Here is a 144,179-nt window from a genome sequence, read left to right as displayed (position 1 = left end):
TTCTATTGGATGTAAAGAAGAGCTCCCAGGCTGCCAGAGTGAAAATATCAGAATGGATTATTGAAACAGAATGTCTGATCTTTTGTTAGGCATATCATTAAGAAAGACTAACTTTTCTAAAGGCATAAGACTTGGTCAGATACTCTCTTACAGTCCTTTGCAGTTCTGTAATTGTATAATTGTGTATCACATCCAAATTTTCTCAGCTTCTCTTGTTTTCATTTATATCATTCAGTGTCTCTGGTTATTAACTGGTGGGGCCAGGGGTCTAAGCCCCTTCTCGGGCCAAGTGAACACATGCAAACACACTAGGGTCAAACAGTTCTTAAGAATTCTGAGACAAATTCCAATCTCTATAAATCTGATAGTGGAAAGAAGTTCGCCATTGCCCTCCTTATTGAACTGCTTCATCTCTGAGCATGATCTGTGAGCATAGGCCTCACTGATCAGACCTTGATGAGATTCCTCCATGAATGTTTCCTTGGCAATGGAAAGTGTTCTTCCAGACCCCTTGTCTCTCATCACACCACCCTCTTCTCCCCTGCCCTCAGTGCTTTCCCTTCTTCTCCCTTCCCCTATGTTATCCTACCCTCCCTTTTCAGAAGTGGCCCTTCCCCAGTATTAGCAAGTCTTTGGCCTCCTCCTGTGATCTGGAAATCCTGTCAGTCCCTAGGCGAGGAATCACAACCATTCTTCCACCTGTTCTGCTGCTGGATGGGAGGAGAGGGAAGGTTTATATCCTGAAGATAGAGATGTGGTCAGAAAAACACTACCTGGATAAATTTGTTTTCTTTTTTCTTCTCCCTCTCTTCTTTGTCCAGCCCATTAAAAAAAGTCATGCATCTTGCACTGGAGAGTTAATCTCCTGCCAACAGCTTTCAACAGGTCCATGTATGGGAGTCATATTCCCCTTGCTGCTGTAACTCATCAATCAAAAGAGCACCACTTCCCTCCCAACCTTGTATAACATTGCAAGGCCTCCTTTTATTAACTAGTCTTTGGACTAGCCATTGCCTTCTAGTAAGGGTTGAGGGAAAGGCAACCTCATCACTCATATAAGGTATTGTTATGAAGGTTATTAGCAAACTGGTTATGGCCTGTAAGCCAAATCCAGCCCACTGACTGTTTTATGAGAAAAGTTTCATTGGAATACAGTTATGCCCATATATTACCCTGTTGTCTATGACTGCTTTTGCACTAAAATAACAAAGTACATTAGTTGTAACAGTGACCACATTCCACAAAGCCTAAGATATTTACTATCTGGTTCCTTACAGAAAAAGTTTACCAATCCCTGATATAGTGTATCATGTCTATTAATAAAATCAAGGCCACCACAACCAAAAGATCCACTTTAGCTGCTGCTTTCAAAAGTTTTGAATAGTTGTGGGACTTTTGTTTTTGTTTTGTTTTGTTTTGTTTTTGTTTTGTTTTGTTTTGTTTTTGTTTTGTTTTGTTTTTGTTTTTTTTTTTTTTGAACAAAAGACTTAGGCTCTAGAGAAGTTTATCCTTCCATATTCCTTTCTCTATACCCTGCATGTTTTTATTGTGGCTGAAAGAGTTGTCATATTCAAAATGGCAGTATCTATCAAATGAACAGCTTTATGTAACTACTTAATGTTTAAGTTAGGTGAGAAAGTGCATAAACTTGAAACCTTGGATTCTCTCTCAACTCCCTCTTCACATCCCTCTATCCATATCCAACAGGTCACCAAGTTCCATTAATTCTACCTCCTAAATGTCTCCAACCTTAAATCCCCTTTCTCTATTTCTAGTACCCTACTTAAAGCCCTTATCTCTTATGTGGAACTAAATCAATGGCCTCCGGCTCATTCTCCCTGCCCCCAAGCCATCTCATCCTTACTAAGCCATTGTCCCTGTATTTATACCCTCCTCCCCAAAAATCACTCACCACATATATACCCTCCCCTGACACAAGCATATAATTCTCACCACATGTACACCTCTCACCTCAGAATTAGGGCCTTTATATCATTAAATAGAACCACTATTTACTTAGTGACTTAAGCCAAAAACCTCAAAATCATCTTCGATTTGTCATTTTTCTTCACAACCCACACTGAATTAGCTGTTATTAATTTTAATTAACTAGCTCAAATTAATTCTAACTTGGCAAGCCCTATCAGGTCTATCTCAAAAAATTTATGGTAATCCTAATAGAGTTAAAGAGGGCCTAAAAATTAACACTTATATTCCCATCTCCAGTTAAGAACCAACTGAAAATAGACACAAAAGTCAGACAAATGGAGACAAATGGAGGTCAAAATATTACCTTTATCAGTATTACAGCTAATATTGACAGCTCATTCTTCTGTCTGCAGGTAAGAAGGCATCCTAATAGTGAACTCACAGCTAGACAGGCTTCCTACCTAGCCCCAGGTGGCATGAGACCACCACAGACTTCACTGTGCAGGGCAGAGAGTGCCTGCTCCTGTAGTACTTGCAGCAGAGGTATAGGGAAGACTACACATTTTGGATGGACGCAGACAGATCTTGAGGAGGCAGGTTGTAGGAGGAGCATGCTGGCATTGTCCAGTACTGCCGGTATGGGCTGAAAGTCTGACAAGTTCTGCGAGGAGTGAGTGATGAAGAGTAAAGAGGCAGGGAAGTTATAAGCAAGTTATAGGAAAGAAGTTTTCCCTCCTCTAAAATTCCCCCAATTTTTGCTCTCTTACCCTATTTGGCTTAACCATTAACTGGTGGAGTGGCTTCCCTCCATGGGGTACAAGATTAAAAATTTACTCGGGCCGTCTTCATCCCATCTTCAAAAAATTATTCCTCCAACACCAACCATGGCTGTTCTGGGATGCTGGTGGCAGTGTTTTGTGTTTAACCCCATGGACTCTAAAATGGGCCAGAATAGCACATTGATTAAATTAATTCTAAAACCTGCACCCAAAACTGAAAATTCTTTCTTTATTTTATTTCCTTTCCCAAACTATGTCCCGTCACATTGTCTAATATAAGGTTTGGCAATGATTAAAATAACAATATAAAAATACTCCAATAATAAAACTGCCAACAACAAAGTCCCAGATTTGAATATTAATTGCCTTCTTAGATGGATTTTCCTGGGAGGAAATTAAAGTTAAAAATTAAATCTCCATGTAAATTAGTCCAAGGATTTTAGAGGTCAAAAGAATTAACGTCCAAAATCACATTCTCATGCACTTGGGAGTTAAAAACCCAAAGAAACGGAAGTTTAAACTTTATCCTCCTCAATTTCTTATTAATAATTTGCCTAGTCTCAGCTAGGAGGGTCTGGGGTAAGGGGTGGGGAGTAGGCAGCTGCAACCTGGCTATCTTCTATGGAATGGATGTAGGTCCTTTAGGACTTTAGAAGTTGAATGCATCTCTACTATGTCCTGTGTTTAAAGGCTCCAAGCCTTAATCGAATACAGAAGACTATCCCAGCATGGGCCCCTGACCCACCAAATCCAGAAAACAAGCCAATCTTGCTATCATAGAATATAAAATTCCATAGCCCAGAGTTAGTATTGTCAAAGGCCCGAGCAGAGATTCATTGGTATTGGATGGAAGCAGGTCAGACCAAAAACAAATAACTTGGTTTAACCTCTCAGTGATGCGAGTCAGTCTGGGATAGTTATCTGAAGTTCACAGTCTCTGAATTTACAGTGAATCTCAGGATCAACCTCCCATTTAGTAGTTAATTCTGACACCCTTTATCTACATATCTGAGGGTGAGGCTGGAGGAAGGTGGTGGTGATCTGCAAATAGCCTTGTTTCCAAGATAGTAGCATTTGAGACATCACAATCTTCTTGCGAAGTTAGAAACTTGAACCGGTGTCAGCCCAAATCACCCAGCTTTATTTGAGGCGTGTATTAGTTAGGGTTCTCTAGGGGCACAGAACTAATAGGATAGATATACATATCAAGGGGAGTTTATTAAGGAGTGTTAAACACACACGATCAAAAGGTCCTACAGTAGGCCATCTGCAAGCTGAGGAGCAAAGAAGCCAGTCGGAGTCCTAAAGTTGAAGAACTCGAAGTCCAATGTTCGAGGGCAGGAAGCATCCAGCATGGGAGAACGATGTAGGCTAGGGGGCTAAGCCAGTCTAGCCTTTTCATGTTTTTCTCCCTGCTTTATATTCTAGCCACGCTGGCAGCTGATTAGATGGTGCCCATTCAGATTAAGGGTGGGTCTGCCTTTCCCAGTCCACAGACTCAAATGTTAATCTCCTTCAGCAACACCCTCACAGACACACCCAGGATCAATACTTTGCATACTTCATTCCAATCAAGTTGACACTCAGTATTAATCAACACAGGCACCCCCACCTTTCTACTTATTCATAATCTAATTTTCCATTTTCTCTTTGTTTCTGGCACCCCAGAGCAAAACTGAATGTGAGTCTCATTAACAACCTGTGAGCAGACATTTTCAGGCCTGAGCCACAAAGGGTGCTTCCTTTTCCACTTGCCATGAAATTTCATAGGCCTACAAAATCTGTTTCGGGAAGGGATTTTTGCCTAGTCATCACATTTGATTCAGTTGAAGAATCAACCTTAGCAGATTTCCAAACTGAGTGACTCTTGATGCTTCAGAGTTTCTTTCTAGTGGTTTATGAGAATCAATTCCTCTCCAATGGGCTCCTGGATTTACCATCTTTCCTCCATTTTTTAATATTCCAAGCCTTAAGTAGCATGCCGCCTGGTGTATCTTTAAGTGAAGTACTAGCATATGCCTCTGGTGCTTCCTTCCCTCTGCTGTTACCCTTTCCTTTCCAGAAAGACCCAGTTGAATTTCTAAAAATTTAAACTACTTCTTAATTGGGTTGATTCCTTTTCTAACACATGTAGGGCTGGGATTAAGGCCCTTCCTTCCTTCCTGTCTATTTTCTCTTTGCCTTCTGGCTCAGAAAATGGTTTTCCTAACATATTCCTCTAAGTTTAATGTGTAGGGCTCCACCTTAGTGGGAGATATGAAATCAATAAAGTCTAGGGCTACCAAAAGCTACACTGTTCAAACAAATCTTAGCAACTTTCTCCCACCTTTGTTAGAAGGACTCACCTGGGAGATATGATCCCATCAAACCACCACCCAATCTAGGCCTAGACTTGGCTGATTATTGTTCTGTCTCGCTCTCCATTTATATTTTTCATATCTACTGCGCCTTCCCTTAAAATGCCAACTTCATAAATTTCTCTGACGGGTGCCCTCATAGAACAGGCACCATCTGCATTGACTGTCTGTCTCTGAATCTAACCATTTGGCAACTATTTGAATATTTTATGCTTATCTACCTGGTCTTCCCCACTCAAATCCCCCTAAATTATTTGTTACCACTTGGTACAACCACACCAGTAGTCAAAAAGTTGTTCCAATTGCTCTTATTTTGGATTCTTCATCTGCGCTTTTCAGGAGAGCCTCTCAGTTTGTTTCTGGATCTGACTTCTTGCAAGCAAAGGGATTCACCCAAAGATCTTATCTCTTTCCATTTGTTTTCACTGGGCACAGTCACTACTCCTGCGCTAATAATGGTTAACACATCTTCACCTTTTCTAAATTCCTTTTTAAGAACAATTAGATGTTTACACTTCCTACTGCTTTTGGGTGGGATATCCATTCTGACCTCCAAGAGCTCATATTGACCTTCCTAGATGATTCATCTCCAACTAAGCACTCACTCTGTTTCCTAAGAAAAGTATATTCTCCCTCCAGTTAATCATCTTGTCTTCTTTTATTTTGTTTTTATTTTCCCATTTCCTCTGCTCTTATAGTCAGACTGAAGTATAAGTTTCAAATCAACCCAATTCCTCCTCGATTTCCTGAAGAAACTTCATTACTTGGGATCAATGGTCCAGACCCAGGCCTTTGAGTTGTTTTTCTACCTCAACCCAAGAAAGTGGCGTATTCTCTTTACCTTAAGAGTTTCCATTTCTGCCCATTCCATTCCATTCATTTATTAATAAAATTTCTCATCTTTTGTGGGTGGGATTTGCTATTTGGTTCTCTAATCTAAAGCCATGGTCAGAATTTATACAACAAGTCCAGAGCCACTTGAGACCACATGATAGGACTGACCCCTGATTCTATATAAGCCTCACAAATAGTTGTGCCACAATTTTCTCTCTTGGACTCAAAACAATAAAAAGTGGAATAAAGTTTCAGATAGCTGATTTAACACTGCCTACCTAGAGCGGGTAATAATAATTTAAAGCCAGAACCTTGTCTGCCATCCAAGCCATTATCTTCTTGTCTGGATTACCACGATAGCTTCTAATTTGTCTCCCTGTTCCTCTTCTTGTCTCAACAGTCCATCTTCTACATAGCTGCTACATAGTAATCTTTTAAAAACTTACCTAAGGTGAAAGGATGCTAACAAGAAAGTGAAAAGGCAACTCACAGAATGGGAGAAAATTTTTATAAATCATATATCTCATAAGGGCCAAGTATGCTGAATATAAAAGAATTCTTACAACTTAACAATAAAAAGAAATTCCATTTTAAAGTGGGGAAAGGACTTGGATAGAAATATCTCCAAAGAAGACATACATAAAACTACAAGCACATGAAATAATTCTCAACACCATTAGTCATTAGGGAAATGCAAATAAAAACTACAATGAGATAACACTTCACACCTACCAGGATGGCTATAAACACAAAAACAGAAAATAACAAATGTTGCCCATGATGTGCAGAAACTGGAACCATCATGCATTGCTAGTGGGAATATAAAATGGTACAGCCACTTTGGAAAAGAGTTTGGCAGTTTCTCAAAAAGTTAAACATAAAGTTACCATATAACAGAGCAATTCCAGAGCTAGTTATATACCCAAGAGAAATGAAAGCATATGTTTATGTAAAAACATAGATATGAATATTTATTCAAGTATTATTCATAATAGCCAAAAAGTGGAACAGCCCAAATCCTCATTAACTGATGAATGGATAAACAAAATGTGGTATATACACACAATGAAATATTATTCTGCCGTAGAAAAGGAACAAAGTACTGTTACATGCTGCAACATGAATAAACCTTGAAAACATTATGACAAATGAAAGAAAACAGACACAATAGGCTGTATGAGTCTATTCATGAAATGTTCAGAATAGGCAAATCCATAGAGACCAAGAGTAAATTAGTGGTTGCCAGGGGTTGAGGGGAAGGTAGAATGGAGAGTAATGGTTAAGAGGTACAGGGTTTTTGTGGGGGAATGATGAAAATGTTCTGGAATTTGTGATGATGGATACATGAATTGTGAAATGCTAAGTACCAATGAAATGTACACTTTAAAACAATAAAATGTGTGTTATGTGAATTATACCTCACTTTTTTAAAAGACTTAAATCAGATCATGGCTTCTTGTAGTACTCAAATAAAATCCAACCTCCTTACCTTACAAGGCCCTAGGTAATATGACCTTTACCTCTCTTACCCCACCTCTCATCATTCCCCTCACTCCCCACCCCCCATTTACATTACATTCCAGGCTCACTGGTGCTCCTGCTTCCAACTCTTCCAAGGCTCACTGTCACTCTTTCTTCCAACTCTTCCAAGGTCTTTACACTTAATCTTTCTCCTGCTTGGAGTATTCTCTGCCTAGGACATCTCCTGATTGCCTCTCTCTTATCATGGAGGTCTCCGGTAAAACCTCTTCAAGGAGGTCTCCTTCACCATCCTTATCACTGTCTATCATATTAGCTTGCATTATTTTCTTCACAGTACTTATTACTCTCTGAAATTATTTGTTAACTCTGTCTCTTCTGTGAAAACATATATTTTCTGAGAGCAGAGATTTTTGTCTGTCCTGTTTACTGCTATAATCCAAGTGCTGAGAACAATGCCTAGCACAGAGAAGATGCTAAAAATAAAATTTTGAATGAATGAATGAATGAGAGCTAATGTTTGTACATTGGACATTTGGATATTTTGATAGTATTCAGGTGCTGACAGAGCTGGTGGTTTTGATTCCTGGACACGTTGAGACCGTAAGGATTGCATCTAGGGAGGGTATAAGAAATAGGAAGGTTGGGGAAATGTTTTCAAATTTCTCAAAGATAGGGTTAGATAGTAGAAACTATCTAAAAATGTCCAAAGCTTATGGAATAACTATCTGAATCACTCAAAGTAATTCATGATTCCGTTTGTTCCCTGAGATGAGAGTTAAGGTGCACATGCTTAATCTGGGTGCATTGGAAGGAGGTATCCAAAGTATACATTCCTCTGGGCCGTGAGGCAGCGTGGTGAGGCAGCACAGTGAAGTGTCCCTATGACTGCTGCTCAGCCCAGCCTTGGGACTCCTGCTTTCTTCCTGGAAAAGGGCAATAAAGAACAGAGGCCCTGTAAACCAGAGCACAAGGAACATGTGCTTTAGGGCTCAGGAAGAGGGCAAGCTGGGAGAGAAGGGTGGCAAGAAAGTCATTGAGAATGCAATTAAGAAGCAACCATGCATGTGCCATGAGGATGCAGGGGGATGTCAGGGCAGGGGGAATCACACGACTGACATCAGGAGAGATAATCAGGAGGCCAGGAGCTAGGAAGACACCCTCCGAAGCAGATACCCTAAGGGTTCTGTGAAGGGTCTGAGGTCTGGGGTCCCCATATTTTACCAATAAAGACTGAGCCTGGGGTCCCCATATTTTACTAATAAAGACTGAGTCACACATTGCTGTTTTGTCATGATGGCCCAGGGAAATGTGAGTTAGTCATATAACATAAAGAACAATGCTTGTATTCTCTTATTTGAATAAAGAAAATATCCTGTTTTAATTCAGAGATGATCTATGAATCATAGATGACATAAATTAAGTGGAAACAACATTGGGAAGAAAAAAAATCATCTGGCGCTGTATACTTTAGTGAGTTTGATGATCAGGCAATAGAAATGCTTACCTCTAAACTAAGCCAGGTAGAAAAAGAACGTAAAGATAGTATATGTTTAGACTAAAACTAAAAGTTATTGAGGCAGGAAAAAAAAAAAAAGCTTAGAGAGATGAGAAAGTAAGGTGGTATACAGAAATTAAAGGCTAATTCAGAAGTAATAACCAATTTTTGTGAAATGGAAAGTAAAATTTTGAGCTTGAAAGGATAAGATACATATATGTATTTGAGATACTTACATGTGTACCAGTTTGAACAACGAATGACATGCAATACTGCAGGTGAAAGTGATGTTTAGAAAGTTTAAGAAAATGAACAGAACACAATGTGGCCCAGCTTACCCAGACACACTGAGGAAATCATATCTAGGGATGTCATGGATCAGACACATTTCAGGTGGTTGAGAAGGAGACCAGTGCTGGCTCGTACAGGTTGAATTTCCAGAACAGCCTGCTAGGTAGCTTCCACTGTCAAGCCACCCTGTCACTCCATTGCCTAACTAATCTGCTTGAAACAGGCCTTTAATCACCATAAAACCTTCCACGCCTTTCCATGTCTTACTAAGTCAACTCTGAACACTGCCTGGCTCTCCAGCCCCATCCTTCCTATTCAAACTTCCGTCTTAGTACTCCCCAGTACCTCTCTTTTCAGGCCTGCCTCTCCACTGTCCCGCCCAAGATGCTGTCTTCTATCTGATTAGTAAAATGACATGTATGCTGTCTTCTATCTGATTAGTAAAATGTCATCCTTCTATCAAGGAGCTTATAGTTTAATTCCACCATGAGTCTTTCCTAATTGTTTCTTTCTGTGAACTCCTAAAACCTAATTGCTCGATTCGATTGTCATGTATTATTCACAATTGCTTTACGTGTATTAGTGCCAGGAAATGAAAGAAAGAGAAGAGTGAAAGTCAAGAGGTAACTCCCACTTTAGATTCCAATTTGGAGGTAGGTGCTGCTGGAAGGATGGAGGAAGCACAGCAGAGTGGTCCTGGGAGCCTTGGGTGCAGGAAAGGAAGTAGGGTCGGTTGTAATGAGCACCCTGCTTCCCGTGTCACTTAGCGATACATCTTTCCTTTTTAACAGATTTTTTTTTAATGCCAGTTTTAGGTTCATAGCAAAATTGAGTGGAAAGTACAGGGAGCTCTCACATACCTATTTCCCTGACACATGCACAACCTCCTCCACTATCCCGTACCAGCTGCACTGTGTCTACACTTCTGATCTACAGAAAACTGTGAGATAATAAATAGGTGTTTCTTTCATGCTACATTGTGGATGAACCCGGAGGACATTAGACTAAGTGAAATAAGCCAATCACAAAAAAAGGCAAATACTGTACTATCTCACTTACATGAAGTAGCTACAGTAGTCAAATTTATAAAGACAGGAAGTAGAAGGGTGGTTACCCCAGACTCTGGTAACTACCACTTTGTCACTTCTATAAGTTCAGTTGTTTTAGATGCCACGTAAAGTAAGAACATGAGATAGTTATCTTTCTGTGCCTGGCTTATCTCACTTAGCATAATGTTCTCTAATTCCAGACAAATGAATAATGCTACAATAAACATGAGAGTGCAGATATTTCTTTGACAAACCGACTTTAAATTTTGGGGGTAAATACTTGGAAGTGAGGTTACTGGATCATACGGTAATTCTGTTTTGAGTGTTTCAAGTAGCCTCCATTCAGTTTTTTACAGTGGCTGTACTAATTTATGTTCTCACCGACAGTGTACAGGGGTTCCCTTTTCTCCACATCCTTGCCAACACTTGTTATCTTTCATCTTTTTGACAGTAGCCATTGTTACAGGTGTGAGGTGATATTTCATTGTGGTTTCTCTAATGATTAGTGATTTTGAGTATATTTTTCATACATCTGTATGTCTTCTTATAGAAATGTCTATTCAGGTCATTTTTAAAAATTTTTATTGCTTTATTTTTTCTTTAATTTAAAGTTCCAGGATATGCGTGCAGGGCAGGGGGAACCACATGGTGAGGAAAAATGAGGATGCCTAGAACTATGAAGACACCCTCTGAAGCAGACACCCTAAGGGGTTCTGTGAAGGGTCTGAAGCCTGGGGTCCCCATATGCAGGTTTCTTACATAGGTAAACATATGCCATGGTGGTTTGCTGCACCTGTCAACCCATCACCTAGGTATTAAGCCCCATCACCTAGGTATTAGCTATTTATTCTGATGCTCTCCCTACCCCTGTGCCCCCACAACAGTTCCCAGTGTGTGTTGTTCCCCTCCCTGTGTCCATGTGTTTTCACTGTTCAGCTCCCACTTATAAGTGAGAACATGTGGTGTTTGGTTTTCTGTTCCTGTGTTAGTTTGCTGAGGATGATAGCTTTGAGCTCCATCCATGTCTCTGCAAGGGACGTGATCTCGTTCCTTTTTATGGCTGCATAGTATTCTATGCTGTATATGAACCACATTTTCTTTATCCAGCCTATCATTGATGGGCATTTGGGTTGATTCCATGTCTTTGCTATTGCGAATAGTGCTGCAATGAATATATATGTGCATGTATCTTTATAATAGAATGATTTATTTATATTCCTTTGGGTTTATACCCAATAATGGGATTGCTGGATCTAATGGTATTTCTGAAAGCACCTTTGCAAAATTATAATTGAGGAAATTATGCCAGTGAAGGAAATCAGACCTAACCAACTCCATTTTGCTTCTAACCTTTTAGCTGTCCTTGTTTATTCCTGGGCATAGGCCAAACTAACTTTGGGAAGGAATTCAGTTCATGATTTGACTCTGAAACAAAATGGATGACAGTCCTTTCCCAAAAAGACCCCCTTCTTGCCTGGGGACCAGTCTGCCTTTGCAGGACTAACAAATTAGCTACAGGATTAGAAATTACAGTTCAGGGGTTATGCAAACTCTGGCTCCAAGAGTCTGAACCTCCCCAAATTGTTCCTGGGGAGAACATCACTATTGTAAAACCTAAGGTCAGTGCTTGAGATATTTTGCAGACCCTGTACTTGATGGATCAGCTGAGACGACCCAGACCGGTAATCTAGGTCAACTAGTTCTGCCGTCCCACCCAGAAACAGAAGACAGCAAGAAAAACTCATTATGATTCCATCTCCAACCTGACCAATCAGCACTCCCCACTTCCAAAGCCCCTACCTGCCAAATTATCTTTAAAAACTCTGTCCCCAAATCCTCGGGGAGACTGATTTGAGTAATAATAAAACTCTGGTCTCCTGCACAGCGGCTCTGCGTGAATTACTCTTTCTCCACTGCAATTCCCCTGTCTTTATAAATCGGCTCTGTCTAGGCAGCGGGCAAGGTGAACCCATTGGGTGGTTACCTTTCTGGTTCTAGGTCTTTGAGGAATCGTCACACTGTCTTCCACAATGGTTGAACTAATTTACATTCCCACCAACAGTATAAAAGCGTTCCTATTTCTCCACAGCCTCACCAGCATCTGTCGTTTCTTTACTTTTTCGTAATTGCCATTCTGACTGGTGTGAGATGGTATCTCATTGTGGTTTTGATTTGTATTTCTTTAATAATCAGTGACATTGAGCTTTTTTTTCATGTGTTTGTTGGCCACATAAATGTCTTCTTTTGAGAAGTGCCTGTTTATGTCTTTTGCTCACTTTTTAATGGGGTTGTTTTTTTCTTGTAAATTTGTTTAAGTTCCTGTCAATGGTAGTTTGATGGGCATAGGACTGAATCTGTAGATTACTTGGGGCAATATGGCTTTTTCACGATATTGATTCTTCCTATCCATATGCATGGAATGTTTTTCCATTTGTTTTGTCCTCTCCAATTTCCTTGAGCTGTGGTTTATAGTTCTCCTTAAAGAGGTCCTTCACTTCCATTGTTAACTGTATTCCTAGGTATTTCATTCTCTTTGTAGCAACTGTGAATGGGAGTTCATTCATGATTTGGCTCTCTAATTGTCTGTTGTTGGTGCACAGGAATGCTTGTGATTTTTCCACATTGATTTTGTATCCTGAGACTATGCTGAAGTTTCTTTATCAGTTTAAGGAGCTTTTGGGCTGAGATGAGGGGGTTTTCTAGATATAGGATCATGTCGTCTGCAAACAGAGACAGTTCGACTTCTCTTCCTATTTGAATACCCTTTATTTATTTCTCTTCCCTGATTGCCCTGGCCAGAGCTTCCAATACTATGTTGAATAGGAGTGGTGAGAGAGGATGTCCTTGTCTTGTGCTGGTTTTCAAGGGGAATGCTTCCAGTCTTTTAGCAATATATCTTAAGTGTTCAGAATCATGAAAAATAAGACACCACGTGATGTTCCAGACAATGGAAGCATGCAACTTCTCAGGTCCCCACGCCAGACCTACTGAATCAGAAAGTCTGGATGGAACCCAGCAATCTGTTTTAACAGCACTCCAAGTGATTAAGATTACAGTAATGTTAGAGAGCTACTGCTTTACAGCACTGGAACTTTTCTTAAAAAGTACTCATTATATGACACTATTTCTATAATAAATTACATAATTCCTTCCCTTCTGGAACAGAATGTACTAAACATAAAGTGATATTTTCTCATGGGGCCAGTCACCATGATGGACATCATTTCTTGCCCAGTGCCGTTTTAACAACCAGCACCCCAGACAGAACACACAGGCGCCATGCTGCCAGGGCCACAGTCCACCTGGGCAACCGACTGCAACTGTCAATGTGGGCCCACTCAGCGCTGATTGTTATCTATAACAATGTTGGAGGAGTTCTTCAGTTGGAGCTTTATAAAAACAATTCAAGGACCAATTGAAACTGGCCAAACCACAGTATAAAAGAAGATTCCCCTTGAAAACCAGCACAAGACAAGGATGCCCTCTCTCACCACTCCTATTCAATGTAGTATTGGAAGTTCTGGCCAGGGCAATCAGGGCAAGCAGTTCACAAATTATACACACACCTAATACTGCAACAAACACTGCGCAGAGGCATTCTGGTGTCACATTCCATTGTCTCTTCAGAAAAGAAGTGGTGGAAATTCTCAGTAATTTTTAGGAAATGTTTCTGTTCTTAACTGGATTTCACTTCCTAGATTATCCAGGCTTTACCGACCCTCCTCAAAGTAACACACTCTTGTTCTTGTCACATATCAGTTTGCCCAAGAATGACTGCTTTCTTACAGCCCATTTAAAAGAATTCTCAAAATCAGCAGCTACAGCTGCTCAAAAGTTCAGATTTTTAGCAAGACATCTCCATGGTTCATAGGTTTAGCTTTTCTTGAATACATTGTGCTGAACCTGCAACCAGCTTCCTAGGCCTTGAGATCAGCGCTGTTTTCCACATTCACAGCTCTTTGTCTATCAGGGCTTTTGTGTTCTCCTGTACTGAGGCTTTCAGTGAGATTTATATTCAGTTTCTTTTAGGAAGAAATAGCTTCCAGATTGAGTCCAACCTGAACAGGATTTCCATAGATCCATAGATCTGAGGGTAGATGCATACGAAAATTTCACAGATATTGCCAAAATGCCTCTCAGAGGAGTTGCACTGATGTTTCCCAGAAATGTAGAGGGTGCCTGTTTTCCTGTAGCCTCACTGACAGAGACGGAAATTTCTTTGTACTGTAGCTATCTTAGGGTCTGATGACACCCTCACATGACAGTCGCCGTTAGAACAATTTCAAGTCTCTCTCTTTAGATGTTGACCCTTTCTCTCTGGCACAGTTTCTTTTTCAATTTAATTCAAAGAATTGAATTGAGAACTTACTTTGAAACTAGTTCTCAAAAGTGTAAAATCAAAGAACTTGCAACCTTGCTATGATATTTGTATTCTTTTTTTTACTTTGAAGAAAAGAGTTTTAAAACTGAGATTTTCAGAAGGAAAATCTCACCCATATCTGACTTACATGACATTGAAATAACACTTTTGAATTTGAGTTTAAACATTATTGTTCATGCTGGAATTAGTTAAGACTTTTGAGGTTTGGGGGATGGGATGAATATATTTTACATGTGAGGACATGGGTTTGGGGGGGCCAGAGGTGGAATGTTTTGGCTGAGTGTATGCCCCCCCAAATTCATATGTTGAAACCCTACCACTTAATATGATGGTATTTGGAGGCCATATCTCTGGTGATTGTTAGGATTAGATGACATCATGAAGATGGAGGACTCGTAATTGGGGCTTGTTTCCTAATACGAGTCCCTAGAGAGCTAGCCTTGCTCTCCACCATGAGAGGACACAGTGAGAAGAAAGGCTTCTTTGAATTAGGAAGCAGACCCTCACCAGACACAGACTCTACCAGTTCTTTGATATTGGACTTCCCAGCCTCCCAAACCATAAGAAATAAATGTTTGTTGATTAAGCAAAATAAAGCAAACAAAAATCAGAAGGAAAAGAAAATTCTAAGTGATCCCACTTCTATTTGTTTTACAGAATTTGGAGTCCTGTGGTATCTATCTCCATATTCCAGGACAACTCTTTGTTTCCATTCACAGAAAAACACTGTTATTTATTGGGAGTCAAGAGGCTCCCTACCATGCAGCACAATCTTATTGTTCATTTCTAAGACAGCTGATGTTCAAAAGTCAACTATCTAACCTCTATATGACCTGGAAATTTATTTGATTTAAAAATTACCTGTCATTCAAATATTTCTTTGAAAGTCCACATCAACTGGACTCCCTTAATTATCAGGTTGAGTTCAGTTTCAAGGCTCTTAGAGTAGTATATCGATTGAAAGTCCTTCTCTTTATATTGATTAATAAAGTAAATTTGGGGTTTTTGTTTTCCATCATTTTACTTCTTAGACAAGAAGGGACTATTTAACTTATCTTAATTTCTGCAAACATTTATTAATTCAGATTATTACTGGTTAACTTGTATTTACTTTTTAGAAATAAAAAAAATTACCCTATTATTGCAGTGGCCTCTTATATCAGAATTTAAAATACAATAAATTGGTCCTGGCACAGTGGCTCACACCTGTAATCCCAGCATTTTGAGATGCCAAAGCAGGTGGATCACTTGAGCCTAAGATTTCCAGACCTGCCAGGGCAACATGACAAAAACCTTGTCTCTACGAAAATACAAAAATTAGCCAGGCACAGTGGGGCACACCTGTAGTCCCAGCTACTCGGGAGGATGAGGTGAGAGGATCGCTTGAGCCCATGAGGCAGAGGTTGCAATGAGCCAAGAGTGTGCCACTGGACTCCAGCCTGGGTGACAGAGTAAGACCTTGTCTCAAAAAACAAAATAAAGTATAATAAATCAATGATTATTTGAGAAATACAAATTTAAGTAACAGTGGGATCTTTTACAACTATTAGACTGGCAAAAATCAGAAAGCTAGATAATGCAGGAGTGCAGAATGGTGCAGCCATGCTGGTGAGCACACTGCCACTTCTTGGTTTGATTAAGTATGCTCCATAACTCAGTAATTCCAATCCTGAGCGTGAATCTAAAGAATTTTCATATAGATCCATAAGGGGACATGTATGAAGATATTTGCTTTAGCATTATTTGTGGTGACAAGAAGTTGCAGGCAAACTAGCGGTCTGTCACAGGGAAGTGGACAGATGAACTTGCAGATGCACACCATGGAGGTCTATACAACAATTAAACCACAGATTAAATGTATACATAGGAAAATAGGTAGATCCTAAAAACACAATACCTTACTACTTCATAAAAACCTTAAGGAATATAATAGATCATAGATCTAAATGTAAAACACAAGCTATAAAAACTGGGTGAGAGGAAGTGGGGATGGTTAATAGGTACAAAAATATAGTTAGATAAAATAAATAAGATCTGGCATTTGATAGCACAAGAGGATGAATACAGCCAACAATAATTTATTGTACATTTAAAAATAACTAAAAGTATAATTGAATTGTTTGTAACACAAAGAAAGGATAAATGCTTAAGGTGATGGAGATGTAAGCTTAAGATAAATGCTTACTTACCCTAATGTGATTATTATGCATTGCATGCCTATATGAAAATATCTCACGTATCTCATAAATATATACATCTACTGTGTACCCACGAAAATTGAAAATTAAAATAAATACATAATTAGAAGCTCTTTTTTGTTTTTTTTTTGTTTGTTTGTTTTTTAGAGATGGATTCTCGCTGTGTTGCCCAGGCTGCTCTTGAATTCCTGGGCTCAAGCAATTCTCCCACCTCAACCTCCCAAAGTGCTGGGATTACAGGCATGAGCCACCCTGCCCAGCCAACTTTTTTTGTTTTTTAACTGCTAAAAGATAACATAGGCAAGGACTGGACACGGTGGCTGAGTGTGGCTGACACCTATAATCCCATATAATCCCATTTCAGGAGGACAAGGCAGGAGCATTGCATGAAGCCTGGAGTTTAAGACCAGCCCAGGCAACATATTGAGACCCCATATCTACAAAAAAAAAAAAAAAAAATTAATTAGCCACGTGTGGTGGCACAAGCCTCTAGTCCCAGCTACTTGAGAGACTGAGGTGAGAGGATTGCTTGTGCCCAGAAGTTGGAGGCACCTCTACACTGCAACCTTGGCAACAGACTGAGACCCTATATCTATAAAAAATAAAATAAAAATTACGATAACAGGCGAAAATCTACTCAATCTTCAGTTTGCAATGACTTTTAGATATAACAACAAAAGTAGAATCCATTTAAAAAATTGATAGGTAAGACTTGGTTAAAATACAAAATTCTCTTCTCTGTGAAAATACTGTTAAAACAATGAAAAAACAAGCCACAGACTGCGAGAAAATATTTGCAAAACACATATCTGATACAGGACTTGTGCTCAAAATGTACAAAGGACTCTTAAATTCAACAATAAAAAACAAGCGATTCAATTGAAAAATGGACACACGATCTGAACAGATATCTCACCAAAGAATATATACAGATAGCAAATAAGCATATGAAAAGATTCTCAGCAGTCTATGTTATTAGGGAAATACAGATTAAAACAACAATGAGATACCACTACATACCTATTAGAATGGCTAAAATCCAAAACACTAACAACACCAAATGGTAGCAAGAGTGTAGAGCAACAGAAACTCTCTTTCATTGCTAGTGCAAATGCAAAATGGTGCAGCAATTTTGGAAAACAGTTTAGAATTTCTTACAAAGGTACATATACTCTTACCATACAATCCAGCAATAGCACTCCTTGGTATTTACCCAACTTAGTGGAAAACTTGTGTTCCTACAAAAAAACCTGCACACAAATGTTTGTAGTAACTTTATTTATAATTGCCAAAACTTGGAAGCAATGGAAATATCCTTGAATAGCTGAATGGATAAACAAATTGTGGTACATCCACACAATAATATATTATTCAGTAATAAAAAGAAATGAGCTAACAAGCTATGCAAATATATGGAAGAATCTTAAATGTACACTGCTAAGTGAAAGAAGCCAATCTAAAAGAATGACGTACGATATGATTCCAATTACAGCAGGTCCTCTAATAATGTCATTTCAATCAAAGACATTTGGTTACAATGTTGATGAGAAAAAAAAATTGATTCCTGGCCTAGGCCACTGTCCATGTGGAGTTTGCAAGGCCTCCCCATGTCTGAGTGGCTTTTCTCCATGTACTCTGGTCTCCTCTCATATTCCAAAGACATGTACATTAGGTAATATGGTGTGTCTAAATGGTCCCAATCTGAGTGAGTGTGGATATGAGTGTGAGTGTGCCCTGTGATGGGATAGAGTCCTGTCCAGCATGGGCTCCTGCCTTGTGCCCTGAGCTGCTGGGATAGGTCCTGGCTACCTGCAACCCTGAACTGGAATGAGTGGGCTGGAAAGTAAATGAATGAATGAATGAATGAATGAATGCAAATTATTGCCAAACAAAAATTTGTAAAGTATACAATAATTTCACAAATGCACAACAATAAATGTTTCAAGACAAAAGCTCTCAGCGAGCCATCATATTTGCTGTTGTTTGTTTTTGAACTGTGTGATGGCAGGAGCTGCTCCTTACAATTTTTGCTCTGCAAAATTATTTGATTTAGCCCATGACCACTGTGACTGTCATCACTCACTGATTCACCAAAAACTGGATAAATAATTATCTTATGTGTTTTTATTACTCTTTCTTCAGTGTGTGTGTAGCTCACATTTATTTCTATATTTAATATTAGAAGTGTTTGGAGTCTTTATTTAGAAGTTTAGTGATTTTTTTGTGTGACCAGAAATATGCCTTAGGAACTTAACTCTTGTAAATATCCACTACCCTATGTAAAATTGGTTTTGGTATAGGTCATTTTGCTTAAAGTCACAGTTTCGAAGAGCCTCTTGACAACATTAAGTGAGGACTTACTGTATACAACGTTCTGGAAAAGGCAAAACTATGGAAACAATAAAAAGGTTGGTGATGGTCAGGGCTTTAGACAGCGGGGAAAGAGATGACTAAGTGGAACAACAGGGGAATTTTAGGGCTGTAAAACTACTCTGTATAATATTGTGATGGTAAATACAAGATATTACATTTATCAAAACCCATAGAACTAAATAACACAGTGAGTCCTAATGTAAACTATGGACTTTAGTTAATAATAATTTATCAATATAGGTTCATCAACTATAACAAATTCACCATACTAAAGCAAGATGTTAACAATAAGGCAAATTGCCAGAGAGCCAGGGTGGTGTATTATTGGATCCTTCTGTGCTTTCTGCTCAATTTTTCTGTAAACTTAAAACTGCACTTAAATATAAATATTAATTTTTTAAAGTAAAAAACAGAATGAGCTATACTGCTGTTTTTATAACTGAGAAAGACATGCACAGAAAACAACAAAACACATTTTACAAAAACACACAAAAAAGAAGTTATTCATTAAATATACTAGAATTGTGGTCTTTAGGGAAGTGGAGTATGGCAATAAAATGTAGTTAGCAAAATAAGAGAGGAATGTTGACATTGCGTGAACCAATAATGATAACATACCATAAACTGAATATGACCAAATTTGTCCTGTGAATTTGAAATCCAAAAAGGAAAAAAAAAAAAAAAAAAAAACAAAAAAACAGGCAATGGTTCTCATTTTGAGCTGGGATATAGAGCTTAGAGAAGCTTAAAAAGAATGCACATGCTTCAGCTACATTTCATTTCATACCTATCACATCAGAAACTCCAGACTTGGACCCCAAGCTTGTGCATTTTGCAAAAGTTCCTGTATTAGCCAGGACACTTTTAGCTACAGAAACCCAACTTGAATAAGTATAAGCAGTGAAAGTCCAGGACTATATTGGTTTTTTCAACTTGGAAGTCTGGGGCGTAGTCCAGCTTCAGGGGCAGATGAATCCAGGAGCTCAGGCCATCTCAAGCTCTCTCTCTCACAGCTGCCTGTCTCAGTCTGTTCTACTGAAGGCAGGTTTTCTTCCATGTAGAGAAGAAAATGTTTACTAACATTTCCGGTCATGTGGTCATCTCTGTTCTCTGAGGGGAAAGAGAGGAGTGAAATGGAGTGTTGTAACTGACAACCCTCAAGGGCCAAGGGAATGCAGTAGGAGTTCCCCAAAAGAAAAGATAGATTAAGCACACCAAACTAGACATAATCATCATATCTTCCCAATTTCATTCAGAATGACTCAAACATTCACTTGTAGGACACACTGGATCTTCATGATGATAAAAAAAAAAGAAAGAAAGAAAGAGAAAGAAGAAAGAAAGAAAGAAAGAAAGAAAGAAAGAAAGAAAGAAAGAAAGAAAGAAAGAAAGAAAGAAAGAAAGAAAGAAAGAAGGAAAGAAGGAAAGAAGGAAAGAAGGAAAGAAGGAAAGAAGGAAAGAAGGAAAGAAAGAAAGAAAGAAAGAAAGAAAGAAAGAAAGAAAGAAAGAAAGAAAGAAAGAAAGAAAGAAAGAAAGAAGGAAGGAAGGAAGGAAGGAAGGAAAGAGAAAGAAAGAAAGAAAAAGAAAGAAAGAAAGAAAGAAAGAAAGAAAGAAAGAAAGAAAGAAAGAAAGAAAGAAAGAAAGAAAGAAAGAAAGAAAGAAAGAAAGAAAGAAAGAGAAAGAAAGAAGGAAGGAAAAACTGCTGGAAACATTTTTGTTTCCCACATTCCTCTCTTGCTCAACCTAGGCTCTGCTGTCATATTCTGTCTGGGAACTCACACCGTCCCCTGTTCTAGGAATGTAAAACAAACATCTGTTTAAACTTGCTCTGTGTCTGGCTTACAGTTTCCTTTAGTAGGCTTGGAATTTTAAAAATGAAGGTATTTAGGACACCTGGGTGTGCTGTGCTTTTCCATATATATTATCTCATTTAATTATCACAACAATACAGATAATGGTCTAAGAAAAAGACAAGGTAAGTTAATTATCCAAGGTCAGAGAATATAAAAGTGAGAAATGGAATTTGAACCAAAGCTTTAAATCTCCAAATCTCAAGTTTTGTCCAATGTGCAACAGCTTCACAGATAGCATTAATAATAAAAATAATTATTATAATAAAAGTTGCTAATAGTTTTTAAGTCCTTTATATGTACCAGGCAATGTGTTACAAATATTATCTCACAAATCCTCGCAATAGGCTATGAAGAAGATATTATTTCCCCCATTTTATAGATGGAAAGACCGAAGCTCAGATATTATCCTAATCGCATAGCTACTAGTGGTGAAGCAAGGATGTAAAACTAAGTGCATCTTAGAAAAAGGCCAATTTCAAAAGGTCACATGTTGTATGAGTTCATTTATATGGTATTCTTGAAATAACAAAATTATTGAGATAGAGAACAAGATAGCAGTTGCCAGGAGTTAGGGATGGTAGAGGTGGAGGAGGAAGAGTGACTATACGGGGATGGCACAAGGGAGATCTTTGTGGTGATGGAATAGTCCCATGTTTTGACTGTGGTAGTGGTTATAGAAGTCTACATGTAATGAAATGATATAGAATCCTGCACCTGCATGGCACCAATGTCAGTTCCCTGGCTTCGATATTGTATTACAAATACAAAAGATGTAATCAATGGCAATGAGGAAAACAAGATGGGATCGCCCAACACCAGACCTCTCTATACTAACTTTGCAGCTTCCTGTGAATCTATACTTATTTCATTATTTGAAGCTGAGACCAATAGTTGAGCCAGATATAATCCCTTGGAAACTGACATGCCTATACAAAAGTAAGGAATTATTATTATTGGTAGTACTAATAGGGAAGTGTCAGTTCTCTAAGAAGATAATTCCAAATATATTTTGCTTCCAGCTATTTATTTATTTGTTTGTTTGTTTATTTATTTATTTAGAGAGACATGGTCTCACTCTGTCACCCAGGCTGGAGTGAGTGCAGTGGCACAATTATACATCACTGTAACCTCTAACTCCCAGGCTCAAGCAATCCTCAGACTCAGTCTCCCAAATAGGACTACAGGCGTGTTCCACCACACCCAGCTAATTATTTATTTATTTATTTTTTATTTCTATAGAGGGAAAATCTTGCTATATTTCTCTGGCTGGTCTTGAACTCCTGAGCTTAAGCAATCCTCCCACCTTGGCCTCCCAGGGTGCTGAGATTGTAGGCATAAGCCATCACGTCTGGCTGCTTCCAGTTTTTTAATGCATAATAAATGTAGGCAACTTGCTTTGCTCCATGTATGTATACTAGACTCACCTATGCACCTCCATAAATTTGTATATCCCCACCTTCTACCCCCTGCTTCTGCTACTTGAACTACCATCACCTATCTCCTAACACCACTTACTCAGCCTTCCTTAGGAATGAGGATTGAACTGCAGCACAGTCTCCATTAGAAGGAGCCAACAGATAAATTTCTTCTCCTGCCATGGTTTATCCTGGCCCCAAGGATTTTGTATGTCTTCTCCAGAGAAGTTCCATGTAACTGAGCAAGTTGTGTTCTTTGAGAGTTTGTGGCCAGCTTGATAACACACCACATTGTATTTTCTTTCCCTCCTTCTTTGACTCATTTCCATTTTCTTTCACCTTTCCTACCCTGGGATTTTATTTTCCATAAACTTTTAGCAGGTAAAGTTTGCCTCAGGTTTTGTTTTCTAGGGAGGCTCGGCTAAAACAGTGTGTGTTACTGGAAAGGTATGCTCAGATTAAATTTTGTTAAATTGAATTATATTTTAAGTGCACATAAAGAGATTTTCTGCTCAAAATTTATTAATGGAACGAGAAGATTTTTGTTCATATAAATTATCCTGTCATATTTACTTTGCAAGGCTATATTTTTTTAAATCTAAACTTGCTATGTTATCTACCTCAGTTAGTTTTTCTTTTAAATGGGAAATTCATTTAACAGATAAATACTACACAGATTAACAGTGTAATCTATACAGATTTTAACCCATAGAGTAAAATATATGGGATTCCATCAAGTTTATAGGTGACAGGCAAATGGCTGGTACTGAAACAAACACAATTTCTATATATATTTTAAATGCTCTTCCCAGTAACAACGAGCACACTCAATGCTCAAATTTTGAATCCTAATACCATTCTCTAGTAAATGGAATCTGGGCTCCTTAGAGAAATGGCTGATTCTAGGGCTGGGGCAGGGACAATGCAAAGTAGAGCATCCTATAACTCTCAAAAAACAAATGTATGAGGGCATTCAAAGAGATATGGGAGCAAATGTGAAAGTGCTCCCAAAACAAACCTGAAAAGATTTGAGGGCAAGACCAGCCTGACCAACATGATGAAACCCCGTCTCTACTAAAAATACAAAAATTAGCTGGGCGTGGTGGCACGCACCTGTAATCCCAGCTACTCAGGAGGTTGAGGCAGGAAACTCACTTGAACCCAGGAGGCAGAGGTTGTAGTGAGCCAGATCGTGCCACTGCACTCCAGCATAGGTAACAGAGCGAGATTCCATCTCAAAAACAAACAAACAAACAAACGAAAAACATAGTGTTGAATTATAACCCAAAGTATAGAATAAATGTTCAGGAGTTCATGCCGATTTAGAACCTGATTAAATAAATGAATAAACAAGGGAGAAGAGATAAATCTTCCTTCTATTGCAATCCCAAACAATTTTTGTAGATGCTTTTCTTCTAGGAGGCGAAGTTGAATCCCCTTTTCCCACCTTGAGTATGGGCTGAATTTAGTAACTTGCTTCTAAAGAATGGAGTATGGACAAGGAAAGAGAGTTACTTTACAGTGGAGAAATTGGACAGACACTACCTTAACCAAGTGATCAAAGTTAACACAACCAGTATTGAGTCAAATTGGTAATATTTATTCACGCTATGATATGGTAAGGATGGTACTTCACCTCTGTGGTCATCCTCCCCAAAACCTATCTCCCTGGTCTAACCAGGAAAAAAAATCAAATTGAGGGACATTCTACAAAATATCTCACTATTACTCCTCAAAACTGTCAAGGTCATGAAAAATAAGAAAAACTCAGATAAAAGCAGGCTAAGGAGGCATGACTACCAAATGTAATGCGATATCCTAGACAGGGTCCAGAACAGAAACAACACACTTGTAGAAAAACTAGTGAAATCCAAATAAAGTTTGTGGTTAATAACAACGTACAAATGTTGGTTTCTTAGTTGTGACAAATGTACTTTGGTAATGTAAGATGCTAACATTACCCAAGAGGGAAAACTGGGTTAAAGTTATATAGGAACTCTTGGTATTTTCTTGCAACTTTCTTGTAAATCTAAAACTACTATAAAATAAAAAGTTAAAAAAACAAAAAGGCTCAAACTTACCAGGTTCTTGTATCATTAAAAAAACAGAAACTAGGAAGGAGAAATGTTTCAACAGGTTCAGTAGGAGAGAAGGAAATATATATTGCTTCTTTTTCACTTTAATTATTGTAAACTTCCTTTTTAAGAATAGTTCTATGATGGCGTTACTTAAATATTGTAAATGAATAAAGAAGATAGAGAGGTAAAAGAGGATAAAAGGCACAGCCAGAGATTAAGGTGAAGGCTGAAGACGCCAGCATGAAGTGAATCAGGGCTGCCGAGCAGGCATAGCAAGCTCAGGGAGCCCACAGTGGGGCTGAGCAAGCAACCTGCTCAGCCTCCTTCTCTGTCAACACCAACCTTGCCCAACACTGTAACCCAGTTGGCATGAGCTTAGCGATCCAGAAAGAGACATTTTTATGTAGCAGGGAAGTCATTAAAATCTGGAAATGTGGTGTCTGCTTCCTCTCCATATCCCAGATCACCCAAAGCTGCCCAGGTGAAAATCTAGCCATTGGTGAGTGGGGAGAAGCTAAGCCACTCAGGGAAAAGTTCTGGCAAGATTCTATTTGCCCTTTCCTCCTTCAGGGGCTCACCGTGGTGCTGTCCAATTTTCTCAGATGAAAGATAATTAGAAATATACAAATTGCAGCATAATTTTCCCTTCATGGATGGTGGTACTGATTCATATCCAAAACCTACCTGGGAAAAATAATGATTCCCACTGTTAACACTGATTTTAATAGATCCCTGTGGCTTGAGTGACTACAAATTCTGCTCTAAAGGCAAACATTAAATAAAAATTAAAAACATCGCTCACATTTACTTCCACATTAGAAACCAGTAATTATATAAAGCCTTAATTTAAAAATATGTTAGCTGATTTAATTATATCAAGCCAGTGAGACAGATAGAATAGATATTATTTCCATTTTACAAATGAGAAGAAGTGAAGAACTGAGTAATTCAGTAAAAGGTTAAAGAGCATAGAACTAGATAACCCAGGTTATCTAGCCTCAGTTCTTGACACTACCTGCCACTCCACCTGGCTTTCATGCTGGTCACTTCATACTTTCAGCCTGCCCTGCATGGTCAGGTCCCTTTATAAGCTCAAAGTCCAGCTTGAATGGGATGAAGGTAGATTGTGGGAATAAGTTGTGCCTTTCCCTCCAGCAGACGAACTTAACCTTACAGCTCTCACTGTCCTCATCATGTGTTGTCAAGCAATGGGAATTGGCCTTTTTTGCAACTTTACAAAAAACACTTTATTTACAAAAAGCACTGAGTTCCAGGTGCTGGAATTCCTCCAGGTGGAGGAGGTTTCTTACATGACATTTAAAACTTTCCCCTCAAAATGATATGATGTTTGAGATTGTGAGATTTGCTCTGAAATAATCCATGAGGGAACAGAGGAGCACAGGGATGGCTGTATATATGTAGATATGGCATATATACATAGGATATGGGAACGACCTTACAACATAAATGCCAAAGCCAAGCGATAGGTACATCAGACTTCCTCTACTATGATATCCTCTACTTTTGTATCACTGAAAATTTACAGAATAAAAAGTTAATAAATTAACAAACAAATAAATAAATAAATAACACCAAGACTAGACTCTGAAGAGAAAAAAATCAAGTATCTAAACTTTGAAGAGCATAACTGCAATCAGTTAAGGCAGGCTAACCCATTTTAATAAACAGACCTTTAAAAATGATCACTCAAATGGAATAGAGGCTTATTTCTCTCTAACGAAATGGTACGGAGTAGGTGTTCCAAACAAGAGGTGGAAAGACTGTGCTCCCTGAAGTCGTTCAGGGACACAATCAGACAGGGGTTATGCCATCTCAATATGTGGCTTCCGAGGTCACTTTGTTACCATCCTGGACCGTGAGGAGGAAAGGAGCACAATGCCCAGTCTCCTGAAAGCACGGTTTAGAAGGGCATGTATTATTTCTGTTCACATTCCATTAGCAAGAGCTGAGTCACATGAAACATTTAGCTGCAAAGCAAGCTAGCCAATGTGGCTCATGGCTTGACAGACTAGTTACAGCTGCAGTGGAAAAAAGCACAAATTTTGGTGGAGAACTAACTGTCTCTGCTACAACAATCTAATAAATTTGGCTATTAACATAGGCATAAATCAATTTATTATAAAGCTTATGAAACTTAAATTTTAGGGCCTTTCACTTATATGGGTCTCTTCCAAGGCCTGTGAGGGATCTGTATTAGTTACCAATTTTTGTATAACAAATTACTCTAAACATACCAGCTTCAAATAATAAATTATCTCACACTGTTTCTGAGAGTCAGTAATCTGGGAGCAACTTATCTGATTGGCTCTGGCTGAGGATATCTCAACAAGTTACAGTCAGGTTGTCAGCCAGGGCTGCAGTTATCTGAAGGCTTGACCAGGACTCGAGGATCTGCTTCCAAAATGGTCCACTGACTTGGTTGTAAGCTGGAAGCCTCAGTTTCTCACCACACAGGCTTCTCCCCAGGGCTGTCTGAGGTTTCATACAACATGTTAACGATGTTCTCCCAGAGTGAATGATCCAAGAAATGTAGAAGTCATCACGTCTTTTATAACCTAGCCTCAGAAGTGACATATCATCACTTCTATATTCCACTGGTCTCACAGACCAGCTGCAATACAATATGGAAGAAGAACCATACAAGGGCATGAATATCAGAAGAGGGATAATTGGGGAAACTCTTTATAATTGGAGGCTGGAGCACATGGTCATACGTTTTTGTAACATTTGCAAAAGTTAAGATATTTCTATAATATTTTTCTTAACAACTGTCTTGCCCAAATTGTTTAAGCTTTTGGTCCTACAAAACATGAATGCTATTCTTCTGTTATCTTGCTTGACACTTTTCAAATGGCTTTAGAACTCAGTGAAACTATTCCACAAACCAAAGTTATAATAACTAAATTCTGAATGGAATAAGGCACTTTTTAAAAACGTTTGTTTGGGTTACTGTTAATATTATCTAGGTTTTGCACTGTTGATTTATTAACAATGCCAGATGAGAACTTGGGAGATCTGGATTCTAATCCAGATTCTATCTCGAATAAGCTAAGTAGTCTTCCTTTCATAAGAGGCAGGCTGCTTTCCAGGTTGACTTTTTTGTCAGTAATGAGAGTTTGCATTCACTCATCTATATAGATCAGCTCTTTAAAACTCTATAAATTAATAATATGTCTCTCTATGCCTGAAATTCCTCATCCACAAAATGAGGATAACAGTACCTACTTTATAGAGCTATAGTGATGATTAAATAAGGTAATCTACATAAAGTGTCTAGAATATGCCGAGCAAGCAACAAATGCTCAATGTTAGCCATTCTTACTATTTTACCCCTGGAAACTCGCCAATCTCAGGAAGCCTATTTTGAATGCTTTTATAGTACCATAGTAATTTGTAGTCTCAGTTTTTATCTTGGATGATTGTGTACTTTTTTGTAAGTTGGCAAAAGACAATAGGAAGCAATGTCAAGGATATAGAACATTTAGAACTCTCATACATTCATCAATAGGAGTATAAATTGTAATGACTTTGGTAAAATATTTGGCAGTATATCTACTTAAGCTAAACATGTGCATAGCCTATGATAAAGCAAATTCTCTTCTTGCTACCAACCTGAAAGAAATTAGTGCTTGCATCTACCAAAGGACATATATAAAAATAGTCATAATAGCTTTACTCATAATAAGTGAAATTATTCATAAAAGATGAAACAACCAAAATGTCCTTTTACAGTAAAATTGATAAAATATAGCATATTCACACAATGGAATGACTATAGCAATGAAAAAATGCAAGTGTCACCAAAATGATGAAAAGCATTAAAAATTGCATACTCTATAATTCCATTATGTAGAGTTCAAAATCAGGCAAACAAATCTGTGCTGATTGATATAGGTCAAAATAACGATTACCTTTGGGAGGATGCTCATTGGAAGAGGGGGCAAGGGAGCCTTCTGGGATGCTGGAAGTGTTCCATATATTGATCTGGGTGGGGGTTATATAGGCATATACATAAGCAAAAATCAATCAAGCTTTAGATTTAAGATTTATACTTTTTGTTGTAAGTTGTACCTCAATAAACCTTTTTTTAAGTTGGTAATGGTATAAAGGAACACACTGCTGGATAGTGATTTAGATTTATTCAACTGTTTCATTTTAGCTAATGCTAAATTGTTACAATTATGACTACTGGGCAGCAATTACTGAGCAATTATTTAACTATTACTCCCCTAACATATACTACCCTATTAATTGTGTCAATTGTTCACTCATTTTACAAATAAGTGCCAACTACTCTGCTAGGTGATGAGACCATTAACAATGAACAAAATAGTCATAGCTCTTGCCTCCACAATGCTAGGTGCATTGAGATGAAATAGAAAAGTAAATCAAGAGTCACAACTGCATGTCACAAATGCATTATAGGGAGAGTGGAAGGTACCTTGCCTGCTAGTGGAAGACAAAGCAGGAACAAAGGCCCAGAAGAAAAAGACTTGCTGAAGAAAATAATATCCAAGTTAAAATCAGTACCCTTAGAGAGACATAGAGTATAATTTTATGGCACATTGTTCCACAGGCTCAAGAGAACATGGCATATTCTATGACCTGAGAAAAGTTCAATATGGTGGACATAAAGCATGTTGGACAGGGAGCAAGGAGCACAATAAATGATGCTAGACAAGCAAGCCCATGGAAGACACTGCAAGCCCTGTGAAAAGGGTAAAGTTATTCCATGGACGGGGAAAAAACATGACTCAACATGTAATCTGGATGTATTAGTCTGCCTTCAGTGTGAAGAATGAACTAGGGAGAGGCAAGATTGAAGGAATAGAGACTGGTTGGCAGGCTGTGGCAGTAAACCAGACTGCAGATGGTGGTATCTAAAACTAAGACAGTAGAAGAAAATTGAGACATATTAATAGTTTGGAATTAGAAAGAGCAGGGCTTGAACACTGACTAAGCAAAAGAGAGATTGACAGTTGATGTCCAGTTTCTGGCTGGAGCAACCCTGTGGACAGTGGTATATGTATATTCACCAGTACAGGAAACACAATGAAAGAGAAGTTTGCTAATTTGAGATATTTTGAGGAGGTAAGAGTAGAAAGCTGATGAATTCTGTTTCTTCCATGCTGTGTTTAAAGTGCTTAGGAGCCACTGAGTTGGAGATATTTAGACTGCAGCTGGTGCCTAGGAGAGGTGACTATCCTGAAGAAATAAATTTGGAAGTCGGCATTGTGCAGGCATTAATTAAAGGCACGTAAGTAGAGAGAATCTAAAATCACCCTGAATAATATGTAGAGTAAGAAGAAAAGCAGATTAATTATAGAACACTGAGAAATCCTCATCATTAAATGATCAGAAGCAGCGAAAGAGGGTCCCTCAAAGAATACTGAGGAGAAACACAGAGAATGAAGGAAACCAGAAGACTATGTACACAGAAGCTAAAGGAAGAGAGAGACTTCAAAAAAAAAAAAAAAGTATTAGGTGGGCAACAGGATCAAATGGTGCCAAGAGGTTACACAGGGAGTCTTAGTGATCTTCACAAGAGCAGTAGCAGAAGATGTATATGCCAAATTTGAGTGGCTAAGAACAGAATGTGAGGTCAAGAGATTTGATTGTCAAACATCCACTCCTGCCCACCTCAAAACTGGGGGGTCCTATTCCCCTTGCTGTTGACTAGTTTAGAAACACATTAATTAGAGTCCTAGTCTCAGACAGAGTACATTCTCATTAGTTTAAGTGGAAAGGGATTTATTACAGGGTATTGGTTAGCTTAGAGCATGTCTGAAGGAGCCCAGAAACCAAGCTTGAATGTTTCATAGCCAACACAGCCAGAAGAAGTGATCAACCACACCATGGGAACTTTCCAGCAGATATGTCCCTGCTGCCACCACATGCTGCTTGATACCCATGAACGCAGGATCTAGTCACCAGAACCTCTCCAACAGCTGCAGTAGAAAAAAGCCTTTATGACTGTGCCTGCCAGAAGAACCTTGTGGCCTCTGCCTTGTGATGTTCACTTCTGCCTGCCAAGTCTGTTGGGGGATGGGGGTCTGCCAGCAGAAACCATGAGCAACCCCAGCTACACTTCAAGAGAGTCTTGGAAATATAGTCTAGCTTTCCAGCTTCTAAAGCCCAGGAAGCCATGTAACAATGGGATTGGAAAGGTGTGGAATGAGCCAATCAGTAATATTTGCTGCTGTCCATCCCTTTGATTCACCATCCATTCACCCTTCTTCCCATGTTAAAATTTCAAACCACAAATTGCAACAACATGTTCTTGCCTTTCATAATTTAATTATTTCTTATACAAAAGAAGCTACATTCATTGTCTCCCTTTGAGATACAGAAGCTCATCAATTACTCCATGTATCTTTGGGTAATGTTTTTTCCTTTTCATGCAAAGTCACAACTCAGTGTTGATATTCTGAAATCTGTAGACTAAACTGTAAAGTTAAACACAGATGAAAAGAGCAAGGGAAAAAAAGAACACAGCAAGGAAGAAAATAAAGGTAGGTACTACAGATCATGAGACCATAACTAGGATTTATAACTTCCTTCCTCAACTATTTATTCTACGTTCTCTTTGCCTTCAGCCAGAAACTTAGATGAATCATTTACCTGATGAGATTATCTAAACTTCCTTCCTAAAAGGCCTTTTATGACTCTGACATATAGATTCCTAAGATTTTGCATTGGCTTTTGCCACTAGACATGGTAGTAGCAGAAGACAAATGATGCCCTAGATTCCAATTATACTCCTCCTTGCATTCATTGTCTGGTAGAAACTGTACCCCTTTAAAACAAGAATCAAGCACCCCGGCCAATATATGCAATCTTTTTCTTCCCTTGTTCACGAAGCATGAAGAGTCCAAAAAGATCAGGTGCCAGTCTCAACCTTCAGTTCAATGCAACCACTTTTGCGTCTCCTGATGGACCCATTCTTCACTTAAAAAATAAGACTGTTAGACAAGCAGAATTAAAAGTTACAGGGACAGGAAACAAGAATTTAGTGGGAGATGTCACACCTACTTCACATCCATTTGCTCCTAAACGAATGTATTGTGGCCATGGAAGATGATATGCATTTATTGCATCCTGAGTGCTAGCACTACAACCCTGCAAGCTCGTATTTCCCAGCTGGTACCTAAACTGGGCCTCCCAATTTACCTTCTGTCTTTCTAAATGCCTTTCCACTTCTGGGTGATGGGATACATGGTGAGATTGGTGAATATCAACAGAATTAATTAGCTCAATGCTTTACTTCATTTGCCAATAAATAAATTCCCAGGTCAAAAGCAATCATTAATGGAATATCAGTGAATTAGTTAGTAGATCTATGGATAATGATGCAGGTAAGAATTTTGCATGCAGGGAAAATAAACCTATATCTATAGTACACACATGTTGTAGTGAGAAAAAACCGCTGCCCTCTCCATGATGGAAGACGACCTGCGTAATCAACCTGCCACTAGATGACTGGTTCCTATTCCGGGGCTTGGGATTGGACCAGGGCCTCGGATATTCATCACTGCAGTAGTTATCATTGGTACTCTGGTGTTGAACTAGCCATATAAGCCCCAGTGAGGGAAGTCAATGTTGAATCTATGCATAAACTCCTTCCCTGGTACTGCAGAAACTTTTTAAATGAGCCCATTGAACACTTAGATGTCTGAGGAAAAACCCTTTTGTCCACTTAGTCATTGAGAATCTCCCCTACTGAAGGAGTCATTTGACAAGTATCCTCGTGGTACCCTGTTATTTTCATACTCTGGGCACAATTTAAAAGTGTACATATGTGCTTCTTTCCCTGTATCTTCTTATCACAGTTTTTCAATCTTGTTCTTTCGTGACCTGACTTAACTCAGCCCATGAATCAATATAAATCCATGCCTCAGACTGTCTCCTTTCATAAAAAATCAACCACAACATGTTCCTTCCAAACTTACATGTGCATCTGCTTGCCAGAAGCCTGTTCTATGAGAAAACCCTTACAATGATTTCTTTTTCCCTGCAAAGAGGAAGCATGGTCATCTGCTGGAAGTGCAGAGGAAGGTGACAGGATCAGAAGTTTGAGAATTCAGGTTTAAATTAGCCACTCACGAGAGTGGTTGATTTGGAGAAAAAAAAGGATTGGTGGGGGCAGTTTTGAAGGTGCCAAATTATATGGTTATATGATTTTTCTCCAGAAGCCTACTGTTAGTCACTGAAGACACAAAAACCACCACAATGAACAAATGCAACATGTTTATTGCAACCTCAAGACTAGTCATTGACCTGAGTTTAAAAATAATCATTCTTTTACAAAGCAATTTACTGGCAATTCTAGCTAAATCAAAGTTATTATTTAGATGTTAGATTTTTAATAGCAGTTTTTTTGTCTAAGACATAATAGTAATGTATAAACATTTTTTCCAAATAAGTACTATTTGAAATAATCATTGTCTTAGCCTGTTTGTGCGGCTGTAATAAATTACCTAAGACTGGGTCCTTTATTTTTTAAAAATTTATTTCCTCACAATTCTGGAGACTGAGAGGCACAAGGCCAAGATGCTGCCAGGATTGCTATCCGGTGAAAGATGGTTCCTCATAGATGGCGCTGTCTGGGTGTTGTCACATGGCCAAAGAGTGGATAAGAACAAACCCACTCCCTCAAGTCCTTTCATAGGGCCCCAATCACATACACGAGGGCTCTGCCCTTATGACTTAATCACCCCCTAAAGTCTCCATGTTTTAACACTATCATATTGATGATTAAGTTTCAACATATGAACTTTGGAGGACATATTATTTATTCAGACCATAGCAATTATCTTACAAAATCAAATAAAATCTGTTGATTACAATAGTTACCTGTAGGGAGGGAAACTAAGTGACTGAAGGACAAGAGTGAAAGGAGATTACTTTCACTTAATACCCCTTTGTAACTTTTGAATTTTATGCCTATACATAAAAATTCCTATAAATAATAAAATAATGTCTATGAAAAGCCCCTTGATGTGTCCTGCTTTACCCACAAGTATACTCCTCTGCCAGGTGCTGACAGGGCAAGGCTCTATGCAACTGTGATCTACCCTATACCTATACCAAATGACACCTAACTGGTGATTTTCTAAGCCATTTGCTCAGCATCAGCTAACCAGAAAGATACTTTCCGAAATATCTATGGTAAGAATACAGATTACTTATTTCTTCCTTGTATTTTCCAAACTTTCTATCATGCTCATAGTCAGGGAAAATGCATCATAAATCTTTTGTCATGTGTTTGTTCATTCACCTTCCCACATATTTGACCAAATTTTATTGAGTGTCGTGTGTGGATGTGTTATAGAAATTCAGATGTGCTGTGTTCTAGGAAATACAGAGCTAAAAAGAGGAAGCCTCTAGTTGCCTTGGTCTCTTTTGAATGAAGCAGAGTGTAAATAAGGAAGGATTCCTGCCCTCCAGGTATTTACAGACAGATATATGGAAAAGCACCTAATAAAACAGAATGATTTTAAAGCTATATGCAACTAGCAATGTGCTATGGGAGTAAGAAGAAGAAACAATCCTGTGCATATCAGGAAATGTTTCACTGGACAAAAAAGGAATCTGAATTAAGATTTGAAGGAGGATTAGAATTTTAGAGAAGAGAACAAGATAGAAAGTGCTTTTCGCATTGAGGAAACAGCATGGGCAAAGGCATGAAAATACATGGCAAGTTCCTGAGTCTGTTCAGGGTGCTGTAACAAAATACCACAGACTGAGTAGCTCATAATCAACAGAAATGTATTTCTCATAGTTCTAGAGACGGAGAAGTCCAAGATCAAAGCACTGGCAGATTCGGAGGTTGATGAGGGCCCACTTTCTTTTTCACAGAAGACACCTTTCACTGTGTCCTCACATGGTGAAAAGGGTGGCTAGCTCTGTGGGGTCTTTTCTTTAAGGGCACTAATCCCAATCATGAGGGTTCTACCTTCATTACCTAATCATCCCCCAAAAAGCCCTACCTCCTAATACCATCACCTAGTTAGGATTTTTATATATGAATTTTGGGGAGATTTAAGCATTGCAGCAAGTTTGGGAAGCTGGTCGCTGCCCAGTGAGATAAGAATGCAGTGTGCAGCTGGGCGCGGTGGCTCACGCCTGTAATCCCAGCACTTTGAGAGGCCGAGGCAGGCGAATGACCTGAGGTCAGGAGTCCGAGACCAGCCTGGCCAACATGGTGAAACCCTGGCTGTACTAAAAATACAAAAATTAGCCCAGTGTGGTGGCAGGCGCCTGTAATCCCAGCTACTCAGGAGGCTGAGGCAGGAGAATCACTAGAACCCAGGAGGCGGAGATTGCAGTGAGCCAAAATCGTGCCACTGCACTCCAGCCTGGGGGACAAAAGTGAGACTTCATCTCCAAAAAAAAAAAAAAAAAAAAGAAGAAGAAGAAAAAAAAGAAAAAGAATGCAGTGTGCATGGAAATATTTATGGGAAAGGATGCCAGAAAAGAATGGATGAATCATATTGCCTTGAAGAGTGAGGCATGTACTGGGAAGACACTGAAAGTTTGTGAAAAGGAAGAAACAACTTCCAGTTATGTTTCAGGGCAATGTCGTGTTTTAGGCAGTATGATGACATTAAGATCACGGACTTTGAAATTAAGCATACCTAAATTTTAATCTTTTCTTATACTCACTAGCAGTGTCATTTGGGGCAAGTCACTTCACTTTTCTGTTTCTTAATTTCATCAGATCAGACTAGAGCTGACAAATGAAAGTAATCAGTGCTCAAATGGCACACAGTAGATGCTAAATAAATTATAGGTATCACTCTTTTTATGGCAATGTGAAGGGTATATTACCAAGGTGAGAGATTGAATGCACAGGCTATTCCATGGACTGATGTGGAGTCTTGATGAGAGGTGTTGAGGGCCCAAAATAAATAATGACTGTGGGAATAGAAATGAGAGAACAACTTTAAGATATTGGCATCTAGTGGACAGAGGCAGAGATCCTACAATACGTAGGACAGCCCTCAACAACAAAGAATTACCCAGCAAAAAATGGCTGTAGTACCAAGATTGAGAATTCCTTTATTAATGGAAAGAGATCAGAGAACAAGTTGTATGATCTTTCTTTCCTTAAAAAAAAAAAAATCTTTTTTTGAGATGGGGTCTCACTCTGTTGCCCAGGCTGGGATGCAGTGACTCAATCTCGGCTCACTGTAACCTCCACCTCCTGGGCCCAAGCAATCCTCTCACCTCAGCCTCCAGAGTGTCTGGGACTACAGGCGCACACCATCACATCCAACTAAGTTTTTGTATTTTTTGTAGAGATGGGGTTTTGCCACATCACACAGGCTGGTCTGAAACTCCTGAGCTCAAGTAACCCACCCACCTCAGCCTCCCAAATTGCTGGGATCACAAGCGTGAACCACTGCGTCCAGTCCAATGATTGTTTTAAATTATGAAATATTTAAAACATATTTGCATGCTTACCACCAAAATTTAATGCATATTCATAACATAGTTCTTCTCCATCAAGGAGAAAGAGATGGAGTCCGGATAATCCTTCAGACACACTCTAGCCCTCTGACTGAGAATCAGTTGTATCTGACGGAAGAGTACTTACATATCCTCAGGTAAAGATCTTTCATTTCTCCTTCACGGAACCTTAACATGTAAATTTTCTGAAAGGAATAATTTGTTAAATTAAGAGTAAGAATTTTCTATTAGGCTAATTAAACAACAATATTAACAAATATTACTAAGATAGCTTGACATCTGGGAAAGAAAGAAAAATTGAAGTTTTCTATGATAAAAACTTTCAATAAATGGGGCTTAACACTTCATAGGGGCTCCATAGTTTTTAATTAAATGCAAGCAGAGAGGAGAACCCAGTCTACTCTCACAAGCCTCTCATTGCTCCATCAAAATCTGACATTGGGCTGGGGGTGGTGGCTCACGCCTGAAATCTCAGCAGTTTGGGAGCTGAGGTGGGCGGATCACTTGAGGTCAGGAGTTCGAGACCGGACTGGCCAACATGGTGAAATTCCATCTTTACTAAAAATATAAAAATTAGCTGGGCATGGTGGTATGTGCCTGTATTCACAGCTACTCAGGAGGCTGAGGCAGGAGAATCGCTTGAACCAGGAGGCAGAGGTTGCAGTAAGTAAGGAGGCAGAGGTTGCACTGCACTGCAGCCTGGACCACAGAGTGCGACTCTGTCCCCCCGCAAAAAAAAAAAAAAAAATCTGACATTAGCAAATGATTCAGTTTCAGTGCCTGCAGTCTGTATATTTTGCCATGCGTGTGATTTCCACCATAAGATGCCACAAATATAAATGAAAAAATTAAGTGGCTCCGTCAGGCTTTTAGTGACCGTTACCACTTATGAGATAAGTAGAGATGTGCAGACACAGGGAGGTCAGACAGACTTACACATCAGCCAAGGCATTGTTCCTGTAGTAGGCTGCTTCAAATTCACACCACAGCACGGTTACAAGACCTACATATCAAGATCCTTTGAGTCACTCTTGGGCAGGTGGTACTACAGATGTAAAATCCGCATATGCCAAGGATTCATTGTGCCTTTATTAAATCATAGCACCTATCATGGCTTCTGTGATGGTTAATTTTATGTGTCAATCTGACTGGACTAAGGGACACCCAGATAGCTGGTAAAACATTTCTGGGTGTGTCTGTGAGGGTTTCTGGAAGAAGGGCATTTGAATCAGTGGTTGAGTAAGAAAGATTCACACTCACTGTTGTGAGCAGGTATCATCCAATCCATTGAGGGCCCAGATAGAACAAAAAGGCAGAGGTATTAGGCTGGGCCCAGTGGTTCATGCTCACTTATAATCCCAATGGGAGGCCAAGGCAGGAGGATTGCTTGAGGCCAGAGTTCAAGACTAGTATGAGCAATATAAAGACACCCTTGTCAAAAAATTAGCTACTTGGGTGGCTGAGGCAGGAGGATTGCTAGAGATCAGGAGTTCAAGATTGCAGTGAGCTATGATCACACCACTGCACTTCAACCTCAGTGACAGAGTGAGAACCTGTCTCTAGAAAAAAATAAAAATTAAATAAAAATTAAAAAAATAATAAAAATTTAAAGAAAAGCAGAAGTAGAACAAACTCACTCTCTTCTTTAGCTGGGACATCCATCTTCTCCTGTCCTTAGACACTGGGCCTTTGGGCTCCGACTGAGACTTGTACCATTGGCTTCCCTGGTTTTCAGATCTTTGGGCTGAGATAGAGCACCACCAGCTTTCCTGGACCTCCAGTTTGCAGATAGCAGATTATGGGACTTCTCAGCTTTCATGAGTCAATCCCTCATAATAAATTTTTTTCTGTACATCTATATGTATACTATTTGTTCTATTTCTCTGGAGAACCCTAATAGAGCTTCCTTCTTTGATCCACATCTGCCTAGGTACACAGATCTTCTATTTACACATGTATTTGTGATATGCATTTTCAATCAGCTGCCTCAAGCAGATTTTTTTGTGGATTATTTTATTTCTGTCGTTTAACATGCTCATGTAACTATCTAAAGCTGTGCTGTCCACTACACTAGTGAATAACCCACATATGGTTACTGAGCCATGTAAGACATGGCTAATCTAAATCAAAGTGTGCTCTAAGTGTAAAAAAAAATAGGATTTTGAAGACCTAGGGGGAAAAGAGAAAAAATGTCTCATTAATTTTATTACATTGATTACATGCTGAAATTATTTTAGGTATCTTCCATTAAATAAAATATACTACTAAAATCCATCTCATCTGGCTTTTGTTACTTTTTAAATGTAACTTTTAGAAAATTTGTAAAAACAAGACAACCTTTTTTAGAGAAATATCTTTAGCTATTAGATTATCAACAGACGATATTGTGTTAGATTACCCTGTGCTAGAATGGGAGATGTCCTGTTCATGAGAGAGGTTTTATCAAGGAAGAAGTGGTTGTAGCCATATTTCCCTAGCCAGGAACTGATGAAATCAATTATTAAAGGTCTTACTTCTGAATGTGTACATACATATGACCCCTGGAGGTAGACGGGATAATCATAAGGATTCTTAAGACAAAAATCATACTTGATTAGATTTTTTTTGTAGGTAAATAATTACATGTAAGAAGAGGATGCCATAATATTTACTTTTTCACAAAGTTTTGACCAAGTTTTGTGCTGAAAGTTTTCTTATCCATAAATGGGTGGGAAAAGAGTGTGAGATAAAAGCACTTCAGTTAAGAATAGATAACTTGGAACCAACCCAAATGTCCATCAATGATAGACTGGATAAAGCAAATGTGGCACATATATACCATGGAATACTATGCAGCCATAAAAAAAGGATGAGTTCATGTCCTTTGCAGGGACATGGATGAAGCTGGAAACCATCATTCTCAGCAAACTAACACAAGAATAGAAAAACAAACACTGCATGTTCTCACTCATAAGTGGGAGTTGAACAATGAGAACACATGGACACAGGGAGAGGAACATCACCCCCTGTTTGGGGGTGGGGAGGTAGGGGAGGGATAGTAGGTGATGGGTTGATGGGTGCAGCAAACCACTATGGCACGTGTATAACTATGTAAGAAAACTGCACATTCTGTACATGTACCCCAGAACTTAAAGTATAATAAAAAAAAGAATAGATGTATTAGTTATCTTTTGCTGCATAACAATATTACTATAAACTTAGTGACTTAAAACAACACACATTTATTATCTCAGTTTCTGTGAGTCAAGCATTCAAGTACAGCTTAGCTGTAGTCTCTGCAAGACTAAAATCAAGATGTTGGCCAGGGCTGGATTGTCATCTGAGTTTGACTAGGGGAAGATCCACTTCCATACTCACATGAATATTGGTAGTATTCAGTTCTTTTTAGGATGACAGACTAAGAGTCTCAGTTCTTTACTAGATGTTGGCTGGAGGCTGCCCTCAGTTTCCTTGTTACATGTCCTCTCCACAGGGAATCTCACAACACAGCAGCTTGCTTCTTTAAAGGCAGCAAGAGAGAAAGCGTCTCAGCAAGAAGGATGTTACAGTCTTAATTAACACAATAACATATATGTAACCAAGTATATCCTATCACCTTTCTGTATTTTATTGGTTAAAAGCAAGTCACAGGTCACATACACACACACTCAAGGGAAAAGGAAAGTGTGAAGGCCATGGGGTAGAGAAAATGAGGCCTCCTTAGAGTCTGTCCTACGGACAGAGAACTGGCTTAGGGATAAAAATTAGGAAAAAATGTCACAGTGGTGTCCAAAGTATAGAAGAAAAATAACAAGATTTCCCGGTTTTCCAACAGAAATAATTTTCTAAATAGTGAAATGTTGTGACAATGGGAATAAGCAAAGACTGCTCAATGGAAATCATGAGCTGTGGCAGTAGCAACATCATTGACAAGTGGGAAGTAGACTTATATCTGAGAACCAAGACACAGAAGCAATAACTAGAACTGCACAACCATCTTGGTGGAGTCAAAGACAGGCGGCATCAGGAACTGGGGGCATTCACGAAAAGCTACCCAGTAGAGTTTAAGAATAGCAGAGTAAAACATGCGGGCCAGCCCTGTAGCAAAAGGAAAGTGGGTGCATGGTAAACGTTCTCTTCTTACAGAGATTCAAAAAACCTTCCAGTGAAAGGCCAGAGAAGATATATAGACTCTGTGACTGTCTTAAAAGAGAGAGAAAGGGAAAAACTTGCTAAACCATAGTATATGGTGTCAATGCTCAGTAAAGATAACTGATTATTTTACAGGTTCTGAATTAATTAAAAATATTTTAATACCCAAGATCTCACACAGTAAAACTGAATCATTCTGTGTTTTAGTGAGTAGCTGCCCTCATTTGCTTTCAACAATTATTTACTAAGCAGTTATTGTGCTAGGACACGCGCTAGATGCTTCAAATACAGCATGAGCAAAAACAGGTGAGGTCTCTGCACTCACAGAGCTTATAGTAATGGGAAAGATGAACACTGGATGAATAATTATACAAATAATGACATAATTATTACTGGTAAGTATTATTAAAAAATGAGAATAGAGTGCTTGGAGGAAAACATAATAGGGGGATCCAATCTAGCATGCAGGATCAGGATTGAGGGCACAGTGACATTCAAGCTAAAACTTGATGGATAAGTTCCTGCCCAGAGATGGAGAAAGCAGATGCCAGCAGAGGAAACGTGTTAGAAGACCCTAAGAGAAAAGAGTTTGAGGTTCACTGGAGGAGGGAGGGTGACATGGCTGGGGCATGGAGAGCAAGAGCTCAAAATGACAGTAGCAATCACATAGAGCCATGTCAAGGATGTTTGAATTTCTCTTAAGAGCACTGAGAAGCCACTGAGAGTTTTAAGCAGAGAAATGACATAATATGATGTTTCCTTTAAACTGTCATTCTCATAGTTATTGGGGACTGGACTGAAGAAAGGGCAACTGTGGACACAGAACAGCCAGTAAGGTTTTCAGTCATCCAGAGAGATACAATGGTGGTTTGGATTAGGCAAATGACAATGAAGATGGAGAGAAGTGGATACATTTAATAAATATTTTAAGGTAGAAAGGTCATTGATTGGATGTGAAGTACCTTTCAGAGGGAGATGGAATTTTCAAGGATGACAACCAGGTTTCTGGCATAAACAATTGGGGGACAGTTACCATTTATTGATAAAAGGAAAAAGTAGAAGGGAATAGATTTGGGGAGAAATTCAAGAGCTTCACTTAAAAGATGAAAGATGCTTCTTTCTCTTGCTTATGGTAACAAAAGAATGTTGTAATTAGGTAATAATTGAACTATATGACTTTTGTTTTTCCATAAAAATACACATCAAGCATTAGAAGGTAGATATATTTGCTACAGAAACAGACCAAGATGTTACAGGGCTAGCTTTGGACTTATCCTACTACTTATGAATAAAAATGCTAATGACATCAATTTATTTTGGCAATGTTCCCTCGTAATCAATTCCAGCAAGTTAGTGCTAAGCAAACCAGGCCTTCTCAGTTGACCAATCTTACCCCTACTGATTCAGTAGCTGCCAAAAAGTAAACCCTTTGGTACCAGGACCAAACAACTCTTTTAGAGTTTGTAGAACACAAATTAAAATCGTGAACGACCAAACATTCTGAACTCCTGTCCAATAATTAATACCTGTGGATAACAGGCAACTGTTTTTCTATGCAAGAGTAAAGCTTATTCTGTCAATGTTATTATTGCAATATCTCACCATCAAGGGGATGTTCAGATTTATGAATGTATTTTCTGTATTAACATTTTATAAAACTGATTTGTCCAAGGTTTTGGTTTTGTTTTGTTTTTTTTGTTTGTTTTTGTTTTTGTTTTTCCACGTTGTTTGGCCTCTCAGATCTAACACTATGAGGCTGTAAGAAACTATGCTGTGTCTTATCTGCCTTTGACCTATAGTGGATATTCATTGAATATTTGCTGGTTAGAGAAATGAATGTTTATTGTGTGGATTGTAAACTAACATTGAGGTTAACAATGACTCTAAAAATGTAAAAATTAGACAGATGAATTCAATATAAACATGTCAAGATAAATGAATTGGAAGAAAATAATTCAGATCACACTAATAAAATAATGGGTTCTGAGCTATTCAAATACAACCCAAAATAATCCAGAACATAAATAACTTTTTCACAGAAAATATCTATCCTATGTTCTAAGATAGTAGCTTAATGCAATGAACTGTAAAGGGAGATTGATTTTAGAATTTAGTATTCAAATATCAAAGACAAGTGGGTATTGACCATGAGAAGACAAGGAATTTCTTATATGAAAAAAAAAAATCAGATAACAGTGAATACAAAGATAAACATTTACAATTAGGTTTATAAAACTAGGAAATGAATTTCTCTGGTAATACAGCTATCTCTGAAAAATCCTATTTCACCAAAGGCAATTACTTTAAACAGTCATTCAAATTATACGACATTGATGGAAAAGGAATATTCCATAAACTATAAATTAAACTCAAATTGTTTCAAATCTCTAATGATTGTTCTACTTATTACCATTTGTTTCCATAGTTTGGTTTCTTTAGCTTGGTTAAATTGTAACCTGAGTGGCACCTATTCAATGATCCACAACAGAGAATTCTAATTTTTATTGTGCAATCATTTCTAAACCTTGGATCTTATCCATTTTGCATGAAACACCAGTGAGGACTCTTAGGAAACCAATGCTATGTGACCCTTTCCAACAGTGCAGAGGTTTATGGCCCAATTTGTTTTGTTTTGTTTAATCTTTAAAGACTAAGATTGAGTTGCAAAAAGGATTGATTCCTCACCTCCTTATCAACCTTAGCCACAGAAACTGTGAGAGTCTCTTCAGAAGGAAACTTGCAGATTTAGGAATAGGTCTGAATAGGTCTGAAAAGAAGACTTTTCACTAGATAATCTTGTACTGTTTTTTGTGTATGTGTTTGTTTGTTTGTTTGCTTGCTTGTTTGGGATGAAGTCTCACTCTGTTGCCCAGGCTGGAGTGCAGTGGTGCAATCTTGGCTTACTGCAACTTCCACCACCAGGGTTCAAGGAATTCTCCTGCCTCAGCCTCCCGAATAGCTGGGCTTACAGGCACTCGCCACCCCACCAGGCTAATTTTTGTATTCTTGGTAGAGATGGGGTTTCACCATGTTGGCCAGGCTGGTCTCAAACTCCTGATCTCAAATCTCAAGTGATCCACCCACCTCTGCCTCCCAAAGTGCTGGGATTACCAGCATGAGCCACCATGCCCGGCCTGTTTGATTTTCTTTATGTGTTTATTTTAACCACATGTATGTATTACCTTACAATCACCATAAATCACAATTTAAAAACAATAACAACAACAGAATTAATTACATGAAAAACACCAAAAATTACATAAGTAGTTTTTTGTATCTGCCTTGGAGATAGGCCGTGTTTTTTCCAAAGTTCTACAGAACGTACTGATATTCTAACTATAAAGTTCTGTTATATCATCTAAAAACAAAACTGAATGTCTATATAGTTAATAGAAACAAGTTAATTATCTGCATTCCCAGGGTCATGATGCCAAAAATAAACTAAACTCTCCAAAATTCAAATCTCTTTAATCAAAAGTTTTGATTCTATGCTAAGGACTCTTTGTTCAAACTGCTAACAAAAATAAAATGGGCTGAGTTGAATTGAGTTAAATTGTCTCTTATTTTCATCTCAAAACTCCTAAGAATGTACCATGAGTTGGGAAAATGCATGTTTTTTAAAAAGCAGAGAATCTAAACAAGTCACGAAAGGATTGAGTCACCAGGTAAGAAAGGATGGCTGTGTGCAACACGGACGTTAAGGTGCTAGGAAACAAAGCAGGCAAAACTCACCCTGGGTCTAGTGTCCAAATGCACCCAGAAACGAGCCTCAGACAAACTGGCTAATGCTATCTGCAATCATCTGTGGCTCCGTTGTACTAGCAAATTACCTTATTAATGAATAATAAGCAAACAGATCTAGGTCACCTACATTTCCTTTCTTGGTGAGGTAGGTCCACTTTAGGGTTCCAAAGTCCAGATCAGAATTGGTTTTGAAGAAGTCGGAATCAGGACCTAGGACTCACACGGCCATCAAAATCTAGTTTAAAAATGTTCTATCAGTTCGATGTTGGTTCAAAGAAATGGCACAAGTTATGAAAATTTTTAAAACAACTTGCTGACAAAGCCACCCCTTTTTCCTTAAGATTTTTCAGCATTCATTTAATTTGATATTTTCTGCAAAAAATTTTAGGGATACGAGAGTTTTCCGAGACTATCTATAGCACAGCCTCTGCAGATAGCTCAAATCTCTCTCAAATTGACCTTAATAATCCATATTTGTGGCTTTCAACCAGGGTTGGATGGGCTTGGCCTGAGTACTATGGTTTGAAAAATCTGCCACAGTGATTGGAATACATGGAGTCGACACCTGTTTACCTCCAATGTGCACACTCACAGATGCACACACACTCAGGATTTATGTCACTGTATCTCAGGTTTTATCTTATTCCATTGTAGTGTCTTCTCACAACAGAATAACATACCCACCATGGAACAGACTTTATCGAGCTTGAATTTCTTTCTTGAAAAAAGTCAAGATAGCATCTTTCTTTCTGTTGCCCAGGCTGGAGTGCGGTGGTGACATCATGGCTTACTGCAGCCTCAAACTGCTGGGCATAAGCAATCCTCCCACCTCAGCCTTGAAAGTAGCTGGGACTACAGGTGTGTGCCAACCAAGCCTAGCTAATTTTTTAAATATTTTGCAGAGAATGGTCTCACTATGTTGCCCACGCTGTTGTCAAACTCTGGCCTCAAGCAATCCTCCCACCTCTGCCTCCCAAAGTGCTTGAATTACAGGCATGAGTACCATGCATGGCCAAGCTCAATTTTCTTGGTTTGTAAAACAAGTCATATTGAGTAGGCTTCTTAAAATTACACATGCTTTCTCACCTTGAGAATGATTTGCTGTAAGTATACCATTCAGTTTTTCTGCTAACAGCATCCTTTCTGTCACCCAAGTTGGAGCGCAGTGGCGTGATCTCAGCTCACCACAACCTCTGCTTCCCAAGCTCAAGCTATTCTCCCACCTCAGCCTCCCAAGTAACTGGGATTACAGGTATGTGCCACCACACCCAGCTAATTTTTGTGTATTTTTTAGAGACTGTGTTTCACCATGTTGCCCAGGCTGGTCTCAAACTCCTGAGCTCAAGCAATCCACCTGCCTCGGCCTCCCGAAGTTCTGGAATTATAGGCGTGGGTCACCGTGCCTGGCGTGCTGATAGCATCCTTTTCTTAAACATATCCCTCACATCTTTATGATGGCAAAATTCCAATTTATAATAACAATGCATATGTGACATTACAAAAGATTATTCTGTCTACTAAATTTGGGGTAAGTTTCTACATATGTATAATGTCTCCATAATACATTTTGACATTTGTCACCCCATATTAAATTCACTTTTTTGGTTTTGGCTTCCAGAAAATTATATTCACTTTTCACCAAACCACAATCAATGTAGTAATGTGCCACAGTCTTTGGATTAAAAGTACAGGGCTTGAGATTTAAATTTGAATTTTCTACTGAAGCAGCCACAACATTCTAAAATAAAATTTTTCATGTTTTATTTAGTTATCTTTACTACAATCACTCAACAATATTTATTATTTTAAAATATTTTAAAGCCACTTTTAAAAGTAAAGAAACTCAGCTCCTTCATTAATAACACTGGAGGCAGCTCCAGTAGGGCCTGAGGTGTGGTTCTCAGTAGAGCCAGCCCCTAGAGTGGGAACCCAAATTCTGTACTGTAATTTTTAATCGTTTCTTGATTTCTGTCACTTCATTTTTGAATTTGAATTACTTTTATTTTTTCATTCCTTATATAATTTTCTTAATGTCTTTTACTTCATTTTGAAATAATGCAGTACATTGGACCTGTTTTTTGAGTATGTCTTTTTGGCATACTTTTTTGTCTGTATAGATGTTATTTTACTCTTTATTCTCTTTTTTCTTATACATCCCTAATCCAAAAATCTGAAATCCAAAATGCTCCAATATCCAGAACTTTTTGTGTGCCAACACGATGCCACAAGTAGAAAATTCCACACATAAATACTTACCACAAACTTTGTTACATGCACAAACTTATTTAAAATACTGTTTAAAATCACTTTCGGGTGACGTGCCTGAGGCAAATATGAAACATAAATAAATTTTGTGTTGAAACTTGGGTCCCATTCCCAAGATATCTCATTATGTATATGCAAATATTCCAAAATCCAAAAGAATCCTAAATCTGAAACTCTTCTAATTGCAAGCATTTCAGATAAGCCATACTCAGCCTTAACAACTTTGTATGGCATCCGACCTCAATATTTTTCTGTTGCTCATTTTCATGTGAATTTAGTTTTCCAGAACTTTAAGAAGAAAGGTTGATTCAGACAGCTTTTATAACCTTGATTGTTCAAAATATGGCAGCTCGCTATCAGAGATTCCGTGACTCTATTCCCCTCTCCCACTTTAATCTGGGTTTCTCTTTCCTTCCCCATTGTTCCTATCCTGCTACATTTTGACTGCAGTCTCAGCCATGGAAATGAGACTGGTGGGTCAGTTTCCAAAGTTCATGAGATTAAGCCACTCGGGATACTGTAGGCCTTCCCTGAAGATTCCCCTAGTTTCCTAGCTCTTCCATCCACTAACTATGTGACCTTGGAAAAATTGTTCTACCTCTCTGGGCCTCTTTTCCTCATTTGTAACATGGAGATCAGATAATAAGATAATGAATTTTCATTTGAGGTGCTTAAAACATTGTTCACATGAAGCGAGCACTTTCTGAAGGTTTGTTTAATAAGTAAATATTAGTCTAATCATTACCTATTAATTCACCTTGAAGTTGTAGAAGCTCTCAGGTAAACTGATCTAAACCATCTGCCTCCCCAGTGCCTCACGGAGCCTGTTCAGGTGTTAGCCATAGTTAAAGCTTTAATTTACCTTATCAACATATTTCACATTATTGGGGGGATTATTTTTTAATTAATAATTAAAAATTTTGTTTGTACCTTACTATGAGATTAAGGCTAGAGATTGGGGCTATGTGGGTGTGTGTGTGTGTTTTTTGTTTATTTGTATTTTTTATTTTTGTTTGTTTTTATTTTATTAATAACAGCAAAATTTAAGCATATGATATTGTATTGTTAACTGTAGGTATAATGTGTATTTTTATTTTGTTTTATTGATGCATAACAGATGTACATAGTTTGAGGGTACATGTGATAATTTAATACATTCATATAGCTTGTAAAGATTATATATATCAGTGTACTTGGGATATTGATCACTTTAAATATGTGTCTTTTATGTATGCTAGAAACATTCAAATTATTCTTTTCTAGCTATTTTTAAATATACAATAGATTATCGTAAACTACAGTCACCCTACTGATGTATCTAACACTAGGTCTTATTTCTTCTATCAAACTATACATTTGTACAGTTTTACCATTAATCAATTTCTCTCCATCCTACCTCCCCATTAACCTTGCCAGCCTAGTAACCATGGTTCTCTATCTTCATGAGAACCACTTTGTTAGCTCTAACATACGAGTGACCACATGCAATATTTGTCTTTCTATGCCTGGCTTATTTCACTTAACATAATGACCTCCAGTTTCATCCATGTTACTGCAGATGAAAGGATTTCACTCTTTTTAATGACTGAATAATACTCCATTGTGTATATATAGCACATTTTCTTTCATTGATGGGCACTTAGGTTGATTCTGAATACTGCTGCAATAAACATGGGAGTGCAGATGTCACTTTGATATGTTTATCTCCTTTCTTTTGGATATATACCCAGTAGTGGAATTGCTGGATCATATGGTAGTTCTATTTTTAGATTTTGGAGAACTTCTATACTGTCTTCCATAGTGGCTGCACCAATTTACATTCCCACCAACAGTGTATGTGGGTTCCCCCTTCTCCACATCCTCACCAGCATCCATTATTCCCTGTCTTTTGGATAAAAGCCATTTTAAGTGGGGTGAGATGACATCTCATTGTGGTTTTGCATTGCATTTCCTTGATTATTAGTGATGTTGGGTATTTTTTCACATGCCTGTTGTCTATTCGTATGTCTTCTTTGGAGAAATGTCTATTCAGATCTTTTGCTCATTTTTCAATCAGATTATTTGGATTTTTGCTAGTAAGTTGTTTAAGCTCCTTATATATTTTGATTATTAATGTCTTTTCAGATAGGTGGTTTGCAAATATTTTCTCTTATTCTGTATATTGTCTCTTCACTTTGCTGACTGCTTCCTTTGCTGTGCAGAAGCTTTTTAGCTTGAAGCAATCCAATTTGTCAATTTAACTAAGTTAAAAATCTTCTGCACAGCAAAAGAAACTATCAACAGAGTAAACAGGCAACCTACAGAATGGGAGAAAATTTTTGCAATCTATGCATCTGACAAAGATCTAATACCCAGCATCCATAAGTAACTTAAAAAACAAACGACCCATTAAAAAGTGGGCAAAGGACATGAACAGACACTTTTCAAAAGAAGACATACATTCTCCCAACAAGCACATGAAAAAAAGCTTAACAGTACTGGTCACTAGATAAATGCAAATCCAAACCACAATGAGATACCATCTCATAGCAGTCAGAATGGCAATTATTAAAAAGTCAAAAATGACAGATGTTGGCGAGGTTGTGGAGAAAAAGAAACATTTTTACATCGTTGGTGGGAGTGTAAATTAGTTCAACCATTGTGGAAGACAGTGTGGCAATTCCTCAAAGACCTAGAACTAAAAATACCATTCAACCCAGCAATCCCATTACTGGGTATATACCCAAAGGAATATAAATCATTCTATTATAAAGACACATGCATGTGTGTGTTCATTGCAGTACTGTTCACAATAGCAAATACATGGAATCAACCTAAATGCCCATCAATGATACCCTAAATAAAGAAAACGTGGTACATATATACCATGGAATACTATGCAGCCATAAAAAGAAATGAGATCATGTCCTTTGCAGGGACATGGATGGAACTGGAGGCCTTTATCCTTAGCAAACTAATGCAGGAACAGAAAACCAAATACTGCACATGTTCTCACTGATAAGGGGAAGCTAAGTGATCAGAATATATGGACACATGGCAGGGAACAACACACATGGGGCATGTCAGAGGGCAGGGATGGGAGGAGGGAGAGGATCAAGAATAATAACTAGTGGATGCTGGGATTAGTGCCTGGGTGATGGGATGATCTGTGCAGCAAACCACCATGGCACACATTTACCTATGTAACAAACCTGCACATTCTGCACATGTACCTCTGAACTTAAAACACAAGTTGGAAATAAATATAAATAAATAAAATAAAAAACAAGAAATCTTGTCTATTTTTGCTTTGGTTGCCTATGCTTTTGAGGTCTTAATCCAGAAATCTTTGCCCCAACCAATGGTCCTGCAGCATTTCCCCAAAGCTTTCTTCTAGTAGTTTTATAGTTTCAGGTCTTAGATTTAAGTCTTTATATGGATTTGATTTTTGTGTATGGTGAGAGATAGGGGTATCGTTTTGTTATCCAGTTTTCCCAGCACCATTTATTGAAAAGAGTCCTTTCCCCATTGTGTGTTCTTGGCATCTTTGTCAAAGATGAATTGACTGTAAAGACGTGGATTTATATCTGCATACTTATTTGCAGTTGTTATAGTCTATTCCTCAATTGACCCGTTTATCATCATATAATGATGTTCTTTGTCTCTTCTCATAGTTTTTGTCTTGAAATCTATTTTGTCTAATATAAGTATAGCTACTCTTGCTCTTTTTTTTAGTTTCCACTGACATGGAATACCTTTTTCCATCCATTTATTTTCAGTCTTTGTGTGTTTTTATAGGTGAACTGTGTGTGTTTTTATAGGTGAACTGTGTTTCTTATAGGCACCAAGTCTGTGTTGGGTCTCTTTTTCTGATCCATCCAGCTATTCTATGCTTTTTAATTGGAGAATTTAGTCCATTTACATTCAATGTTACTACTGATAAATAAGAACTTACCCCTGCTTTTTGTTATTGGATTTTTGCTTTGTGACCTCTCTTCCTTATCTTCTTCCTTCTTGTCTTTCTTTTAGTGAAGGTAATTTTCTCTTGCAGTATGATTTCTTCTCTTGCTTTTTATTTTTTGTGTATCTGTTGTGTGTTTTTTGGTTTGAGGTTACCATGAGGCTTGCAAATATAATCTTATAATGCATTATTTTAAGCTAACAACAACTTAACACTGATTACATAAACAAACTAGCAAAAAGAAAGTAAGAGCTCTACACTTTTACTTCATCCCCTGCTTTTTAACTATTTGTTATTTCTATTTACTGTACTGTATATGTCTTGAAAAGTTGATGTAGTTATTATTTTTAATTGGTTCATCATTTAGTCTCTCTACTTAATAGTTGTTTACACAGCACAGTTAGGGTGTTATAATCTGTGTTTTTCTATATACTTACTATTACTAGTCAGTTTTACACCTTTAGATTATTTCTTATTGTTCATCAACATCCTTTTCTTTCTGTTTGAAGTACTCCCTTTAGCATTTCTTATAGGACAGGTCTGGTGTTGATAAAGTCCTTCATTCTTTTGTTTGTCTGGGAAACTGTTTATTTCTCCTTCGTGGTTGAAGGATATTTTCACCAGATACACTATTCTAGGGTAAAAGTTTTTTTCATTCAGCACTCTAAATGTGTCATGCCACTCTCTACTGGCCAGTAAGGCTTCCACTGAAAAATCTGCTTCCAGATGTATTGGAGCTCCATTGCATGTTGTTCGTTTCTTTTCTCCTGTTGCTTTTAGGATCCTTTCTTTATCCTTGACCTTTAGGAGTCTGATTGTTAAGTGCCTAGTAGTTTTCTTTGGGCTAAATCTGCTGGTGTTCTATAACCTTCTTGTACTTGGATATTGATAGCTTTCGCTAGGTTTGGGAAATTCTCCTTTTCCTTTGAATAAGCTTTCTACCCCTATCTTGTTCTCAACCTCCTCTTTAAGGCCATTTAACTCTTAGGTTTGCCCTTTTGAGGCTATTTTCTAGACCTTATAGGTACGCTTCATTACTTTTTATTCTTTTTTCTTTTGTCTCCTCTGTGTATTTTCACATAGCCTGTCTTCAAGCTCACTAATTCTTTCTTCTGTTTGACCATTTCCACTATTAAATGACTCTGATGTGTTCTTCAGTACATCAATTGCATTTTTCAATTCCAGAATTTTTGCCTGATTATTTTTATTTCAATATCTCAGTTAAATTTATCTTATAGGATTCTGAATTTTTTCTCTGTGTTATCTTGAATTTCTTTGAGTTTACTCAACACAGCTATTTTGAATTCTTTGTTTAAAATGTCACATATCTCATCTCTCCAGGATTGCTCCTTGGTGCCTTATTTAGTTTGTTTGGTGAAGTCATGTTTTCCTGGATGGTGTTGATGCTTGTAGATGTTTGTCAGTATCTGGGCATTGAAAAGTTAGGTATTTATTGTAGTCTTCCCAGTCTGGGTTTGTTTGTGGCTGTCCTTCTTGGAAAGGCTTTTCAGGTATTTGAAACGACTTGGGTGTTGTGATCTAAGTTGTATCTGTATTAGGGGAAACTCAAAGCCCAGTAATGCTGTGGTTCTTGGGCACTCATAGAGGTACCACCTTGGTGGTCTTGAATAAGATCTGGAAGAATTATCTGGATTACCAGGCAGAGACTCTTGTTCTCTTCCCTTACTTTCTCCCAAACAGAGTCTCTCTCTCTCTCTGTGCTGAGCCTCCTGGAGCTGGGGGTGGGGTGACACAAGAAACCCCTGTGGCCACCACCATTGGGACTGTGTTGGGTCAGACCTGAAGCCAGCACAGTATAGAATCTTGCTCAAGGCTTGCTGTTACCCACTACCTGGCTACTACCTATGTTTGCTCAAGGACCTAGAACTGTACAATCAGCAGGTGGTAAAGCCAGACAGGCTTGTGTTTCTCAAACCATGAGACAGAGCCCTTCCCAGTCTTCTCTCTGCTTTCCATAGGCAGAGGAGTCTCACTCTGTGGCCACCACCACCACAGGCCCACAGGGAGTACTGCCAGGCTTCCACCAATGTTCACTTAAGGCCCAAAGCCTCTTCAGTCAGCTTGTGGTGGATGTTGCCAAGCCTGGGACTCACCCTTCAGGAAAGTAGGCTCCCTGTGACCCAAGTCAGGCCAGAAATGCCATCTAAGAGCCACACCTGGAATTAGTGACCTCAAGAGCCTGCCTGGTGCTCTACCTTCCTGTGGCCCAACTGGTATCTAAGGTGCGAGACAAAGTTCCCTTTTACTTTTCCCTCTGCTTTTCTCAAGCAGAGGGAGTCTCTCATTATAGCCACTACAGCTGGGAATGTGCTGTGTCTCACCTGAAGCTGGCAATTCTCAGAGTCTCAACCACAGCCCAGAATACCTGGATATTGCTACTAGTTATTCAGGGCCCAAGGGCTCTTTAGTCAGCAAGTGATGAGGGGTCCTGCCATGGCTAAGTCCTTTTCTTCAAAGCAGCATGTTCCCTTCTGGCCCAAGGTGTGTCTAGAAATGCTGTCTAAGAGCTAGGGCCTGGAATGGGGGCCTCATGACTATGCCCATTACCCTATCCTACTGTGGCTGGGCTGGTATCCAAGATGCAAGACAAAGTCCTCTTTGCTCTTCCCTCTCCTTTCCTCAAGCGGAAAGAAGGGATCTCTCTCAGACCTGCAAGCTGTTCAGCCTGGAGTTTGGGGAGGAGTGGCGCAAGCACGCCTTTAGCTGCCCTGGCTGGTGTCTCAGTAGGTCATGTGCCACCACCAGTCCACTGGCTCTGAGCCCAGCTCAGCACTAAGACCCACTTAGCAGTTGTAGTCCTTGTGGCCTAAAATGCCTTTCAACTTTATTTAGAGCCCCAGAGCACTCCAGCACTCAATGACAAGGCTTGCCAGAACTGAGTTCAGTGAAAAGTCTCACAATCACTGCATTCTCCCTCCCCAAGCACACAGATTCTTCACACCATGCAGCCACTGTGGGGGGTACCAGGAAACCACAATTAAAGACTGTTTTTTCTTGACCTTTTCAGTGCCTCTTTCAGTAAGGTGAAGTTAATACAAGGTATTGTGAGTGGCTCACCTAATTTTTGGTTCTCATTGAAAGTGGGGGGTGTGTGTGTGTGTATCTGTGTGTGTGTGTGTAGATGTTAAATTTGGTGTTCCCATGGGGGGTGAGGAGACAATTATTGCGACCTTCTATTCTGTCATTTCACTCCACCCCTCTGCCAGTAGTAAGTGTTAGAGTCGGACGTGTGATGCCTCTAGTTTTGTTATTTTTGCTCAGGAGCGTTTTGGCTATTTAGAGTGTTTTGTGGTTCCATATAAATTTTAGAAGTTTTTTCTATTTTGTGAAGAATGTCACTGGTATTTTGATAGAGATTGCATTGAATCTGTAAATTATTTTGGGTAGCATTGTCATTTTAACAGTATTAATTCTTCCAACCTACAAGCATGGAATATCTTTTGTTTGTGTCCTCTTCAACTGTTTTTATCAGTGTTTTATAGTTTTCTTCATATAGATCTTTCATTTCTTTAAGTTGATTCTTAGGTATTTTATTTTATTTGTAGCTATTTTAAATGGGATTGCTTTCTTGATTTCTTTTTCAGATTGTTCACTGTTGGTGTATATAAACGCTACTGATTTTTGTATGTTGATTCTGTATCCTACAACTTTATTGAGTTTTGTAATAACTTCTAACAGGTCTTTGGTGGAATCTTGAGGTTTCGCTAAGTATAAGATTATGTTATCTGTGAATGAGAGTAATTTGATTTCTTCCTTTCTAATCTGGATGCCCTTTATTTCTTTCTCTTCCCTATTGATCTGGACAGGACTTCCAGTACTCTGTTGAATAAAAGTAGTGAAAGTGGCAATTATTGTCTCACTCCAAATCTTAGAGGAAAGGCCTTCAGTTTTTTTCCAGACTAATGTTAGCTGTAGGTTTGTCATATACGACCTTTATTATTTTGAGTCACATTTCTTCTATGCCCAGTTTGATGAGGGCTTTTGTCACAAAGGAATGTTGAATTTTATCAAATATTTTTTCAGCATTTGTTAAAATAATCATATGGTTTTTGTTCTTGGTTCTATTAATGTGACATGTCACATGTATTGATTTGTGTATGTTGAACCATCCATGCATCCACGGGATGAATCTCACTTGATAATAGTGAATTATCTTTTTGATGTGTTGTTTTTCTTTAGTGTATTTACAGATACAGTTTTTTAAAAAACTAGAAAGCCAAATTCAATAACACATCAAAAAATTAATTAGATTATTCTTAAGATATTTAGAATTATAATTATTGAGAATAAATTTCATTTATCTGGGAAAACACAGATCACAGGTAGCCCTGGAGCTGAGGAATCACTTTAATTTTTAGTAAAATTTGCAAGTCCACAGCTTTCTGATCAACCTTGCACTGCTCTGTAATCTCCTTTTTTTTTTTTTTTTTCTTTGTTGACGATCTCGTCTTCCCAGTGTCTGGGCTTCCACAGCTTCTTCCTCTTGAAGTAAGTATGAGTAAGATGTTTTAAGATTTTCACATTGCTGGTAACAATTTTTGTGGAGGTGGCAATGACAAATTTTTTGTGTGTCCTTCATAGAAGAACTCAACTGAGAACCAGAGATCCAGGCACAAGTAAGAAGCCACTGCCCAGCTGCTTCAGGAAAACCTGTTGCCTCTGTGGTGCCCAGTGGGGATCGGCAGAATGGTCCTGGGAGTGATGCTGCCTCGCAGTTTTCTCTGTGCTGACTGAAAGATTTTTGGCTGTGGCTCAACAGCTTTCAGGGCATTTCTTCAGTAGGATAATACCTATGCATTTTGCAAAGTATAACCAGCTGAGTACCTTCAACTTTGTCACCACCAACTGCTTTCATATTATAACAGTTGCAAGGACCTTCTCCTTTTTCTTTTCAATCTTTGATTTACTAGCTGAATACTTCCTCTTGTACATAATCTTTCCTCAATACATAGCAGATTGGGAATATCTGCCAATTCCTCTGATGAAGACAGGACTTCAGCTGCAATGAGGTTTCCCCTGCTTGGCCTTTTTGTTACCCTTTTTTATCTTGCCATTAGCATCAGCCTTCTTGGCTTAAAGTTTCTTCTCCTTAGTATCCACTTTCTCAACTTTTTCACCCACCATCTTGCAAGATGGGAAAGAGAACTTGCTAGCACTTTATTGAGGATTTTTTTTCCTGTGTCTATTTTCATAAGGGATATTGGCCTGTAGTTTTCCTTTTGTTGTGTCCTTCTATGATTTGGTATCAGGGTAATGCTGGCCTCATAGAATGAGTTTGGAAGTATTCCCTTCTCTTCCATTTTTTTGAAGAGTTTGAGTAGAATTGGTATTAGTTCTTCTTTAAATGTTTAGTAGAATTCAATAGTGAAGCTATGAGGTCCTAGGCTTTTCTTTGATGGTACACTTTTTATTACAGCTTTGTTCTCATTTCTCATTATTAGTTTGTTGAGGTTTTCTATTTTTTCATGGTTCAATCTTGGTAGGTTGCTGTATCCAAGAACGTATCCATTTCTTCTAGGTTTTCAAATTTGTTGGCATATAGTTATTCATAATTATCTCTAATGATCCTTTGCATTTCTGTAGTCTCAGTTGTTTCTGATTATTTATTTAGCCCTTCACTCTTTTTTCTTCTTAGTCTAGTTAATGGTTTGGTGATTTTGTTTATCTTTTTAAAAAAAAAAAAAAACCTTTTTATTTCTTTGATCTTCCATAATTTTTTTTTAGTTTCAATTTCATTTATTTCTGCTCTAATCTTTATTTCCTTCCTTCTACTAATTTTGATTTTTGTTTGTTTTTGCTATTCTAGTTCCTTGAGGTGCATCATTAAGTTGTTTATTTGAGGTGGTTCTACTCTTTTGATATAGGTGTTTATTGCTATAAACTTCCCTCTTAGTGCTGCTTTGTTTCATCCCACATATTTTGGTATACTGTATTCTCCTTTTCGTTAACTTCAAATATGTTTAATTTCCTTCTTAATTTATTCATTGATCCATTTGTCATTCAGGAGCATGTTGTTTAATTTCCACTTGTTTGTGAAGTTTTTGAGGTTTCTCTTATTATTGATTTCTAGTTTTATTCCACTGTGATCAGAGATGGTAATTTTAAAAATTATTTTAACTTTATTTTTTTTTAGAGACAGGGTCTTGCTCTGTTGCCCAGGCTGGAGTGCAGTGGTATGATCATGGCTCACTGCTGCCTGAAGCTTCCAGGCTCAAGTGATCCTCCCACTTCAGCCCCTCAAGTAGCTGGGACTACAGGCAGGTGCCATTGTGCGTGGCTAATTTTGTTTAATTTTTGTAGAGATGGAGTCTCACTATATCGCCCAGGCTGCTCTCAAACCCCTGGGCTCAAGTGATCCTCCCATCTCAGGCTCCCGAAGTATTGGGAATGTGGGGATGAGTCACCTCACCGGGCCAGGAAAGATACTTGATATGATTTCTACTGTTTAAAATTTGTTCAGACTTGTTTTGTGTTCTAAGATACGGTCTGTTTTGGAGACTGTTCCATGTGCTGTTAAACAGAATATGTATTCTGCAGCAGTTGAGTAAAATATTTGGTAAATAAGTTAGGCCTATTAGGTTTAGTGTGTAGTTTAACTCCAATGTTTCTTTGTTGATTTTCTGTCTGGATAATCTGTCCATTACTCACAGTAGAGTACTAAAGTCCCCCACTATTATTGTATTGTGATCTATCTCTCCCTTTAGATATATTAATTTTTTAAAATATACTTGGGATCTCCTGTTTTGGGTGGTGCATAGATATTTATAATTGTTAATCCCCTTGCCAATTTGACTCCTTTATTATTATATAGTGACCTGCTTTGTCTCTTCTTACAGTCTTTGATTTGTAGTCTGTTTTATCTGATATAAGTAGAGCTACTCCTGCTTTTTTTTGTTTCCAGTTGCATAGAATCTCTTTTTCCACCTCTTCACTTTCAGTCCATGTATATTTTTATAGGCGAAATTGGTTTCTTGTAGGTAGCATGTAGCCGAGTCTTGGTTCTTTATACATTCAGCCACCCTATGCCTTTTAATCAGAGAAGTGAGCCCATTTATATTCAGTGTTACTATTGGTAAGCAAAGACTTACTACTGCCATTTTGTTTCTTATTTTCTGGTGGTTTTGTACCTTCTCTCCTCTTACTTCCTTTCTTGCTGTCTTCCTTCATGGCTAAGTGATTTTCTCTGGTAGTATTTTTAATTCATTGCTTTTTATTTTTAGTGTATCTATTATAGGTTTTTGTGTTGTGGTTACCTTGAGGATTATAAAAACCACTTTGCAGACATAAGAAGTTATTTTATAGAGATGATAAAATATCTTAGATCTCAAAAAATAGAATAAAAACAAAGAAAATAATTTTTAAAAAATTTTACATGTTAACTCCACCCCCTCCCCATTTTGACTTTTAGTCATCTCAATTTATGTGTTTTTTTTTTGTGTTTTTTTTTTTTTTTTGAGACGGAGTCTCGCTCTGCCACCCAGGCTGGAGTGCAGTGGCCGGATCTCAGCTCACTGCAAGCTCCGCCTCCCGGGTTCACGCCATTCTCCTGCCTCAGCCTCCCAAGTAGCTGGGACTACAGGCGCCCGCCACCTCGCCCGGCTAGTTTTTTGTATTTTTTAGTAGAGACGGGGTTTCACCGTGTCAGCCAGGATGGTCTCCATCTCCTGACCTCGTGATCCGCCCGTCTCGGCCTCCCAAAGTGCTGAGATTACAGGCTTGAGCCACCGCGCCCGGCAATTTATGTGTTTTAAATTATCTATCACTTGACAGGTTACTGTCACTATTATTGCTTGAAACACACATGTGGTTTATCCTTCCCTTTCCTTCCTTGTTATTATCTTGAGTAATAAAGTCAATACAAATTGTATTTAAATTATCCCTAAAAGGAGTTAGCATTTTAAGGGTGCCAAGATCAATGATTTGCCAGAATACCCTTTGGATCACTTCACATGTCACAAGAGTGCCTCCAAGAGGACTGACTGAAATCCAGCGAGAAGACAGAGATATATGGCCCTGCTCACATTTCAAAACAGAGCCTATAATCCTGGCGTGTGGTATTACTAAAGATTTCTGTGGCAAAATTTAACTACTCTTAAAGAGTTTTCCATTCTAATGACTATCTCGATAATAAATGCAGGGTATTTTTTTTCCTCTTTTCATGTCACAAGCAGGAGCATTAGAAAAAAGTAAGAAGATAAATATAAAACAACAGGTATTTCTTATCCCTATAAATTAAATAGCTCTTCTAGGTCACTTGGGTACTGATATTTTTCTACTACTCTAAATGGTCCGATGATATCCTTGACTTAACCAAATAGTAGTGTTACTAGTCATTAATTGACTTGATCTGTCTACAAGTTAAACGTTTCCTCTGATGCTTCTATTTATAAGTAGAACTAAAAACCTGGGAAGTCTAATTTGGGATCAGTATGGTAGCTATGTTCTGCCATGTAGAACATCAAGTTTGATTAGGCAGATCTTAGGGTTGTAGCCAAAAAGCAAGGGCACAAGACATTCTGATATCTAATGGGCACTAAAGATGGTCTAACACTTACCAGGCTCATATTCTCATTAGTTATATGAACAGTAACTTTTAACAGGCCCTAATGAAACTGTTGGGATAAGCATATAGGTGAAAGACAAGGGATTCCAGGATTCAACACTGTGGAAAGGAAGAAGAAAAACATTAAAAGATTTGTTGTCAAAGATTTTGTCTGAAGTCCATCATAAGGTAACCAGTGGTAACTAAGTGTAAATGGCACACAAGGAACTATAAACCTTTGACTTCATAGGCATCTGGAGAATCCGTTGAAATTTTATTTGAGAAGTTCTCCAAGAGACTTCAGGGTTTTGTATAACATGGTGACAGACTATAAATAGAAATCTGATAAATCCTATGAGGTGTGTATTTCAAGACTAAATCCCATGCCTTAGAAGTGTTTGATCTTACACTATCTTTTAATTCATGTTACACAATTATAATCATGTGTGTATACATGGTACCATATATCACATATAACCTATGCTCAGTAATAAAGAAAAACAACTAATAAATGCAACAGAATCCTTATATGAGATTATCCAAGGCAGTCGTCCGTTTTAGGACATTAGTCTGTTTTCATTAAAATTATTAAAGACACTTATATTCATGAGAATTAATTTTCACCAGTCTGATTAGCACTACTATTCTCATATTTCGAAACAGAACCTATAATTCAGGTGTGTGGTATTACTGCAGAAAGAATTATATCATTTTCATAAATACAAAAAGGGCTCTATTTAATGCATTTGCCCTTTGTTATTTCCATATTTAACTACTTTTACTCTAAATATTACAATTACTTTTTGTTTCAAATGATTAGATGCACATGTGTCTTACAAGAAAAACTTTCTAACAGTATCCTCTGAAAGCTAATGGGCTACTACTCAAGAAGTACTGAGGTTGGAAAAACCACCTGATGGGAATATTGGAAGTGAAAATTCAAGCACAAAATGGATGGTTGATCTAGGTAATATTTATACTTTCTCCCAATTCTGAAATATCATGAATATGAAACAATTCTTACAAGTCTTGAAAAGGGCAGAGGCATTGGGAATGAAAAGTAGGCAAATGTGAGAGACTCTGTGAAGATACTTAATCATTACAATTTGGCATTGATTGAGTGTGGGATGCAAAAGAAAAGGATGAAAAATCAAAGTTACTTAATGTTTTCAGTTCAAGTAACTGTGTAGCACCATTAGCAGAAATAAAAAAGGATTAAAAATGAAGAGTTCTCTTTTTTCCTTGTTTTGATTGTAAAGGAATCCCCCTGAACAGGGTGACTAAAAAGAGAGAAGCTAACCCAGTAGTTCTGTTTTGTCTGTTGGTGTCAGAAATCGTTCCAAAAGGTCAGTCCAGATAGGTCAGGAAACTCCAATCCTCCTGACTGGACCTCTAGGGGGAAGGCCCTGAGAAGGAGACTAGTAGAAGGGAAACAGAGTATCTGGCAAATGGGCTAAAATTCAGAAACAGAGGAAGAATAGTTAATGGAGACAATCTGCCTCTTTGAGAATTGATTCAAGAACGAGGACAGGCTTGATCCTTCAAGGAGCTAGGGAAAGCAATGGCAGAGTATGTGAGATTTAAGCTAACACCAAAAAACTCAGAATAGACTTTGCATGCTCAATGGAGCCAGTCTTGGTGAAGAATGCCATAAACAAAACAGTATTTGAGAAAATTCAAGAGGAAAACCAGAAGCAGAGAGAAACCCAGGAAAGTAGTACATACCTCTATTCAGAAAGTAATATGGAACTGGGTATTACTGGCTTGTTCAATGTTGTCCTTGAAATATTAATTATTTGGTACATTTTTTCAAGTAAGAAATCTATAACAATAAATTTACACACTCATTCCTTTTTTTTTTTTTTTTTTTTTTAACGCAGGGTCTCACTCCTGTCACCCAGGCTCGAGTGCAGTGGTGCGATCATGGCTCACTGCAGCCGATCCTCCCACCTCAGCCTCCCGAGTAGCTAGGACTATAGGCGCATGCCACCATGCCTGGCTAATTTTTTCTCTTTTTTGTTTTTTGTTTTGTAGAGACAGGATTTCACCATGTTGCTCAGGCTGGTCCCAAACTCCTGGGCCCAAGCGACCCACCCGCCTCGGCCTCCCAAAGTGCTGGGATTACAGTCGTGAGCCACCATGCCCAGCTGACATGCGGTACTTTGAAGTGTTGCATGATATATGATCTATTACTGTGATGCCTAATTAACCCTTAAGTCTGTTCTTATCTTAATGGTGAAACCACCTTATAATGAGCTCTGTTGGGCCAGATTTAGTGGCTGTCAAAGTGTATTCTAGGAACTGAAACATCATTAGCATCATCTGAGCTCTTGTTAGAAATTCACATCTTCAAAGGCTATCCCAAATTTACTGAAACCCTGGGGATAGAGGCCACCAATCTGGTTTTTAACCTTCCAGGTGATTCTAATGCATTCTGAAGTTTGCAAACCATTCCCTTGGGCATTTCAGAACGCGACCTCTTCAGAGATTCAGCTGAGATCAGTGTGATAGGCCAGGGGTCTATCTAGAATGGTCAACTAGAAATCACAGGGGTTTACAGCTAGGCAGGGCTGGAATCCAACTAGGGTTCTAGCACCTGCTAGTTGTGTAGGGTCTTGAGCAAATTGCTTCTTTTAACCTCAGGTTCCTCATACAGAAAATGGAAATGCCTGCCTTTAAAAGTTGCTATGCACAGTGAAGTTTATGTACCTCCATGGTAATTAGGAGTGCTAGCTCTGGTGTCATGCCCAGTTCAAATGCCAGCTATTGTGTGATCTTGGGAAAATTACCAAACTTCTTTGTTCTTCATTTTATCATCTGTAAAGTGAGTATACTTAACTCATAGGGTGGTGGTGAGGATTCAATGAGTTAACATACATATATTGCATACATACATTATCTATATAAAGTATTTTATTATTATTACTTGTATTCCTTTTGTATTTCTGCTATTATAGGCAGGTAATAGTTATTGAGCACTTAGATGGCAGTCTCTTTTTCTTTCTTTCTTTTTTTTTTTTTGAGACAGAGTCTTTCTCTGTTGCCCAGGCTGAAGTACAGTGGCGCGATCTCGGCTCACTGCAACCTCTGCCCCTCGGGTTCAAGTGATTCTCCTTCTGCCTCAGCCTCCCGAATAGCTGGGGTTACACATGCTTTTTATGCCTGCCAGGCCAGGCGCAGTGGCCCACGCCTGTAATCCCAAAACTGTGGGAAGCCGAGGCAGGTGGATCATTTGAGATCAGGAGTTCAAGACCAGCCTGGCCAACATGGTGAAACCCCGTCTCTACTAAAATACAAAAATTAGCTGGGTGTGGCAGCTCGCGCCTACTCGGGAGGCTGAGGCAAGAGGTGAATCACTTGAACCCAGGAGGCGGAGGTTGCAGTGAAATTGCGCCACTGCACTCAAGCCTAGGCAACAGAGCGAAACTCCGTCTCAAAAAAAAGAAGACTGACTGCCACATAAGTGCTCATTAACTATTACCTGCCTATAATGGCAGAAATATAAGAGACATACAAATAACTATAATAAAATACGTAGATAAAATACCTAAACCTAGAATACAGTACGTACTGCATATTTGGTAACAACTGTCATCACTGTCATTATAGAATTTTTTCCTGTAAAGTATAAGGTTATAAAATGTTCCAATACATGGATAGTGCCTCATACTTCCATGTATTCTTTACATTCTAATGTCTTGCCTCCCCTCTGAATAACCTCTGTGGATTATATCAATGCCAATTTCATTGTTTTGATAGTGTACTACAGTTATACAAGATGATACCATTGGGAGAGACTCGGTAAAGGACATATGGGATCTCCTTGTACATTTTTTTGTTACTCCTGTGAATCTGTAATTAGTTTAAAATAAAAAGTTTAAACAACAAAAAAAGATAGGGGTAGGGAGCTTGCCTGAAATGAGAACTATTGGGCCTGGAGGCTGGGCCTGTAATTGTTTTTCTCCAATGAAATAGTTAAAACTAAGTGTTTTGTTTTGTTTTGTTTGTTTGTTTTTTTAAAAAAACTAAGCTAAAGAAAAACTAGATGCATCCCTCTCAATCAAGTTAACATCAATGGTCAGGTGCAGTGGCTCACGCCTGTAATCCTAGCACTTTGGGAGGCCAAGGCAGGTGGGTCATTTGAGGTCAGGAGTTTGAAACCAGCCTGGCCAACACAGTGAAACCATGTCTCCACTAAAAATACAAAAAAGTTAACCGGGCATGGTGGCAGGCACCTGTAACCCCAGCTACTCAGAGGCCGAAGCAAGAGAATCGCTTGAACTTGGGAGGCGGAGATTGCAGTAAGCGGAGATCACCCCACTGCACTCCAGCCTGGGCAACAGAATGAGACTCTGTCTCAAAAATAGTAATAATAACAACATCAATGGCTAGGCTTTTAATTCATCATCTTTTACCAGGGGCTTCAGTCAAAATTATCTGCCTATAATAGCAGAAATAGAAATAACAATAATAATTTTAAAACACTTTACATAGATAAAACGCCTAGACCTAGAATATGGTAGGTGCTCAATATTTGGTAATAATTGTTTCTCCAGGCTCCCCAAGTTATAAGTCAGAAAAGTCTGGCAATGAAAATGAATGAATGAAGTCTCTACTACCTGATCAACTTTGTTTTCCAGAGAAAATAAAGGTGTATTACCAAAGTCTTAATATTTTTCTCTCAAAAAAGCAGGAGTCCAACCGTAACAAAATCAATTATATTTTAGTAAGATTTAGCAACATATAAAATTCCTGAGGCCAGGCACAGTACCACGCCTGTAATCCTAGCACTTTGGGAGGCCAAGGCGGGTAGATCACAAGGTCAGGAGTTTGAGACCAGCCTGACCAACATGGTGAAACCCCGTCTCTACTAAAAATACAAAAATTAGCTGGGTGTGGTGGTGAGTGCCTGTAATCCCAGCTACTTAGGAGACTGAGGCAGGAGAATTGCTTGAACCCAGGAGGCAGAGGTTGCAGTGAGCCGAGATCACTGCACTCCAGCCTGGGAAACAGAGTGAAACCCTGTTTCAAAATTAAAAAAAAAAAAAATTCCTTCTCTTTTCAGCCAACACTAACTATCCAGCCTTTTGCTCCGGAAATCAAACATAATCTCAGGTATTCCCCCAAACAGTAACAGAGAACCATAGGATCCATATTACAAAGAAAGATTCTATAATCTTCAGTTTAATGCATGTATCATGAGAAGAGTCTAAACTGCTTAACTCACAATTATAATTATTTTTGAGATTGCATTTGATCAACCAAAAATCCTGTATAAGTCTTCACAAATCCTTTCACAAATGTCTGTTGCAGAACAGAGTTTCTCTATTCAGAAAGTGACTCAGAGAATTTCATGACACACTGAAAGCAAGTATCTCCATAATATTTTAGACTTTCCCAATACCAAGAGTGATTACAAGTCAGAAGATCATTACCTAACACCAAATAGCCTATTGCAAAACAGGTCTCAGATACAGAATAGGTTTTCTGGTGTTTGGTTATAACAACTATACTTCATATACACAAAAAAGTGTCTTTGTTAAATAGTCTGCGTTAGTCATGAACTAAATGTTTGTGTTCCCCCAAAATTTATGTTGAAATCTTAACCCCCATGTGATGGCGTCAAGGGTGAGGTTTGAGGGAAGTAATTAGGTCATGAGGGTGAGGCCCTCATGAATGGGATTAGTGCCCGTATAAGAGAAATGAGAGCTTGCTTCCTGGCTACTATCCAACATACAAGGATACAATAAGTAGATAGCCATCTCCAAACCGGGAAGTGAATTCTCACCACATACCAGATCTGCCTTAATAATGGACTTCACGTCCTCCCTAACTGTGAGAAGTATTTGTTGTTTAAGCCACTCAGTTTGTGATAATTTATCACATCCCAAATTAAGATAATATTGAAATGGTTATTAATAATTCTGCATTTTACTTCCTTAGTCCAGCAAGTAAAATTGAAACCTCCTAATCAGTTAGATCTACTATATCTTGCTAAATCAATTACCAATCAGCATGTAGAGCTATTACCAACTCCCTGAAGGACTTCTTTGCCCATTTGATAAATTATGTATCTTCTATCTGGGAAGAACCGGAAGTACAGACACTAAACATATAAACTTGGCAAACGAGTAGTGACAATTTCAAGTAATAAATGTAAGCCAATAGACTACCTAAGAATTATAATCAAGGATAATTGTTTAACAAAGTGTGTCACAACTACTTTTAAATACGCAGGGTTTTTTTCCCTGAAATGTATGTCTGATTTATTCCCTAAACTTTTCACCCCAGAATGAGCATGATACCAAATCAAGAATTTATATTAATAGAAGGAACTCAGTAAACTAGAAGCAATAACGACTCAATCTACAATTTTGTGTGTGTGTGTGTGTGTGTTGGATCACCAGGCAGTAAACTCCCCTGCAGGTGGGCTGAGCCTCAGGGGGGTCTCCTGTTCTCTGTGCTCCCCCACACAGCAGCCTCCCTCCTGGAGTCTGTGGCAGCCACAGGAGGAACAGACGAGGAGGGGCTGCCACAGTTGTTCACTTTGGCAGGAAGTCAGAGGACTCGGACACCAGCTTCCCATTGCAGGTCTCTATCTTCTTCACAACCACGGCCCTGGTGGAGCTGGTGCAGCTGAAGGAGCTGGAGCCTGTGCTAGAGCCAAAGCAGGAGCCCAGGCCATAGCTAAGGCCAGGGCTTGTGAGGCCCACATAGGCCAAGTTCAGACCACCTGCATAGCCGCTGGTTGTCTTCGTATGGATACCTATGTTCTGCATCCCAGACTCTAGCCAGCTCTCCTAGCCCTCCAGCAGCTTTCTGTAGGTGGCGATCTCCATGTCCAGGGCCAAGTTGACGTTCCTCAGCTCCTGGTACTCATGCGCTGCAGTGTGGCCTCCAGCTCGGACAGTTTAGCATTGACATCCTTAATGGCCAGCTCCCCACGCTGCTCAGCATCTGTGACAGCGGCCTCCAGGGAAGCCCTCTGGCCTTTGAGGCCCTCAATCTCAGCCCGGAGCTGGCTGATATTCTGGTTCATCTTGGAGATCTCAGTCTTTGTATGCCGCAGGTCATCCCCGTGCCTCCTAGCCAGCATCTGTAGCTCCAAATACTTGATCTGGTACGTGCTCTCAGCCTCAGCCCAACTGCGGTTGGCAACCTCCTCGTGCTGCGTCTTGACCTCAACAACGATGCTGTCCATGTCCAGGGAGCAGCTGTTGTCCACGGATAGCACCACAGACATGTTGGAGATTTGGGACTGCAGCTCCTGGATCGCCACTTCATACAGTCGGCCCTTCCAGATGAGACTCCAGCTCTACCTTGTTCATGTAAGTTTCATCTACATCCTTCTTGATGAGGACAAATTCATTCTCCATCTCTGTACACTTATGGATCTCATCCTCATACTTGTTCCTGAAGTCCTACACCAGCCCCTGCATGTTGCCAAGCTCCGCTTCCAGCTTCAACTTCTCCTGGCTCCAGCTGCTGCCGAAGGTTGTTGATACAGTTCCCGAACATGTTGTCCACGCTGCTTCCAGCCATCTTCTGCTGCTGCAGAAGGCTCTACTTGGTCTCCAGCATCTTGTTCTGCTGCTCCAGGAACCGTACTTTGTCTATGAAGGAGGCAAACTTGAGGGTCTTGATCTGCTCCTCCTCCTGGGTGTGGACAGCCTGGATGTTGGAGTCCACCTCAGGGTTAAGGGGGCTCAGCAGGCTCTGGTTGACCGTGATGGTGGTGATACCTCCCATGCTGCTGGCCCCACCATAGCCTCTGCCCAGGCCACCCCAGAAGCTTCTGCTCCCCACGAGGGAGAGAAGTTTGAGGAGCTGATGCAGACACTGGACCCACTCATATAGAGGTGGCTGCTGAAAGCCTGGGCCAAAGGTGGACACCTTATAGGACTTCTGGGTCACCCTGATGGACATGGCGGAGGCAGGCAGGCTGAACCAGGTGGAGATTCCAGAAGGAGTGGAGAAGCTGCTTATTGATCTCAATCCACATTTTTATCAAGAGGTGTTAGCTTGTTTTTCAATTTAAGTGGAGGCCTGTGGCATTTCTGTAATACTTAAAGGCATTTTTTCTGGTTTTCCTGACTCCTACTTTCGGGGCATACGTTCTTGCATTTGACAAATAGTTCCTGAGTACTTATGTGCCAAGTACTATTAGGTGCTGGGTATACAGTAGTGAACAAAACAACTATGCTTCTTAACTTCAGAAAGCTTACTGTCTAGGGAGGAAGACAGATTTTAGATAAACAAATAAAATCATAAATTGCGGTTATTTCCTATTTGTATTGCATCTTTCTGAGTTGGTAACTAATTGCAACCCTTTTTTAGGAGTCTTCTGCAGAGAGAAAACTCGGGTTGTTGTTTAATCATCAGAGACACTCAGTTGTAGCTGGAGACATGAAGACATGTAACGGACACTTCTATAAACTTCATCATGAAAGCTACCATGACATGTATTCCAAGAAGTAACAAAATGTTCATCTATTGATACGTTGACAAGGTAACTTTTATTCATAGGGTGGGAATTCGCTGGTAATTTGTTTTCTTGAACACTGCTTATGATAAAATCCATGATGGCACAAAATACACACATACTCCAGCTTTTCAAGTGAATTTTCTTATCCTAAACACATTTTGAAAATCAGTACTCTGGTATGCAAATACAATGTTACTTCAATTAAATGACTCTTTGAGGAATAACATTTTATAATGAACATCATCATTTGTATTTAAGATCTGTTCTAAATTTATATTCAAGTTAACCTTCAGTGTGAGTTATTCCCAGGCACAGCTTCTGTTGTCCATAGCCCAGTTGATGGTCTATAAAGTATTGACGACTTTAAAGGTACTACTCTGCTTCCTAAGGAAGGAAAAAAAAAAAAGGAAAGTTTTTACTTTCCTTTCCCCCACTACAATATCCTCTCCAAAGTGATTCCTAAAGTACTCCGGCTCTTTTCATTACCTCTCCCCCAAAGGAAACTCAGTTGTTCACATCTGTTAAACCCACTGACTTCTTCCATTTTAACTTAAAAAAAAAATTCCCCTCTGTTGGCTTTAAAAGTGTTTCCCTAAGAAACATATGCATTTTAAACATTTATCTCTGCACGTTGTTCTGCTCAAAAAATACACTAGAAAGGACCGGGAGTCAACGATTCTGAAGGAGTTTGTATCAGGGTCTCTTCTCCCTGCCTAGCCAAGTTTAAACACACCCAACGCCTCAATTCCTTGCTTCCGACCAGAGTTGCTGCTTTACATATCCCTGGACATTTGAGATGTTATTCGTTGATATTTCAATATATTTTAAGATAATTTTCCATTTCTGTTTTGTGAAATTTTTGAATACGTTCTTTTGTATCTCGTGTCATTTCTGCCTCTGGTAATGTTGTCCCTGGTATCCCTGGAATTCATTTCCTTTCTCAACAGACAATATTCCCTGTCAGCTGCCACGGGCTCCGCCCTCCAGAAGTTCATACTTTGTGGTCAAGCAGCTTCTTTAACTTTCTAAGACGAATTACCTAGGAAGTGCTATTGTCCAAGGATCACCAGCTCTGCCTAAATTCCTACCTGTTGCGGGCGCTTAGTCACAGAAGATAAATCAGATACGTCTACTGGGCCCTTTCCTTTTCCACCCAGCGTTCCTGTCGCTTTCCGCTGAGCCTCCTCAACTCACGTCATCCCTGCAGGTCCTGGCCCCCAGACTCGACCCTGGACGGCAGGAAGCCCCAGCCCGGGAACGGAGCTGCGAGCGTCCGACCTGGGAAAGAGCGAAGCTCAGATCTCTCTGCAAAGCGAACAGAGAGCGCAAGGAATGCCCAGGAAGACAGGGCGCGCCCGGGGAGAGAAGAACGTTACTTTAACGCAGTCTCGACCCTGGACCCCTGCATCTAGGGCTTCCCGGACGAGTGATGCAAAACAACTCGCCCTGCTGCGTTCCCCGGCCTCTCCTTCCCCTTGCTGGTTTCCCCTGAAGTGTACTTCTCTGTCGCTTCCTCCCCATCTCTCCGAAGGCACGTGGTCCTTCCCTGCCTACCCCAGCCGCACCCCTCCCGGCCCCGAGCCGGCTCCTCCCAGCGTCGTTCGCTTCCCCTTTCCGTTCGCTCTTTCCGCCCCGGCTCTCCATCGCCCCTTCCCATTGGTCGAACGCACCGGAGCCTGGTTGGCCAATGGGCGAGCTGGGCTGGAGGCGATGGGCGTGGCCGCAGCTCCGGGGCCCTCAGATCGAGGCTGCCTCCCCCTCTCAGCCGGCAGCACATTCCGCCGCCGTTGCCGCCGCCCGGCCCCACAGTTGTCTTTGCCGGAGCTGCAGTCGCGTTGGGGTTAGGGCGGGGGGGCGGGCGGGGAGAGGAGAAGGCCGCGGCGGAGGCAGGTGAGAGGAGGAAGGAAGCGGCGGCGCGGCGAGCACAGCAGCTCAGGCGGCGACCCGGTTCCTGGGAGTGTCGGTGCGGCGCGGTGGTTGGGGCGGATCCCGCGGGGCCCGGGCGGGGGAAGGAGTCACCGGCCCGGCCATGGCGGACAACGAGAAACTGGACAACCAACGGCTCAAGAATTTCAAGAACAAAGGCCGCGACTTGGAGGTAAACTGCTGGACGACGCCGGAGGGGTGGGGGCCGTGGGCCTGGGGCCGGTCTCCGCCGGGACCCCGAGTGTGGGGAGTAGGGGCGGGAGCCGCCTCCGGGCCTCGGGGAATGGCGCTGGGGGCCGGCCCGTCCGTGACGCCTCTGCTAGCGCGCCGGGAAGTTTATGTCGGGCCTGCTCCGCCTCCGCCGGGGAGCGAGGTGCCCGGGTACGGCCGGCGCGGCCTAGGCCTGCCCGGCAGAGCCGGCCCGGCGCGGGTGCGAGGGGTCGGGCCGCGCGGCGGGGAGGCCGGGCGCGGCGCGTGCGGAGGAGGCGTGCGTGTGCGGTCGGCGCTGCCCGGCCCGGGCCGCGGCCCTCCCTGGCAGCGGCGGAGATTCCGGCTCTCGCTCGGGCACCGACGTCTGGCGCTGCGGGAAGGAGGGCGGTGGGGGTGGGAGGGTGAGCGTGTGGCGACCGAGTGGGGCTCTGAACTTCCTCAGCGAGGCCTGAGGCGTCTCCACTTAAAGGCATTTTTTCTGGTCTTCCCGACTCCCGCTTTACCCCTGCCTCCCCCCAATATCCAAACTACAGGACAACTTCTCCGTTGAAAAAAACACCCCCGGCGTGAGAGGCCATCCTGGTGATGCTAACAGTGCCTTCCAGCGGCCTGTGTTTTACTCTGGATATAGCTGATTCAAGATGTGGCTCACGGTGTGCCCTCTTCCAGGCAAAGGATACCCCTTATTTCAGCTTGTCCACAAATCTCTTTACCCCCTCCTGAGGGGAGACCACCAGCTGCATTCTTACATATAAAGTCCAAAGGGTTATACAAAGCTGTCATCCTCTAGTCTACAGTATCCTTTCCCTCCACCTGCTGGTGGTGGTAGTGGGGGATGGGGTGGGCTAGGGAATGGCACCATCACGTTTGATTATTTAAAAAAGAAAAAAAAAAATCATTGTGTTAGATACAGCTGCTCCCCAGATTGTCTACATGGGGCGTATGGTTTAAATACATGCATTCACACACGCATACCCACACACCCCACTGAGATTTTTGATAGAAGACTTCTTCCCTTCAGCTTTAATAGTTTAGATAAATAGATTTATTTTAATACTTCCCTTCTGCATCTTAATCACGAGTTTAGCTTTTAGGGAAAGTGGTCAAGCAGTATTTTTTATGTTGTTCCTCGGTATGTTTTCGTAATGAAATCTTCAACTTCCCATGACATTTCTGAACTTGAGCGTTTGCTTGACTGAAATATTTTTTGGGCTTTTTACAAAGCTGTTAATATTATCTTTAAAGTAGTTTATGCGTTTTAGTGGGTTTCATAATTTGAGGGAGTACTAAGTGTCCAGGGCTGTTAATTCTGTGGTTCTTTTAAGGTTAACATTACCGTTGTGATCCCTTTTTTAATACAAAGATGTCACATCTTTATTGAGATAATTCGCATGCTATAAAAATGAGCTGCTTAAATAACAATGATTTTTCAGTAAATTTACTTGTGGTGGTGAAAATGTTTTTTACTAATATGAATACTTAGAATGAGAAAAAAATCACAAATGATAAAACTTAAAAACTGATAAGTACCACAAAATTACAGAATCCAGAAAAAGAGCAATTAGGTGCTTGACAGATCCCTGTAACCCTTTTTTCCTCTACATTTCTGGCTTCATTTTTCTAGCAGCTTCATTGAAATGTAATTCACATGGCATACAATTCACCCATTTAAAGTGGCTTTTAGTGTATTCGCAGTTTTGCAGCCATCACCACAATCAATCTTAGAACATTTTCACCACGCCAAAAAGAAACCTGTACTCATTAACAGTCACTCTCCAATTCCCAGCTACCCCAGCCCCAGGCAACCAGTTTTTTGTCTTCTTAGGTTTGCCTGTCCTGGACATTCCATATAAATGGAATTGTACAATTTGTGCTCTTTTGTAACTGACTTCTTTCACATAGTGTAATGTTTTCAAGGTTTATCCATGTCGTAACAAGAATGTATCAGTGTTTCATTTCTCCTTATGACCTAATGATCCTCCAGCTCATGGATATACCACATTTTATTTATCCGTTCATCAGTTAATGAACATTTTCATTGTTTCCACTTTTTTAGCTATTTTACATAATACTGCTAAGAACATGTTTGTGTGGACGTATGTTTTATTTCTCTTGGCTATATGCCTAGGAATAGAATTGCTAGATCATATGGAAACTGACGTTCAACCTTTGGTGGAATTGTCAGACTTTCTGAAGTTATCCTTATTTTTTAAATTGATGTTTCCTCCTACCTCATATCTTTTAGCACTTTAGTCAAAATCAGATTAAGTGCTGAGGCTGTATTAGAAGAAGATTGTGATGTGTGACTTTAAAAAAACAAGTATACATTGACATTAACGAGGGTGTTTGTTTGTTTGTTTAGAAATTCATAGTGCCTTATGGTTGTCTTCTGGTGACTTTAATATCCTTTTGCATACATTAGGGGTAGGAATATTTTCACTTTTCCACCTAAGGAAATAACATATGACTCTAATGGAAAGTCATACTTTGTCCACACTGTGGCTTACTGAAAATCTCATATACTTGTAATGAGATAGAAACATTCTTTTTTATGTTTAGAGAACACTAGGGTGGTCTATTTTGTGTATTTGTTACTTACATGTATGCTGCATCTCTCTAAACACTTATCACCCTTTAGATATGGTTACTACATTGCATTACATAATGTATGTAGAATACAGCAAATTCTAAGAAAATAATTGCTTTTTGACTGGGATCTTGTGATGGCATCTATTTCATGGGAAGTCTTTGGAAAGAATTATGGGCCAGTGCTGTCCAGTGAATTTAACTTAATCCAGTACATCCAGAACACCATTGCAACATCTAATTTGTGTAAAATAATTGAGAGGTTTCATATTATTCCTTTCATACGTTCAAAATCCAGTTTGTATTTTACAGTTATGGCATACCTCCAGTTGGACTAGCTGCATTTCAAGTGCTTGATAGCCACATGTGGCTAGTGGCTACCTTACTGGAACAGCCCATGTACGGAGTATAGCATTTAGGGAGAGGTAATTGTAGCATATTTTGATCTAACAGTTTATTTGATTAGAAATGATGAAGAGTACAAAGTCCTAGAGTTTAGTTTAATTTGATCTCTAACTTTGTGTATGACCTTGGGGGAAATCGCTTAGTCTTATGGTTCTTTCATCTGTAAAACTAGAGGTACTTGACATCTGCTTCATGAGTGTTGTGAAGATTAATAGGTAATGTTAGGAAGATGCCTGGCAATTCTCTGAGCGTTTTATCACCTTCAGCTTTTCTGTTTGGGGGGAGGGAAGGGATTTAATAGGATTCAGTATAATTGATTCTCTTACTCCCTTATTTTCAGTGGCTCTTTTTTCTCTCTGCTTGTATAACTTGTTACATTGAACAAAATAGAAAAAGTTTTTAATACAGAGTCATGTAGTTGCTCATTGAAGGGCAGTTTAGACACACCACATTAGTGATCCTTTTAAAGTTTTAATTTCTGAGTGTTGGAGTTGAAAGTTCATAGATTTCAATCTGATATTTGTTCCTACCATTATGGCTCCTCTAAAATGTGGTCATGTTAAGTTTCTTGAAAGACAAAAAGCATCAAAGAAGGCATATGGGGTTGAGTACCCATTTAAAATAATTTTCAGGAACTATCAGATGATATCCACCATGGCATGGCTGCTTCTTACAGTGTGGTTGAAGATCCCCAGTCTTAGTTTGAGAATAGTAACCATAGAAAAGAGGGTATGCAGTGCAACACAGGAAATGGGTAGTGACCAAACTTGAAATAAAAAATTTGTCAGGATAAAGTAAATTAAGCTCATATAGTTTATGTTTTTTAAAGTAGAGGGGAATTTTCTGGTAGATTTCCTAATAAACCTGCATACTTTTTATGAAAGTTCTGAGTGTCTGGGTTCAAATAGAGCATAAAATATAACTAGATCTTTTAAAAACACAACTTTAAGAAAACAACTTACCCTAAATATAAAAGAATATTAAAATGCTACATAATTAGAAACTTGTGATTATCCACACAAACACAAAATATGAAGTCAGCTTGAACTTTTTTAAAAAAGGTACTTGATTGGCAAGAGTTTAATAAATTGATCAGCTCTTTTGTTGTTTTGAAAGAGCCTTGGTGATTTGTTAAAGTGTACAGAGTGAAAAGCATTGTTAAGGTATTAAGTCTTGTTAACTTTTAGAGACTGATCTCTCTCACCACAAATCTTGGAACATATTTACTATACTTAAAATAACTCCTGTCTAATTTTTCACATAATAGTCCAAGCATGTGACAGTATGAAATATCTGATAGAAATATCGTTAGGAATTAAATGATTGTTTTGGTGCTTCCTGCCAACTTTGCTGGTTTACAAGGTAGCCAGTTTGAGAATTGCTTCATTGATAGTTTTCTTGAAGATACCAAGATGCCCTTATATTTCATAGTCACTAAGTATGTCAAAAGAATATACAAGATTGGGAAGAATTGTAGGAGTGATTTAGATTTTAAAGAATGAAGCTATTTTAGAAAAAAAAAATGCATAGGTAGTTTTTAAACATTGATTTCTAATACCTGATAGTGGTTGTGGGTCCTTAAGATATTTTTTAATGTTTTCTGGAGCAGCATTCATCTATTTGAGGCCTGTAGTGATGAATGAAACAAAAGCATGTCATCAAATTTAACCTTGATCGCTGATTTTGGTACTTACTCGCTGTTTTAGTTTTGGAACAGAAGAAAGAAGTATGACTGAAGGGAACCTTTTAAGCACCCACTGTATATGCTTTTAACTGTATTCACATTTCTCTCAATCTTATAAATATTGAATTTATTTTAAAGAAGAAATTTTAAAGAAGAAACTCTTGTGCTTTTGATTTAATAAGATAACATTCAAGGGAATGATTTTAATTCAGGTGTGTCAAGAGTCTGTTCTTTTTGTATGTACCATATTTACTCCATTTGACTTTCAGCCTTAGTGCTGGTCTCAAATTTGGTGAAAAGGTTTTATGTGAAAGCACTGAGCATAGTCCATGGGGTATAATAGGTATTCAGTAAATGTTTTCTTTTTTTCTCAGAGGGTTCTTTGGAAATTGTGTGTCACTTGTGGACTTTCAAGCACTAGAAAACACTGTTTTCTGTGTTTTTCATTTAGGTTTGGTAAAAGACAGCGTTGGAGTTCTTCCTTTTTCTATAGTTAATATGAGAGCTATCTTTATATTGGCACCTATAAAATAAGGACATTTTTCAAAACCAAAAATACATAGTGAGAAGAATGGCCATGTTGAACCTTTTTTTCAGGTCTTAATGTTTGACTTAAGACAACTGAATTCTCATCTATTTCTGCAGTCAGTCTATTGTGATACATGTTTTGGTCTAAGTGTGTGAAGAATATCCACCTTCACACAGACAGGCAGTTGAAGAAGGAAGGTATGTGTGTTTTCATAGGCTTTTCAGGATAATTGTGGAGATTAAGTGATACTGCACCGTAATTCCACAAGAGGTAATTTCTTAAAGATTAGTTGCAATGTAGAACCTGAAGCCATATGAGTGAAGTTTTCTTACACTGTTACATTAAAATCTATTGGTCTGTCTTGCATTTCAGATGTAACTTTTACCCATCTTTTACTGATGCTTTTTGTAACACCATGCATTGGATTATTTGGAAAACATTATGTCATGAGTTATGCAGATCTTCCAAATGCTAACATATTCTTATTCAATAAAAAAATTCATGATTGTTAACCACACAATTCAGAAAAATCTTAAGTATTGAGAATCTATCAGGTTCACAGTAGTGGATACAAGTTTTCTAAAATTCTAACTTTCCCTTGGAGGCTCAATTTTTTTTTTCTTTTTTTACCATGCCTCTGGGACAAGTTCAGAGGAAGCTGAAATTTTATCATTAGCAATAAATGCTGTAAATGGTTATCCTTGAAGCCCTAGACTCACTTTGCTCATTTTTGTGAAAACATCTTCCAGCCATTAAGTCTGAATAACCATGATTTGTCTGTCAGTCGTTTTTTCAAGTAAAAATAGTGTTCCATGAAAAAAGTGGCTAGGTCAGTTCACAACTCAGTTGCACAAGTACTTTTTCCTTGAGACAGTCTTCCTTCAGTAGAAGTTGGTATGCTGCAGAAGTGGCTTATATGTAATCTCCATTTTTTTCACCAATTAGAAAAGGCCAATGTTTAATAAAAGTAATCATTTTTTACTGTTTCCTCAAGGACATTCTTAAGTGAGCTGACTTTTAAAAAAATTTTATCTGTGAAATACAGTGACTACTGTTGCGCCTTGATGTCATTGCCTTAATTCATTCTGAAGCACCAGCAGTCTTACCTCTGGCATCAATTCAGATGTTAATACAATTTTTTTTTTTTAAGTATTAGTAGTATCATTAGGAAAATAGTTTTGACCCTGTCTACTCTATGTAAAGGTCTCAGAACCCACATAGGGGCCCATGGACCATACTTCGAGTACCACTCTCTTGGTTTATCATTGCTTCTTTTGCACATGAGTGTCACTTTTAATTAATACAGGCTCTTACAAGGCCTTATAGTGTAGGGGTTAAAGGAACATGGACTGTGGAGTCACTTAGGTCTGGGTTTGAACTCCGGTTTCTCCACTTAATAATTACGGAGGCTAACTTAATTCTCTCTAAGCCTTTGAAATGCTTAACAGTGCCTAGCATAAAGTACATGCAGAATAAATGGAACCTCTTACTATTTCTGCCAACTTACGTAGTCACACATTGCATCCAAGTAAACCCCTGTGTTCCATATCAAAATAACATTTTTCTTACAAAATTCCTCTTGTACCTCTATGTGCCATAATCCAAACCACATCACACAAATTGGGGAAGGCTTCCTATTCCCCTTATTTAACAGTCACCTGAAAGCCTGCTTTCTCCCACATACTTCAGCCGAATTGTCACGTATGTACTAGTTTATGACTTCATTTCTTTAATCCTATGTTGTAAGTGGGTTACTAAATGCTTTATGTAGATTTTGTAACTGTTTTCTCAAAAGATTGTAAATATAATCAGAAAATAACTATAATTCACACTACTTAGCACCCAGAATGAAAATGATTTAAGGTCATAGATATTTGTTGGTAATGCAAGATTAAGTTGATTATTAAAGATGCTAAACTTTGCCAGGCAGTGTCTCATGCCTGTAATTCCATTGCTTTAGGAGGCTGAGGCAGGAAGATTGCTTGAGGCCGGGAGTTTGAGACCATCCTAGGCAATATAATGAGACGTTGTCTCTACAAAAAATAAAAATAAAAAATTTAGCTGGGCATGGTGGCACACACCTGTAGTCGTGCCTATTTACGACGCTGAGGCAGGAGGATTGCTTGAGCCCAGGAAGTGGAGGCTGCAACGAACTGTGACCATGCCACTGCACTCCCACCTGGGTGACAAGAATGAGATCTCATCTCAGATAGATAGAAATTTTTAAATGCTGACTTATTTTCTATTGTTGTCTATTCACTATTTGGACAAAATTTGGTCACCTGTCATTTTTTCCCTAAATTTTTATTTACTTTAAACTTAATGTAAATTATGTTTTAATTAATGATGTATTTTGACAAACTTGGAATTTTATGAATTTTTTTACTAACAAAAGTCGGAATCCTAAGATAGTGTGTTTTTTACTAGTTCAGTATGGAATTGTCTAATATTAGAAGGTGAATCATACAGTCTATCTCAATGTCCTGTTCTTTAATGAAAACTTTAGTTTGCACATACCTACTCTTTATGTTTTTTAAAGTATGTCTTTCTGGACCCTTGAGGTAGGTGTTACATAAATTTATTCAGTTGAGTAGTTTTATCCTGAAAGATCAAATTAAGTGGTCTCTGCTTGGTTGTGTTAAATGGCCCTGTCCTGTTCGCCACCTATTCTGTCTTTTCACTGACTTTTTAGCCACTTTAAGCTGTTACTGGTTCAGAAAAACAAGCAAGATAATACCTTAAGGTTTTCAAATAATTGTTACATCACTCCTGGTTCTTTAGTAGGTATGAAACCCAAATATTTTCCATCTCTCTTTAAAGTGGTGCAGAGGGTTTGGTTCCTTGAGGCTGGGAGTTTGAGACCATCCCAGCCAGTATAGTGAGACCTTGTCTCTACAAAAAATAAAAAATTTAGCTGGGTGTGGTGGCACACACCTGTCATCCTACCTATTTAGGGTAGGTTTGGTTCCTTATTTCACTTTTGAATATTATGTGGAGATGTTCATTTTTTTACAGATATATCTATAGAATTGGGTTCATTGTTGATCAGCTGTTATCAAACACCTTAAATTTGTTCACATTTTTTCTCTTAATGTCGTGAATAATTTTTCCCAATTTCCTTTTTATTCTCCAGCTTTAAAACAATGACAGTACAGGTTCAACGTCCAAATCCAAAAATCTGAAATCCACAATGCTCCAAAATCTGAAACTTTAAACACCTACGTGATGCTTAAAGGAAATGCTTATTGGAGCATACCAGATTTTGGATTAGGGATGCTCAATCTCTAAGTATTATGCAGACATTCTAAAATCCACAAAAATCCAAAATCTGAAACACCTGTGTTCCCAAGCATTTCACATAAGGGATACTCAGTGATGAAAAGCTTAATTAAGACCAATAAACAAATAAAAAATAGGATCCATCTCAGTCATTAGGGAAACACAGCTCTAAAGCATAATGAGATACCACTTCACACCCACTAGCATGGCAGTATATAAAAAGATAGAGAATAACAGGTGTTGGTGAGGATGTGGAGAAAGTGGAACCCTCATACACGCCTGATGGGAATGTAAAACGGTACGGCTGCTTTGGAATGCAGTTTGGCAATTCCTCAAAAAGTTAAACAGTTAACATGTGACCCAGCAGTTCTAATTAGATATAAATCCAGGAGAATTGAAAACATATGTCTGCACAAAAACTTGTAAATGAGTGTCCATAGCAGCATTATCCATAACAGCTAAAAGAAGGAAACAACCTGGCTGGGCGCGGTGGTTCACACCTGTAATCCCAGTACTTTGGGAGGCCAAGGCGGTCCGGCTCACTGAGGTCAGGAGTTGGGAGACCAGCATGACCAACATGGAGAAGCCCCATCTCTACTAAAAATACAAAATTAGCCAGGCGTGGTGGCGCATGCCTGTAATCCCAGCTACCTGGGTGGCTGAGGCAGGAGAATCGCTTGAACCCGGGAGGTAGAGGTTGTGGTGAGCTGAGATCAGGCCATTGCACTCCAGCCTGGGCAACAAAAGCAAAACTCCATCTAAAAAAATAATAATAATTAAAAATAAATAAATAAAAGAAGGAAACAACCCAAATACCCGTTAACTGATGAATGCATAAACTAAGTATGGTATATACATACAATGGAGTATTGTTCCACTATAAAATGAAGTATAATAGTTCACCCTTAGCTGCAGTTTCAGTTACCTGCAGTCAACTGTGATCAGAAACTAGGTGAATACGATACAATAAGATATTAGTATTTAGAGAGAAAGAGATCCCACATTCACAATTTTTTTATGGTATATTGTTGTAATTGTTTCATTTTATTAGTAGTTATTAATCTCTTACTGTGCCTAATTGGTAAAGTAAGTTTTATCATAGATATGTAGGCATAGGAAAAAACATACTACATGTAGAGTTCAGTACTATCTGCAGCTTCAGGCATCTACCGGGGTCTTGGAACACATCCTGTGCAGATAAGGGGGGGACTATTGTACTGACACATGCAATGGTATGGATGAACCTTGAAAACATTATACTGCCTGAAAGAAGGTAGTCACAAAAGATCACATTCTATAATTCCAATTATATTTGAGAGGGTATAGTAAATAAGTAAATAAGTAAAATAAAAAACTCTTTTTCCTACACTGTCCTTTCACACAGTCACTCAACACAACACTTCTAACACCAGATATATGGGGTTTTTCCCCACACACCAACTAAGTAGTCAGTTTTGCAATGGGCACCTGCTAGGTATCCACTGATTCAATTTAATTCTGACACTGTCTACCTGGAGATAATATCAGATTTCAGGTAGAGAGCTCAGTCCCATGGGAGTGTCCCCCACTTCAGATGGAATCACAAGCACAGGTTAAGGCTTGTGCCTCTGACTGACTGGCTATAACATAGAGTTCACACTACCTGCTCCTTGGGTTCAATTAGCTTGCTAGAATGGCTCACAGAACTCAGGGAAACACTTTCCTTATGTTTACTGATTTTTTTTTTTAAATAAACGATATTACAAAGGATACAGATGAACAGCCAGATGTGGTATGCGGGAAGGGGCACTGAGTTTTCATGCTGTCTAGGCACCAGCGTGTGTTGAGCTATCCACAAGTTCTCAGAACCCAATTATTTTGAGTTTTTATGGAAACTTCATTGGGCATGATTGATTAAATCATTAACAATTGGTGATCAGCTTAACCTTCAGCCCCTTTTCCCTCCCCAGAGGTTGGAGGGTGGCGCTGAAAGTGCCAATTTTCTAGTCATGTCTTGGTCTTTCCAGTGATCACACCTCATTCTGAAACTATCTAGGGCCCCCCAGGAACCAGTCATCTCATTAGCCTTCAAAAGACGCTCATCACTGCATAGATTTTAAGGATTTTAGAAGTTGTATATCTGGAAATGGGATGAAGACCAAATATTTAACAGTATCACAATATGAAATGTCCAGGATAGTGAAGTCCATAGAGACAGAAAATAAATTAGTGGTTGCCAGGGGTTGGGACAGAGGGAAAAGGGGGAATGATTGCTTGTGGGTGTGGGGCTGATTTTTGTGATGTTGAAAGTCATCTGGAGTTAGATGATGGTGGTTAATGCACAACTTTGTGAATGTACTAAAATAACTGAATTGTATACTTTAAATGGGTGAACTATATGGTATGTGAATTATATCTCAATAAAGATGTTATATTAATATTTAAAATGACAATAGAAAACGTAAGAGATGAGTGGAAGTTGTGAAACTTTCCACTGTTTGGGGGTCACAGTTGAACTCTAAGCAGCTCTTTTTCACTGACTTTCCCTTCTACCCTTCCTTGTATTGAATTCATTTGTTAAGCAAATGTTTATTCAGCATCTGTATTGGAGCTTCTATTGGAGGTTCTGCATAACACAGGCTGAGTTCCTATTCTCATGAAGTTTACATTCTAACAGGTCCAAATCTCTAAGATCTCTCGGTCAGCCTTAAGCTGACACTATGGGTATATTCAGTCAGTATGAGCTAGATTCCTTATGTTTCTTTCCTAAACTCAAATTTACAGTGAGTACTATACCTTAATTTTGAAGAGAAAGAAAAGCCTAAATGTTTTGTGTCTGATATCTCCTTGAGATTTATGCAAAAGCTTAGTTTTTAACATGGGAACACCTAGAATTGTATCTCTTTAGCTATTTGCCATTAGGAAAATTTAATAATAATTTTTTTCAGCCTCCATTTCTGCATCTGTAGAATTAAAATCCTATCTTAGTGGGGACTTGTTTTGAATTAGGCTTTTAAGAATGCAAGGAACACATCCTTATTCAGACTAGGTCAAGTAGGATGGGATGTTAGGAAAGTTCAGGGACCAGTTCTCATATTATCCAAGACATGTCAGGTAGGATTGTTTTGATGGTAGGTGTTGATGGATCTTCAGAGTTCTGCTCTGCCAGCTGCTAAGTCAGCTACTAAGTTTTATTTTCCCTAGCTACTGACTGTCTTAGTCTTTATGTAATTCTATGTTAAATTACTAAGATAGATAATCTGACTGAGCTAATAAGCTGTGCCCAAGCTGAAGCAGATTGTTTTTACTACTGGCCTGTTTATGGATTGGCTCTTCCCGAGTCAGGTGCTTTCTTCCCAACTCCCACTACCAGTCTTCTGTGATGTGAGGAGTATGGGGGTATCACATGAGAAGTAACATCATTTGACTGCTTCTTCAGGAGCACCCCTGGAAAGAGCAGTTTCTTTTAGACAGGGTTGTAAATATGACATTACTTTAGCTAATGTCCACCTCCGTTCTTACTTTCCTGTTAACTTTCTACTCACTGTTATAATCTGAGGCAAATCGTTATTGTCTCATCTCCAGAGTGGTTACCTTGTTTTTTAAAAATAATAATAATGAAGTAAATGAATTCTCACCTCTCCTGCTTCATTAGCTTCTCACCACATTGAGCTTCCATACTCCTTACTGAGACCTCCAAGGCCATACCATATTTGGTCCTTGTCTACTTCTCCTCCCTCTCATTCTACTGTCTCCCTTAGTTACTTGTAGTGTCATTCATTCATCTTCTTTTAATTCCACTAACACATCAGTGGTGTTTTCCTCTGCTGCTCTGTCTGTGAGAATGCTTTCTCTGCCCCTCCTGTTCCTTTCTCTTCCCTTCATTTACATGGTTATTTCTCATCCTTTGAATCTCAGCTTCAAAGTCATTTACTCACAGAGGCCATCCCCTTGTTTCCTTAAGAGCACTGATGATAATTTGTGTGTTTACTCAATGTTAGTTTCTCCCATCAGACTATAAGCTCCCTGAAACTTAATCTATTTTGTATACCACTATATTCTTAAGTCTCATCACAGAGCCTGGTATATAGTCAGCATTTAAGTAACTATTTGAGGGAATTAAATGAAAAATTTTTTAAAAGAAAACAGGAGTGTACTCTGATTAGAATTAGTAACTAAATTAGAATTTTTATTTTTAAGGTTATCTTATGTATTCTTATATAAATTTATGGAGTACAAGTGCAATTTTGTTACATGTATAGACTGCATAGTGATGAGGTCAGAATTTTTAGGTCAATTCTTTCTTTCTCTTGATAGAAGTAATGCATGATCATTTTAAAAATAATTTTTGGAAAAATTAAAATAATCTTTCATATTCTCACTACTGTTAGTCTTTTGGATTGTTTCCTTTTTCATGTGTACATTTTTTCAAACATATTTGAACTTAATTTGAATTCTCATGAGAGTAACTCATGTTAGAATACAGCAAAGATTTTCATCCTTGGCACTATTGACATTTTGGGCCAGATAATTTGTCGGGGGTGGGGGAGTGTCCTGTGCACTGTCGGATGTTTAGCATCATCTGTGGCCTCTACTTACTAGATGTCAGTAGCACATCCCACCCTCCTAGTTGTGACAACCAAGAATAGTCTTCAGAAATTGCCAAATATCCCTTGTGTGGCAAACTCACCCCAGATGAGAACCATTAGAATGCAGTTACTTTGGTAAACTTCCCAGAACATCATTGCTATTTTCACTTCTCCACCCAGAAACCTTCAATGGCTTCCTATTATCTCTAAGAGGCACTGAGAAGTTCTTAATTAGCTAGGCATTTCAGGCTCTCAATTTGGGTTAACAGGTATTTGAGTGTTTACTGCATAAATGCTAGTAAAGTGAAATTACTTGTCCAAATTCTTACCTTTTTAGTTGATAACTCCCCCATCCAACTAACTTCATCTCTGACTCTCTACTTCAGGCTAGTGAACCCACCTCACGTTTAACATTCAGTTCTGCTTTTTCTATATTTGCTTTTGCTGGGTGTCTCCTGGAAACACCTTCTAGTCTCCCCTTTACCTTGCCATTTCTTATTTATGCTTCCAGGTTGAACTTAAACCTCCACAACTCAGTTAAGTTTTCACTAATCACATCAATTCATATGAATCTTCCCTTTACTGAACTCTTAGAGCAGTTATTTATGTACCTATATTTGGGTATTTTCTCCTGTAAGACAATGTTTTTACTTTTCATATGTTTTTGTAGAGAAAAGAGTATTGCAAAAGGATATGTATGGCTTTGTATGCCAACAACTTGGATAACCTAGATGAAATGGATAAATTCCTAAAACACATAACTTGTCAATACTGAATCATGAAGTAGTAAATCTGACTAGACCTGTAAGTAGTAAGGAGATTGAAACAGTAATTTTAAAATCTCCCAACAAACAAAAGCCCAGGATCATTGGCTTCACTGGTGAATTCTACCAAACATTTAAAGAAGAATTGATACCAGTCCTGCTCAGACTCTTTCAAAAAATGGAAGAGTTCCAAACTCAAGGCCAGCCCTACTCTGATACTAAAACCAGAGAAAGACATTATAAGAAAACAAAACTACAGGCCAGTATCCTGGAGGAAAATGGTTGCAAAAATCCTAACAGAATACTAGTGCACCAAATCCATTAGCACATTAAAAGGATCACATACCATGACCAAGTGGAATTTATGCCTGGGGTGCAAGGATGGTTCAACATATGAAAATCAGTATGATACCCCACATTAACTGACTGAAGGACAAAAATGACACCGTCATACCAGTTGATGAAGGAAAAGTTCAATGCCAAACTTTGACAAACTTCAGTGCCCTTTCATGGTAAAAACACTCAAACTAGGAATAGAAGGAAATTATCTCAACATAATAAGGGCCATATATGAAAAGCCCACAGCAAACAACATATTCAATGATGAAAAACTGAAAGCTTTTCCTGTAAGATCAGAAATAAGGCAGTGGCAGTGTGTGCTGGTTCATGCATATAATTCCAGTGCTTTGGAAGGAGGCCTACGTGGGAGGATCACTTGAGCCCAGGAGTTCGAGAGCAGCCTGGGCAATATAGCAAGACCCTGTCTCTACAAAAAAGAAATAAAAACTATCCAAGCATGCTGGCATGCACATGGAGTCCCAGCTACTCGGAAGGCTGAGGAGGGAAGATTGCTTGAGCCCAGGATTTTGAGACTGAAATGACTGCCACTGCACTGCAGCCTGGGCAACAGAGTAAGACTCTTTCAAAACAAACAAGGATGCTCACCCTTGGCACTTCTCTTCAACATAGTACTGAAAACGCTAGCTAGAGCAGTTGGGCAAGAAAAAGAAATGAAAGACATCCAAATCTATAACAAAGGTGTAAAATTATCTTGTTCACAGATGACACAGTCACACTGAAGATTCCACAAAAATGGTTAGAACTAATAAATTCAGCAAAGTTGCAGGATACAAAATCAACATAGAAAACAGCTGTGTTTCTATACACTAACAGTGGACAATCTGAAAAGGCAATTAAGAAAATCTCATTTCCAATAGTGTCAAAAAAAAAAACTTAGGAATAAACCTAACCAAATAAAGGCTTGTATGCAAAACATTGCCGAAAGAAATAAACACAAATGGAAAAAAATCCAATGTTGATGGAAAACTTAATATTGTTAAAATGTCCATGATAACCCAAAGCAGTCTAAATATTCCATTGCAAGCCCTATCAAAATCATGGTGGCATTTTTTACAGAAATAGAAAAGCAGCCTTAAAATTCATAAGGTACCACAAGGACTCTGAATATCCAAAACAATCTTTAGAAAGAAGAGGCCTGGAGACCTCATGCTTCCAGACTGAAAGACATATTACAGAGCTACTGTAGTCAAGTCAGTATGGTACTGGCATAAAGACATAAACAGTGGAACAGAATAGAGAGCCCAGAAATAAACCACTGCATATTCAGGCAAATGATCTTCAACAAACACACCAAGACTACACATTGGAGAAAGGATAGTCCTTTAACAAATGGTGCCGGGAAAACTTGATATCTACCATGCAAAAGACTGAAATTGGACCCTTGTACTATATACAAAAATCAACTCAAAATGGATAAAAGACTTAAACATAAGATCTGAAACTGGTAAACTGCAAGAAAATGGAGAAAGTTTTATAACTTTGGTCTTGGCACTGATTTCTTGGATAAGATGCTTCAAAACTATAGAAGCAAAAATAGACAAATGGAACAACATCAAACTGAAAAGTTGATGTGCCGCCAAGAAAACAATCAGGAGTGAAAAGACAACCTGCAGAATGTGAGAAAATATTTGCAAATGATATATCTGATAAAAGATTAGTATCCAGAATATATAAAGAACTCCTAAAACTCAACAATAGCAAAAATCCTATTTTAAAATGTTCAAAAGGCTTGAAAAGATGTTTCTCTAAGGAAGATAAACAAAATAGCCAATAAGCACATGAAAAGATCAACATCAGTAATCATTAGGGAAATGTAGATCAAAACAACTCTACCATCTCCCATCTATTAAGATGACTGCTATAAAAATAACAAAAACAAAATAACTGTTGGTGAAGATGTGGAGAATTCAGAATCCTGTACATTATTGGTGAGAATGTAAAATGGTGAAGTTACTATGAAAAACAGAATGGTGGTTCCCAAAATGCGAAAAACAGAATTATTATATGACCCAGCAATTCCACTTCTGGGTATATATCCAGATGAATTGAAAGCAGTAACTAAGATAGTTGTACACTTTAGTTTATAGTAGCAGCATTTGCAGTATCCAAAAGGTGGAAGCAAAAGGTTATTTAATGTATAAAATAGATACATAAAATGTGTATGTACATACAGTGGAATATTATTTAGACTTCAAAAGGCAGGAAATTCTGACTCATTACAACATGGTGAATCATAAGCATTATGCCAAGTGAAATAAGCCAGTCACACACAAAAAAATACTGTATAATTCCACTTATACAAGGTACCTAGAATAGGCAAATGCATAGAAACAGGAAGAGGAATGATGGTTGCCAGGGGATAGAGGGAAGGAGATAGGGAGTTGTTTAATGGATGTAGTGTTTCGTTTTTGCAAGACCAGGATAGTTTTGGGAGATATGATGCACAACAGTACAAACGTTCTTAATACTATTGAACTCACTCTAAAATAGTTAAAATAGTAAAGCTTATGTGTTTTTTACTACAGTTTTTCTTAAATTTCTAAATTTTAAAGTAGTTAAGATAGTACATTTTATTGTTATGTATATTTTACCACCACCACCAACAACAACAAAAAAACCAGAGCACTAACAACATCACATGCCAGTGAGGATGTGGAGCAACAGGAACTCTGATTCATTGTTGGTTGGGAAGGCAAAATGGTACAGTCACTTTGAGAGGCAGTATAAAACTGAACATACTCATGCCATATGACCCAGCAATAGCACTCCTTAGTAATTACTCAAATGAGTTCAAAACTTAGGTCCACACAGAGCAGCTTTATTAATAATTGCCGAAACTTGGAAGCAACTAAGATGTCCTTCAGTAGGTAAGTGGATAAATTGTGGTATATCCAGACAGTGGCGTATTAGTCAATGCTAGGAAGAAATGAGCTATTAAGCCATGAAACGATGTGGAGAATCTTAAATGCATGTTGCTAAAAGAAATAAGACAAACTGAAAGACTATATACTTCCAACCATCTGACATTCTTTAAAAGATAAAACTATAGAGACAGTAAAAAGATCAGTAGTTTCCAGGGGTTGAGAGTGAGGAAGATGAATAAGGAGAGCACAGAGGATTTTAGGGCAATGAAAATACTGTTTTGATACTAATGGATGCATATCATTATACATTTGTTAAAACCTATAGAAGTATGCGACACCAAGAATGAACCTTAATGTAAATTATGGACTGTGGGTGATAGTACATGTAGGCTCATCAGTTGTAACAAATGTACCACTCTGGTAACAGGATGTTGATGTAGTGGGAGGCTTTGCCTGTGTGGGGGCAGGGAATATATGGGAACTACCTGTACTTTTTACTGTTTTCCTGTAAATCTAAAACTGCTTGAAAAGTAGTCTTTTGTATGGTATGGTATCATTCATGTAAAAATCCTAAATATATAAAATTGGTGATACGCAGTAAAAACACCAAAACACCCATGAGAATCTAATCAGGCAATTAGGAAAATCATTGCATCTGGCAGAGAAAAATAAGGGGAGGAGAGGATTGTGGATAGAGTGAGATTCTAGCAGTATTCATAGCACTTTAAAATGTTTATTCAAAAAAAGGCAAGTATGACAAGATAACTTTAATACATTGGATGTCATGAAATTTTTTTGTATATTTGACATTTCATAGTTGGAATTTTTTTAATTCATCTTATAGAATTGGTTAATTTGGGATTGCAAATGTTGTCCATTTACTCCACTGACCAGTTGGTAGAAGGGAACCATTATGGTCAGTTTACACAGATTTAGTCAAAAGCTTGCCCTGGAAACATCACCAGAAATGGGAATCGCTTTGCAGTGTGGCTTAAGAGACCAAAGAAGGGCTGGAAAGTGAGTTTCATTTCCATTTTGAGAAAAGTTAATGTTTTGTAGATACTAGGGCTCAGTTTTAGTTTTGTAACTTACTCAGTCCAGTACTATACCACGATAAATGAGACGTGGGTTAGAAGCTCTAAGTCTTGAGTGACATTTTAAGCATATTAAATAGTGTGCAGGGATGGGAATAAATGGTAGCAGAAACAGATCAGAATTCGGTAGATGAGGGATGGGGAGCGATATTGGAACCTTTGTTTATCCAAACAAAGGTTGGTGATTAACCATGTTAGTTTATAAAGTAAATGTGCATTTAGTAATCCTCATCTTATTTGACCTGTCCCCAACATTGGATATAGTTGATTGTGGTTCCTTAAAAAAGAGTATTTTCACTTGGTTCCATATTCACACAGATTCTTCTTTTTTTTGAGATGGAGTCTTGCTCTGTCACCCAGGCTGGAGAGCAGTGGTACGATCTCGGCTCACTACAACCTCTGCCTCCTGGGTTCAAGCGATTCTTCTCCCTCAGCCTCCCGAGTAGCTGGGACTGCAGGCATACACCTCCACGCCCAGCTAATTTTAGTATTTATAGTAGAGTCAGGGTTTCGCCATGTTGCCCAGGCTGATCTTGAACTCCTGACCTCAAGTGATCCACCCATCTTAGCCTCCCAAAGTACTGGAATTACAGATGTAAGATGCCGTGCCTGGCCCCGCACAGATTCTTGACTGCCTTCTATCTCACTGTCTCTCTTAGTCTTCTGCGTCTTATTTTGTGGTGCCTCAGGTTATGCTCATTTCACAGGTAATCTCATCTGGTGATCTGGTTTTAAATATTATTTGGACGCTGTCAACTTTACAAATTGATACTTTTAGTCTCAACTCTTTCTTGAACTCAAGATTCAACTGACTACTTGACATCTCATTTTGATGCATTATATTAAACTTATATCTACAAGTGATATTACGCCCCAGAACTTGCTAATCAGTCAGTCTGCCCCATCTCAGTAAATGGCAGTTCCATCCTTCAGTTGTTTGGATCAAAAACCTTAAAATCATTGTTTCCTCTCTTTGACAGTTCTGTCTAGTCTGTTAGCAAATTTTGCAGGTTCTGTCTTCAAAATATATTCAGACTCATTATGTTTTATGGTCCCCACTGCAGCCACTCTGGTCCAAGGTGTTATCTCTTGCTAGGATTACTGCACTTGTGGTATAATCCCAACATAGCAGCTGGAGTAATTCTCTTTTAAGTCAGAACATTTTTCTCCTCTCTCCTTTGCTCATCCCCCAGTGACTTCCTAGCTCACTTAGGGTAAATGCCAAAATCTGTACGGTGGCTAGCCTCCATTTCCTACCCCTCTTTGTTCATTGCATGTCAGCTACCCACCTGGCTTGATCACTCTTCTCAAGGTCTTTATTTAAAAATGTCCTTCCTGGCTTTTGAAACACTATACATTTTAACTTTATTTACAGTCTCTCACACTAAAATGCAATAAACGCCATGAAGACAGAGATTTTGTCATTTTGTTCTCTGTTTTCTCCTTAACACTCAGAACAGTTTGTGACATATAGTAGGTGGTCAGTAAACATGTGTTGGGTGAATGAATGGTTTCCTATGCACATGTATATATCTGTTTAGTATGTGAACATAACTAGAGGGCTTTTAAAATAGTGCTTCGGCGAAGTAATTCAGTAACTTACCTTTCAATGAAGATTTTTCTGTTGCTAAGTTTCATGTCTTTGAACATAAGTTCACAAGGAAAAATTAAAGAATATTTTGAAAGTAAACACTGAAGAGAAAAAGAGAAGGAAAAATAGTTTATTTGAAGGAATATGTAACAGAAGTAGACCTAGAATGAAAAAAGTAATGTGATGTAGTGTAAAGAATATTGGACTGGATCCAGGATATCTAAGCTTTGGTATTCTTGAAGTCACTGGGCCATAGTTCCTTTCTCTGTAAAATGAAATAGTTTAAATGATTTCTGTTCTCACCAGTTACAAAATCCTGTAATACTGTTTAAATTTTTCCATAAGAAAACCATGAGTTTGAGTTTATTATGTTCTTACATCATAGAAGGAAAATGTTCCTCAATCTCTCTTGCTTTACACATTTGGTATTGTTTTGTAAATGAAAAAAAACTGTTTTTCTCCTCTGAGAATGCACCAAATCAGCAGGGAAATCAGATTCCTTCAAGCAGTAATATAAAAGCTTGGGTTCTAATGACCTTCTTAATTTGGGTATATCTCGTTTCTTCTCTTACTCTTCCTCGGTAATTTTTCCCAGTGTCTTTTCCCATGAGTTGAGTTTTCTTCAAGTCACTCAAATAATTTGTGAAATTTTATTTCTTCTGTTAAGGATTCAAAGTTTTTTGTTTTTTGAGATAAAGTCTGTCTCTCTGTCACCCAAGCTGGAGTGCACTGGCATGATTTTTGGCAGGGGGTTTGAAGAGAAGTGATCATTCTTGGTAGCATTTGATCAATTCCCTTATAACCCATTAATCCTAGAGTACCTTCCCTTGTGCTCATATAAAACTTATATATGTGCTTGTTTACTAGAGTAGATTTATTTGTAGGTTGTCCTCAGTTGCCTTCTATAAGTGATTCTGAAAGTTTATCTTGCAGTGTTTCCCATCCCTGAGAGGTTACATGTGTCTCACCAAACCTATGGTCGTTTCTAAACTTTTTTCTTTCCCTGTCAAACACCATCTCTTTGCCAGTGCACACGTATACATGAACACACACACACACACAGTTTGGTAATTGTCTCTGCTACCAAAACTAGCTATTGAAAGGTCAAGGAGGCTGGGCGCAGTGGCTCATGCCTGTAATCCTAGCACTTTGGGAGGCAGGTGAATCACCTGAGGTCAGGAGTTCAGGACCAGCCTGGCCAACATGATGAAACCCCATCTCTACTAAAAATACAAAAAATTAGCTGGGTGTGGTAGCGGACGCCTGTAATCCCAGATACTCAGGAGGCTGAGGCAAGAGAATCACTTGAACCTAGGAGGCGGTGGTTGCAGTGAGCTGAGATCGCACCATTGCACTCCAGCCTGGGCAACAAGAGCAAAACTCCATCTCGGGGAAAAGAAAAGGAAAGGTCAAGGATTCACATGTCCTTTTGGCATCATAGCATAACTTAAGGCGAGAAAAGTGCAAGATACGAAAACACCAAGCAACTGTACCAGAGCCACAAAGTAGCTCTTTATTGTTTATAATTTTGAGTTATGACTTTTTCATGATTCTTAGCATAGAAACTACATTGCCATGCATAGTAACTACAAATGACAATTACACACTTTTTGACATTGTTTTCTAAAGTTGAAAAAATTGGCTGGGTATGGTGGTTCACACTTGTAATTCTAGCACTTTGGGAGGCCGAGGTGGATGATTCACTTGAGGTTAGGAGTTTGAGACCAGCCTGACCAACATGGTGAAACCCCATCTCTGCCAAAAATACAAAAATTAGCCATACTTGGTGGTGCACACCTGTAGTCCCAGATACTCCAGGCAGGAGGATGACTTGAACCCAGCAGGCTGAGGTTACAGTGAGCCGAGGTTGCGCCACTGCACTCCAGCCTGGGCAACAGAGTGAGATTCTGTCTCGGAAAAAAAAAAGATACAGTTTTTGAGGCGTAAAAGATCTTAGGGATCTATCGAATTATCTTTACAAGTGAAGGAATTAATACCCATAAAGGTCGTGACTTGCCTATGATTTCATTAAAGGTAGAGCTGGGAGTAGTAGCCATATGCTAGTAGAGTAGTATAACCATATACTAGGAAACCATCTTGGGAGATGTATGCATTTATTTTCTCTTCTATCGTATGTCATCACTTGCAAAACATAGATGAATATAGAGAACTCTGAGAATTCAGATTTTTCCTTTCTTTATTTTGTAACTTTTCCAAATAGATATGTATAACTTTTTAATTTAATACATGTTCCTATTGTTTGAATGTTGAAGAGATAGTACAACTCTAATTCCATTCTTTGGAGTTAACACCTAACAGTTTTTTACATTTTGGCAATTTTAAAAAATTATATTTATGTACTAATAAATTTTCAATGCTTACAGTTTAGATATGGATCATTTTAAAGTACGGTATCTATAGACTAGAATTAGTTCTTAATATTGCTCCAATAGCTTGCCTAGATTAAGTCTGGCCTCCTACACTCAATGTATTTTCAAACTCTTCTTCACTTATGCTCAGTGTCCATTAATCTTATCACTTCTTGAAGAGATAAGAACTTGATTCTGCTTGAGAAGGCTTTTGCTCATCACTAGTAGAACTTCAGGCCTTCAATACTAGTATTAATAAGTGCTACCTCTGAGAAATAAATCTACAGATTGAAAATTTGAACTAAACTTACTTCTTAAATGAACTTTTCTAAATGAAGGATTTTAATATGGGTTTTTATCCTTAGGAGATATTAATTATTGACCCACTTGAGTAAGCATTTAACAGTGTTAGGCATTTAAAATTTCCCTTTTATTGTCATAATGTAATTTATTTGCAAATTACATGCAGTTTGCCAACATAAATACTATTTGACAAAGGCATGATTAAACACCATGATGGCTGCTGCTGCAGAGAGAGAAAAACAAGAAATAGGAAAACATACTTTTCTAGTTATGCTATTTTAACTTTTGGTTCGCCATGTAATCGGGTTGAACAACTGTTTTACCTGCCAAATGTGTTTGGGTTGTGATGATAATTTGGGTTGAAATCACCAGTAACTCACTTTTCTCTGGAAAGTGTAGCTTAGCTTTATGTTATGTGATTGATTTGTCTCCTTGCCTACCTGTTCATTTCTGGCTTCTGGTATTCTTCAGCAGATTCCACACATGCCATCTTTCATAGTTCTTCTTTTTGTACATGCTGTATTTTCTACCTGGAATGCCTTTCTCTAAATGGATTGCCGTTCAGTCTTGAAAATTAAGCTTATATGTTACCTTTAGTAATTACTCTCTTTACTGTCAGAGCACCTTGTGTGCATGTTATTAATACATGTATTAAATAAGTACATTCAAGTAACATGTTTAGAATGGTGTTCGGCACTTGCTATTTGCTAAGTTTGGGCCTTATTACTATTTTACTAAATTATATTTCTGTATCATAAGAATGCTACCTCCTTTAGGGCATAGATATGCAGTGTCTGGTCCATCTTTGTATTTCTAATGCTTGGCAAATTGGTGATTAATAAATGTTTGAATGAATGCTTTCCAGAAGGCTCTAAATTAGTAATATACTTACTGTTAACTCATGTTGGGGAGGGAAGGCGTGTGTCTGTAGTGTGTGTGTATAACTTTTAAAAACCACTTTATTACCTATCATAAAATTCACCAATTTTAAGTACAAAATTCAATGATATTTAGTAAATTTTCGTAGTTGTGCAACCATTATCACAATTCAGTTTTAGAATATATCCTAGTTACCACACAGAAGATCTCTCATGCCTGTATAAATATTTTAATTCTTATTTTCTTTTTGTAGTGCTGTTACCTAAGTATTAACCTTCCTAAGGTATCAGTGAAAGTCAGACTGGGTGAAATAAAATCAAGGCATTATATTTCTTATCTTTGTATTATTAGAAAGAATTTTCTTTCAACTTTTTCTCCAGTGAGATTGAGTCCTAACTAAATCCCAACTTTGCTCAAGAAAATTTAAAATATCCAAAATTATACAGTAATTACTATATCGTATTTTAAATTAACAATTTTTAGGACTTTAAAGAAAAACCATGTGTCGGTAAAACTGACTTGAAAATTAGCAGGAATCAAGTAGCCACTAATTGTAAATCAAGTAGCAATTAAGTGGAAAGAAAATACTAGAATCTACACCTCATTAAAGCAGGGAAAGTGTTTAATCCCTAGTGCTTAACACAGTGATGGATGCATAGTAAATATTCGTTAAGTACACGAACTGCATTCCTTTTAAATAGAACTAGCATTCTGTTTTGACTTGTTTGAAATTTTTTGTCAACTTCTTACCCCTTTTGCCTGAATTTATAATTTTATAACTGTCTCACAAGCAAAGAACTATAAAATATCTGAGTGATCTGCCTAAACTCTGTCCACCTCCTCTGAGACAATAGCAGCGGCAGTCCTCAACCTCCCCCACTTACAGTCTTTGTCCTTTATATAGCTCTTTGGCCTATACATAAGCCTTTGGCCAGTTTGTCAGCTTTCTGGAATTCTAATTGACATCACTGCTTACTGCATCAGTATAAGTCATGTAAATTCACAACTAACATATTTTCATGTAGTATACAAAACCTGCTCTTTAAGGACAGGCTTAGAAAGTCTTATATACCCCTTTCATGGGGTCCCAAAGAACAACTGTTGTTTGCTGTAAAAACATGGCAAAATGCTGCCAGGCTGTGGTGCATAGAGTTTCTTTCTACCAGTTCATTCATTCTCTACCTTGGAGAGGAAAAGAAAACTCTTGCTGTATAATAAAGGGATTGTCAAATTTCTTATTTTGCAAAGTTTCTGTGAAAGTGGTAATAGCCTGGTCTTATGTTGTTACTACAGTGCTAAGTTGTTTTGATAAATATTAGTAGTTTCAAATTACTGAAAAACCTCCAGATTTTGTTGTAACAAATGAGTATCAAGTAAAAAGAAAAAACAGAAAATTTTTCAGGCTGGGCGCAGTGGCTCACACCTGTAATCCCAGCATTTTGGGAAGCCAAGACAGGCGGATCACGAGGTCAGGAATTCAAGACCAGCCTGGCTAACACCGTGAAACCCCGTCTCTACTAAAAATACAAAAAATTAACTGGGCATGGTGGCATGCGCCTGTAGTCCCAGCTACTCAGGAGGCTGAGGCAGGGGAATCACTTGAACCTGGAAGGCAGAGGTTGCAATGAACTGAGATCCTTGTACTGTACTCCAGCCTGAGCGACAAAGTGAGACTCCGTCTCAAAAAAAAAAAAAAAAAAAGAAAGAAAATTTTTCGCAAATCTCTGGATTTAATAAATATGTAATATAATGGGAGAAAATTTTGGGGGGTAAACAAAACATTTATGTAAATATGCAGTATGTAGTTGTTTGGGATTTATTTATTAGTTTGCTCTAATGAAAAGAAGTTAAAGCCCATTGTACCTTAATCCTGCTACTTTAGATGAAGTGATTGCTAATAAAAACTTTCCTTAAACTGGAAATACCCCATCCCTCAGAAGTCTATTTATTTGTTGAACAGTCTTAAGTCATGCATCCTACAATACTATTTTCTGTGCCTGAGACATAGGTCATAGTTTTTTGTTGTTAGAATCGCTTATTGATTTCATATTGTGATATTATGCAAAGTTCATTGTGTTGGTAACAGTACTTTTGCTTTAGTGTGAACGATTGGCTCTCCAATTCACTTGAACTTTGACTTCGAGAAGTGTGGAAAACAATATGGCTTGGTGGTTAAGCGGATTTGTGTGAGACTGTCTGGGTTGTAATCCTAGCCAGCTTTGGACAAGCAATTTAACTTCTCTAAGTCTCAGTTTTCTTATTTTTAAAAAGAAATAAAGGATTATTTTATTCTTACCTCATAAGGCTATAATGATTAAATGAGATAGATGTTAACACTGTAGTATTTAGCTAATTATTTTTACTCATTTTGCAGCCTATTTTATTATTTTAAAGTTGACTCTTGGTGTTTTAAAAATATCTGTACCAAATACAGTTACATGGTATATTAGAAAGTGATAAATAGTATAGAGATAAATAAGGCAGGGAAGAGAAAGAGAAAGAGAGAAAGAGAAAGAGAAAGTACCCAAATGGAGAGTTGGCAGATGGTCAGGAAGGGAAAAGCCTTCCCATAGAGATAAAGGACTGAGCACTGCAGGTAGTAAGGGAAATGCATTCCAAACTGAGGAAATAGCAGCAGCAATAATAATAAGTTAACACACACACTGCTGTGTACCAGGGACAGTTTAAGTACTTTACATATTTTAGCTGATTTAATCCTTAACAGCAGTCCTATGAAGAAGGTGTTTTTACTATCCCAATTTTATAGATAAGGAAACTGAAGTACAAAGAGCTAGTAAGTAGTATGGCTAAAAAAAATTGAACCCGGGCAGTTTGACTCTGGAGACCATCTTCTGAGAAGTTACTATATAGTGTATTAGTTAAGGCCTTGCAACAAGAGACTTTCCAGTTTGTTCAAGAAATAGCAAAGTTGGTGTGAGTACAGCAGAATGAGATAGGTAGGAGCTAAGATCCAAACGGTGGTATTTGGGGAGGGAATGAGGTGGGAAGATTTGACTGGACATAAGCCATTGTAAAGACTGGGCTTTTAAGTCCAAAGTGGAGCATGTGAGAGCCTTTGGATATTTTTGAACAGGAAGATGATATGATCTGACTTTTAGAAAATATTTTTTACTGAGTCCTTGGACCTTTCCGTCCTTGAAGTCTGTGGGTAGAATTCAGGAGGGCCCCTGAAATTTAGAAGAAATTATATCTTTATTTTCACTAACTTATAACTGAAACAGTGTTTCCTTCACTTAATGTAGCCAGTTAACCATAGTAATATTAGAATTACCTGTGACTTTGTTACCACCAATAAAAATCACCTCGTTGTTGCATTTATGGTCATCATTACTTTGAAATTATAGTAGTTATTAGACCTACTGCTGAGATCCCATTTAATGTGGTAATAAAGAGGCACTTACACTTTTTTTTTATGTTTACAGCTCTCTTTTTTACATCTGTGTATCAAGGTAGTTTCCTTTGTAACTACATATATAGTGTGTGTGTGTTTAAAAACACTATTTGAGAAGGTGTCCATTGATTATACCAGACTGCCAGAGGAGTCCATGGCACATAAAAATTAAGACTCATTATGAGTCCTATGAGGATTGCTCTGGTTGCTGTCATTATGATAGACTCTGGAGGAAGATAGAGGGCAAGAGCAGGAGGGCTACATGTTAGGAGACTTTTGCAGTTATCTAGTTGAGAGATAATGGTAAGTTGACCCAGAATAGTAGCAGAGGAGGCAGTGATCTGTGTTTGGATTGTATGTTTTGAAGGTTGAACCAACAGGATTTGCTAACAGATTGAATATGTAATGTAAGAGAAAAAAAATCAAGGATGGCTCCAAGGTTTTTGGTCTTTGCAGCTGCGAGGATGGAATTACCATTTGCTGAGATGGCGGGTGGAGTATGTTAAAGATCAGAAGTTCAGTTTTGGATTTAGGTTTGTGATATTTATTAGACATCTAATATGACTTTCTGAATTGTTACCGCTACATAATACACAATCATTAGAAAGAATAAGATGAACCTGTATGTGAAAACAGATTGAACTTATATTGTTTCTGAACATTCAGTTTTACAGTGAGCACACATCCCTGTAGTAAGTAATTTTAAAAATGAGAAAAATATATTTGAAAATAAAAGAATGGCCACTGTATGTCATAGAATAATTGTGTGGCCATGAAAAATAATGAAATAGGTCTTTATACACCACCATGGAATATCTCTAAGGTCTATAAACAAAGTAAACCAAAACAAGGTAAAGAACAGGATAGACAGACGTGTGTCAGAATCGTGGTAAATCTAACAGTGTTTCCTATGAGAGAAGGAAATTGTAGGTGAGCAGGAGGGTTCCTTTGGCTTTTTTTTTTTTGGCTTTTTTTTTTTTTTTTTTTTTAAAGCAGTTGAATTTACTAATCTTGTACATGTGTTATTTTTTGTAATATCATTGGTTCATATGAGGGGTGAGATTATGGGCTCTTTTATTCTTTGTACCTCTGTGTTTTTATAAACCTTATGTTATAGTTTTTAAAATTATGATATAGCCAATATTATAGATCTATTAATAATTTCAAAGAGATTTTTCATGTTTTGCAGTATGAATGGGAAATGAAGATTGAAAATCATTTACATAGTATGATTTTTATTATGAGTAAGATTTGACTTTATATCCATATGGCTAGAAGAAAAGATCAGAGGCGTATATTGAAATGTTAATAGTGGTTTTCTCTGGATAATGGAATTTGAGGTGATTTTAAAAATATTTTCCTTTAATTTTTTTGTAGACTATGAGAAGACAACGAAATGAAGTTGTAGTTGAATTAAGGAAGGTGAGTCTGATTAATATTGGGTACTTCTAAGCATAATTCTAACAACATTAGAGCATTGTATAGAAGATGCCAAATATATATTTTGTTTTTGTGTAAAATGTATAACTTATTGTATAACTAAATTTTATTTACCAAATTTAAACTTTTAAAAATCTCAACTGCTAAGCATTTTTCTTTAGAAAAAGGAGAGATTTTGACTAAATTTGACAAACTTTTGAAGTTGAAAAGGTACACCTTGTAACTTTATCATTGTGTAAAAACAGATATAAAGAGCTTAAAGTTTAAGTCATTGAGATACAGTTATATTAAATAGTTCTGCTATTAACGGGCAGTAGTAAGGCCCTGAAAAGAACTTGTTGCAAACTTCTTCAACTTTTAAGTATTATAGTTGAGATTATATTTATAAATTTGCTCCCAGCATTTTAAGTGAAGTTGAAATGGCCCTTGATTTTTGTAAGACATTGTTGGTTTTTGTCTAACTTTGAACTGCCCAACTTCTGCTTTGACTTTGCTTTTAGGTGATAAAGAGGAGCTCCCAGATCATGTGTAAAATGGTTTAGTACTTTTAAATAAATATTTGTGTTTGGTTCTGGCTTAAACTGTACACTGTATTTTTTAGTCAAACTTTTTGTTTTGTTTGTTTTTACATAGTTCACGGTTCATTAAAAATGTAATATTTGGGAATTGGGACTCAAATTAGTTTTGTGTGAGTGGTTAATTCACAATTTGGTTTAATTTTTTACATTTGAATTTTACTTTTAAAAGGCACTTCATATTTCAGTTTGTAGGCACAGGTTTGCCTGAGCTTTGTATGAAAGTATTCAGGTTTTTTTAACTCAAATTCTTTGTTTGATTTTTTTCTTTTTTTTAAGAATAAAAGAGATGAACATCTCTTAAAGAGAAGGAATGTACCACATGAAGATATCTGTGAAGACTCTGATATAGATGGTGATTATAGAGTGGTAAGTTATTGTTATTGTTATTCTGGTAAATTAAAAGTACCAGTGAAAGATTTAACATTAATAAAGAATTTTAAGGTGACTTTTTAACTGAGTTTTCTCTTTAACTTTTTTCCCAGCAAAATACCTCTCTAGAAGCTATTGTTCAAGTAAGTTGGATTTTTACTCTCTCTTCATTTGTATTTCTTATCCTCAGCAGCTAATTATTATATATTTACATCATAAATTATTTTTTTTTATAGAATGCTTCAAGTGATAACCAAGGAATTCAGTTAAGCGCAGTTCAAGCTGCTAGGTAAGTTAAATTTTGAAGACATGTTTAGATTTTATAACTTACACAGGGGTTCTATTTTGAATTTTTACTATGGGGTAGACCCTGTTAATCAAATTTAACTTTGATGACAAACAATAGTAAATAGTAATAGATCAACTAAATTTATTATTTTTTTAATTCTCTGGTTTAGAGTATTAAAATTGGTGACAGTTTTTTTAACTCACAGTTTTTATTTTTAGTTGAAAGTGTGTACACTGACGCTTTAATGTACATAATGCATACAGATGCCAGGGAAAGTTGATTTAACAAATTAATGCCGTAGAAATAAAAAGAAAAAGAAAAACATTATTTGTAAAGCTTTACCTTTTACTAATGAATAGGTTTAATTTTATAAAGTCAGATTCTTCAGATCCTTACCAGGTATCTAATTCTTCTCACAATCCTCATATTGATCAAACAATAAATCCAGAATTACAATCTTACTATGTCAGTGTACATAGACAAGTAGATGTAGATTAAGATTAATGACGGCTGGGCACGGTGGCTCATGCCTGTAATCCTAGCACTTTGGGAGGCCGAGGCGGGCAGATCATGAGGTCAGGAGTTCGAGACCAGCCTGGCCGATATAGTGAAACCCCATCTCTACTAAAAATACAAAAATTAGCTGAGCGTGGTGGCGGTCACCTGTAATTCCAGATCCTCGGGAGGCTGAGGCAGTAGAATCTCAACTCCATCTCAAAAAAAGAGATTAATGACTGCATACACTCCCAGTGTCTTTCCAGGTAGGAAGTACCAAGTTGTTTGAACATTCTTTTTTTTTTTTTGAGATGGAGTCTTGCTCTGTCGCCCAGGCTGGAGTCCAGTGGTGCAATCTCGGCTCACTGCAACCTCTGCCTCCCAGGTTCAAGCAGTTCTCTGCCTCAGCCTCCCAAGTAACTGGGATTACTGGCGCCCGCCACCATGCCCGGCTAATTTTTGTCTTTTTAGTGGAGATAGGGTTTCACCATCTTGACCAGGCTGGTCTTGAACTCCTGACCTCGTGATCCACCCGCCTCAGCCTCCCAAAGTGCTGGGATTACAGGCATGAACCACCATACCCTGCCTGTTTTGTACATTTCTATTGTGAAACCTGTGCTCTCTCATATTTTAAGGGAAGAGGCAGAAAAATCTATTACTGAGACCTTTGTATTAATAAATAGGTTGGGGAAGACATGGTTGTATCATAATGCAATTTAGTGGTTGCTTTGTGTATTTATGAATGTAAGAATAACACCCTATGTTGAGTTTATCAGTAGGAAAGAGACAAGTAAGCAATTGATCCTAGTTACAGAATTTGAAAGTGGCAAAAGTTTATAGGTCCATCCAATACCTTATACAGTGCTACACGAATCTGTTTTATATTTATTAGACTTTTCCAGTATTTGTTTATCCACCTTAAATAACTTAGAACTGATAGGGAAATTATAAAATTACAGTATTGTATACCAGAGGTAAAAGAACTTCTTAGAGAAGAATTCTTTATGTAGGCAGAAAAATCACAGAACCATTCACTTGTCAAAATAGCAAATTAATGTTTATAGGAAGAATGATTAAGAAATTGATTATGCTCATCGTTGTCAGAGTTGAATATTTGATAGTTTTGGGGCAGTTCTAATCAACATGCAATCTGCAAGAAAATTAAAGCCCAGTGTACTCTAAGAGGTTTTCAGAGTATGATCTGTGGATCACTGGGAGATTCCAAGGCAATTTCATGGGGTATGCAAGAGCAAACTGGTTTTCATAATAATTCTAAGACTTTATTTGCCTTTTTTTCACTGTGTTAACGTTTACACTGGTATTGCAAAGCAACTGTGAGTAAAATTGCAGGTTCCTTAATACAAATCAAGACAGTGGCATGAAGCTGGTTTTATATTATATTTTGTAAAAATTGTATTATTCACCATTATGTAGAGAATAAATTTCTCTTTTAAAATATCCTCAGTGAAGTGTAAAAAAAAATTTTTTTTAATTAAATTTTCACCCTTGATCTCATGAAGCCTTGTTTGAGAAGGTTTAAGACTGGGTTAAGACTCTTTCTAAGTATTTGTTTTTTTCGTTTTTCTGTTTTTTTTAATTTCCACTTATGCTAAGCACTGTGCCGTGTGTTGAGGAACTAGCATGTGGTATAATTCTTTCTTTTTAAGAATTTTATAAGCTAATTGGAAAGGCAAAACTGTATTTAAAAAAATAGGGGGCTGGGTGCGGTGGCTTATGCCTGTAATCCCAGCAGTTTGGGAGGCCGAGGCCAGGGGATCAGTTGAGGTCAAGAGTTTGAGACCAGCCTGGCCAGCATGGTGAAACCCCCATCTCTACTAAAAATATAAAAGTTGGCTGGGTGTAGTGTCACATGCCTGTAATCCCAGCTACTTGGGAGGCTGAGGTGGGAGAAGTGCTTGAACCTGGGAAGCAGAGGTTGTAGTGAGCCGAGGTAGCACCACTGCACTCCAGCCTGAGTGACAGACTGAAACCCTGTCCAAAAAAATAAGTAGTGATAACACCAAATGTAGGGCTATGCTGTATAAATCCTCTTGATATTCAAAGATGGTATTATGTAAAACACAGAACTTGAACTTTGAATAGAGTTTGAATACATAGAAGACGGGGCATTTCAAGTGAGGGGTTTAGGATAGGTTCAATCTTATTTCGATTGAAATGATGCGACAGACAACTAACCTGTTGTTGAGTTACAGAGAATAAGATTAGTTATAAGATGGAGCCAACTTGTGAAGTAGTTTAAAGCTAGGTCAAGGAGTTTACATTGATAAAGGTGGTAAATAAGCAGCCATCACAAAGTTTATATAGGGACATGATTTGGTTAAGCTTTCATAAACATTGCTTTTATATAGTAATACAGGGTATTCCAGTGGGTGAAGATATGATTAGGCTACACTGAGGACTTATCAGCTAAACCTGTAGTCTCATACATGTGAAAATAGGCAGTAGGTTTTGTTTTTATCTTATAAACTCCATGAAAGCAGTGATGTGTCTGTCTTTTTTACCTCAGATTCTCTAGCATCTCTCTGGCTGTTTTCCTGTCAGTCACTGTGCTTATTCCATTTCTCTTTAATTGCTGAGATGAAAATGTTGTTGGACTTTTATGACTTTTAATTTGGTGTGTAAACTAGAATGAAGAATTAGGGACTAATATCAGCTCTAAACATATTCCAGCAGCCTACCTGCTTTCGTCACTTGACTCTGTTGTGACGTAGTGTGAATAATTTTGGATATTTTGGTGACCTCTTAATTCCTTGCTTAACAAGGTAAATGCTGTGTTGAAGAAATCTGCCCATTTTTTTCTCTGAACTCAAAATTATGTCCAAAAGTAACTTTTTTAAAAAAAAATTAGTTTTCTTTTTATAAGTCACAATCAGGGCTTTACTGAGGGAATAATATTATTGTACCATTAAAAGTAGTAAAGTGGCCAGGCTCCGGGGCTCACACTGGTAATCCCAGCACTTTGGGAGGCCAAGATGGGTGGATCACCTGAGGTCAGGAGTTCAAGAGCAGCCTGGCAAACATGATGAAACTCCATCTCTACTAAAAATACAAAAATAGCTGGGTGTGGTGGCGCATGCCTGTAATCCCAGCTACTCGGGAGACTGAGGCAGGAAAATCACTGGAACCCGCAAGGCAGAGCTTTCAGTGAGCCAAGACTGTGCCACTGCACTCCATCCAGCCTGGGCAACAGAGTGAGACTCCATCTCAAAAAAAGGTAGTAAAGTGGTTCATATCTATATTCTTATTTTTTTAATTATTTGTCATCTCTATAAATTTAATTTATATATCATTTTATAAATTTAGAGAAAAGGTTGCATTATATAAATTGTTAATTTCAGAGAAGGCACTTGTACCAGATATTCAGATTTATGTTAATATTTGTCAAATATGAATTTAAATTTAATCATAATATTGTATGTTATTAAGTTTCACAAGGGTGTTTTTATCTCTTACAGGAAGCTTTTGTCCAGTGATCGCAATCCACCAATTGATGACTTAATAAAATCTGGAATATTGCCCATTTTAGTCCATTGTCTTGAAAGAGATGACAAGTGAGTACATTATTTTTTTTTTTTAATTTAGAATGTATCCTTTGGAGAAGACAAGACTCTCTAGTAATTATTTTGATCTTTAAAGAAAAAAGAAAAGGGCTAAGGGATGGAGTTGAAAAGTCAAAGTGAAAAACAGTGCAAGATTTGTTAACACCAAGAGATGAAGGTAGTAGCCAAACAGGAACTTGAGAATGATAAATTTAACTTTTAAGCCTTAATTGGCAAGAAGTAGTTTGACCAGGTAGGTACTTGAGAGAACTGTTTGGGGAGTAGTATGCAAGTATCTTAAAAAGATTTCTTACTAAAATTAAGGATGCTGGAGAAGGTTGTATGCTTTTTATACTGAAGAGATGTTTGAAACAGTTGTTGAGGGTTAAAAAAATATGCTGGATGGATAGATATCTTTTGAAACAAAATATTTAATGCATTTGAAATGGTAGAGGGAAGAATGGTTAGATATTTGGCCCAATGTAAAAATCCTGCTGTTTAAATATACTTGTTTTTTTGTAGTCCTTCTTTGCAGTTTGAAGCTGCATGGGCTTTGACAAACATTGCATCTGGAACTTCTGAACAAACTCAAGCCGTAGTTCAGTCCAGTAAGTTGGTTATTAACAAACATAATTGCATTTTTTTAAAAGAAGTCAGTAAAAAATAGTGATTTTCCCAAGAAACTATGGCAATTTACGTTATAAAATAATAGCTACTACATAGTTATTGAAATAGGTCAACTTAAGTATGTTGCTTTAATCTTCTTATTCTGGTGACTGATGTTTTGTATGTCCAAAAATTCACTTGATTCCTTTCTAAATATGAGAACATTTCCTAATTATAGTAGCAGATTAAATTATTATTGTTACACTTTATTTATAGGACATCAGTATAAATAAAGGAGTTTTTCCTGTTGCCACATTGCCTCTCAGCCTCTCTTTTTTTGTTTTTGTTTTTTTTGTTGTTGTTTTTCTTTTTCAGACAAGATCTTACTCTTTTGCCCAGGCTGGAATACAGTGGCACAATCTCGGCTCACTGTAGCCTTGGCCTCCCAGGCTCAAGAGACCGTTCTGCATCAGTCCACCAAGTGGCTGGGACTACAGGCATGTGCCACTGTGCCTAGCAAATTTTTGTGTTTTTTTGGTAGAGACAGGGTTTCGCCATGTTGCCCAGGCTGGTCTCTAACTCTGGGCTCAAGTGATCAACCTACATTGGCCTCCCAGAATGCTGGGATTATAGGCATGAGCCCCTACACCCGGCCTCAGCCTCTCTCAATGAGATTTTTATCTTTTTTTTTTTTCTGAGACGGAGTCTCGCTCTGTCGCCCAGGCTGGAGTGCAGTGGTGTGATCTCGGCTCACTGCAAGCTCCGCCTCCCAGGTTCATGCCATTTTCCTACCTCAGTCTCCCGAGTAGCTGGGACTACAGGTGCCTGCCACCACGCCCAGCTAGTTTTTTGTATTTTTAGTAGAGACGGGGTTTCACCGTGTTAGCCAGGATGGTCTCAATCTCCTGACCTCATGATCCACCCGCCTCAGCCTCCTAAAGTGCTGGGATTACAGGTGTGAGCCACCACGCCTGGCCATATCATATATTTTAAAGAAATCTTCTATAAAGTAGTCCTAGTTGAAAGAATGGCTTGAATTTTTTTTTCATTGTTATTATAATAGGGTTGCTTTTTTTTGTTTCAAGAGATGTAAGTGGAAAATTACTATTGGAAGTAAAACCCCGAGTGTATTGTCTTCATGAATACTATTTGGTTCTTCTACCAAACACAAAAAATAAATAATTTTGAAGAAGATACTTTTAAAATCCTCTTTAAATGTGTAAGCAGCATACTTCTCTGAGCTTATTAAAAATGTAAGCACTAATTTGTACATTTTGAAGGGGAACAAAGATGTTATCTAAATAATCATTTTATTGTAGACACTTGTAATATTACTTAGAAAAGATAATTACCTCACATCCTATTAAAACTGGTTTAGTTTTGGGTTCAGGTGGTTTTTATTGTGGTTTTTTGGTTTTGTATAGCTATTAGGTAAATTTTATGATTTTGTAACAATGTTTTATTCCCTCTCATACTTTTTCCATTCCGTTATGTACGTTCTCTAAAGATTAGAAAAAGACTTAGAATTTTTTTTGACCTTGCTAGTCTGCTTTAATATACCAAAAATAATAAATAAATGAGGTTGGGCATGGTGGCTCATGCCAGTAATTCCAGCACTTAGGGAGGCTGAAGCAGGCAGATCACTGGAGCCCAGGAGCTAGAGACCAGCCTGGACAACATGGTAAAACCCCATCTCTACAAAATGCAGGAAAAAAAAATTAGCCGGGCTTGGTGGCATGCACCTATAGTCCCAACAACCCAGGAGCCTGAGGTAGGAGGATCAGTTAAGCCAGGGGAGGTCAAGGCTGCAGTGACCTGTGGTGGCACCACTGAACTCCAGTCTGGGCAACAGAGTGAGGCACTGCTTCAAAAACAAACCCATAAGTGAATTACTTTTTATTACAAGCATGATTGAGCTACATATACTTAAATAGTGCTTTTTAAAGTAATATCAGAAGGAAAGAAGAATCGTTTGTTCAGTGCAGTATTTTGTTTGGATACAGACGTATCTCTGTTTCCCATCCAGTTGAGTAACAGAATCACTTTCTGATTCAGAAGATCTCACATGGCCCAAGAATCACTAGCCTGTCTTAAAGACCCACATGTGTTAACATAAATTTGTGTTCAAAAGTTACTTCAGGCTGGGTGCAATGGCTCATGTCTGTAATCCCAGCACTTTGGGAGGCCAAGGCAGGCACATCATTTGAAGTGTCATGAGTTTGAGACTAGCCTGGCCAATATGGTGAAACCCTGTCTCTACTAAAAATACAAAAATTAGCCAGGTGTGGTGGCTCACACCTACAGTCCTAGCTACTTGGGAGGGTGAGGCGGCAGAATCACTGAAGCCTGGGAGGCAGAGGTTGCAGTGAGCCAAGATTCCAACTCTGCCTTCCAGTCTGGATGACAGAGCGAGACTCCGTCTAAAAAAAAAAAAAAAAGTTACTTCAATAATGTACTTTTTTTTTTTCAAATTAGAGATAATACTTAATCTATAAGGAATTAATCTTGAAATTAATTCCAGGTTTAATTGTCAATGAAATTTCACAAGCCTAATTTAACATTTGTCTGTATAACTCATTTTGATACTGAGTAAATAGTTGCTGGTCGAAATTCTTCCAATAATGCTATTCCAATAAAATTCATTTAATGAGGCTATATTTTAAATATAGTTTTATAGATTGCCCTTTTTTTTGAAGTGTCAGCAAAAAAATACTGATTTTTGGTTTATGGTATCTTGAACCTTAAGTATTGTTATTTTTTCCTGCATCAGATGCTGTGCCACTTTTCCTGAGGCTTCTCCATTCACCCCATCAGAATGTCTGTGAGCAAGCAGTGTGGGCATTGGGAAACATCATAGGTTTGTATAAAACTTGTAATACAATACTAGTCCAAAAATTGTTCTCATATACTAAGTAATAAAAATAGCTACTAATAATCCAAAAGGGAAAACAGCTTGCCTTCAGTACTAGCTTTTGTGAAATAGCTTACAGAAATTTGAACTGTATTACTGTAAAAGCATAAACTCATAGTAAATAGAATTTTTGTTGCTTAAGATACCATTTTTTTTGGTATATAGTGAGCTCTTAATTTTTTGAATAATTATGCAAGATGTATACAATTTAGACCTCCTGTCTCATGCTAGGATCCATTTTTTCTTCCCCTAATGCCCACGTCGATCAGTGGGGTCCATTTTTATTTCTCAGCTTTCTCCATCAAAGAAAGTAACAAGAAAAAAGGAGGCAAAACTTAAACCAATAATTTTTCTCCATAATGACAGTTCTGAGAAGAGTCTAAAATGAAATTTTTCTCTCTTGCAGACTTTAGTACATTAGAATTTAGTAAGGTATAAAATATAGTAATATTATTTCCTGTCACCATGAATCAACATGAGATAACCATGGCCTTTTGACAGTCTAGTTAACTATTTAACACCATGATTACCATAACTTTCAGGTTCTGTCTAATAAATAATTGTAAGGAAAATAAAGACAATTCTGATATTTCAAGGATTTATTTTTTTAACTAGAGCCTAAACTCAAAAATTCAAAGAACTATTCTCCAGTAAAGGATGTGAAAAATCTGAATCGTATTGTGCCCCAGTATAGCTCAGAGACCTAACTATTATGCGTGAGGGTTGAGGTACTGTTTGTAGGGGTCTTGCTAATCTAGTGAAGGAGAATGATTCTAAAGATTATTTTTGCCAAATTCTTTATTCTTGCATGGAAATAATCATTGTTACTTTGATATGCCACCTCTTTATTGCCCTTACACAGGGCTAACATGGAAGTAAGGAGTGGCTATGAGTTTTTAAAGGAGAATTTCCCTGTAAACCATTCTCGACATTGGGTTTATACTATTAGGAATGCGATTGTTTCTATATCCAGAGTCCCTCACTCTTGCTTTTATGCCAAATGTTAGATTTAGAGCTATTATACAGCATCTTGATCTTTCATTTTTTATTCCAATCACATTCTGTAATTAACACGAATATATGGATGCAAAAAGAACAAACATTTTATTTCCAAATATTATAGTGCAAGCGAAGGTGTTTTCACTTATGGTAACCTTTTAACATGGCTTCATATATTAGAAACTGCAGTGATGCTTTAGATACAGAAATTAAACTTGTCAGTTCTCTGCAGCAGTTGTTCTCAAACCTTAGCATGCAATCAGAACTACATGGGGTGCTTGTTAAAACACAGAATTCCAGACCCATAGAGTTTCTGCTTCAGGAGGCCTGAGCTAGAGCCCAGTAATCACATTGAGAACCACTGTTCTAGCACTGGTTCACCCTTTTTTTCTGACATAGTTTTCTAAGTGTATAGAGTAATTTATAGTTCATAACCTTGATGCTCTGATACTGGATTGTAAGTACAAATTCAACAAATGTTTTCTTGATACATCTTTTTTATCACATGAAAGTTTGTTAAACCGAGAGTAATATTGAGAGAGAAGTTAAAAGCAGCAGTTTAATTAAGTGAGCAGCAAAATGCTGAAGATGGGATTAATGTGCAAAAAAATACCTTATCACCTTATGTTGCCTCTCTTGGCTCAGAAATCTTGAATGGGAGCCTGCTTATTGTCTAAAACTGAACAGTGTATCTGGTTAAAATACATGAAGCAGCGTATTCCCAGTGCTTTGTGTTTTCTGAAAATGCTTACTGTCAATGTTTTATTGAGTTAATCCTTTTTTTCTACAGGTGATGGGCCCCAGTGTAGAGATTATGTCATAAGTCTTGGAGTTGTGAAACCTTTACTTTCCTTCATAAGTCCATCTATTCCTATAACATTCTTAAGAAATGTTACTTGGGTTATGGTCAACTTATGTCGCCACAAAGACCCACCACCACCAATGGAAACCATTCAGGAGGTAAACAGTTAAAAAAAAATTAAAAGAGATACCATTATATATGTGTTTTTTATCTGTGTATGTTTTTAAATCTACATATTTCTCTCCTCAGATTCTTCCAGCCCTTTGTGTTTTAATTCATCACACAGACGTAAATGTGAGTAAATGTGTCCCATTATATATTTATGTATGTGTGTATTTCTAGGGCTTCCCCTGTGACATAGGGGGGAAATACTGTACTAACACATTGTGTCAGCATACTGTCAGATTTTCCCATATCACGAAATATAATACCAGTTAAGAAATCAAGCATAACTGTTATTTTGGTGTGGGCAATAATGTATGTATATATATATTAGTGTTGTAAAAACTGACATTAAAAGTTTTTAAAGTTGCCCGTTAATAGTGATTTCTCTTACTAAGATCGTGTCTTTGATTGTTCATGTGCTTTTTATAAAGGAAGCTCATTTTGACAGTTTGGCCAATGAAAGCACACACAGATAGTGCTATTTTTGTTTTTTGAAAGATGAGAAAGGAAAATGTTTGTGCATGGATTTGTATTCATATACACATACCAAACCATGCACATCAATTGCCCTTTAATTCCATTTTTTATTCTATTTCTCAGTTACAGTGACTGGCAGTGGCTTCATTTATCAAGATAACTCTTGATTATTCAAACAACAAGGAAAAAAAAAATCAGTGCAGGCAAGATTTTAAACATAGCAAATATATTTTGCTTATTTTTACTAACACAGATGGCAGAGGAAAAGCAACTCAGGGAGTATGAATGAGGTGGAAAACTGCCCTGAGTGCTTGTAAAAGCCAGACCAGCCTTTGGTGTGTTAGAGAAACCAGGAATATACTGGGTAAGGGAAGACATATGAATGAAATGTTTAGCAACAATCAGGAACTCATGTGGTTCTTTAAAAACAGTTTGGCATGGTGACCAGTGTTGGACAAGCTGCTTCATTTCTTTACAATTTAAAGGCCTGTACCTTTTGGCCAGAATTTAATTTGTCTGGAACAAATTAAAATTAGAATTTTACTGTATCAAACAGTTACATAATATTTTGCTTTGAAAGATTTACAAGAGGCCAGGTGTGGTGGCTTATGCCTATAGTCCCAGCACTTTAGGAGGCTGAGGCAGGAGGATCACTTGAGTGCAGAAGTTCGAGACCAGACTGGGCCACATGATGAAACCCTGTCTCTATAAAAAATACAAAAAAATTAGCCAGGCATAGTGGTGTGCACCTGTAGTCTCAGCTACTCGGTGGCTGAAGCCAGAGAATCTCCTGAGCTTGTGAAGTCAAGGCTGCAGTGAGCTGTGATCATGTCACTGTACTGCAGCCTGGGTGACAGAGCAAGACCCTGTCGAGAGAGAGAGAGGGAGAAAGAGAGAGAGAGATTAACTTCAAAGTTTATACCTCTACTGGAAAACAGGACATCTTGGTTGACTTTATTTAGAGATGTATTGTGTTCTTTCCACCTATTTCCTCCAATCTAGATGAGATTGTGACTCTATTTTCTTGCCTTTGATGTTTCTTGAAGAATTTCTCAAGTCTGTTTGCATCATTCTTTTTAGTAACATGATTAACAAATAATATTGCTTACTAAATAATGTTTTAGAAGTTTGATTTGAATTTTGATTTTGATCTGAGCATATTAGTGACATGTCCTTTAAAAACATGTATCTAGCTTTTATATACAGTTATGAGCAAGTAACTTGAAATTTTTGGCCTATGTCAACAAATTTTAGCATATGTTGATATTCCAGAAAAGAAACTCAGTTACATTTGCAAATTGAAATTTAGGTTTTTTCACATACATTGATACCACTCTTTTCTGGGTGAACTCTTTTTTTTTTTTTCTTTTTGAGATGGAGTCTCGCACTGTCACCCAGGCTGGAGTACAGAGGCATGATCTCCACTCACTACAACCTCCACCTCCTGGGTTCCAGCGATTCTCTTGCCTCAGCCTCCAGAGTAGCTGGGATTACAGATGCCCGCCACCACACCTGGCTAATTTTTTTGTATTTTTTAGTAGAGACAGGGTTTCAGTATGTTGGCCAGGCTAGTCTTGAACTCCTGACCTCGTGATCCACCTGCCTCGGCCCCCCAAAGTGCTGGGATTACAGGCGTGAGCCACCACGCCCGGCCTGTGCAAACTCTTTTGTTTGATATCTTCTTTTTACATTAGAAATATCTTTAGCGCTTTCGGCTGGGCGCGGTAGCTCAAGCCTGTAATCCCAGCACTTTGGGAGGCCGAGACGGGCGGATCACGAGGCCAGGAGATCGAGAGACGATCCCGGCTAACACGGTGAAACCCCGTCTCTACTAAAAAATACAAAAAAACTAGCCGGGCGAGGTGGCGGGCGCCTGTAGTCCCAGCTACTCGGGAGGCTGAGGCAGGAGAATGGCGTAAACCCGGGAGGCGGAGCTTGCAGTGAGCTGAGATCCGGCCACTGCACTCCAGCCTGGGTGACAGAGCAAGGCTCCGTCTCAAAAAAAAAAAAAAAAAATATCTTTAGCGCTTTCTTGAATTTCCTAAGAAATAATGGCAAAGCGCTATTTTCTCCTTTTAGGAGTTTTTGGGTGTCTTTTTTTTTAAATGTTTTTTTATTTTTTTATTTTCTCTTGAGTGTCTTAAAACATAACATTAGTTTACAGTTTTACTATTTTTTTAAAGTCAGGGTCTTAAAAAACAAGAAAAAAAATGCCGAATTGTTTGTGTTTTTCATAGAGACGGGGTTTCACCGTGTTGCCCAGGCTGGTGTCAAACTCCTGGGCTCAAGCAGTCCACCGCCTTGGTCTCCCAAAGTGCTGGGATTTCAGGCGTGAGCCACCAATCCCTGCCTGGTTTATAGTTTTAAAGATTGTATACTTCTCCAGCTTGTCTTGACACAGAGTTCATAATCTAGAAAGGCTTTGGAAGTAGTTTTAGGCACAATTATTATTCCCGTGTCTTTGTCAATAACTTGTGTATTTATTTGCAGCAGTTACAGTTGTTTGTCATACTGCCCTTTGGTCATAACTTCTAATTAGGACTTAATGTACTAGGAAAGATCAAACAATGGCCCGTTGTACTTAAAGATATAATCATTAAAAAAATAGTAGGCTATTTAGTAGAAGTTGATTACACAGATTTTTTTTTTTTCCCGTAAGTAGCAGCTGTAGTGAAGTACGTATTTTTTGTTTTAATTACAGATCTCATCTCACAGATTGACCTATGATTAATGTCTTGCAGCTGTAGGGGACTTCCACTATTTAAGAAGTTGCTGGCCGGGCGCGGTGGCTTACGCCTGTAATCCCAGCACTTTGGGAGGCCGAGGCGGGCGGATCACAAGGTCAGGAGACTATCCTGGCTAACACGGTGAAACCCCGTCTCTACTAAAAAATGCCAAAACTTAGCCGGGTGTGGCGGCGTGTGCCTGTAGTCCCAGCTACTCAGGAGGCTGAGGCAGGAGAATGGCATGAACCCAGGAGGCAGAGCTTGCAGTGAGCCGAGATCGCACCACTGCACTCCAGCCTGGGCGACAGAGCAAGACTCCATCTCAAAAAAAAAAAAAGTTGCCTCCAGTTCTATAAGGCAAAACAAACTGGTTGGAAAAGATTTAACTATTATATTATAATACTGTAATACGAATGCTTGGGTTATTGGCTTTAGGCATATCTACATGGTACTTATGATACTAGAGAACTCCTTGAATATATTCATCTAGCCCAGATGTTTTGAGCAACTGTGCATATTGGAGACATGTAGTCTTTCCAGCTTTATACATGAGCCACAATGTTTTTGGACCTATTATCCCTCAGCCTTTGGGAAAGAGAATGTCTTTTTCTCCTGTTTTATGAGCTGTGTAGTGTGCGTGTGTATCTTAGTGAACTAAGATTGGATACTAATCTGGGATCGGAATCCTGAATATGGCTAAAAGATGTACATCTTAGTACAGACATTTATAGATGATGATGTTTAATACAATAGCGATCAGATTCAAATGAATTGAACTGAGAGAAGAAAGAAAGGAAGAAGGTAGTTGAACAATCTTAGAATCGTTGTTTGGTCAAGAATTACTAAAATGAGAAAATATTTAAAAGTTGATTGAATTTTTATTTTATTCACTAGATATTGGTAGATACAGTCTGGGCCCTCTCTTACCTTACTGATGCTGGCAATGAACAAATACAGATGGTAATAGACTCTGGAATAGTTCCTCATTTGGTTCCTCTGCTCAGCCACCAGGAAGTTAAAGTTCAGGTAAGTTTGTTCTTAGTAAAATTATAAGTGTTTCTTACCACTAATTGCTTTAAGCATGGCATTCAAAGATGGACAGTTTCAGTAGTTTAAAATATATCCTTAGCATAACAACAAATCTGTGATGGAAAGAGGAAAATAAATAATAAGCAAGACGAGTCCATTGTAGATTACTAATTTCTTTTTTTGAGATGGGGTCTCACTGTCACCCAGGCTGAAGTGAGGTGGTGTGATCTCAGCTCATTACAACCTCCACTTCCCAGGTTCAAGCCATTCTCCCACCTCAGCCTCTTGAGTGGTTGGGATCACAGGCACACACCATCGTGCCTAGCTAATTTTTTTCTATTTTTGATAGAGTCAGGGTTTTGCCATGTTGGCCAGGCTGTTCTTGAACTCCTGGCCTCAAATGATCCTCCGACCCCAGCCTCCCAAAGTGCTGAGATTACAGGTGTGAACCACCGTGCCTGGCCGGATTACTTATTTTTAATGTAGACCAGGGAAGTTCATTATAGCAACATGCATGGCATCTGAAACAAGTATTGACAGACACTTAATTTTGCCTACTCTTCCTCTTTTTGTTCTTCCGTCACTTCCCTACTTTTACCTTTGTCCTCCTTGCCAGCCATCCTTTTTTACTCACCTGGCAAGTTTAGTTAACTCTTAACTTCATTGATGCTGAAATAAGGGCACTGTACTGAAATGTGCTGTTTAGGGGCTTTCTAAATTGTTCCTTTTCACTTATTTAAATTTATTTTTTATTGTTTAAATTCTTTCACATAATAGTTATCCTAAAGAACTTGCATCTAGAAAGAGCCAAAAACAGTATGAGAAGTTCTCAGAGATATAAGCAGTAGCTGTCAAGCCACAGTTGTAATGGAGGAGATGCAGCAAGCTCCTCCTACTTTTCTGAAGTAAATAGTATATTTTAATCTGCTAATGGCTTAGAATCTGTAAAGTACAATAATCGCATAAGAAAAACTGTTAGTCTGTAGCCTAAGTCATTATGCCTGAACATCAAATGCAAATGTGTGGAGCTTAAAGAATATGTTTTTAATTTCTCTTGTTCAACCCGTGGAGATTCTGTTTCAGAAAATATTTCTTAGAAACTTGAACTTTAAAATGCTCTTCAGGCGATACTGATACATAGATAGAGACCCAGTACCTTAAAATTAAAGCACTTTAAAGAAAGAACACTTAGCTAAATACAGAAAGAATTAATATAATAATTTGGCCCGACATGGTGGCTCTTGCCTGAAATCCCAGCACTTTGGGAGGCCGAGGTGGGCAGATTACAAGGTCAGGAGATTGAGACCATCCTGGCCAACATGGTGAAACCCTGTCTCTACTAAAATACACCACCACCACCAACAACAAAATTAGCCAGCATGGTGGCATGCGCGTGTAGACCTAGCTACTCACGGGGCTGAGGCAGGGGAATCGCTTGAAACCAGGAGGCAGAGGTTGTAGTGAGCTGAGATCACACCACTACACTCCTGCCTGGCAACCGAGCAAGACTCCATCTCAAAAAAAAAAAAAAAAAAGAAAATAATTTGTCATTTAAGGGTATTTATGACTTATCTTAAATATTCTGGCCATATGTTTGTTCTTAAGTTTGTATTTATTTTGTGTGGTACTTATGTCTTGGTACAGAATTTTGGTTTGTATTTTGTTTTTTGTTTTTCCAGAATGTATCATCAGTTTTCATAATGGACTTCATTAAGAATCTATAGGGCTTGGAATTTACCTTTAGCCAGTGCTCAAGGAAAGTTGAAATTCTCTACTCTACTTGACACCTTATAGAGATTTTCTTATACTTTTTAACTTTCATGCCATAATATCATAAAATAAAATAGTGTAGTGGAACCCCATGTAGCTTTTTTCTCTGTGTCTCTACTCCTCCAAATTTATTTTGATACAAATTCCAGATATCATTTTACGCAGCTTGCAGCTCTAAAATTTAAGCCTATTTTTTAGCATAACCACAATACCACCTGTAGACTTTTTAAAACCTTAGTGTTAAATATTCAGTCAGTATCTGGATTTTATTTACTGCTTCATTATTTTTTCACAATTTTACTAAATCAGTATCCAGACAAAGACCATACAGTGCATCTACTGGCTATATATTTTAAGCCTCTTTTACTGTGCAACTTTCTTTTCCTTTCTTTTATCGTTCCTCTTTTCCATTTATTTGTTAAAGAAGCTGGATTACAGGCCGGGCGCGGTGGCTCAAGCCTGTAATCCCAGCACTTTGGGAGGCCGAGACGGGCGGATCACAAGGTCAGGAGATCGAGACCATCCTGGCTAACATGGTGAAACCCCGTCTCTACTAAAAATACAAAAAACTAGCCGGGCGAGGTGGCGGGCGCCTGTAGTCCCAGCTACTCAGGAGGCTGAGGCAGGAGAATGGCGTAAACCCGGGAGGCAGAGCTTGCAGTGAGCTGAGATCCGGCCACTGCACTCCAGCCTGGGCGACAGAGCGAGACTCCGTCTCAAAAAAAAAAAAAAAAAAAAAAAAAAAAATTCGAATGTCTGTCAGCCAATGAATGGTTAAATAAAATATGATACATTCACACAGTGAAATATTATTTGGTCGTGAAAAGGAACGAAGTACTGATGCATGCTGTAACATGACCTTTTACAACATTATGTGAAATGAAAGAAGCTAGACACAAAAGGCCAAATACGTTTTGATTTTGTTAATATGAAGTGCCCAAGATAGCCAAAATCTTAAAGACAGGCATAGTGTCTTCCAGGGACCTAGGGATGAAGGCAGTGTGGGAGTGACTACTAATGGATACAGGTGTTCTTTTGGGGGTGATCAAAAAGTGTTCTGGAATTAGATACTTGTAATAGTTACACAACTCTGAATATATTAACTACTGAATTGTACACTTTGAAAGGGTAAATTTTATGTTACATGAATTATATCTCAATTTTTTCAAAAACTTGGATCATTTGTCATGTAGAAAGGAAAATTAGAGTAAAAAGCTTTACTTAACGGGAAATGACCTCATGCAACCACAGAAAAATAATCGATAATTCAAATTCATACCATAGTGAAATCTTATATTAAGCAGGTGTCTGCTTTCCTTCAGAAAAGCACTATGTTTTTTGTCTTTTTGTTTTTGACAGGGTCTTACTCTGTTCTCCAGGCTGGAGTACAGTGGTGTGATCACAGCTCACTTCAGCCTGGACCTCCCAGGCTCAAGCAGTCCTCCCACCTCAGTCTCCCGAGTAGCTGGGACTACAGGCTCGTGCCACCACACCCAGCTAATTTTTTGTAGAGACAGGGTTTTGTCATGTTGCTTAGCCTGGTGTCAAACTCCTGGGCTTAAGTGTTCCACCCACCTCAGCCTTCCAAAGTGCTGTAATTACAGGCGTGAGCCACTACACCTAGCTGTTTTTATTTTTTCAACACTAAATCTAAAGTTCTGTCTTCTTTTTTTATGGCACTGTCTAAAATTATCCTTCTTAATTGTTTATTGACTCCTCTCTTACAATAATGTAAGCTCTGTAAGAGCTGGAACATGTATCTATCTTCACATCTCTGTTGCTCCATCAGTGCCTGACAGTAAGTGCTCAAAAACAATAGGTTTGTTGGAGCAGGGTGCAGTGGCTCAGGCCTGTGATCCCAGTACTTTGGGAGGCCAAAGCAGGCGGATCACCCAAAGTCTGGAGTTCGAGACCAGCCTGGCCAACGTGGCAAACCCCCATCTCTCCTAAAAATAAATTACAAAATTAGCCAGGCGTGGTGGCATGTGCCTATAATCCCAGCTGCTTGGCAGGCTGAGTCAGGAGAATCGCTTGAACCTGGGAGGTAGAGGTTGCAGTGAGCCAAGATCGAGCCACTGCACTCCAGCCTGGGCGACAGAGTGAGACTCCGTCTCAAAAAAAAATAAGTTTGTTGGAAGAAATAATGAGTGAATGGATGCATTTATCTTTTATAAGGTGCCTAACAAGCCACCTTGAGTGTTTCAGCTGGGCACAATAGCCCATGCCTATAATCCCAGCACTTTCAGAGGCTGAGGCAGGCAGATCCCTTGAGCCTAGGACTTCGAGACCAGCCTGGGCAACATGGTGAAACTCTGTGTCTACAAAAAATACAAAAATTTTGAGCCAGGCAGGGTCATGCACTGCTGTAGTCCCAGCTACTCTGGAGGCTAGAGTGGGAGGATCGCTTGAGCCTGAGAGGCAGAGGTTACAGTGAGCTGAGATTGCACCACTGCACTCCACCCTGGGGACAGAGCAAGACCTTGTCTCAAAAAAAAAAAAAAAAAGAAAGTATTTCACATAGAACATCATCTCATTGTGCATTTCAGACTGCTGCACTTAGAGCTGTGGGCAACATTGTTACTGGAACTGATGAGCAAACACAAGTAGTTTTGAACTGTGATGCTCTTTCACACTTCCCAGCACTCCTGACACATCCCAAAGAGAAAATTAATAAAGTAAGTACTATTAAATACTACTTAATAAATTGCACTTAAAATGTCAGCAGTTTCTATTTGTAAAATTAGAGTCTTAGAAATGTCTGTAATATTGATTCTTAATACAAGCTGTCATTTAGACATCAAGAGAAAATAAAAATTTTATTCTATAACAAACATTAATAAATTATTTTTTGATATATAAGACCAACTATGAAAAGTGGTATTTTGGCTCTCTCGGAAATGATGAAAGAGAGATAATTGGGTGTTGAATGTTGTATGACTGGAAATTTTTAATATGTATGTTACGTAATTCTTATAAGTTTAGTGTTTTATAGGTACTTAATAGTATAGTGTGTATGCATGCGTGTGTGCTTGTGGTGGCTATGGAAAGGGGGCACTGACTGGTGATGCTGATATTGGAGTGCATCTGAGGCCGTTGTAGAAATAACATGGGTTGTTGATTACAACATTGCCAGTGATTATAACCCAAGAACAGCTCACCTAACTAGCCCGGCACCCTAAAATCTCTAACAGGTTCATTAAAATGGTCCTGTGATCTGATCCAAAAGAGCCTAGTATACATTAGCTAATACTAATTTTTTTAGAGTAAAACTTACTAGTTATCTGTGATTATAACGCTTAAGGCCACCATTATCTTGTCAGAAGTAGCACCAACTGTGATGTAAAGGGTAACATAAAAAGATTATTAAGATAGACCAATAAAGCAGTCAAACATCTGGTTCTACTTTTCCTTGAGAGAAATGATGCAGTGAATGACTATTACAAATAAGTATACTAAAACAATGTACTATTTTGTTTTTTATGTCTCCATTATTGTGGATAATTGATATTTATCTACTTCAGCTAACATTCTTCATCAGAATAGAATGGAGAATAAAGCACATTATGTGAGGGAAGGGCACTGAATCTTATTTACAGCTGTTTTAGGATTTGTATTATACTCATTCATATTTGCTCATTCATTATTTCATATTTGCTCACTCAAATTTCTTCAGCCAAGCTTCTTTTGAGTCACACTATTTGGGAGCATTGTTTTCAAGAGTTCTTCAGAATTCTTGAAATTAGTTCATTGTGATTTGAATTAGGTCCATTAGCTATTTGTCCAAAGAAAATATGGAAAGGGGGTGTAAAGGAATTGAGATTCCTGATATTTTTATTATGGAGCTCATTTCACAATAAAATCATTGGGACAGTGTAGTGAATGCTTTTTTTTTCTTAGTTCATATGCACATTTTATTTTTTAATGAGAAATATTCAAATGCTCTTGTTTTACAGGAAGCAGTGTGGTTCCTCTCCAACATCACTGCAGGAAATCAGCAGCAGGTACAGGCAGTAATTGATGCCAATCTTGTACCAATGATAATACACCTTTTGGATAAGGTAAGAAAATCATGTTGTATGTATCGTGTATCTGATGTAAGGGGAAGGGGATTTAAATCTAAGACATTATGTGAATTTATACTTTTCTGTTTAATTAGAAGCTATACAGTGGCATGAATACAGTAAAGTAATATTAACATTACAACTTTTGAACCTAGCAGTTTTTATATACAAGAAACTTTTTGGGGGGTTGGGGGCAAATCCTAGCCCTTTCTCTGTATCATTCTTTTACCAAAATTGCCATTATCGTAGGCCATACTAAAATTTCATATTGTTACTGTTGATAATAAATGCTTACATAGTATTCTAAGCACTTTACATACATTACCTCATTTAATGAGATTAAGCCTATAAGATTAGGGATTATCCCCACTTGATAGATGAAGAAACCCTGGTATAGACAAATAAATTGTCCAAAATCAGATAGGAAATAAGTATGCTATTGTATGCCATATATTTCCTATCATCTCTCATGCTTATATTAGCATTTGGGAGAAACAGCTTATCGCAATTACAGCATGAGGGTGGGTGCAGTGGCTCTCGCCTATAATTCCAGCAGTCTGGGAGGCCAAAGCAGGAGGATCACTTGAGCCCAGGAGTTCAAGACCAGCCTGGGCAACATAGGGGGACTCCATCTCTACAAAAAGTTTTTTTAAAAAAAGAAATTAACCAGGTGTGGTAGCATGCACCTGCGGTTCCAGCTACTCAGGAGGCTACGGTGGGAGGATCATTTGAATCCGGGAGGTTGAGGCTGTGGTGAGCCACAGTCATGCCACTGCATTCCAGCCTGAGTGACAGAGCAAGACCGTGTCTCAAAAAAAAAAAAAAAACACACACACATAAAGTAGAAGAAACAATCACAGCATGAGGTTTCTGAACACTGATCTGTAATTAAAGAGAAGATAAATCTGTTTTTGTTTCCTGTAAATCGAGTTCAGTTTTTTAGGCAAGAATATGTCATGCATAACTCTTATTTCCTAATGATTCACATAAGGAGACACAATCTGTCTTACATGTAGTGATATTAAGATTGACGACTGACCTCAGGTGTTACAGCCTATTCCAGCTGATGGTTATAAAGTTATCCATTAATCTTTCACCTATGGTTTTTAGGTAGCCATTGGTGATCATTGTTAGGGTCCCTTGTTTTACTAGGAGTTGCAAAATGGTGACTTTCTAATTCTGTCATTTTTTGTGTATTGGCCATAATTCTTTAGTAAAGAACTTGTCTTGTTTTTTGTTTTTTGTTTTTTTGTTTTTTTTAGACGGTCTTGCTGTCACCCAAGCTGGAGTGCAGTGACACGATCTTGGCTCACTGGCAATCTCCACCTCCCAGGTTTAGGTGATTCTTGTGTGTCAGCCTCCCAAGTAGCTGGGACTACAGGCACATGCCACCACACCCAGCTAATTTTTGTATTTTTAGTAGAGACAAGGTTTCACCATGTTGGCCAGGCTGGTCTCCAACTCCTGACCTCAAGTGATCCACCCACCTCAGCCTTCCAAAGTGGTGGGATTACAGGTGTGAGCCATCCACGCCCGGCCAAGAGCATTTCTTTCTCAGCTGTTGTTTACTAATACTTTGAAATATAGTTCATTTAGGATAGGCAAGATAAATGTTTGATTCTTTGTCCTTATCAGTCATTTTTTAGAATGACACATTTCCTAATAACCTTGAAAGCAGACCAGAGTAGATTTTTTTAGTGTCATTTGGAAATTATGAATTTTTAAAATATATTTTGCAAGTTATAATCCATTTTAGTTTACTCTTTTTGACACTCTGTTTGTTCCTGACCAACAGGAACCTCTTAGAATTGGTGACCTGTGTCTTTTATGTTATCACTAGTTTTTGAGAGCTACACCTTTTGGATATGATATGATTCCCAGCCTATCTTACATGTTTTCTGATCTAGAACTGGAATTAACTATTTTTCTATGATATCTTGATCTTGTTTTGTAGAGAATGGTGTTTAAGGATCATATTTCATCCATAAAGATGATCATTGTTACAGTGTTGTCATTTTTTCTAGGTCTGAGTAAACCAAGTAAATGATAGGCATTGTTGTAGAAAGTGAAAGATGAGTTCAGGAACATGAGAGTTCATAAAAAATGAATCATGAATGAAAGGAAGCTATTAAATATTATTGGATATTTAACATAACAGTTTTTAATTTTTATTCCTGTGATTTTATATTTACATCTCTTTTATGCTGAAAATCTTCCTAAAAACATTAACATAATTATTTTTCTTATATATTGGTATGTATAGATCTGTGGATATATGTCAATATACATTATTTTTAAGTACATCATTGATGACATATATCCCAAACACCAAAAAAAAACTATCCTAATTTTCAGCATGAGACAAAAGAGATGCAAATATATATTTTGATATATATATATTTAAAAAAACAAAGCCATATTGCCCCTGACAGCATGACTACTGAATGTACTTTTAAGATTTCTTTGACATTGGTTTCCTTTAGAATGTATTTCTTGAGTAATGTACTTAAAAACAATGTCACTTCCATAGCACTATATAGAGGGCTTCTTTATTCCTTGTTTGTTTTTTTTTTTCTTATTCCTTGTTTTTCTTACTCCTTTCATAGCTACATAGTACTGCATTGTACGGATGCACTATAATGTATTAAGTCAATCTATTATTGATGATATATGAGATGTCTCCAGTGTTTGTTGTTAAACAGAACTTTAAAGAATAGCTGCCGGGTGCGGTGGCTCATACCTGTAATCCCAACACTTTGGGAGGCCGAGGCGGACAGATCACGAGGTCAGGAGATCGAGACCATCCTGGCTAACATGGCGAAACCCTATCTGTACTAAAAATACAAAAAATTAGCCGGGTGTGGTGGTGGGCGCCTGTAGTCCCAGCTACTCAGGAGGCTGAGGCAGGAGAATGGCATGAACCCAGGAGGCAGAGCTTGCAGTGAGCAAGATTGCGCCACTGCACTCCAGCCTAGGCGTCAGGGCGAGACCTGTCTCAATAAATAAATAAATAAATAAATAAAAGAATAGCTTGTGGCTGGGTGCAGTGGCTCACACCTGTAATCCCAGCACTTGGGAGACTGAGGCGGGCAGATCAGTTGAGGTCAGGGGTTCAAGACCAGCCTGGCCAACATGGGGAAATCTCGTCTCTACCAAAAAATACAAAAACTAGCCAGGCGTGGTGGCACATGCCTGTAATTCCAGCTACTCAGCAGACTGAGGTGGAAGAATCACTTGAACCCAGGAGGTGGAGGTTACAGTGAGCTGAGATTGCGCCACTGCATTCCAGCCTAGGCAACAGCGAGATCCTCTCAAAAAAAAAAAAAAAAAAAAAATAGAATAGCTTGTAAGTTTTTTTTAATGTTTTTGCCCAATTATATTTGGGATTACTGGATCTACAGAAAAACATATATGTAAATTTTGCTATTATAGGGCTAATTCCCCCTACAAGAATTATGCCATTTTATACTCCTACCAGCCTCACACACAAATATTTAGATTTTCTTATTCTGATAAATATGAAAGGAGATATGGATATTTTAATTTGCATTTCTTTTACTTATATGGTTTTTTAATACATCATAAGCATTTTTTCAGGTTGCCAGTTGTCTTAATATTTAATAGTTGCTTATTCAGTAGATTTACCATAATAAGACAATTATGCTTATTGAGAATTTTAGTTGTTTTTACTTTCTAGCTATTACGGTGCTGCGATAACCATATATAGAAAGGATTACTCTGCTTTATAATTTTCTTGGTGAATTCTCAAAAATGAGATTATGAAGTTTATATATATGAATTTTTTAATGACTTTTAAATATTTCTTCATTTCATATTTGAAAGGCAATGTATAACATCTTGATCATAGTTTCATTAATGGTGGGTATCATTTTTGTGTGTAAAAGCTTTGTGTGTAAAAGAATATGTTAGTTTACGTGACTCTAGTGATATTGTAGATTTTTAAATTTTTTTCTTTACTATTTTTATTTCATTTTATCACCAACTTCATTTAATCTGATATTATTAAATAATAATACCAACTCAGTTTGTATCCAGGAGAGTTCACAGAAAAGTGTCTCCATGTATTTAGGGTAGATTGGGTATAGTTCAAAGACCTGTCTTAAGAAAAAATGATGTATACAGAAAGACTAAAAGGAGACCTTGGGAAATAAGCAGTTGAAAAATCATCACAGCAAACATTTTTTCCAGTTTATGTGGCCATTTTTATAGCCTTTTGCTTTGTCTTTTTACAGGGGGATTTTGGCACTCAAAAAGAAGCTGCTTGGGCCATAAGTAACTTAACAATTAGTGGAAGGAAAGATCAAGTAAGTTGAGCTTTTTAAAATTTATTTCTCAAAACTGGTAAAATAAAAGTACAGGTAATTTTGATTTAGATTTGAATAAGTTATAATTTAAAATAATAGCAACACTCTGGTAGGCCAAGGCTGGAGGATCACCCGAGGCCAGGAGTTTGTGACTGGCCTGGGCATCACAGTGAGACCACATCTCTATTAAAAAAATAAAATAATAGCAAGATAACAGGTACTAACTTTTATATAACAGGTATATAACTTTCTTTTTCACATAGAAGTATCACCTTGACTTCCTTTAGTCATACTTCATAGAAGTGTTCTTTTTCCCAATTTGTTGGCCTACAAGAATTTTTTAATCTGTGGTAAAATTGAGGCCCCTATAGTCAGGAATTTTTTGTTTTTTTTTTTAACAGTATTAGAAATGAACAGACTTCTTAAGTTAATATGGAAGAAAGAAACTGCATCACAGATTCTCCTAACAAATGAACAACAACAACAAAAAGTAAAAAGACAGCAACAATAACAAATTCAGCAGCAAACCAAACAAGGAATTAAAAACTCAACCAGATGGCTAGGACTTAGGAACTAGGGTGAGGAATATAAGATGTCTAGGAAAGGAGGCACCCACTCTCAGGTCACGCAGGTGACAAAGCTTAACATTGTGCCAACTGGCAAAGGAAAAGCAGTTTTAAAGAGGTGAGATCTGTTTCAGAGTAGGTAAAAACAAATTTAGAGTTGAATAGCAGTAAATTGATAACTGTAACAAAAAAGCTGTGGACTGGTGGTTATCAGTGAATTCACATAAATACAGAGCAGAACAGAAATATTAATATAATGCATGGAGATTATAACTAATGAAATATTGAAATCATTGGAAAATATTATGAAATCAATAGAATAGTGAATTGAGAGGTAGCCAGGCACATGAGAGCCACTGGATGCTGTCACATTGAACCGTTGTAGTTTTTTGAAACTAGTATCCAGGCTGGATGCAGTGGCTCATGCATGTAATCCTAGCATTTTGTGAGGCTGAGGCAGGAGGATCTCTTGAGTTCCGAAGTTCAAGACCAGCCTGGGCAACATAGTGAGACCCCATCTCTGTATATTAAATAAATAAAGAAAGAAATCCTGGGTAACATAGTGAGACACCATCTCTATACATTAAATTAATTAATTTAATTAAATAAAAATAGCATACAGCCTCCATTAACAGCCTCCTTAACTGATTTCATAATTTCTTACTCTTAAAGGGAAAAAAATCTTTGAGGGAAATATTTCTTATGGCAAAGAAATGTTTAATATGAAGTTGAGTGATTCCTTTATTTTAACTTTATGTTGTTTTTTTCTAAGTTCAGGAAAAAGGAAACTAAATTTAAAAAAAAGGTTAGATTAATAATGTAGACACACTTAACATGAGAGAGATGAGGTCGTATTTCTATACTCAAAATTTCAAAATCAGAATTATTCCAGTGAGATAACATGGCACACAAAGTTTACCTATATTGCATTATTTTATGTTGTTTTTTTTCTTCAGGTGGCTTACCTTATCCAGCAAAATGTTATCCCACCTTTTTGCAACTTGCTGACTGTAAAAGATGCACAAGTTGTGCAAGTAGTACTCGATGGACTAAGTAATATATTAAAAATGGCTGAAGATGAGGCAGAAACCATAGGCAATCTTATAGAAGAATGTGGAGGTAAGTTTATTATAAGCTCTTATTCCACTTCTTAAAGTTCTCTTTGTAACTACCTTTATTTGCCGACTAATAGAGCACATCTATGTTTTTCTGTCTTAGATATTGAAGTAACAGAATAAAGTCAGTATTACATTCTATATGTACAGTCCTGCTCAGCCTCTTACATATGCTTAGGTAACTGAATTGCTGCCATATATTGAACAGGCACTGTGATAAGTTATTGGGAAGACAGTGGTAAACAAGACATAGTCCTTGACCTCAAGGCATGTAGTCTAGTCTTGATAAATATGAACTGATGTAATGTGCTAATTACCCTAATAGAAATGTACAACAAAATGGGATGCCTAATCCATTCTGGAAGAAGCAGGAAGTGCACCTGAGCTGGATTTTGAGAGATGAATAAGGATTAATAAAGTAAAAAGGGATGAAAGGTGTTCCAGGCAGAGATAACACCATGAGCAAAGTCTGAGGTGAGAAATAGCATTCAGCAAATTATAAGTAGTTCAGTGTTGCTGAATCACACAGTATGGGGTAGAAACCACCAAGAGACAAAGCTGGAGAAGTAACCAGCGTCCTGTGAAGGCTTTTTTTTTTTTTTTGGAGACAGAGTGTTGCTCTGTTCCCAGGCTGGAGTGCGGTGGCACGATCTTGGCTCACTGTAACCTCCGCCTTCCAAGTTCAAATAATTCTTCTGCCTCAGCCTCCTGAATAGCTGGTATTACAGGTGCCTGCCACCACGCCCAGCTAATTTTTTGCATTTTTGGTAGAGACGGGGTTTCACCATGTTGGTCAGGCTGCTTTTGAACTCCTGACCTCAGGTGATCCACTGGCCTTGGCCTCCCAGAGTGCTGAGATTACAGGCTTGAGCCACTGCGCCCGGCCTCCTGTGAAGTCTGAAGCTTTATGGCACAGCAGATGCTTTATTCTTTAGGGCAGTAGTTTCCAAACATGGCCATGTACCAGAGCCTCCTGGAATGTAAACAATACTTATTAGCTTTCAAGTCTTAGAGTTAATATACAGACAGAACATAAAAGTTTCAAATGTGGCTGTGTAACACAATGTAAATGTTATCTATCTGGATAAGCACAAAAGTAAAGGTATTTCTGACAGAAGGTGAAAAGTTAATGAAGAGAGAGGTAACTGCAAAAGTAGGAGAACCCATAACTTCAACTAAGTGGGAATGTTGAGAGGCTTCAAAATTAATGTAATAAGAAAAGATATACTTAAAATTACTAAAGTGACTGATAGAACAACAACAATAAAAAAATCTGTGACTATCAAGTTAGGAACAAGAGATGGGGAATAGTGTTACAGAACTAATTAAGGATTAAGTAACAAAAAAATAACAATAGGAATACTTAATTATTTTTACTACTTGATTTTTTTTAACTTGTAAACATTTTAATTACTAAAATATCTTTATACATTCAAATAAAAATATGAGTTCTTGGACATTGCCTACCTCATTGGAGGTAAGACCCAGGAATCCCCAGTGTGCCACAGGAGGTGACAGGCCATTGCTGATTGATCTAGGGGATGGATATGTTCAGATGGAGCATGGATATCTGGGAAATGAAGCCTTTGGAATGACGGCTTGAAATGAAATGAAGACAGGAGGCAGGAAGAGACCAGTTAAGAAAGTATTTATGGCCAGGCGCAGTGGCTCACACCTGTAATCCCAGCACTTTGGGAGGCCGAGGCAGGCAGATCACCTGAGGCCAGAAGCTCAAGAACAGCCTGGTCAGCATGATGAAACCTCGTGTCTACTAAAAATATAAAAAATTAGCCGGGCGTGGTGACACACACCTGTAATCCTAGCTGCTCCGGAGGCTGAGGCACGAGAATTGTTTGAACCCAGGAGGCAGAGGCTGCAATGAGCCCCGAGATCACGCCACTGTACTGCAGCCTGGGCAACAGAATGAGACTCTGTCTTTAAAAAAAAAAAAAAAAAAAAAAAAAAAGTAAGTAAGTATATAGTGGCCAAGCCATAATAAATGAAGGCAGTCGTAGTAATAGAGACAAAGGGGAGATGAGGAGATTTAAAGTCCAGTGGATGGACTTTCAAGTTTTTGAGGTTTGATTGTGGGATATTGAGGGAAAGGGGAACTTGGGCTTTCTCTTAGATTTCAAGCTATTGTTGATTATCACCAAGTAAGAATACAACTGTAGGATGAACTGTTTAAATGAGGAAGGCAAATAACAAATTGTGTTTTGGACAGTTTGAGTTTTAGGTAGCTATGAAATTTCCTGGTAGAATTACACAAGCATTTTAATTTTATGCATGTGAAGCTCAGAAAATAAATGAAGCTATAGATTTGCAAGTCCTCAGCCTGTATGTAGTAACCAAATGTTTTAATGGGAAGATCACCACAATGAGTGTGTAGGTGAGAAATGAGGCTAAGATAACTTCCTCCGTTTAAGAAATGGATAGAGGAAGAACACTCATGAAGGGGCAATTTCACTTTTTTCAAAGACTTTAAAATTATTTTTCCTCTAAAGTAAAACAGGATCCAATTTGCATATCAGCAAGTTAAGTATGTACTTTTTAGTGTTTCTGCCTATAATTCTCATTAATGTTTACAGGGAAAATTATCTTTTCCCCTGAAATACTGTGTTAGATCTTCATCATTTTCCAGTAAACTTAACAGGTATCTTAAGCATCATATTTATTAATCACCAGTATTTTTAATTTTTTTTTTCATACATGCTCAGTAGAAAAACTTGGCAGGTGCTGGAAAGTAGGAAGATTCTGCTTTTTACTTAAACAAATGGAATTTTACATGTTATTACTGTTTATAAAGATTGGTTATGTATTCTGATGAATAGGCAGATGTCTCATTACTTATACATTTACAAGCAGTTAGATACTCAGGTTGTTAATTTTAAGATAAATATGCTATATCTTTGTGCGTAAAGATTTTTTATATTTAAGATTCACCTTTAAATTCCAAAAAATTGTAATTCAAAAAATTTGCAATTCAGAAATTGGGTTATGTGTTCCAAAGATTATTCTAACTTGTCACTGCTCTTTAAATATTACTGTTGTTTCACATTACAAAATTTCTTGCAGGACTGGAGAAAATTGAACAACTTCAAAATCATGAAAATGAAGACATCTACAAATTGGCCTATGAGATCATTGATCAGTTCTTCTCTTCAGATGATGTATTTAATAATTTTGTAGTTTTCTTAGTTTTATATATAAACATAGATCTGGATGAAGTTTTATATATATATAGTAAGCTAGGGGGATGTACATGTATGTATTTTTTTGGAATGGAATTAAAACAGATGTATGACAGTAATGTCACCAGCTTTGAAAACATAAATATTTCAATATTTTAAGATCCCTTTGGGGCATATTAGCTCTAATGGCAAGAAGATAAGGACTTTTTTGACCAAACTAGATGAGTCAGACTTTATTTTCACTTGGTGTCTTTATAGTTCTCATTTTTTAAAATTGTTAATAGCATACCATATTTATAAACAAAACAGTGATACTAGTATATCCTATAATAAGTTCTTTATGACAGTAGTTAATCCACACTTGAATGGATGGTCACTGTTACTTTTATTTCATGACCAAAAACAAATATGAAAATAAAAAGATGGAAATAAAAATGTAAGGCACTGTATAATGTAAGGTATAGTATACAAAAATATCTTCAGATTGTTAGTAATAGTAGTGGAAATTAAAGTATTAACTTATTTTTAGTATTTCCTCTTTGGAAAAGTAAATCTAAAACCAGTTGCTCCTTAGAAAATTTTATAGTGATTCAATGCAGCCACCAGAGGATTTCTTGAATGATTTCTCAACTTTTCAAAGTATAAGTATTTTACTGTATGCCTTTCCATATTATCAAAAAGAATAGAATGTTATTAAACATGTTGTTAAGCATGTATAGTTTGGACATTAACTTGACAAGGACAATATTAGAAAAGAAAATTATAGACTATTTACTTATAGTTGTCTAAGCTTAGTCCTATTTAGAATATAAGGCCAGTTAAACCAGAAATAAAATTCAGAAAAGGTTTTGTTTTGTTTTAAGATGAGGCCCAGGCTGGAGTGCATTGGCACAGTCACAGCCCACTGCAACCTCCCCCTCCCTGGCTCAGGTGATCCTCCCACCTCAGCCTCCCAAATTGCTGGGATTACAAGTTCATGCCACTATGCCCAGATAACTTTTTAAGTCTTTTGTAGAGACAAGATCTGTCTATGTTGCCCTGGCTGATCTCGAACTCCTGGACTCAAACAATCCTCCCAACTTGGCCTCCCAAAGTGCTGGGATTATAGGCATGAGCCACCACGCCCAGCCTGGCATATTCTTTTAAGGGTAACTTTGATCGTATGTCTTAAAGTTGGATTTTTGAAAATCATAATTTGCAATATGGTGACTAATTGTAATAGCCTTATAATTTCTAATACCTCAACATGTAGTTTTCGTTCTTGTCTTAGATTGTGAAAAGAATAATTCAGATGATATACATAGTTATAGGAAGTACACTGCAGGTTTGTAATATTGTGGAATTTCAAAAAGGAACTTTTAGGTGTAAAGCATGTAGAATAATGTATATAATAAGAATAACCATTATTAGCAGAACTGTTATAGGTTGAGTATCCCTTATCTGAAATGCATGGGACCAGAACAGTTTTGGATTTGGGATTTTTTTGAATTTTAGAATATTTAAATTATTTCTACCACTTGAGCATATGAAATTCAAAATGTTCCAATGAGCATTTCCTTTGAACATCATATTGGTGCCCAGAAAGTTTCAGATTTTGGAGTATTTTTTGTTTTGGACTTTCAGATTAGGGATACTCAATCTGTATTTTACTATTTTAAGCCCAAATACCATTTGTCTCCAATTGCTATTGAAAGATATATACCAAAGATTCACTTACTTTCCAAAAGTGGTGGCATTAATTTTCTTTTTTAATGTCATTGTCTTTATGTACTTGCCCAGGCTTTTGTGGTTTTTTTTGGTTTTTTTTTTTTTTTTTTTTTTTTTGAAACGAGTCTTACTCTGTCACTCAGGCTGGAGTACAGTGGCACAGTCTTGGCTCACTGCAACCTCTGCCTCCCAGGTTCAAGCAATTCTCCTGCCTCAACCTCCCAAGTAGCTGGGATTATAGGCGCATACCACCACGCCCAGCTAATTTTTGTATTTTTAGTAGAGATGGGGTTTTGCCACATTGTCCAGGCTGGTCTTGAACTCCTGACCTCAGGTGATCCACCCGCTTTGGCCTCCCACAGTGCTGAGCCACCGTGCCCAGCTATACTTGCCCAGGTTTAAGGGAAATCGAGTACCAAATTTTGCATCCTCTATTTGAGACTTACGGCCATCATTACTGTTCCTTCATTCTTTTGGAAAATGCCCGTCTTACATATTCTAAGTTTTTTCTCATTTTGGCATCCCTTGAGAAAAAGCCTTGAGTAGGCACAGTGGCTCACACCTGTAATCTCAACACTTTGGGAGGCCAAGGCAGGCAGATTGCTTGAGCTTAGGAGTTTGAGACCAGCCTGGGCAATATGGTGAAACTCCATCTCTACAAAAAATACAAAAATTATCCAGACATGGTGGTGCATACCTGTAGTCCCAGCTACTCGGGAGGCTGAGGTGGGAGGATCACTTGAGCCCAAGAGGTTGAGGCTGCAATGAGCCATGTTTGTGCCACTGATCTCCAGCCTGGGTGACAGAGTAAGACCCCATTTAAAAAAAAAAAAAAAAAAAAAAAAACCTTTTATAAAGTGTTTCAGTTTTCTAAAGGATGGTAAGACAGCGTTGGCATTCATCATCTTTCCAGACTTTTTTTTAAGGGTAAGGGAATTAGTACTATAATACTATTTATATATTTTTTAAACTAATTATCACATTATTTTCCTTTTTTTCACCTAGATTGATGAAGACCCTAGCCTTGTTCCAGAGGCGATTCAAGGCGGAACATTTGGTTTCAATTCATCTGCCAATGTACCAACAGAAGGGTTCCAGTTTTAGAAAGATGTTGTGGAAGTTAGGTACAATGCAGCACTGAGATATATATATATATATATATATATATACATATATATAAAAAGGTTTGATCCATCAAGCTTGGCTCATGGGATCTGCTGCTGCATTAAATCGGGAAAGAAAATGTGAAGATTTCATTTGGAATCACAGAAAATGCCCAAATGAGGTCAAGATGGCGAGTGGGTGCGAGTGAGAATGAGTGGCAAAATGTAATGAAAACTTTACATGAACGCTTATTTAGGTTGTTCAAAGTAAAAAGGGCTACAGGTCACAGATCGTCAGTGCCTGAGAAAGAACATTGACTTACTCTATATCAATTGAGGGGAAAGTGCAGTACTGTCATCTTCAAGCCTTGTAAACATAAAAGAGAATAGGCTGCCCATATAAGTCAAAGGAAAATGAGCCCAGGCCTTGCTATGAAGCAGTGTGTGAATGGACAATGTTGAATGAATGTCTGGCTCAGTGATGGAGAGCCAGGTTCATCTTTGAAATCTAGGGCTCTTCACTCATGAAGCAGACTCCTAGTCCTGGAGTGACTGTGTACGAGAGCGTGGTTGTGGTGCTGTATGTGAACGCATGCAAGCTTGATTCACCTTCAGGGGGCTGATAACAAACCTAGTAAATCATCAAAATGAGATCATAAGTGTTAATGTACACTGGACATGAAAACAAAGACTGGTTTAGCAGCAGACATTGGTTTACTCTGCAGCCTGTGTTTTCTCTTTCCCCCTTTCCCACCTCCTTCCCCCCACCCCACTCTTTTTTTTTTTTTTTTTTTTTTTTTTTTTTTTTTTTTTTTTTAAGTCTTTATTTACTTTACCTAGTATGCCTTTTTTTTAGTTGCTTCTCAAGTCAGAAAACTTTTCAGGAAGGTTTCCCTGTGCATTTGCACCAGATGAATGTTTGATGCTATGAAAAGCTTTCCATATCATCAAAACTAATTTGTGTAGATTTTTGCATGAAAAAAAATCATAAATTTCCCTCAAAATAGACTGTGTTGCAGTACACAAGTTGCCATAATAGTATAAAACAGTAAAATGTGCTTAAAAGGCCATCCTTTTCATTTTCAGAGATAACATAAAGATCTTTGCATGAGGTAAATCTACAGCATAGTTCATTTTTAGATTTTGTTGAGTCCTGTAAAGAAGAAGAAGAAAAAAGTTTCAGTTGTGGTAGAATACCGTGCTGTGTTTAAATGTTACTTGTTTTCAAACCTTGTTTTCTATGAAAATGATATGGAAACTTCTAAAATGGAATTTGGTGCATATGTACTGCTGAATAAAGACCGATGAAGAGGTTTGAGTAGATGTACAAATCAAGTAATGGTTTGAACACCTTTAATAATATGCCTAATCTGTTCAATTGTTTTAGAATCTTTTTATCTTAGATGTAGGCAGCCATGAACAATCTATTTTGAGCCACTTTAGGGAGAAAACTTTGTATTTTTAAAACTTGCATAAAAGTTATGCAAGTGGTTTTTATAAATTGGAATAATACCTCAGTTTTGAGGTTATGCACACTAAATTAAATGTGACATAAATTAATTTGTACAAAAAGAACTCTTTATAAGGTGGCTCATTGTAGGAAATCCTGTGCCTTCCCCTTTGAGCACAAGTGTTGCATGAACAACAGTTTGCTATAAGAAACATACCAGATTAGCCACCATTAGCATCTATATCTACTTTGTGTTTAAAAATCAACTGGTAATTCTGAAACACTGTAGAATGGATAAAAATTATTTTGTGATCATAACTCTTTGTTGAACTAGAGTATTTTTGCAGCATTCCTTGTCATCAGAAACATGGTTAAAGTTTAAAACTAGAAGCAGCAGAAAACTAGCTTGTAAAATTTATCCAAGTAGAGTGCAGGCTAGGCTGTCTTGGGGAAATAAACATTAAAACTTAAAGCAATGTTTTACATGGGGTGTGTGTGTGTGATGTGTGGATTTTTTTTTTTTTTTTTTTTTTTTTGTAAAGTTAGAGTATAATTCAATGGCTTACATTAGCTTCTTGTCTTTTTACCTAGAACCAGCATAACAAGAAATTTCTTCGCTTCTGTCATTTCCGTATGGACATAGTAATATTTTAGCCCATTGAATTTGTCCAGTTGACACCATCTGTGCTTCTGTTTTCTCCCCATCCAAACCAAGGTTTTAACTTTCATTCGTTCTACAGTAAAACAGACCGAGACAACTTGAACTGTATTTTGAGTATTGCTGTATCTTCAACATACAGCTCCAAACGATGGATTGTATACAAAGCATAGTACAGAAGGTTTCAGTAATTGGAAGGTGAACACAGCAATACTTTACATAATTTGTGTTTTTTAGTAAAAAATATTGGATTCAAAGTAAGCCAGTAAGCTTGTATACAAATTTTATATACAAATTATTGTATAGAATAGTGATACAGAAAATAGGTAAGGGTGATATTAATATCTCTGGGTATAAGGACTACCTTATTGTTTAAATATTTTATTTCCATCTATAGCCTCATATAGAACATTGATTTTCTAGTAGAAATTCTAGGAAGGGCTTTTCTGTCTCTGAAATTGTTTCAGTACAGTTGACAGTTCACCACGGTTACCTGAGTTAAACACTTTTTTTTTTTTTTAATTCTCCAATGATATAGGAAATTGATCATTTTTAACACAGGCTTATTTCTGATGGGGATAGGGGCATAGAATAATATGCCTAATAAGCTAAATGTTCTTAACATTTCATGTCTGAAACTGTCTTTTTGAGCATTGAGACCACCTCAAGTGCTATAAAAATAAGAATATTATATTACGGGTGTGTGAGACACCCTAGTCTAAAATCTATCTTTGAATATATTTCCTTTGTAATTTTCAAAGACTTTGGTAATTGTGTGTTATGGTGGAAATAATACTTTCCACATTGCTCTGGACCAAACCTGGAGCATTTCTATAATTAGAGCTATCTATTAATCATTAAAAATGGATCTGGAATAATTTGGGGGAAAGGGTGTGTATCATTTAGGCTCACCTCAGCAGCACTTTATAGGGTGAGGAGTTTTTTGTTTCTTTAAAGGTATAACTGCACTGTAAAATGACCGGGTTTATTGTAACATTAATTTATGGGGCACCCTTTTTGGATTCTCCATTGCCTCAGTTTCGTCAAGGAAAAAGTTACAAAGATAAAGCTAAATTTTGGCTTTAGAGAATAATTGCTGTGTAATTTTTGTATAATTACCATAAACTTAGTGTCTTAAAACACAACACGTTATTTCACAATTCCTGTGGATCAAGAGTCTAGTTATGGTTTTCTGCTCAGGATCTCACAATGCTGCAATAAAGGTGTCAGCCAGAGCTGCAGTCTTATCTGAAGCTAGGGGGTGCTCTTCTATGCACATATGGCAAAATCCATTGCCTAGCAACTGAAGAAATCGTGGCAACTTCTTCAAGGCCAGCAAGAGAACCTCTGATCTCAGGGAGGGCCTTAAGCGCTCTTTTAAAGGTCTCACCTGATTAGATCAGGCCACCTACCCACCAGGATGATCTCCCTTTTGATTAACCCAAAGCCAAACTGATGAAGTACCTTCATTACACCTGCAAAATCCCTTCACCTTTGCCCTGCATTGTAGTCCAATCACAGGGGTGATACCCATCATATTCAAAGATCCTGTTCACAGTCAAGGGAGGGGATTATGTGGAGTATGTATACCAGCGAATCTTGGGAGCCATCTTAGAGTTCTTCTTATGACAAGGAAATAACTATTTAGAACTGGAACAATTTAGAAGTGATAACCTTATGTAGTTATCATAGCAAGATTAATATAGCAAGCTTATTTGGGGATCAAGGTTGCCTCTGAGAACCTAATGAAAACTGGACCAGCTTCCCCAAAAAGTGTATATACATGGTAGTTTTTCATACAGTTTTAGGGGATTCATAAGAGTCCATGAATTACAGTCTGTCCCAACCCTCCCCTTTAGATGATAGAGTTTTTGAGGTGATTTGCCCAAGCTCACACAGCTACTAAGGGCCAAATAAGGCCCACATCTCAACTCCCATACTGCCCAGTGCTTCTAATTACTATTCTAAAAGTAATTTAAATTCATTTAAATTTGTGAACCAATGCAAAAAATGTGAATATAGCTTTTTGGATCTTTTTTTGTTTACTAAGGAATGGGTAACATTGTTATAGAAGCTTGCCGAAGTTTTGAAATTAGTTGACCTTTTTGGGTTTCCAAAATTGAATCTTCCATTGTAGCTATTAAAGTGAACTATAAATAGGCCAACTTTAATTGTTAATTCCTTGGGTTTGGTGGATTATTTACCATTTATATATAAAATTTCAGTTAGAATCCACCATAGACTGTTTTGAAGGCCAAGATAGCTGAGTATCTTCTAACTTCTTGATTATTTTACTCATTGGCAAAATTCATTAACTGTCAGCCAATAATTTAATATTATAGGGGGAAAAAATTTTGCCCAGACATCCAATGCAATACTCCCAAACACTAACAAATTGATGCCTAACAAACTTGACATTTTGAACACTTAAAGAAGTTTTCCCTAAACGTCTTAATAAGCACACTAATAAAGTGTATGCTTTTAAATATATATGTACAGTAACTTTTAAAAATTGCTGCAAGATGCCTTCGAATCAATATGCACGTTGATGGCATTAGTGCAGTCTTTCGTTTGTTTTTTTGAGACAGAGTCTCGCTTTGTGGTCCAGGCTGGAGTGTAGTGGCGCAATCTCAGGCCACTGCAACCTCTGCCTCCAGGGTTCAAGCAATTCTGCCTCAGCCTCCTGAGTAGCTGGGATTACAGGAGTACGCTACCACACCTGGCTAATTTTTGTATTTTTAGTAGAAACGGGGTTTCACCATTTTGGCCAGACCAGTCTCAAACTCCTGACCACAAATATCTATCCACCTCGGCTTCCCAAAGTGCTAGGATTACAGGCGTGAGCCACTGTGCCCGACCAGTCTTAATAAAGGAAGTTGAAAAATAATGAACATTGGTAAAACCTATATTCCAATGTGATCAGAAGCAAATCTGGACTGTAGTGTCAAATTGATAAAAACTAAGCACACCAATCATGTATAAGAAAAGTAGTTTTAACATTTTTTTCCCTAAATACTTAACCCGGAAGTTACAATAATCTTGAAAATTCCTTCTAAATCCAGGCCCTTTAGGTGATGGCAGTTTGACTCAGGATGTCCAAGTCAAGTGTGTTTTCAATAAAATTGACAGCTACTGCTCTGGGTGTAAGAGCAGCTGACTGTGAAGAACAGTAAATGGTCCTACAGATTCTTTCTGATATACCTCCCACCAGAGGACTGCAGTATTCACTTGTCATTTATATTTTCTGCCCCAATTTTTGCCTTCTCCACAAATGTTATACCTTTTGTAGCTCTAAGTATGCTGCCTACTCCAGATTACTTCACCTTTCCAGACTATCAGCTCTTCCAGTTTTATCCTTTATAAAGAAAATTTTAATAACCTGTTTCACTTAGGTTTTTCTATTACTCTTCAAGCATGAATCCTGATTTCCCTGACTATATCTTACCTGTGATCTCTATAACTGATGGATTGCTATCCTAGACTATGTTACTCTAATTTTACCAAGATTTTCTCCAGCCTGTTTTTACTCTTACTTTGAAACAGCTGTTTAAAATGTCTTGTAATCTGCTTAAATCTACATACTTTTTGTGGTTCTCAATCCAGTTACCTACCTTCCAGATAATTCCCTCATTGTCCTGTCCTCTCCATTCTCTGATATTTGAGCCCTGTGAGCCACCTTTCCCCCATCCTTTGTGCATAGTTACCATTTTACTCTTTCTTGTTGCCGAGGCTGGAATGCAGTGGTGCCATCTTGGCTCACTGCAACCTCCACCTCCTACGTTCAAGCGATTCTCCTGCTTCAGCCTCCTGGGTAGCTGGGACCACAAGCGTGCGCCACCACGCCCAGCTAATTTTTGTATTTTTAGTAGAGACGGGGTTTCACCACGTTGGCCAGGCTGGTCTCATCTCCTGACCTCAGATGATCCACCCGCCTTGGCTTCCCAAAGTGCTGGGATTGCAGGCATGAGCCACCATGCCTCGCCACCATTTTACCCTTTTTAGGTACAGTAATGTAATATCCAAAGTCTTGGACTCAGCTAAAGAGGGTATTTACCTTTAAAAAAAAAAAAAAAGATTCCATGTTTTGATTCATAATTGTGGTTGGGGGGGAGTCAAGACAACCTTAGTCACTATGGTATTACTGTATTTCTTGTCTTTTCAGGGTTGTCCTGTTCAGCTGCATAAAACATCGTGTGTTCTAGGTATTTCCTACCTCCACTTAGGTTTTTACTTGCTGATGTGCTGCCTTCATAAATGGGTATATTCTGCCACACATCTAGTAAGCCCCCAATGCAGTACACAACGTGTATCACTGATAAAACTGGCACTTCTGCCATGTCAGTATTATATTCAGTTCAGTGGTCTTCAGCATAGTGGCAGTCCTAGTCATCTTAACCTTTTAGTTAAGGTTAAATTATATATGTACATAGAATTCATATAGACAAGCTAGTTTTTAAAATCTTTTTCCTTTTAACCAGTTTAGGATGATCTAGGATAACTAAGTTACCTAAATGGTGACTTTGTTCCAGTCTAACTCAGAATGAGAAGTGCTAAAAGAATACTAAAAAGTTTTTACCCATTATCTCTATCCCCGTTTTCTTCTGCAGTTCTCAACTGCAGGGAGCAAGAAAAGAGGCAGCAGTTAGGAAGTGTTTGTTTGCATCCTGGCTTTCTCAACTGCACTTTACGTCCTTGAATATTCTAGATACTTATCTCCTTCAAGAAGTCAGGAGTATATCCAGGACTACCTATCATCCTTGCCATCCCCATTAACCCTCATTTTTCAGTATGTGTTTTATATTTATGGTAATTTTTCAGTCTGTAGTATCTGTTCACTCATTGCTCTATCACATCTGAGTTACTCCGTCTTTCCACTAGATTGTAAGCTCCTTAAGGGCAAGGTCGGCATATAAACAAAGTTCTGTAAACACCGTGAAGGTACCATGAGTTCTATGGGTACTCAATAAACGCTTGTGATAATGGTGCAACTTCTCAGATGAACTGATTGTAGTGACTACCTCTAAAAGCCTTCAATGTACAGTTTTTAAATTTGTCTCATTGCATCTGAGTTTTAGAAAGCCTTCAATAGAAAGGGAAGGTACTTCATAGCTTGCCAGATGAATGCCCATTTCCTTATTTCCTTTTCCTCACTTTTGATATTTTACCCAGCATCTGGTCTGGATATCTGACATCCATAAGGATGTTGAAATGGATCCTCGTGGTTTTCAAATACCAGTTTTATATACTATGAAGCAGAGGTAACCTAATATCGTCTAACACTATTGATACAGTTTATTTTTTGGAAATACTGTATGGGTGATTTATTGAAATAACTATTATAATAAGATTTTTTACAAAGAAAATATCCAAACCACAAAGTTAAGTGATTGCTGTTTTGGGCAGTCAGCTATAGTATGAAATTATTAGAATGCTTTGGTTTATTGATGTATGTGAAATTATTTTATCCCTATGTGCTTCAGTTTCTTCGTCTGAAAAAATGGAAAATAGTAATAGTACCTACTCGTATGGCTTAAGTGAGTTAATTCATGTAAAGCATACACAATAATTATAGGTAGATAATAAGCACTCATTTACAGCATCCAGGGGAAATTCCCTTTAAAGTTTGTTGCAAGTAAAGGCAGAAGCTTTATTCATTTCTACCTTAGTCAAATATCTGAGAACCTACATTGGGTTAGGCAGTAAACCAGGAGCTAGGGATACCAAACCAATTAAATGTAGCAAGCGCTCTCAATTTAGTTTACTGGGAGAGACACAGTCATAAATAGGCAAATAAAAAGCAGTGATAGATAATGGTAAATGAAAGCATGATAAAAGCAATGATAGATGTACATGATACATTAGGCAAACTGCTGCTTAGGTACTGCATCAGAACATTTGATGGAGCACACACAAATTTAGACTTGGTATCTCTAAACTCATTACCTCCAAATTCAAACTTTCTTCAACTATTTAGACGTCAGTTTTTTCAAGCCTGTAACTCCTTGCTTCCCTCTCACTCTTAGTAGATGACCTTTCCTATTTCAGTATGGGGCAGTGGCAAAGAGAAACTATATGAAAGGAACTCCATTAGTTCACTTCCAGCTTAGAAACCCATTTAGATATCACTCCTTCACTCCTCACTGTTCCATTAGAGAAGCTTTCCTCATAACCAAGGCAGTCTTACTGTCTTGAATCCTATCTCCTGCTACTTAGGAATCTCACACCGTGAATTATTATTTTTCTCCCCTTTATATTCAGCTATGCCCCTTCAATGTGATTGTACCCACTAACATGTAAACATGCTGAAACTTTTATCTTAAATCTCAGCACCCAGCTACTACATCCTCTTCTTACTATCACAGCCAAAGTTCATGTAAATTTGCTTGTTCTCTCCAGTTGCTCACATTCCATTCGCTTCTCAACCCATTCCCGTCTTTGATTTGCCCCAATCACTCCGTAAAGCCCTTAAAAAATCACCAGCCTATATGTTACTTAATTAAATGAGCAGTTTTTGTCTTCATCTTGACTCAAACACTAGGCACTTCATGACTCCCTTCTAGATTTTCACAACACCACATTGTTTTTCCTCTCATCACTGCCACCTTCCTATGCCCAGCAATTTTATCTCCTTTCTAGCACATCTTTTTCCCTGGTCATTAAATGTTAAGAGTTTTTCAAGCCTCAACCAAGTTTCTCTTCTCAAACTCGTTTGTGTTCTATGATGACCACACTTCAATGATCATCTGTGACATACTACTGATCCCTAATTGAGTACTGGCTTTCTCTGAAATCTCCATATTACCTCCTGTTCACTTATCTGAAAGACAACCACAACTCTCATCCAATATTAAGCTCATGTCTTTCTCTTCCACTGCCAAACATGATCCTCTTGCATTGTTCCCCGAGTGAATGTCACCTGCCCTCACCCTAAAGTTCTCCAAAATGGTTCTTGCATTCCTTCACTTATTTCCATTTCCACCTCCTTTGTCTGACCATCGTCTCTTTTCTTGAACCATTGTAAGTCTGTTAAGATGGTCTCTCACAGCCACTCTGACCCTCTTCCTCTGATGTCTGCAGTGAAGACAGCATGATCTTTCTGAAATCAAATCTGAGTGTTCAGATCATTCTTACTGTTCATATCTTTTCACATTTCTTAAAATGAAACCCATCTATTTTTCTCCTGATTAAATTATTGGAAATTGCAAGCACGTGCAAAATTAGAATAAAATAATCACCCTGTGTACATCACCCAGTTTCTACAATCATCAACACATGGTCCAGCTTGTTTCATCATCAGCCCCACTCACCTTTTATGTCTCCCTAGGATTATTTTGAAGCAAATCCCAAACATTATGTATCTCTAAAAAAATTTTTTTTCAGAGTAACTACAGTACTATCATCAACCCTCTTAAAAATTAACAGTTCCTTAATACAAGTAACTTGTGTTCACATATCCTTGATTTAAGTAAAAATCATTAACATGGATATGGTCTTCCATTTTCTGGCCCCTGCCTACTTCTCTAGCTACTTCTCACACATACCACTCTGCTCTGTGTTTCAACTGCACTGGCTTTCCAGCTCTTCCTCATTTAATACAATTTCAGAATTCCATTCCCTTTCTTTAGAGCACATTGAAGTTCACAATGAAAATCCATACATTATTAGATTATAACAGGAACTATATAGCACATTGCTTGGAACATAGAACACAAATATTCTTTAGATGATTAAATAAATGGATTTGTGGGGAGAAAGAGGATGGATACTTAGCCCAGACTTGGGGGAGATAGGACCTCCTGAGTGGCTCAGGACTTAACAAAATGAAGTGGAGACAAGAGCATCCTTCTGTGAGCAATGTCAGGGAAGGGAAAGCTGGCATCATTTTTAGTCTCAAAGTTCACAGCAGGTAGTGGTGGGAAGGTGGCAGACCAAGCAACACGTAATACGCTTCGTTTAGGAAGGAGGGACTTAGGAATTTTAAGTATGAGAATATCGTCAAGATTGAACTCTTAAAGAAATCACTGTCATCTTTGTTGAAGATGGATTGTGGGGAGATATTATAAGAATAGAGGCAGGAAGATGGATTAGGAAGCTTTTAGAGCAATTGGGCATGAGATGGGGGTCCTGAATAGGGGTTGAAATAGCTGAAATAGAAAAGGGGATTACAAAAAATATGGAGAGGGGTGTGTTTATTTTCAGTTTATTGCCCCACCAGCTCCAAATCCACTCTTCTTTGCCCTATTTTTTGACACTGGAGCTGAACTGTTTAAGTATTTTTCCTTTACCAGCTGGCACAGTGTTAAGCTTTGTCAAAAGAGAGCACTAGGGTGACACACAGACTATACTGTGGCAGGAAAACACTTTCAAGTTCCCATTGTCCATTTTTACTATTGACTGTTGGAGCCCAGTGGTACTCAGGGACCAGCTCCTACTATGCTTTTAGGCCACGCTGACTCAATGGCAGATGCTTCCACAACAAGCCACTTTCACAGCATGTGTGTGTTGTATAGAAGAATTGAAAATATGTTTACGGATGGACCTGGTGGCTCACGCCTGTAATCTCAGCACTTTGGGAGGCCAAGGTGAGTGGATCACGAGGTCAGGATTTCCAGACCAGCCTAGCCAAGATGGCGAAACCCTGTCTCTACTAAAAATACAAAAAGTAGCCTGGCGTGGTAGCGGGCACCTGTAATTCCAGCTACTCAGGAGGCTGAGGCAGGGAATTGCTTGAACCCAGGAGACGGAGGTTGCAGTGAGCCAAGATCTCGCCACTGCACTCCAAGCTGGGCAACAGAGTGAGACTCCATCTCAAAAAAAAAAAAAAAAAAAAAGAAAATTTATTTACAGTAGGAATTTCATCCAAGGAATAAACTTTATAAGAAATTGTGTGAGGAAGCTGATGCCTGTAATCCCAGGGAAGCCAAGGCAGGAGGATCGCTTGAGGCCAGGAGTTTGAGACTAGCGTGGGCAACATAGTAAGAAAAAAAGCACCTGATTAAGATTAAGAAAACTTTAATACTGCGGGAAATCAACTTAATCTCAATATACAAAATCTTAAAACTCAGTTAAGAAAACAACCTAATTTTAAATAAGCAAAAATTTGCACAGACACTTCACAAAAGATATGTGGATGGTAAATAAACATATGAAAAGATGTTTAACATCATTAATCATGAGACAAAAACTACAAGATACCATTACACACCTATATTAGATTGCTAAAATTTTAAAAACTGACAACACCAAGTGCTGACAAAGATACAAAGCACCTGGAACTCTCATACATTCCTGATGGGTGTGCACAATGGTCCATTCTCTTTGGAAAATAGTTTTGCAGTTTCTTAGTTAAGCATGCAATTTGCCCTACAAGTAGCAACCCCACTCCTAGGTATTTACTCAAGTGGAGTAAAAACTTTGTCTGCACAAAATCTGTATGTGAATGTTTATAGCTGCATTATTCATAATCTCAAACTGGAAACAACTCACTCAGAATTCCTTTAGTTGGTGAATGCATAAACTGGTACATCCATGTAATGGATTATTACTTATAAATAAAAAACTGATACACATAACATGGATAAATTTCAAGTGCATTATGCTAATGAAAGAACTCAAATTCAAAGACTTCATACTGTATGATTCCATTTATATGACAGTCTGGAACAGGGAAAACTATAAGGATAGAACATTCTATCAGTGGTTACCATGTACTAGGAAGGGGAGAGATTGCCTATAAAAAGGCCCAAGGGGAATTTTGGGGGTGATGAACAAATCTTATATTTTGATTGTGGTAGTAGTTACATATTCATTTTTCAAAATTCATAGAACTGTATGATAAGATGGGTAATATTTACTATATATATATATTTTAGAGATGAGGTCTCACTCTGTCTCCCAAAGTGCTGGGATTACAAGCACCAGCCACCCCGCCTGGCATAAATTTTTTTTTTTTTTTTTTTTAGACAGGGTCTCACTCTGTCACCCAGGCTGGAGTGCAGTGGTGTGATAATGGCTCATTGCAGCCTCGACCTCCTGGGCTCAAGTGATCCTCCCATCTCAGCCTCCCAAGTAGCTGGTGCTACAGATGTGTGCCACCACACCCAGCTATTTTTTTTAATTTTTTGTAGAGACAGGGTCTTGCTATGTTGCCCAGGCTGGTCTCAAATTCCTGGGCTAAAGCAATCCTCCCACAAAGTGCTGGAATTACAGGCATGAACCACCACACCCAGCTTAGTTTTTTAAATGCTACTGTTGAACACAAATGGAGATTTGAATCAAAAGTTACGTGATTTTCTCAAATAAAAAGACATAAGATGTCAGTTATCCTAAGCTGATCTTTTAAAAGAAAAAAAAAAATTCATGAATATTCTGAAAAGGGGGACTAGCTTTGTCAAATTTTAAAATATACATTCTCAGTAATTAAAATAGCATAGAACTGGCTCATTAATCAGCAGTTCACTGGAGCCAAATTTTTGAAAAATCCAGATTAGACCCAGGATAGGAACATACCATGTATTAAAGGTAGCATGTCAAATAACTGGGGAGATATGAAAACTGAGTAGACACCCAGAGAGAAAATTGGCTTTATACATCACATATCCTACCAGAAAAAAAAAAAATCCAAATGAATAAAAGCAAACACTAATACTATAAAAGTACTAGTGGAAAGCCCTGCAAGAATTATCATACAACTGCAACATGGGGAAGATATTTCTGGCTATATACAAAAACTCAGAAGTCATAAACAAGAAATAGATCAAATCTATTTATGTAAAAAATAATTTCTGTGCAGGAAAACCATAAGCAAAGTGAAGCAACTGAGAAAATATTTCTAATCATCCTAGACAAAGGCCTAATTTTTCTAACGTGAAAAGGTCCTACACATCAATTTTATTTTATTTATTTAGTTTTGTTTTTTGAGATAGAGTCTTGCTCTGTCATCCAGGCTGGAGTGCAGTAGCAGAATCTCGGCTCACTGCAACCTCCACTTATGGGCTCAAGTGATGTTCCAGCCTCAGCCTCCCGAGCAGCTGGGACCACAGGCAGGAGCCACCATGCCTGACTAATGTTTGTATTTTATGTAGAGATGGGGTTTCACCATATTGCCCAGGCTGGTCTCAAACTCCTGAGCTCAAGCAATTCTCCCACCTCAGCCTCCCAAAGTGCTGGGATTACAGGCGTGAGCCACCATTCCCAGCCAATTTTAAAAGGCTCATTAGATAAATTATGTCAACAGAAAATGTAAGAAAATATAATTGGCTCTGTTATGGGTTGAATTGTATTCCCCTAAAATTCCTATGTCTAAATCCTAGCCCCCAGTGCCTCAGAATGTGACCTTATTTGGAAATAGGGTCTTTGGAGAGGTAATCTAGTTAAAATGAAGTCAGTAGGGGGGGCCCTAATCCAATTTGACTGGTCTCCTTAAAGAAAGGTGTAAAAATAAATATAAAAGGAAAATCTGAAGACATACACACAGGGAGAAGGCCACATGAAGATGAAGGCAGCAATCAGAGTGACGCTTCTACAAGCCAAAGAATACCAGGAACTACCAGCAACCTATTGGAAGATAGGGCAGAGGCATGGAACAGATCCTTCCTCACACCCCTTGGAACAAACCTGCAAGATACCTCGGTCCCAGACTTCCCGCCTCCAGACTGTGACAATGTATTTCTGTTATTTAAAGCCATACCCAGTTTGTGGTACTTTGCTTCAGCAGCCCTAGCAAACTAATATAGGGTCTTAAACATATGAAAATTTACTCAGCCTCCCCTATAGTAAATGAAATTCACATTAAAACTGCAAGAAACCATTTTTGTTCTAATGAAATTG

The 144,179-nt window shown here is 38.1% G+C and overlaps 1 protein-coding gene, 1 non-coding gene and 1 pseudogene across 4 annotated transcripts; 2 read left to right on the top strand and 1 right to left on the bottom strand.

Moving 5' to 3' along the window:
* Positions 1–65,031: 65,031 nt before the first annotated feature.
* On the bottom strand, positions 65,032–67,518 carry LOC126948310 (keratin, type II cytoskeletal 8-like; annotated as a pseudogene). The gene has a single exon (XR_007723395.1). The product of XR_007723395.1 is annotated as a keratin, type II cytoskeletal 8-like (transcript).
* A 1,330-nt stretch (positions 67,519–68,848) lies between these two features.
* Positions 68,849–134,149, top strand: KPNA4 (karyopherin subunit alpha 4). Of its 2 annotated transcripts, XM_050779914.1 has the most exons (18): positions 68,849–69,233; positions 97,336–97,380; positions 98,253–98,342; positions 98,459–98,488; positions 98,582–98,634; positions 102,606–102,701; positions 103,212–103,297; positions 106,066–106,152; positions 107,996–108,165; positions 108,257–108,301; positions 112,270–112,401; positions 116,721–116,849; positions 118,128–118,232; positions 122,489–122,560; positions 124,083–124,245; positions 127,317–127,411; positions 130,145–130,263; positions 132,284–134,149. In XM_050779914.1, the coding sequence occupies exons 1-17, from the start codon at positions 69,165–69,167 to the stop codon at positions 130,241–130,243; spliced, it is 1,566 nt and encodes a 521-aa protein (XP_050635871.1). In that variant the 5' UTR covers positions 68,849–69,164; the 3' UTR covers positions 130,244–130,263; positions 132,284–134,149. The 2 variants fall into 2 exon arrangements, with proteins under 2 accessions (XP_050635871.1, XP_050635870.1); XM_050779913.1 differs by lacking the exon at positions 132,284–134,149 and having other exon boundaries at positions 130,145–132,175.
* Positions 117,067–117,397, top strand: LOC126949567 (small Cajal body-specific RNA 7). The gene has a single exon (XR_007723842.1). It is a non-coding gene; the product is annotated as a small Cajal body-specific RNA 7 (non-coding RNA).
* Positions 134,150–144,179: the final 10,030 nt, after the last annotated feature.

Source organism: Macaca thibetana, chromosome 2, assembly GCF_024542745.1.
Source record: "Macaca thibetana thibetana isolate TM-01 chromosome 2, ASM2454274v1, whole genome shotgun sequence".
NCBI classification, from domain to species: domain Eukaryota; kingdom Metazoa; phylum Chordata; class Mammalia; order Primates; family Cercopithecidae; genus Macaca; species Macaca thibetana.
The sequence above is the reverse complement of the archived record's forward strand: the minus strand, read 5'-3'. Positions and strand labels throughout refer to the sequence as shown.

Coding starts and splice junctions, on each gene's coding strand:
- KPNA4 (XM_050779914.1), top strand. CDS start 69,165: ATGGCGGACAACGAGAAACTGGACAACCAACGGCTCAAGAATTTCAAG. Junction 98,489..98,581: donor CTCTAGAAGCTATTGTTCAA/GTAAGTTGGATT, acceptor TTTTTTTTATAG/AATGCTTCAAGTGATAACCA. Junction 102,702..103,211: donor TGTCTTGAAAGAGATGACAA/GTGAGTACATTA, acceptor GTTTTTTTGTAG/TCCTTCTTTGCAGTTTGAAG.